The 144,179-nt window shown below is 43.9% G+C and overlaps 1 protein-coding gene across 1 annotated transcript; it reads left to right on the forward strand.

The window, feature by feature from the left end:
- Positions 1 to 55,876: 55,876 nt before the first annotated feature.
- RBP3 (retinol binding protein 3) lies at positions 55,877 to 109,730 on the forward strand. The gene is made up of 4 exons (XM_069240898.1): positions 55,877 to 58,975; positions 81,550 to 81,740; positions 99,218 to 99,360; positions 107,577 to 109,730. The coding sequence occupies exons 1-4, from the start codon at positions 55,964 to 55,966 to the stop codon at positions 107,921 to 107,923; spliced, it is 3,693 nt and encodes a 1,230-aa protein (XP_069096999.1). The 5' UTR covers positions 55,877 to 55,963; the 3' UTR covers positions 107,924 to 109,730.
- Positions 109,731 to 144,179: the final 34,449 nt, after the last annotated feature.

Below are 144,179 nucleotides of genomic sequence, written 5' to 3' on the forward strand. Positions count from 1 at the left end.
TGTTGAATTGTGCTTGTTTGCTTTGCATTTGGTGTGCTTGTGTCCCTTTAGGTGTGTGTCCCTCGCAGCTGGTTGGTGTAGGGATATGTCCCATGGAGTATGCATTGTGTATGCTTTGTTGCCTCGCCTTGCCCCATTGTGTGACTGTGCATGCCAATTTGTATTTTAATTGCTTGTCCCTGAGATTCAATTGGTGCCACTTCCTGTGCACATGTTATCTGTGGCACTGTTCAATGTGATTTGTGTCCCAGTGCAGCCTCCTTCCATGCATTGTCCTGATGCCCCTATCCCAGTTGAGCAGGTATTGTTGAGGTGGTGTGCTTTGTGTCTTTGCCTATTTGTCTCTGTGTGTATTTTACATGGCACTGTGCTTCCATTGTGTTATGTGCGTTTGTGATGTGTGTGTCGATTGCAGGTTTTTAGTGTTGGGTGTGAGCGTGTGTAATGTATTGGCATGTGAGCAATAGTTGTGTTGTTGTTGTTGTGTGTGTGAATGTTGTGTGGCCTTCTGTGTCTCTGAGCCTGTGATGTGTAGCAGTGCATACATGTGTGGTGTTGCTGTGCACTGTGTGTGCTGGCTAAAGTGTGCATGTTGTGACTATGTGGGTGTTTGAGTTGCAGTATGTGAGTGTGTGTGTTGCATGTTAGGTGTAATTTCAATAATTCAGGTAAGTGTTTGTACTTACGGTTGCTGTTGTCCATGTCAGATTTGAATCTGTTGTCTTTTGGCGAGCAGGAGCAGTGGCATGACATTTTGGAATGGCTCCATGGTGGCTCACACGTGTATGATTGTTTGCAGGTGAGTGTATGATTGTTTGCAGGTGAGTGTCTCCCTTTAGCCTGTCCATTTCCGCCTTCTGCTACATAGTGGTTGGACCCCAGTGGTTACATTGGTGGCGTGCAGTCTCCTAATAGGGCTGGCAGAAACATGGTCTCCGCAGGCTTGTTAATGCTTCCAGGGGACCGCGGCCACCTGTGCTGCCTGGCGGTGGTGGCGGACCACTGGGGGTCTTCAATTTGCTCGAGCGTCAAACTCATAATACGGCAGTTCGCTCTGCCAGCCCACTGACAGTATGACCACAACTGCCAACATGGAGGTCCTCAGACCACCAAACTCGTAATCAGCCCCTATATTGTGGAAGTACTACACTATCGGCTTTTAAACTTATGATATTGGCACTACTCTTCGAAGACTTCAGTCTTGAAAAAGTCTAGATGATGAAACACATGTCAGCTGATTGTAATGGATTTTGCACAAGAAATGTGATAAATGTGAAAAGAATAAATCAAAAGCAGCACAACTTTGAGATTGCGACACTTCTTTATTGATCATACCATTGGTTCATTGGATTTCTCTGAGCGCTTCGATATTTTTATGTTTATTAGTTTGCTGACCTGAGGTCCCTCCGGTTCCAGCTATCTTGCCCTAGGTGGCAGGGTGTGAACACAGGAAAGCACCAACTTGACTTTTTGTGTTAAGATTAGGGGTTGGCGGAGCTTGTGGAGTCCCACAATGCGGATTTCCATGAAGTGGTTAAAAAACCTGCGATCTCAGTGGAAATCACCAGCAGGCTGGGTTGCTTGGCGCGCACATTCACGACACATTATTCATGTTTGGGAGCGTGATTTGTGTTCTCAGGTTGCAAATATTTTCCAAACTGCACCAAGTAGTTTGCATGGACACAGCCACTTTGTTTACTCTGTCTCTTTGTGCATGGTGCTGGGCCTAACTTTTAATCCTCCCTAAATCTGAGTATTCCCATCTTTTTCTAAATTATCTCCCCCTCATTTTCCTTTATTACATCACTGTGTCTTTGTGCTTGTGTATTTTATGTTTCTGTCATTTTTGTGTGTGTTTTTTGTGACTTTTTTAATACTTTATTGTTTTTTAGCTTTTCACTTTAATTCTTTATTGTTTTAGTCTTTCTTCCTTCCTTCCTTTTATTTCTTCCCCTTTCTTTTGTTCACAGAGCACAATGGCAGAGGACGCAGAGGAAGTAGAGGTGCCAGTGAGGCTGCTAGCCCCTTACCTTGTGGATGTCAGCACTGCCATGGGATGCAGCGCAGGCCCATTTTCACCAAGAAGGACGGGGCAGCACTTGTCTTTTTTGTGCAGTGCCACCTCCCCTCCATGCTGGCAGCAGGTGGCAGGTCTAGGAGTAGTTACGCCCTTCAGGAGCATCGACTGCTGTGGAGGAGGGTGTGCCGGTTGGTGTGTCGGCACACTGGTGTCCAGCGCACCCAGCAGCTGTTGACGTACTACTTGGCAGACATAATGGACTGTTCCCAGCTGGGGTCCAGGGCACTCATCAGCCGTCGATGCACCAATGGGCAAACATAATAGACCGTAAACAGGACCTGCTCAACCTGCTGGGCGTTGAGGTGTCAGGGCTCGGTAAGTAACAGTTATTCATTTGTTTTGTGTGTGCCACGATGCTAATATGTTTTCTAATAGCAGTGCTGGCTCTCAGAGGAAAGTTAAGTTTACATTAAGATTAATATTTATTATGTGATCCAGTTTGAGCTAGCCAGGTGCTCAGTCAGCACTTCTTGGCTTAAGTAGCCATTCAGACTCAGACTCCTTCTGTCACCAAGAATAAGATAGTGGTAGCAGTAATAAGTAATATCAGTTAGTTAACATTCCCTTCTCTGTGCCTTACTTTATGTAGCTTATGCAGTCCCTCCCAATCGCAGTCTTCCAGTGATGTGTGATATTATCATAATATGCATCTATGCACTGAAAAGAAATGGAGGCTGAGTTGCCCCATCAAAGGTGGTTGAGAAGCAAAGAACATATGTTGCAATAAGAATGCATTATTAGTGGTACATAGTTGTAAATGTAGTTCAGGAAATATGGAGTATGGTTTAGGTGTAGGAATTAGGAAAGTAAAAGTAATAGGACAACTCGAGTTGAGTCGATATTAGGCGATCTGATTTAGAAGAGTACTATGTTACTGTGTTTGACTTTGCCTGTCAAAATATTTTTGGGGAGATTAAATGTACAACTAATCATTTTTCATCTTCTTTATTGCTTACCTCAGCACCCATGGGTAAGAAGTGGGCAACATCCAAGGCAAGTCCAGGAGGAGACGAGGCTGCCAGTGACAACATCAGTGCAGAAATTGGCGGATCTGCTGGCCCCAGTAAGTATTCCTGTTATATTTTTATTATTTCCCTAACTTTCACCTCTCCTCATTTTAAATAGTTTTAAAAAAAAATGCCCTTGTTTTTGCTCTATCTAAGTTCTGTTAACCCATTAACTGTTGGGTCTCCATCCCCCCTCACCCCCCACAACCACTGAGCCTTTTTTGGCTGTTTGGGGTAGTTCACGTTTATGCCTTCATAACTTTTTGTCCACATAAGCTATCCACACCAAATTTGTGTTCTTTTTTTCCAACATCCTAGGGATTCTAAAGGTACCCAGAGTTTGTGGGTTCCCCTGGAGGAGACCAAGAAATTAGCCAAAATACAGCTAAAATTGTGTTTCTTTGCAGAAAATGGGAAGAAAGGGCTGCAGAAGAAAGCATGTGTTTTTACTCCTGAAAATGGAATCAACAAAGGATTTGTGGTGCTAAAATCACCATCCACCCAGCTATCAGGAACAGGCAGATTCAAATCAGAAAAACACATTTTGGAACACAATTTTGGCATTTTATTGAGACATTTCCCATTTTAACTATTTTGTGTGCTTTCAGTCTCCTTCCAGTTAGTGACAGAAATGGGTGTGAAACCAATGCTGGATCCCAGACAGCTAAACATTTCTGAAAAGAAGACACAATTCTGAATTCTGCAAGTGGTCATTTGTGTGGGTCCTTCACGTTTTTCCTACAGAAAGTAACAGCTATAATTAAAAGAAATGAAATTGAGGTAAAAAAAGAGCCATTTCTGTCCACGTTTTCTTCTTTAACCTTTTCCAACTATGGCAGATTTTTTAAAGCAATATACCGTTACGTCTACTGGACTCTTCTAGTTGCAGGGACATATAGGACTTGTAGGTTCATCAAGAACCCTAAGTACCCAGAGCCAATAAATGAGCTGCACCTTGCAATGGGTTTTCATTGTATACCGGCTATACAGCAATTCATTTGGTGATATATAAAGAGTGAAAAATAGGTATCAAGGAAACCTTTGTATTTCCAAAATGGCCACAAGATAAGGTGTTCAAAAGCAGTGGTTATTTGCACATCTGTGAATTCCGGGGTCCCCTTGCTAGCATTTTTTATTACAGGGCATTTCTCAAATAGATTTTTCCACACTGTCTTACATTTGGAAGGAAAAAATGTAGAGAAAGACAAGGGGCAATAACACTTGTTCTTCTATTCTGTGTTCCCCCACGTCTCTAGATAAAAATGGTACCTCACTTGCGTGGGTAGGCCTAACGCCAGCGACAGCAAATGCAACACGGACACATCACATTTTCACATTGAAATCTGATGTGTTTTTCGGAAAGTGCCTAGCTGAGGATTTTGGCCTCTAGGTCAGCCGGCACCTAGGGAAACCTTCCACGTCTGTGCATTTTTGAAAACTAGACAATGAACCAATGTTACCCAGAACCCTTTGCAAACCTCAAAATGAGGCAAAACATTTTTTACCTCACATTTTGGTGATAGAAAGTTCTGGAATCTGAGAAGAACCACAAATGTCCTTCCACCCAGCATTCCCCTAAGTCTCCCGATAAAAATGGTACCTCACTTGTGTGGGTAGGCCTTGTGCCTGTGTCAGGAATGGATCACACAATGGTCAATGTTAGCCCTTACATGAGGGCAACTGTGGACTCTGGGGTGATCCATTCCTGACGCAGGCACTAGGTGCAGGCACTCACGTGGGGTAGCGTTTTTATCAGCACAGGTGGGGAAACACTGGGTGGTAGGAATTTTGTGGATCCCAGCATATTCCTGTAGTTTGTGTGACAGAAATGCAAGATAAAATAGAGTTTTTATTCAACATTTCACCTTTGCAGGGTATTCTGGGTAAGAAAACTTTGGAGAATCCACACAAATCACACCTCTGTTGTCTCTCCCAGGTGTCTAGTTTCCAGAAATGTCTGGGTTCGGTAGGGTTCTCTATATGGCCGACGAGCCCGGGACCAAAAACACAGGTGCCGGTCTTACAAAACCAGATTGTTTTGTGATAGATAATTTTGATATCTCCACAATTATGATTTCGGCAGTAGAATTTGGGGCTCAACTAAATTGGGGAGCTCCCAAGAGAGCACACTCTCTGTGCTTGCCGCCTCATGAACCTGTTCTCTTGGTTTGGCTAAACCGCTATTGTCTCGCTGCACAGACTGTGGTTGCGAAGGGACAGCAGGACTATCCTCAACACCTCACTCAGAGTCACCGGAAGAGGGGTTGTCGGAAAAATAACTCCCAAAGTCTGATCCATTGTCCTATTCCTCAGATGCTGTCTCAATATCTGCTGTCTCAGTCTCTGATCCTACGGAAGAGCTGTCCCCTATAACCTGAGTCAGGGCTTCAGCAGCAGTCATCGAACGAGACGCTATTTTTGCTGCTGGCTAAACTCTTGCTCTAAAACACTAGCCTACGCAGACAGTCACAAAATTGCTGGTGGGTGTGTGTGTGTTGCGTTCAATTATAAATGTCAGTCACCTTACCATCACTTCTTCCCTCAATCAGCATGTTCTCTCAAGACACTAAAAAAAAACACTATTTCTTCACCTTGTCACATACTAATTGTCTCAGTCTTTAGTGCCTCTGGCACCCAATCCAGCAATCATTATTGGTGCCATGACCTCTGTGGATTCCTTCACTACCACCTAGAAAAAGTGCCCTTCATCCCTCCATAGTCCCCCTCGCACATACATTTCATTTGTCTTACAGCGCAGGTAATGGCTGGCTTTACTAATCCACTCAGCTATTTACATAAAATACAGATAAACCTTCTGCACTACTTTATGGCATCAAAACAGCCACTAGAAAAAAGTCAGATCCTTTTGTAGCAGAAACATAATCACAAGCGTTACTTGACTTTTTTATTGCTGCCTAAAAGCATCAGTTGAAGTATGTGCATTGCTTTGAAGAAGCAAGCTGCAACTGCAAGAGAACTGGTGATAAAAATATAAATATATATATAAATATATATATATATATATATGTATATATATATATATAAAACCTATGTATATATAAAATATATATATATATACATATATAAATATATATATAGTTTATATATATTGCAGCCCCCAGAGAAACCACACACACATTTCCTAAAGTGATCCCTCTCTCTCTCTCGCTCTCTCTCTCTCTCTCTGTGTATATATATATATATATATATATATATTTTTTTTTTTTCATGATTTGTTGCTTGATTCCGTCTGCTTATTAGCCTGCGGTAGTGTAGCGAACCCTAATCAATCAAACCAAACGCGCCACCTCCGTGCGTACAGTGCAAGCACCACATAGACAACTAATTCCCTTGAACCCGTGAGCAAGTAGCGAAGACTCCGAAACACATTGTTGGGTACTTTGCTGTTACATGCTGTCAAAATAAATACTCTGTGTGGACTCAAGCCATGGTACGCTGTCTATGTCGTGCTTGCACTGTATGCATGGATGCAACGCATTTGGTTTGAGATATATATATATATATATATATATATATATATATATATATATATATATATATATAGATAGATAGATATCGATATATATATATTTCTATACAGATTGATGTATATATCTAAATGTAGATCTATATATAGAGATGTAGATCTATGTATTTTTTTAATACCTGTATGGTTAAATGCCCCCCCAAAGAGGGTTGCCCTACCCACCGGCGGCCCCCTGTCACTTTCATTTTTTTTAACCCCTGGGGAGGCGCATTCATGCCCTCCTAGGAGTAAATTCACTTTATTTATTTTTAAAGTGCCCCCGGAGGAGGGTGGACCGTTTCCAGAGGGGGCCAACCCCTCCAAGTGAATTCCCCGGTGTCTAATGGGAGGCCCGTTTGGGCCAGTTTTTCCCACCGGAGTATGAAGGGACCTTACCTGCTGCCTTCTGCTCTGATGGGCACGTGTCACAAAGGGGTGGGTGGAGACACAGTAGCTCTTCTGTATCTCCAGGTTTTAAAACAAAATAAAAATAAATCCTCCGGTGCGACACACCAGAGGATTTTTTAAACCCCGCCCCCTGGTACCAGCCACTGGTCGTGATTCTCACCAGGGAGGTAGTGCGGGCGTCGGCCAACGGCTGACGTCCACACTAGAGGGGTTAAATTCTTGTTATCCCTGCATTTATATTTTGTCATTCTCTGTACCAGATGTCCTCCTGTCTTCCTTAGCTTTGTTGCTAAACTTAGCTTTATCTTCTCCCCTTATATATCTTGCAGACTGGCACTGTCATACTAAGAGGACAGATTTTTAGGACAGGTACTCTACTGACAAGATAGCATGCCAAAGTTATCTTTTCTATGCATGATTGTGAAGGTTTCTTTTTCTTGCTCATGCCCTGTCAACACCAGGGCAGTGTGCGCTCTATTGGCGACTAGAATGCAAAAACCCAGCACCCTCAAAACAACGTAATTTATGCATTGTGCTGATATGTTGTTGTTTAACCTTTTGCATTGCAGAGTTCAATCCTGAAGACTTGTTTTTAATGTGCTTACAAATGCTGTTCATTTGCAATGTATTGCTGCAGGCTTTCAGAGTGTGTTAGGGTGTGGTCCCTTTCCAGGGCCTTCTAGAGACTTTTCCTGCAACATGCCTGGGTGTGGTTGTGGGCTGGGCCAAGACTCTATAAAAAGGAGCCAGCCCAGCTCCAAGTGCTCACTATTCAGAGGTCCCGGTGCAGAGCAGCAGCTACTTCCTGAGCTCCTGTCCCAGTGGCCTATTTGATCTTCCAGACATCTGACTTTCATTCTTCATTTGGAGATCCTTGTTCCGGGTGGTAAGACGGTGGTTGGGCTGGCCTCCCGATGCCGTTATTGAGAACTCTCATGTTCTTGGGCCTAATTCTTTTATGATTTGACAGAGTACTTTGCGCATGTGAAATATGCGCTTGAGTGTTTGTGACATTTGCAGGGTGACTTGCGAATCGGCAAGACGTGTGATTCGTTTCATGATAATTTAATATTGTTATTCATTGCACGCTACCATTTCTTGACATTTGCATGGTGGCTTAAGAATCGGCAAGACGCGCGATTCGTTTTATGGTGTTTTAACTTTGTTGTTCATTGCGAATACCATTTCTTGACATTTACATGGTGGCTTAAGAATCGGCAAAAGACGCGCAATTCGTTTCATTGTACTTTGATCTTGTTATTCATTATGAGCTGTTCTTTCTTGGCATTTACATCGTGGTTTACGAATCGGCAAAACACGCGATTCGTTTAATGATGATTTGACTTTGATATTCATTGCGTACTACCATTTCTTGGCATTTTACATGGTGACACTCGAATCGCCAAGACACACGATTCTCTCCTCGAGTTTAATTCATGTTGTTTATTGTATGCCACTATTCTAAGATATTTATCATATAATATTCGAGTTGACAAGTTATGTGATTTTGTTTTCCTGAATCCATATTGTGTTATTCATGGTGCACAATCCTTTTATGATGTTTACTATATATATATATATATATAAATCTACAATATGCGCAATTTGTGTTGAAACATTTTAAGAGTATACTGAAGGCCAGAGTTTCTAGATGCAATATTGTATGGTCCTAGTATGCATTCTCAAAAAAGGATTAATATGACTGGTTTAAAATTTAGTCAGAATATTTTTCTGATTCTCATGTAAAGGAAAGTACTTGAATAAGAAAATTTTCATTGAATCCATCTTGATTCCCTTACAGGTATCCGGCCATCTTGAAACTTAGTCATTTTAAACTTAATTCTTAGATTGTTCATGTTTTCAGAATGACTATGCTTAGAATCATAGTCTAGTATTGATTTCAGGAGATATAATTTTCATATTGTGTGTTCTAACCTTTTTCTTACTACAGGTCTCCTTCCCAGCTGTTTCCCTTCCTAATCCCCTCTTCCCCTCTTGAACTCTCTTAGCCTCTGTGATTTATCTATCAGAGTCTTGGAGCTGTTCAGTGGTGGACGTGTTGGGAACGTGCGGAGACCCCGAGGATCTGGTGACTCTGACAGAATAGTGAGCCCACAAATTATTATCCTCCTGGTTTGTGTATGTTCTCAGCATGGCCACGCTGGACGAGTTAGTCAAGGCTATCACCCAGCTCCAGGCAGAGGTGGTATCATCCAAAGAATTGACAACTAGCTTAGCTGAGAGAGTGAGTCAGTTGCAAGATAAGGTAGAAAAGAAGGAACAAGGTCCCACAGGTGTGTCCTGGCCAGGTACTTCTTCTCAGGCTCCTGGAAGTAATCCGACAAACATTTCCCTAAATGTTCCTTCCGCAATTCCTTTAGCTCCCCCAGAACGTTTCTCATGTGACCCTTTGAAAGCGCAATCTTTCCTGGTTCAAGTGGAACTACACTTCACCTGCAGACCACATACTTTCCCCGATGCCCAGTCCAAAGTAGCTTTCTTGTTATCATATTTGGCTGGGGATGCAGCTACTTGGGCAATTCCTCTTGTGCGTAAAAATAGTCCCTTGTTGTACAACTGGAGAAATTTTGTTTATGAGTTTGAGAGAATTTTTGATCGTAGAACTGTAACACAGTCAGCAGATCGTGAATTATTAGATTTACGCCAAGGGAATCAAGACCTAGTGTCGTATTTAGCCAACTTTAACCGGCTGGTTGCCGAGACATCCTGGCCTGAAGAAAAACAAGTGGTCTTGTTTTACAAGGGACTCAAAGAGGAACTAAAAGATATCTTAGCGCAAATCGACCCACAACCTACAGACTGTCAAGAATTAATAAACCTTGTCTTGAGGCTTGATCATCATTTAGCATAACATAAAGGAATGCGCAACAAGATTGAAAAATATTCATGGCGTGTTCATGATAACAGAGACTCAAGAACTCCGAAAGAGAGAACGCCGGAACCGATGGAAATTGGAACCATCAGAAGACCTTTGACCAAAGATGAAAAGGACCTACGCAGAAAAAATTGACAATGTCTTTATTGTGGGCGGAAGGCTCATTTTGCCAAAGATTGTCCAATCAAACCAAAGAACAAGCAAGGTCCAGTTCAGAAGGTCGCAGCCAATGCACCAGTCGAGTTGGAAAACTAAAACACCCAAGATGCAGGGAAGGGTTGCTCTTGGGTGTCACCGTGGACCCTTCACAATCTAGACATCTTAAACTGGAAATAAGAGTTCAGGTCAAGAAAAAGATCTATTTAAAAAAAGCTCTAGTCGATTCTGGGGCTACTGGGAACTTTGTTGATGCCCAATTGGTTCGTTCATGGGGGATCCCATGTATTGAAAAGAAGACCACAGAAATCATCCAGGCAGTCGATGGAAAACTCTTGACTGGATGTCCAGTAAGTCTTCAGACTATCCCCTTGTCGATGATTTTTGAAGATAACAATCAAAGAAAGAAACATAAAGAGAAAATCATTCTTGACATGATCTATACTCCCCAATATGGGATTATCCTCGGCTTGCCATAGTTAACTCATCACAATCCAGAGATCAATTGGGCAGAACGAAAAATCGTGTTCTCATCTGCGCTATATAACGAACAATGTCTCCAAAAGATTCAAGTACCAAAAGTTTGTAACTCTTACATAGCTACTGCTGCGGAGAAAGAAATTCAGCTGCCCAAACAGTATTCATCTTACAAAGATGTATTTGATGAGAAAGGAGCAGAGACTCTACCTCCTCATAGATCTTATGACTGTCAAATTGATCTAGCCCCAGGTGCGATGCTTCCCAACTGTCGTGTATATGCCCTGTCAGAACATGAAAATCAACATTTACGAAAATACCTAGATACATTTTGGGAGAATGGCTTCATTCGCCCCTCTAAGTCTCCTGCAGCTTCGCCTTTGTTTTTTGTTCCAAAAGCTAATGGAGCACTTCGAACTTGCATCGACTATAGGGGTTTGAACGAAGTCACCATTAAGAATAAATATCCTTTACCCCTAATTTCGGTATTATTGGAACAAGTAAAGAGAGCAAAAATCTACACGAAGCTTGACCTTCGAGGTGCTTATCATTTGGTCAGAATGAGAGAGGGTGACAAATGGAAAACAGCGTTCAAGACAAGATATGGCCTTTTTTAATACACCGTCATGCCTTTTGGTCTATGTAATGCTCCAGCAGCATTACAATTTTTCTTGAATGACGTTCTTAGAGAGTACCTCAACATATTTGCTATAGTATACATCGATGACATTTTGATCTACTCTGACAATGAAAACTAACATGTTGAACATGTCCAGAAAATTCTTACAGCCCTTCGAAAGCTCCATTTATATTGCAAACTAACCAAGTGTGAGTTTCATGTTACCACAGTTGAGTTTTTAGGGGTTATTCTTACCCCTCAAGGTATGGTGATGGCAGAAAAGAAAGTAAAAGCCGTATCTGATTGGCCCACCCCAAAGACTGTTCGTGATGTACAATGTTTCCTGGGGTTTGCAAATTTTTACCGGAGATTCATAAATCCTTTCTCCAACACAGTGGCTCCAATCACTAAGCTACTAAGAAAGAAAGTAAAGTTTGTATGGTCCCCAGAAGCTGATCAAGCCTTCTCGACTTTGAAGAAAGCTTTCTCCACTGCCCCAGTCTTGACTCATCCTGATGCAAATTGACCTTTCATAGTGGAAGCTGATGCTTCAGATGTAGCCATAGGAGTTGTCTTATCACAACAAAATAAAGACACTGGTCAACTTCATCCTGTAGCTTATATGTCTCGGACGTTGAACGAAGCGGAACAGAACTATGTCATTGCTGAAAACGAGCTTATGGTGATTTGTGACGCCTTTAAAGAATGGAGACATCATTTGTTGAGTGCCAAATACACTGTCACAGTATATACTGATCTTCGTAATCTTCAATTCATGAATTCCGCCAGACTTTTGACCCCTCGGCAATTACACTGGATGCTGTTTTTTGCCGAATTTGATTTTGTAGTAACCTTCAGGCCTGGTAAAGATAATCGCAAAGCTGATGCATTGTCCCGTCAAGAGTCTACCACGTTGCCTGCATTTTAAGCCTCCAGAGCTATCATTGCTCCTGACAAGGTTCTATGTATCATAAAAACTGAAGATTTCTTTGAAGAAATTCACAACTCTTTCACTGTTGAAAAATGGCAAACATGGGCCCAAGCAGATCCCAAAAGGTCAATCAAGCAAGGACTACCCTTTCATGACGCTCGTTTGTTCGTACCCACTACCAAACTTCGCAAGATAGTGTTTCATTGGTTGCATGTTATACCGACGGCAGGTCACCCAGGTACTCCTAAACCTCTTGAACTGATCTGACGCTATTTTTGGTGGCCTACCCTAACAAAATATGTAAAAGCAATGGTAAACAACTGTGAAGTTTGTGCTCGCATTAAAACAAGTCATTCAAAACCAAAGGGTTGTTACATCCACTTCCAACCCCAAGTCGTCCATGGGAGCACATTTCTTTAGACTTTATTACCGGTCTGCCAGTGGTTCAACAGCATTCAGTAATTCTGGTGGTAGTAGATAGTCTCACGAAATATGGACATTTCATTGCCTGTAAAAAATTGCCCGCTTCTAGAGAACTGGCAACTATTTTACTGAACAGAGTGGTTCTTTATCATAGACTGCCAAAAGTTATCCTCTCCGATCGGGGGTCGCAATTTGCCTCCAATTTCTGGAAAACATGGTGTAAAACACTCCAAGTGACATCTACGCTATCTACTAGTCACCATCCTCAAACAGATGGTCAAACGGAGAGACTAAATCAGACTTTGAAACACTACCTATGTGCCTACGCTGAAAAGGCACTTCATTCTTGGACATCTATGCTCTGGTTAGCTGAGTTAGCTTACAATAACTCATTCCACACTTCTATTGGCGTTACACCCTTTTTTGGTTTATTTGGCTATCATCCTGACACCCTGCCCATCACAATTCCTCAAGAAAGTTCTCTTACTCCAGCTGTGTCAGAAACCATTCAGCATTGGCATCAAACCCAGAAACTGATTCAACAGCATTTAGAAAAAGCCAAACAAAAATACAAAAGGCATTATGACAAGAAACATTGTGAGGGACCGCAATTTCAACCAGGTGACAAAGTGTGGCTTTCCACAAAACATATAGACTTCAAGAAGAAGCATATGTTTAATCGCCAATTTATAGGTCCTTACACAGTCCTTCAGCAAATCAATCCGGTAACCTATAAACTACAATTGCCCAGATCCTTACGGATTCATCCAGTGTTCCACACTTCCCTATTGAAAAGGGCAGTCCAAAAGGTCCACCCTCATTGAAGATTCTGTTCTAGTACAGGGAGAAGAAGAATATGAAGTTAAGAAAGTGTTGGATTCTAAACTACGAGGGCGTAATCTATGGTACTTAGGGGCATATTTATACTCTGTTTGCGCCGGAATTGCGTTGTTTTTTTTTACGCAATTCCGACGCAAAACTAACTCCATATTTATACTTTGGCGTTAGACGCGTCTAGCGCCAAAGTCCATGGAGTTTGCGTCATTTTTTAGCGTGGACACCTACTTTGCGTTAATGATATGCAAGGTAGGCGTTCCCGTCTAAAAAATTGACTCCGAGGCATGTGCGCCGTATTTACACTCCCGGGCAAAATTCACGCCCGGGAGTGGGCGGGTCAAAAAAAATGACGTACGGCCGCTTTTGCGCCGTTTTTTAGCGCCTGGTCAGGGCAGGCGTTAAGGGACCTGTGGGCTCGGAAGGAGCCCAGAGGAGCCCTCCCAAGCCCCCAGGGACACCCCCTGCCACCCTTGCCCACCCCAGGAGGACACCCAAGGCTGGAGGGACCCATCCCAGGGACATTAAGGTAAGTTGGGGTAAGTATTTTTATTTTATTTTTTTGTGGCATAGGGGGGCCTGATTTGTGCCCCCCTACATGCCACTATGCCCAATGACCATGCCCAGGGGACATAAGTCCCCTGGGCATGGCCATTGTGCAAGGGGGCATGACTCCTGTCTTTGCTAAGACAGGAGTCATTTCAATGGGGGTTGGGAGTCGAAAAAAATGGCGCAAATCTGGTGGAGGCGAAAAATTTGCCTCAGCCTGACTTGCCCCATTTTTTGGCACCCAAGCTCCATATCCCCCTACGCCGGCGCTGCCTGGTGTACGTCGTTTTTTTTCACGCATACCAGGCAGCGCCGGCGGCTAACGCCGGCTAACGTCATTGAATAAATACGGCGCCTGCATGGCGCTTCAGAATGGCGTTAGCCATCGCTAATTTTTTTGACGCAAAACTGCGTTAGCGCAGTTTTGCGTCAAAAAGTAAAAATATGGCCCTTAATCTCATGGAAAGGTTATGGTCCTGAAAGTAACTCATGGGTTTCCACATCTGATGTTCATGCTCTAGTACTTGTGAGACGCTTTCATCGTCTTAATCCAGGCAAACCAGGCCCTAGAGCGCGTCTGGGAGAGGGGAGTACTGTCAACACCAGGGCGACTAGAATGCAAAAAACCAGCACTCTCAAAACAACGTAATTTATGCATTGTGCTGATATGTTTTTGTTTAACCTTTTGCATTGCAGAGTTCAATCCTGAAGACTTGTTTTTAATGTGCTTACAAATGCTGTTCATTTGCAATGTATTGCTGCAGGCTTTCAGAGTGTGTTAGGGTGTGGTCCCTTTCCAGGGCCTTCTAGAGACTTTCCCTGCAACATGCCTGGGTGTGGTTGTGGGTTGGGCCAAGACTCTATAAAAAGGAGCCAGCCCAGCTCCAAGTGATCACTATTCAGAGGTCCCGGTACAGTGCAGCAGCTACTTCCTGAGCTCCTGTCCCGGTGGCCTATTTGATCTTCCAGACATCTGACTTTCATTCTTCATTTGGAGATCCTTGTTCTGGGCGGTAAGACGGTGGTTGGGCTGGCCTCCCGACGCCGTTATCGAGAACTCTCATGTTCTTGGGCCTAATTCTTTTATGATTTGACAGAGTACTTTGCTCGTGTGAAATATGCACTTGAGTGTTTGTGACATTTGCAGGGTGACTTGTGAATCGACAAGATGCGCGATTCGTTTCATGATAATTTAATCTTGTTATTCATTGCACGCTATCATTTCTTGACATTTGCATGGTGGCTTGCGAATCGGCAAGACGCGCGATTCATTTTATGGTGTTTTAACTTTGTTGTTCATTGCGCGCTACCATTTCTTGACATTTACATGGTGGTTTAAGAAACGGCAAAAGACACGCAATTTGTTTCATTGCACTTTGATCTTGTTATCTATTATGAGCTGTTATTTCTTGGCATTTACATCGTGGTTTACGAATCGGCAAGATGCGCTATCCGTTTAATGATGATTTGACTTTGATATTCAATGCGTACTACAATTTCTTGGAATTTTACATGGTGACACTCGAATCGGCAAGACACACGAATCTCTCCTCGAGTTTAATTCATGTTGTTTATTGTATGCCACTAGTCTAAGATATTTATCATGTAATATTCGAGATGACAAGTTATGTGATTTTGTTTTCCTGAATCCATATTGTGTTATTCATGGTGCACAATCCTTTTATGGTGTTTACTATATATAATATATATATATATATATATATATATATATATATATATATATATATATATACATATATATATATCTACAATATGCGCAATTTGTGTTGAAACATTTTAAGAGTGTACAGAAGGCCAGAGTTTCTAGATGCAATATTGTATGGTCCTAGTATGCATTCTCAAAAAAGGATTTATATGACTGGTTTAAAATTTAGTCAGGATGTTTTCTGATTCTCATGTAAAGGAAAGTACTTGCATAAGAAAGTTTTCATTTAATCCATCTTGATTCCCTTACAGGTATCCGGCCATCTTGAAACTTAGTCATTTTAAACTTAATTCTTAGATTGTTCATGTTTTCAGAATGACTATGCTTAGAATCATAGTCTAGTATTGATTTCAGGAGATATAATTTTCATATTGTGTGTTCTAACCTTTTTCTTACTACAGGTCTCCTTCCCAGCTGTTTCCCTTCCTAATCCCCTCTTCCCCTCTTGAACTCTCTTAGCCTCTGTGATTTATCTATCAGAGTCTTGGAGCTGTTCAGTGGTAGACGTGTTGGGAACGTGCGCAGACCCCGAGGATCTGGTGACTCTGACATGCACATTGCATTTGCCGTCCAAGACCTCATCATAGGTCCTCTTGGATTGACCAAAGTATTCCACCCCTTCATTGTGCTTCAGTGACTTAGCTGCGCCCCTCCATTATGAAACGTTTGTTGCTGATTTGTTTACCTGGCTTTTCCAACATAATTAACCAACAAAAATTCATACAGTGAATGATAGAAGAAGATAGATCTGTGGTGATCTATTGTGTGTTTTTTGTTGTTGAAATCTGACATGCTTAATGTTTTTTTCAACCGCACCAACCACCAGTGTTGGGGCCAGCGGCAGCATCAATTCACCAAGCACAGCAGCAGTTGGAGGGGGAGAACGGACAGCTGTAGGGGCGGGCGTTAGTAAGTTGTATTGCTCAATTACTAGTATACTCACTGAAAGAGTGTTTTGTGTAAACCCCCTGGTTTAACAGCTACAGCGGTGGTTGAGGTCTTAGTGGCCTCTTCGTTCTGCAAATCAGCAGGCAAAAGATCATAATGAATGGATGCTACAAATAATAGCTTGATGGAAAAGTGAACAAAGGATGGACAACTGAAAGAAAGAATGGGTGAAATGATATATGAGTGAGAGGATGTGTGGGTGAAAAGAAAGGAGGCATAGTTGAGTGATAGACGATGCATGTTGGGTGAAAGGATGGATAAATGGGGTGAAAGTATGCCTCAGTGAGTGAAGGGTGGATAGGGAACAGGGTGCTCGGTGGGTGATGAGTGGATGGTAATGAACGATGCATGGGTTGATGGATGGATAGGTGACAGCAGGGTGTTTGAAAGGGTAGAAACTGGATAGGTGAGTGTATAGATGGACAGGTGGATAAATGGATGGCTGTACTGGAATGGTGAAAGATTAGACAAGAGAGCATAAAGCATAAATGGTGGGTATCAAAGGTGAATAGAATAGGTGAATAAAAAGATGAATGTATAATTGCTTGGATCAAGAAATAAGGGAGATTTTCTGGAGAGGGACGTGCCTGTTCACCTACCTGGCTTGGTTTGCATGGGTATCAAAGCTTTGGTTCCAAATAAGGGTATTTTAATGTTCTGTCTTCTCCCTTAACTCACTGTCATTGTTAAGCAAGTCAGATATGTATCCTGCCACCCTTTATTATGCCCCCTTGTGCTTTAGTCACCCATGGTTCTATGAAGTAACTGCAGCCTAGTTCAATTTAGCAGTCAATACTGTTGTCTGTGCAATGTGCATCTGCTTTAGTAAATGCAGCATTTACAAAGTTGTCAATGCATTGCAGACTTAAAATAGTATGTGTTCCCCTTTGCTCCCAGTGCCCACTCTGTACCCTTCTAGTCCTTCAGTCCTTTATTCCTTCCTAAGTTCTGTCCTAGCCACCCATAAAACTTTGAAAAATTATATTTGGCATGCACCGCATTTATTTACAAGTGATTATATTTCATGGTTTCCATAACAGATTCACGCCAGTCCAGATTTCACCCTTTTGCTATTAATCAACTTCAGTGGGGCATGTGTGGGTAAACAAAAGGCCCTGTCTGTGACCTGTAATTATCCACATCGTATTCCAATGGTCCTACATGCCTCTCATGTTTCTGCTACTGTTCCACTCTACTTTTTAAACAAATGTTTGCACAAAGCACTGTTTATGTCTTGACATTTTCCTTTTTCTTTCCTGCTATAGCCACTCTTGGTAAACATCCAACTTACCAGGAGGTAGCAGCCTGGTTGTGGTGGCAGAGGTTGGAGGGCATCTGCAACAAATGTTGGCAGCTAATAGCTCTTCAGAAGGAGGACAAGGTCCAAGCAGAAGCCAACATGCCCACCAGTCCTAGCTCCTCCAACCAACCGCCAGTGCCTCCAGCCTTCCATCGGCAGTTGGACTTTTGGGTACGGGGCCATTTGTTTGGAGAGAGAGGTGGACCTGTTGTGGGTGGAGAGGGTGAGTTTTCTATTTGTAAAAAATAAAAGGGGATCATTTATTGTACTTCATTTATGCTTTAAGTCTGTATTTTGGTGTTTTTGTTTGCACTGCTGTCTTCTAGTGTAGCCTGTTTTTAAAATCTGTTAAAAAAAAGGTATGTCACTAACACCTTTGCTCTACTGCCCTCTTTAACTATATTGACCACCAGGGGATGATTGCCATTGCCTATTTTTCCAACACAAACCTAGATACACACAAACAACATCTTCTTCAGTAGAAGTTAATTACTAACTAAACAGGTTCAATTAAGTCCATAGTTCTTCTTTCAGCTTTCAAATGAAGCAAGGGCTTATACCTCAATCTTCTTCCTGCAGGGTTTTCCCATCTTATCTTAAAGCGCGCTAACAGGGAAGACACAAGGTGCCACGACCACCTATGCGAACTCCAACTGCAGGAATAATCAAAGCGTTATCCATCACTGTCAACTAGATCGAAAGAAAGCAGAGAGTTAGTGGGTTATATTATAGCATACCTTTTTTGAAGACTGTGACCAGACTACCACCATGACAGTATTTGATACACAAAAAAGTATACCTGATATGGCAATAAAAACTAGCGATATCAACTTTTCTGAGCAACGGTTAGCTAGTATTTAATGAAAACCTAACTTAAAAATGAAAACCATCATAAGGAGTGGTTGGATAAGGTTAAGCGTTTATGCAACAAACAACACAAGGCCTTAATGATGATGTTGATAGGGCCAATATGGAATATAGCTCAAGTAATAGAAGGCAGAGCAATGAGTTGGCATTGCTTTCACCAAATCTGCCCCAGCAAGTGTGTGATCCATTTATGGTATAAAATTAAGTCACACCTCAATAAATCACACAACCTGGGGGAAGAGAGCTAGGGATTTGATGAATGGATGGGAAAGGGGAATTGGGGAAAGGTGCGACAAAGACAGACATTACACAAAATAAACAACAACAGTATTCATCGGGTACCTGCTGAGCAGCACACCGTCATCAATCTGTGTGGAAGGAAATGATGAAGGAATAAGTATGTCACGGTTCAAGTAAATGTATTGCAAACAGTCATTCAGCCCCAGAGAGACCCAATATAGTATATCTCTAAATGTTCTCTCTTCTAGGTGTGAAAAATACAAATTGTGGAGGATTGAAGTTAATCCACCCAGCTGTAAAAATGGTGATTGTTCAAAGGAAAATGATACTGTATTGCCAAACTGGGCACTGCATTAACATTCTTCTCAAAATGTCCGTCACTCTTGGGTGCCTCGCTGAACCTTTCCGGTAGGTAAGGTGGAGTGTTGGGCTTTCACCAAGTTTTGTACATGCAGGAGAGAACTAGGAGAAGAGCTGCATATTAATAAACAGTAACTGTATCATTGAGTAAAGGAGAAGAACAAAATGAAGCAAGGTAAGCTTCATGGAGACTCAGAGGCAGAGCAAGAACATAAAGAGGAGTTTTAAGTTTGAGACAGCACTGCAGCAAACACATACTCAGCAGCATTTCCTAAATAAATGCACCTCTCTCCAGTTCATAGAGCTGAGTCAGTACTAGGCCTCAGAGTCTTCTCCATCATCTTGGTTTCTCTTTGAAGTTGATGACTTTCTCCTTCTAGCTGTTGCTGTAGTCCTGCCCTGAGTCCTTCCATCTTGACTTTTCCTCCTCCTTCTCCTGATTCTGAGTGGCTCTATCCCACTCCCAAACCGAGCGAGGTAGGCCTGTGTAGTGCACTGCTGTTGATGAGCAAACAGAGAAAACAGAATTGGAGTATTTATGTAGAATGGTGTTTGGTAATTAAAGTGACTGTTCTGATCTCTGAAGGATAAGAAAAAAGGAGTTGACCCATTATCCCCCAAACATTGGAAATCATTGAAATCAAGTTTACAAATTTCTTGTACTTCTTCCGTCGGTGTCAGCCACCACATACATCATCAATCATCACTCACAATCACTCAATATATCACCATTGATTGCCGTATTAGAAAGTAGTTACCTCATCCAATACAAGTACTGCAGTTGATACAAAATATTATCTTGTTTTTGTTGGCAGCAACAGATTAGAATTTGGCATTGGCACTGGCAGTGTTTTAATAAATGACCTGGGGCAGCCTGGCTAGATGATATAAAAATTAAAAAAGGAAAGGCAACGGCATGTAAGGGGGCAGGCACTGTCTTGAATGTCCGAAGGCAACCTGGAGGGGTTCTTCACTGCACGCAGATCCAACTCCAATGAGTCCATATATGTGACTAAAATATGATGGGACACCATACATCCAACACAGGCACTGTTCCACTAGCTATTTTGTTTTGCAAAGAAAGACAGAAAGAAAGAAGTTCAAAAAGAAAAAAGTTATATTGCGGCACCAGCACACCTAGACCAAGATGGAGATTCCTTGGTCAAACTCAGGTGGTTCACCTAGAAGTTGGTCAGAAAACACACTTGATTCTGACCAATTATTCTCTTCCTCCTCCTGTGGTGTTTTGGGAATAGTGTAAACAGTTGGTACACAATGCAGGTTCATTTTGATCATGGTTACTCTCTCCACATTTTGAGGGGAGAGGCTGGTCCTTCCCACTGTGAACACTGCACACATTCAGCAGACATACTGGCTACAGGACAAGCCATTTACTTTATTGCCAGCCTGCTAAGCTCTGGCTATTGGGTTTTGGTCCACATACACCTCTTTCGGGTCATCCAGATACTCCTGCAACATCCTTTGAAGTGTCATTGATGCTGCCACTTGTAGCAACCTCTTTTGCTTTCACTGCACCTCTGCACTGGACTTAAGACCTGCCGCCTGCAACTAAGCTAATGCAGAGACTGGGTCTGATTCTTCTGATGCTATTGTTGCCAGTGTTCTTGTTGCTTGTGTTGACTGCTGTGAGACAAGACTGCCCTCTCTGGAAGTTGAAGGCGGCACCCCAGAACTGTGGCGTTCCAGCCATTCTTCTTCCAGTTTTCCAGCTTGCTGAACAAACCACCTCTTACATTTTGTAACATCCCCTTCCGAAGAAGGAATGAAAGTAGGAAGAATTTTTGTTGTAGCGTAGATCAAGTCGGCTAGCACAGATGTACTCTTTAGATGAGTGTAGTGGGTTGTTCTTAGTTGTTATATCAAGATAGGTCAAAGAAGGGGCCTGAACACTTTTTACGTATGTGGGCGTTATTATTTATTTGATTTCTCTATGTAGACATCAATCTTAATCAACCAGTTTCTTGCTTAGTTGTTCTTTGTTATTTTCTGTTGTCTTTGGCTCTTTCTGTTCTTGCCTATGATTTTTTCTTATGTTCTTCTTTTTCTTTTCACCTTCTAGATATCGTCTCAGGGATCTGGTCAGAGGTAGCTTCCATCACCACAGGCCGAAATCTCGGGAACAGAGAACAGATTCAAAAGAAAAGGTAAGTGGACTGTATTTTCTTGTTTATATATCGCTGTTTTAAAGGGGTGGGAAGAAAGGGGAAAATGAAAAAAAACTTGGAAAAGAGAGAAAAGCCTGTGCAGAAAGTAAAGTAAACTCTCCTCTTAGTATAGTGAGGATAGTGCTGGTGGTACTGTCTTTTATTTAAGTGGGTACTATTTGGAATATTGTGTCGGTGAACCTTGGAGACCATAAAGGATGGTGCCCAATTAAAAAAAAAAAGCAAACAAAAGCCATGTCTTAATGTTTTTCCCTCTTTATTAAGCTTCTCCCTCCCCCTCCCTCAGTCTATTCTCTCCTCCTCCCCACCTCTGCAAGTACTTGGTAGGATTCTGTATGCAGGTACCTACCTGCATCCCTCCAGGGACGTAGCAGATTCCCTCATTTCCTTGGATGCCTGTTCTTTCTCCTGATTAAATGTTTGGCTCACTCGTCCTTCCTCCGTCGTGTGCGTCCCCTTCTCCGGCGCTTGGTCTCTCCAACGTTTCACCGCCCATTTTGTCTTACTCTGATGCCTGCTCCCTCTCTTCTTCTCTCTTTCTGCATCTCCCCCTCTCATCGCGTTCTCCTCCCGGATATCTGGGTTTGCATGGAGGGTCTGGCCCCTTTTTCCGACGAAAGTGCCCCCAGGGTACAGTGGTGTCGGCCCTGTATTCTCATTATACGGAAGAGGCTGAGCAACCCTGCTACAATGAGATAGTGTCATTTTGCAGCCTTGCATTACAAGTCAAGTGATAGCTTAGGCTCTCAACCAAGGCAAGTGCTTCTGAGTTTCCATACACGCCCCAAGTGCAATTCTTTTAGACACCTTCTTTAGCTGCTGCTGTAGCAGGTGCAACAATGGGATATCTTGGCCCATCATACTGTCTGCCTTGCTAACTTCCCATGTGAAAACCTCAAAAGGGAGCTGCAAATGTGTTAGGCATTTGACTAGGCCCCATTTGTCCGCATCCATGGCCATAACATTCCCAATTGCATCCCCTCTTTTTAGAATGACATAGTCATCGATCTGTCTGCACTGCTCAAACAAACATTGCAACATATAATAGTTTGAGTTACAATGTGTTGGTACATTGTGTAGCAGGTCCTTAACTGGTACTCTGTTACCATGCTGAATAATCTGCAGCTGCTTCAGGGCTTTAAAAGAGTGACTGAAATGAGTGCAGATCTGTGTGCAGGTGGTCAGTATGTTGCTGACAATATCCTCTTGCACAGCCAGGTTGATGCAGTGAGCCAAACACAGGACCCTGAAATAGCCACAGTCTGCCATGGCCTTGACTATGCTATTGCCATTGTCTGTGGCAATAAATCCAACTCGGAGACCTCTGGGTCACATCCATTCAGACACCTTGCTATTAAACTCGGCCAAGATATTTGCACAGCTGTATGTCATTTCTCCATGGTAAACATGTCTACGGTTGCATGCAAATGAACATTCTTAAAATATCTTCAGGGCCAAGACCTGTAGATAGCATTTGCTTTACCTTCACGAAAGAGATCCAGTGTGCAGTGATACACATGTAATTAGTAACCTGATAACTGGTCCACATGCCTGTCATCATGTGGATAGTGTGGTCATCTCTTTGCCACAAAGCTTGTCCAACCAATTGCAGCACATCGTGATGCACTGCTAGAGCGTTAACGCTGTCAAAAAAGGTCTGACTTGGAACCTTCCATTTCAGGGAGATGGCAGATGGAATTCTAACAATCCTACTTCTTCCACAAAAGAAAAAGGAGGGGGTCCACTGCTAATATTTTTGCCAGCTTCCCATTGTACAAATATGCCAGTGGGCGGTTGTGGTCGTAGGATCCCTCCTGCCTTAACATGTCCTAATAATAGCATGGATTTTCTTCTATTCTGGGGCCACTGATGCAGGTGACTTTTGAGAAGTAGGTGGTGGTATACTCAATGTGTGGAGTGGTGCAGTCACCATGTTCTGTGGTGTCTCCATCTGACATGTGCCATTGTGATGTTGCTGGGATGGGTGATTTTGGTGTACTGCTAGGGGCAGAGCTGCTTTGTATGAGGATATCACCCTCTTCCTCTCCTGCCACCTCGATTTGACAAGTTGTAGCTGATGTTTCCCGGCTCTCCTCACCTTCAACATCATATCCATGTTCAGCTATTTTTTATGGTGCTCCTTCCACCGGATTGCATGATTTATTTTATATGGGTCGCCTGGCCTCCAGTACCATAATGTGAACTAGGCTTACCTCAACAAACACTTGCAAGGCAATTGAACATATTGCAATGTTCTCCTCCTGTCTGCTAATCATAAAAAAAAGAAAACTGGGGAGATGTAATTTCTTATTGGGTCACCTCCAGTGCCTGAAGAAGAACTGAAGGTAGGTGGGTGTGTCGATTACTCTCTGCAGTTCGTACTTCTACTGAGGTAGGGGTTGGTGCAGGTCTCTGCTGGGGCTGTACAAATATGGGAGCTGGGGATGCTGCCTGTTCCACATCCCTCAGAGCAGGTTGGATAGTAATGTTGGACTCCTCTGTGCCAGCTTCCACATTGACTGGCTCATCATCCTCCTCACTGTCATCTCCTTCCTAAGGCTTTCTGGAACTTTTCTCTTCCCTTGCCTTTCCTGGCATCTCCGGACTCTGCCAGGGTCCACTCCATGGACTTATCACCGTCATCAGAAGTGGTGCTTTGAAAAGATGGTGGAGTATTACACTATCTTTTTCTTGCTCGCGATCTGGGAGCCACTGATTCTAAAACAGGAGGTTCTTGCTCAACAGGAATCTCAAGCTCCTGTTCTGCCCCAACTTCCGGAAGATCTGCTATTGCTGGCTGCAGCTGCTGTCCACTTTGCTGTGTTTCCTGAAACAATTGGGTACTGCTTTGATAAAATGACAAATCAAATTCAGTGTCATTGCTCATCGGTGTCGTCATGATTTCAGTGGCTGCCTCACTAACAGACATAGTTGTGGGCTTAGGATGGGGTGGTGCTGTTGATGCCGGAGTGCTGGTCCCAGGTTCCTCCACAGAGGCCGGTATGGCAGATACATGTTTCCCAAACAATATTGAGGTCGTCATGCCACTGGTGGAAAGCTGCTTCTGCTCACCGAGGACTCAGCTGCACAAGTGGAAGAGATTGGAGGACTGAATGTACAAGCCTCTTTGGCAGTGCTGCGGGTGATATGACGTCTCTTCTCTTGTGCACCTAAATGCAACCAAGCAAGAAAAACATGTAGTTAGTGAAACTTTTCATTATTGCAGTTTGAAATAGTACAAGCAAATACAATATTCAAACCAGACCTTAAAATCTCATTTCAAATCAGGCAGCACAACATGCAGATATAGCTCTTTTCTTTGTCTCCATCTGTAAAGGAGAAACCTGTGCAAGTCAGAGAGAAGTGCAGGGGGAAATTGAATAATCCTTAAAAAACCTAGGATGGCTAGGTGGTTAAGGGGCAATGGCATAACCATGAAAAATGATTTATGGTGCAGATGTGTCTGCAGTGCACCGCACCTAGGGTGTCCGGGAAGAAATTGAATTATTATATGCCTCAAGAAACCGAATACTGTATCGCGGCTGAGCACCTTTGGTGGATGGATGGATGGATGAATGAATGGATGGATGGATGGCTGGATCAAGGCAAAATGCATAAATAAATTAAATTAAATTAAATGTAAAAAAAATTAAAAATGAACACAAAAGTTAAAAAATAAATTACAATTTAAAAAAATCAAGAAATTGGAAATAAATTAAATAAAAAATCAAAATAAAAAAGGTTAAAAATGTTTAATAAAAATTCAACTAAAAACTATATATTCTTAAAATAAACAAATTATTTATAATTGCTGATGTTTTTATGCGAGCCTCTGGCAAAGGCACACAGCTGCATGCACAAAATGGCTACCAGCCACATGGCAAAAAAACAACAACAAGGAGCATGGAGGCCTGGCAAACAAAGAGACCATGAAAGCATTCGGAAAAGGGACACTAGCTGAATGCACAAAATGGCCGCCAGCCACATGGTCAAACAACAACAATAGGAAGCAAGGAGGGATGAGGAACAAAGAACACATGCAAGCCTATGGGAAAGACACACTGGCTGGATGCACAAAATGGCTGTCAGCAACATGGTCAAACAACAGCAAGGAGGCCTTGCAAACAAAGAACACATACCAACCTATGGCAAAGATACACTGGCTGGATGCAGAAAATGGCTACCAGCCACATGGTCAAACAACAATAAGGATCAAGGAGGCATGGGGAACAAAGAACGCATTCAAGCCTATGGCAAATGGACACTGGCTGGATGAACAATATGGCCACAAGCCACATTGTCAAACAACAAGAAGCAAGGAAGCATGGGGAGCAAAGAGCACATGCAAGCCTTCGGCGAAGAGACACTGGCCGGATGCACATAACGGCTGCCAGCCACATAGTCAAACAACAGCAACAAGGAGCAATGAGGCATGGGGAACAAAGAATACATGCAAGCCTGTGGTAGAGGCACACTGGCTGAATGCACAATATAGTCCTCAGCCACATGGTCAAACAACAACTGCAAACAAGGAAGCATGAAGAACAAAGAACACACACAGGCCTATGGACATAGACTACACAAAATGCCCCCTGGCCACACAGCATGGAGAACAAAGACAAGTGGCAGATGATGACAAACACACACAAATATTCACACACGCACATACTGGCCATAAGGAGGCATGGTGGGCACATTGAATAAAACACTAACATTAATTCAGCAACGCAAAATATGAAAATTAACTGAGGTTTAAAAATTTCACAACAACAATACACATCCTCCTATGCCATCAAATATTACACCACAACATTTAAACTTTTTGTAAAAAAAATGAAATGCAAACAATAGCCACATTTTTTATTTTATCCAGTGCCACCCCTGCCCTAAATGAAGTTTTAAAAATATACTTCTGAAACATATATTTCATACACTGATGACTACTAGTACAGGGCCTACTGGCTAGAAGGCCCTTTAGAAATCTAGGCCACATAGTAAAATAATATTGTAACTGTTACAAACATGTAGAGAAGGTACTGCTCTTACAAACATTTTCCTTTACGAAAAGTTGAAAAATCAATGAAATGCAAAATATATAAAAACTAGGCTCATACTTCAACTCCTGGCCACCCACCACAATAACATTTTAAATTAAAATTAAAGTACAACAATATACTGGTGCATGGCCAAGCAAATAAACAACAACCTTATTCAATCATTTTTTAACTTACTTGTGTGATTTCACAAAAACAAAGTCCTTAAATCCAAAGGTATATCCAGGAGGCAAAGAGAGTGATTCTTCCACCTCGAAATCAAAGTGAAAAGTGACCAGGTGATGGACAAAACACTGGGAGGAGGCAGTTCGACCGGAACAGGAAGTTGAAGTCCCTGGAGCACTTCCTTCCTGTTTGAAAAAAAGGAAAAAAGGTTTCACACATTAAAAATCAACTTGATGCTCTATTGGAGAAGAAAATCCACTCACAAACCTCTTTTGTAGCAACATTATTTTGCATTTATATGAATAAAACATAGGAAGACACATTTGACCATGGCATTCAGCATACATTGTAGTAAGGTAAGAAATCTAATATAGAAAAGCGGTAGACAGTGTCAATAGTTTTCATGATAAATCCAATACCTTGGCATTAAGGTGGAGGTGCGTTTGTGGGGACCGCGAGCTGTCCATCCACCTTCCCCCTCCCACTATCTCCAAGTAAATATAGGCAGAGACATGAACCCCCAGAGGGAAATCAACTTCAGTTCCATCTAAGATGGTTTAGCCTGCCAGAAAACAACTACATTTACAAAGGGGGGTAAATTGTAGTTGGATCATGGAAGCGCACCTCTATTAAGAGATGTGATAGACAGCGTCCTCTGGAGGTTATAGTGGGAAGAGATCTCTCTATGTTAGGGTTGCCTAAAAGGACCACCAAAGGGTCATGAGGCAGCGTGATGTTAGTCATGTTGTATATATTATGGAGGATTTCATCCCAAAAGCAATCAAACTATGGGAGTCAATTGTCCTCATGATGCCCTCATCATAGAATGCCTGTAATCTAGGAGCCTAGCCTCATTCCCAAGTAAAGGAGGCAGAATGAAGGACTCTGGAAGGAATTTCAAATTAATCTCTCATTGACGCAGCCAGTTCGTCAGTGCTGTACGTTTTATGGGGGAGTTAAGACCCTGTATGTTTAGGATAACCAGTTTGAACATCATATGTATGTCATGTAGCGACTGCCGCCTACCGCATGGAAGGTGCATAGAACTCCAGTCGCCCTCATATGTCTATACTAATGTGGTTGTGTCAATGTGACAAATAGCAAATTAAAATAAATATATAAGAAAAAAAACAAAGGCACCAACCATGCCAACCTAAAGTGTCCAGACTTATCCCTCCCATGCATGCCAATCTAAAGGGTCCAGACTCGTCCCTCCCAAGGGAGGGGCCATGTGGATCAATTCAATCAACATGAAATACAAATCTCCAAGCATAGTGCCTGCGTTGCTGGGTTGGAGACAGCAGGAAAAGACTTTCAGTCTGCAACGGAGTGCCTTGGCTATGCGCTCCATCAAATCCTAATGCTGCTTTAATGCTGCCAGCAGCATGAAAGCAACACTAGGATTGAATGCAGGGCAGACTGGCAGCCTGCCCTGCATCCAATCCTAATGCTGCAGTCCAGTCAAGGAGTGGCACAAAAAGGTAAGTTTTTTAAAATTACATTATTAAATTTTTGTTTGCCGCACCCTCCCTCCTACCCCCCCACCATGCGTGCACCTCCCCGCCCCACTCCTTTTCTGTCCCACAAGCCATTCCTATCTGGCACACAGAACACTCTTATACTATTTCTTCATATGGATAACTTGCTCTCTGGTTATGGGAAGCATGCACCAAGTTTAGTACCCCAACACTTTTGACAGCACTGTTTGTAATTAGAATTACTTGGTAGGGGCCTTTCCTACTTGGACCCAAACAGGACTTTCTTACATGTTTCTTGATCAGTACCCAATCACTGTAGCTAAAGTTGTGGCACTGCTCTTGATGTGGATTTTCAGTGGCAGCTTTCAACTGTCAAGAGACAGAACACACCACATCAGCCAATCCTTTACAGCAACCAAGTACTATGTCATCTGTTATGTTCACAAGTGCATTTACAGGTACAACCAGTAATCTCATTGACGACCCAATGAGAATCTCATTTGGGATGGGCATGTCTTTCTGTCTGGTGTACTCTGCAGACTCACCAGCACCAAAGGTAAGGCATAAGGCCATTTCAGTGAAGTAGATGCACAAACATTTGCCTATTGGGATTTAATTGTACCATTGATCTGCTCCACAGTGCCATAAGCTTCGGGTCAATAACTGCAGTTTAGCTTTTGCTCTACTTATAACGCTGCACACAACATCTTTATGATCTCACTGTTAAAGTGAGTTCCTCAATCTGACTCAAGAGTAAACAATATGCTGCAACTTGGTACAGTTCCTTTTACAGAAATGTAACTACAGTGAGACTGTCATTTTTATCTTGTTGGGCAGGCTTCCGCCCATCTAGAAAAAATGCACACTATAACCAGGACATATCTCAGGCCATTACAAACAGGTATCTTGTTTAAATCCATCTGCATTCTGTTGAAGGGACCACCTGATTTCCCTGCAAGGCTCAATGTGACTGGTATTCTTTTCTCTACATTCACCTGTTGACATGTTACACAAAGGTCGCACAATTCTTCTACCTGGTCTCTGAATCTAGGAATAAACCAGTTCTGTCTAAATTATCTGATCACGGTGTCTCTGCCTAAATGTAGGTCCATAAAAATGCCATGTCATGGAAGATAAACTATCTGGCAACACGGGTGTTCTATCTGCTGAAACTTAAATGTCATTCAATCTTTTCCATTTCCTGCTCTGACTAACCTTGTTGTTCTGCTTCTATAACATTTTCCTGAAAAGCCTTCAATTCTTCCCATGAATCAGCTATGGACATCAACAGTGAAAAGATAGTGTGCTTTTGAAATTCATCTGTAAATGTTTTATTAAATCTACATGCCATAATTGCACAAGAGCGTGCCACTTCGCCTGCATACTTATTACCAACCGTGACATAATCATTGTCACTCTGGTGTTTTGCACATTTTACAGTAGCAATTTCAGTTGGGAGCTGCAAGGCTTCCAGCAGTTTTCTCACATGTTCCCTGTTTCTAGTCGGGGATCATGGTGAGGTCATAAAACCTCTTTGTGACTATAACTGACTGAAGTCATTGACCACATCAAAGCTAGATTGACTGTCTTAAAATAGTCACATTAATTTGGACCATCAAGCTGCAAACTCTGGTAAGGGCAATGAAATCTGCAACTTGTGCTGAGGAGGCTCCTTAAAGCCATGAAGCTTCTTTGATTTCTTGAATTGTACAAACTGCATAAGCTGCTCTTAGGGTACCATCATTTCTGGTCAAGCATGAGCTATCTACAAAAAGGACATAATCAAAGGCTCATCCTTTATATCAGGTATTGGATGTGTGCATAAATCTGTGATATTAAAGAAGCCATGTTCAAATTGATTGCTGCTTCATTTTCAGGCAGTGGTAGGAAAGAACTTGGATATAAATGCTGACATCATTTAACCCTCACATTCTCAGACACCAACATGTGTTGCTCATACTTTGTGATCCTTGAACTTGTCATACATTGGGTTTTGGTTCTGGTAAGCAAAACCTCCACCAAGTGAAGAGCCATAGCAGTTAAAGGTTGCCCCATCTCCATGAGGTGTGTGCTGACTGCCACTACGGATTTTAGGCAACCAGACAATGCTGCTCTAGGAAAGCATGCATGCCTTTGTTGCCCCAAGGAATCAGATCTGGCACATCTCTGATGGTGTCAGCTGAACACCAGCCTCACCCGAAAACCACCCACCGAACCCACCAATCCCGACCTTGCAGCCTGCAACCTCTGGCGCTGGATCAACGACTGAGCCAACACTCTCACCTGCTCAATAAACCTTCCAACAGGGGCGCCAACAAAAGAGTCAGCTGGTTCACCACGGACCTTCGAGCCTCCGAGCAAACCTGCTGTAAACTGGAGAGAAAATGGCTCCACTAACAGACACCGGACAACCATGCTGCCTTCATGAACGCCACCCAAAAACACCATCACCTCATCAGATCTGCCAAGAAAACCTCCTTTAAAGACCGCCTTAACAACAATGTACACAACAGCAAGGAGCTCTTCAACATCGTGAAGGAACTCTCCAACCCCAGCTCAGCACAAACGACATCCAACCATTACAAGACCTCTGCACCTTCTTCCACCACAAGATCACAGACATCCATGACTGCTTCAACAGCCAAACCACCCCGTCAACCACCAACTCCTCAGACTCTCCACCCACCTTCAACTATGACTCCCTGCTCATCTGGGCCAATGTGAACGTAGATGACACAATCAAAACCATGAGCACTATCCACTCTGGATCTCCGTCAGACCCATGCCCGCACCACATCTTTAACAAAGCAAGCGCCACCATCGCAACCCACCTCCGCAAAGTCATCAACATCTCCTTCGAGACCGAGACCTACCCCGAGAGTTGGAAGCATGCTGAGATCAATCCCCTACTCAAGAAACCCATGGCGGACCCGAGGGACCTCTAGAATTTCCGTCCCATCTCCCTGCTCCCATTCCCGGCCAAGGTCATGGAGAAGATCATCAATAGACAACTGACCCACTACCTCGAAAAAAACAACATCCTGGAACCATCCCACTCAGGGTTCCGCAGCAACCACAGTACTAAAACTGCCTCATCACCGCCACCAATGACATCAGAACCCTGCTTGACAACAGCAAAACCGGGACCCCCATCCTCCTGGACCTCTCTGCCACCTTCAACACCATCTGCCACTGCACCCTACACACATGCCTCCACAACACAGGGATCCGGGACAAAGCTCTGGAGTGGACCACCTCCTTCCTCTCCGACAGAACCCAGAGAGTCTGCCTCTCCCCTTTCCGATCCAAAGCCTCCAAGATCATCTGCAGCATCCCCCAAGGATCGTCCCTCAGCCCTACACTATTCAACGTATACATAGGCCCACTCGGCCACGTCGCCCGGCTACAAAGCCTCAACATCATCTCATACGCCGATGACACCCAACTGATCCTCTCCCTCACTAAGGACCCCCTCACCGCCAAATCCACCCTCCACGAAGGAATGAAGGCTGTCGCCAAATGGATGAGGAATAGCAAACTGAAGTTGAACTCAAATAAGACAGAGGTCCTCATCGTCGGTGCCAACCCCTCGGCCTGGGACGACTCTTGGTGGCCGACGGCTCTGGGAGCAGCCCGACACCAACAGACCACGCACGCAACCTGGGCGTCATCCTCGACTCAACACTCTCCATGACCAAGCAAGTCAGCACAGTCTCCGCATCCTGCTTCAACACCCTCCACATGCTCCGCAAGATCTACAGATGGATCCCCACAGATACAAGAAGAACAGTCACCCAGGCCCTCGTCAGCAGCAAACTTGACTATGGAAACGCCCTCTACGCAGGAGCCCCGGCCAAACTCTTCAAACAACTGCAACGCATACAGAACGCCTCCGCACGCCTGATCCTCGACGCCCCCACCACAGCCACATCACTCCCCATCTGAGAGACCTACACTGGCTCCCCATCAACAAAAGGATAACCTTCAAGCTCCTCACCCATGCACACAAGGCACCCCACAACACCGGTCCAGCCTACCTCAACAGACAACTCACCTTCTAAACCCTGTCCAGCCAACTCCGCTCAGCCGACCTCGCTCTCGCCACCGCCCCCGCATCCGAAGAGCAACCACCGGAGGCAGATCCTTCTCCCACCTTGCCGCCAAGACCTGGAACACATTTCCTTTGCTCATATGACAGACCGAAGACCTGCTGACTTTCAGAAAGTGCCTCAAAACCTGACTATTCGAGCAGTAGCAGCACCCCCTCGCCCAGCAGCACCTTGAGACCCTTACGGGTGGGTAGTGCGCTCTACAAATACGTTGATTAATTGAGTAAAGGCTTTGCCAGCAAGGAAAAGTTGGATGGCCACTGTCTACAGTAGCCAAACATTTCTTATAACATTCTGACTTCTCTTAGTGTTATCGGGAGACCTATTCGCAAAATGACCTCTACTGTTTCTCGTGATACTTTTCTCAATGATGTGTCCCAAAAATGAGACATCTTTTTGACAGTACTGTAATTTGCCTGGGGACACTTTGGGGGTCATTCTGACCCCGGCGGGCGGCGGTTGCCGCCAGCCTGGAGGGAACCGCCATTTGGCCACCCCGCGGTCAAAAGACCGCTGGGGCCATTCCAACTTTCCCGCTGGGCCGGCGGGCGCTACCTAAGGTAGCGCCCGCCGGCCCAGCGGGAAAGGGGCCTGCAACACTGAAGCCGGCTCCGAATGGAGCCGGAGGTGTTGCAGGTGTGCGACGGGTGCAGTTGCACCCATCGCGCTTTTCACTGTCTGCTAGGCAGACAGTGAAAAGCAGGCTGGGGCCCTGTTAGGGGCCCCTGCACTGCCCATGCCATTGGCATGGGTAGTGCAGGGGCCCCCAGGGGCCCCAGGACACCCGTTCCCACGATACTGTTCCTGGTGGTAAAAACCGCCAGAAACAGGCTGGCGGGAAGGGGTCAGAAAGCAGCGCCGCCATGGCGGATTCGCCCAGCCGGGGGAAATCCGTCGGGAAACCGCCGGACCCGGTTTTCTGACCGCTGCTTTACCGCCGCGGTCAGAATGGGCAGGGAAGCACCGCCAGCCTGTTGGCGGTGCTTCCGTCACCCGCGGCCCTGGCAGTCTATGACCGCCAGGGTCGGAATGAGGGCCTTTATGTCCGTTCTCGGCAAGGTGTTTAACAAAGCAATAGTGTCTTGTTTGCAGGATTATTTTGTGCTTGATACCGCAAGCGGGTCATCAATGTATTGAACAAGAACTGAATTACAGGACATGTTAAATGGCTCAAAATTTTTCTTTAAGATCTGATTAAAGATTGAAGGCTTTCATTATACCTACTGTGGGACTCTACATCATGTTAAGTCCTTCTCTTGAAACACAAAAGAGAATAGAAGCTGGCTATCCTCATTAGGGGGTGGGGGGTGAACGTCGCTCCGCTCGGGTAGTTTGCAGAGTTCACCCACTGTGTGCTCCGCTTAGAGCACGTAGTTCTGAAAAACTCCATGTAGTGGAACAAAGCGGAGTTTTTTCTTTGCCCGTGCGCGTCAATGATAAGTTGCCGAGCGCAATCAAGGGAAATCTTACTCAAGACCACCTCCTGGCGAGATTGCTCAACACGGGCGGTCGCAGATGGTTTCGACGGCTTGTGCTGAGAAACCTTCTGTTTGCATTGAGGTTGCTACGCTTGAGTAGAAAATCGACTCGAGCTGCAGAAAAGAAGCATCACACTCTTGTGCCTCGCAGGGAGCGCTTAGCACTGATTTTTCAGCATGGGACAAACACCTGGCACTAAAAATCAGCAGAAACAGCCCAACCTAACACCCTCCGCCGCTTGCGGAACTCCTCATAGAGCAGCAGAGTTTCTTGGGCACTTTGGGGAGCTCCGCTTAGTGCTACTCCTCAAACTCCACCCAGGCCTAATCCTCATGTAATGAAATTGAGAAGAAAGCTTGACAAAGATTCATGACAGTGAACCATTCTGCTGTGCATGGAATATGATAAAAAATGGTGGCTGATTTCAGTGCCAAACTGCGACATGGGATTACAACATCATTCATGTTTCGTAAAACCTGCACTATCCTAAATATGCCACTGGACTTTTGTAATCCCATAAACGGTGAGTTACATGGACTCCTAAATATCTGTCTCAGGATTCTTTTTTAACGTACTGTCAATACTGGTGTTATTCCTGCTTATGCATATGATAAGGTGGCGTTCTAGGAAATATTGTGTTAAGTTTAACTGTTATTTGGACTGGTTTTGCACCCTTTATTAGTCCAATATATTTTCCTGTGAAATCCCATACATCTGGGTTTACAGTTTCTGTTAAATCTGGGGCAAATTTTTGGTCATACTCATTGGACACAATCGTATAGCATCTTGTCGAGCTAGTCATTGTGACTTGTCTGAGCCAAGCTCTTATTGCCAGACATGGGGAATTATTGAATCACATTTTGATTTTGAACCTGCAAGGCATTTTTATTTACTCAGGGCATCTGATTATGGTTTAATTTTATATTTACCACATTCTGTTGAGCTAAAGAGACCTGTAGGGAACTGGCATCATTTGAATTTGGTTTTGCATTGTCACCTGTATCTGCTGTACAGAAACATTATGTACTTGCATCTAATTTCGTCCCTATATCTGGTTATTGTTTATCCTATCTGGATTGAGCCTGCACTCACGCTTTCAATTACCCACCTTGTTACATAGATGACAAGTGTTAGAAATTGGGTCTCTAGTTGGAAGAGGTATGCACCATGTCCAAGTAGCGACCACAAGCTTAGTCAGGGTAAGTCAGTTAAACTCCCTAAAACAACCTGTGCTCACCTTCTGATAGCTTGGCACAAAGCAGACAGGCTTAATTTAGACTGTAATATGTAAAGTACTTGTGCAACGCTTAATGACAGTAACACACTGAAAGACTCCACACCATCTGAGAAAAATAGAAAATATATATCAGAGAAAAAAAGGCTAAAACAGCAAAAATCAAATCAGCAGAAGTCGAGATATGAATGTTTAAAGATTAAAGGTGAAAACAGTGCTTAGAAGTCAATAGAGGTCAAATGGGTACTTGAGATTGCGAGGGACTGGTGCAAATTCAGAAATTCATTTCAATCATGATGGAGGGTAGACTGGCTACAGAACCCACATAGGGTCTGCTGAAACAGTACCTTTGATGGAGCAATGCGTCAACTGAAAAAGCACAATGTGCTGATATTATGGCCCGTATTTATACTTTGTTTGCGCCGCATTTGCGTCGTTTTTTGACGCAAAAACGGCGCAAACTTGCAAAATACCATTGTATTTTGTAGGTTTGCGCCGTTTTGCGTCAAAAAGCGGCGCAAATGTGGCGCAAAAAAAAGTATAAATACGGGCCTATGTGTCATCATTGGGCTCCGTGTAAGTGAATGCAATGCATCATTGTTGGGCCTTGGAGTCGGTGGATCCGCTGTAGTCAGACAGCCGCTACATCACCTTCGATGATCGTTGCTCCGATTTTTCTCCCGCTCACGGGACAATGCATCCCTTTTTGCAGGTTTTGGCTGCAGAACCCACTTCTGAGTTACAGGATTGGCTGAGGCACCTCGGGCAAGGGTAGGACTCACAGATGTCAGAGACCAGCAGTGCCAGGAGAGTTGCAAGTAGTGGTGGGCAGAGGACACGGAGTTCTACTCCGTGGAATTCTGCAGGGTTGGGTAAAAACTCAGTGGAATTCCGTGGAGTTCCATGTGCGACGGAGTGCCGCCTGCCCTACCACCCTGGTGCTGAATGTACCTAATCTCAGAAGCACTAAGCAGGGCCTGTCCTGATTAGTACTACTAACCAAGCTTGACACTCCTTAGCACTTTGAGATCAGGTGCATTCAGGCCAGGGAATGCTAAATTGCAGTGAAAGCTTGTTTCAGACCTCTTCTGCTGACACAGCCCACCGCCTGGCGCCACACCTGCACACTTCTCTTCACCAACTGCCTTCCATCACAAACTTGCTTCGGAGGGCCAAGCATACTCCCTTTCTTGTATCAGCCTTGCAATCACTTCCTCTCCACTTACACAGAGCCTCAGACCACCCTTTCTTTAGGGCCCATCACAAGCAGCAGCAAACAAGCTCACCACCAGCAGCCTGGTATTACTACAAAATGCCTAGCCTTGCTTGCCACTGGGCTTCAAGGCACTCTCAAGCCACACACCTCTCTATCTGGTGGGGGCTATTGGACTAACACTCAGCAGCTGATGCTGCTCGCCCGGTCTCCAGCTCTCCGGTGGCCTCAGCACGGTACCTTATAACACCACTTCCTTTCTCAGGGACTCTGGGGATCGGAGACAGGTTCTTTCCAAGAGGAGCTCTGACTGCAAGTTGCTTTTTTACAAGCACACACAGACCCCACTCATGTGCAATTACTGTCCATGCCCAGTGCAGGCCCAATGTGCACACAGAAGAGAAAGCAAAACAAGGACTTACCTGGGTCCCTGTTGCCAGCAGCCTGGCTCTCTGCCTCCCTCTGCCCCCTACTTCCAGGATGCTGAGGACAGTGAAAGAAGGAGGACTGGATCCGGTGCTGGGGGTGATGCAGCCCCTCTGTACCAGCTTGCAGCAGCTCCATGGCTTCGCCCGGCCGCCACCTATGGCTTCTTTGCGCCTAGTGCATACTGCAGCCCAGTTATGGGCCACAGAGCGCAAGCACAGTCAGTCTGCACTTGCGCTGTGTTGCCCATAACTGGGCTGAAGTGTGCATGTGGTGAGCTCTGCTCCGCTGCTGGGGTTAAAGGAGTTTTTGGCTGAACTCTGTGCTCTGAGTGCTAAAAACTCTGTTAACTCCACCAACTGAGCGGAGTTCACCACTCACCCCTGGTTGCAAGCAGTCTTTGATGTCCTTGAGACTGCAGAAGAACAGGAAGCAAATCAACAAGCCCTTGAGGATTCTTGGGTTCAATGATGTAGAGAGCAATCCAGTCCTTCTCACTGCAGGCAAGAAGCACCAGGCAACAGGCCAATGCAGCAAAGCAAGTAGCAAAGTGGCAGTCCCTCCTATAGCACAGTAACAGTAGGCCAACACAGCATTACAGTTGCAGAGTGGCAGTTCCTCCTGGCAGCATAGCAGTCCTTCTTCCTGGTAGAGTGTCCTTGGTTCCAGTAGAGATCTGATTTGCTGGGGAATGGGGTCCAGTACTTATATCCAAATGTGCCTTTGAAGTGGGGGCGACTTCAAAGCGGTCTTTGGAGATCACAAGGTCCCTCTCCCTTCCCTAGCTCCAGATACTCTACAGGGGGTTAGGAAGCCCTTTGTGTGAGGAGAGGCACAGCCCTATTCAGATGTAAGTGCCAGCGCCTCCATCCATCTTGCCCAACTTGCCCATCTCGCCCAGGAAGGCCCATCAGCCTGATGATGGGCCATCAGGATGCAAATGCCACACCCAACCTGTCTTTGTGTGCGACTGTCTAGTGGGAATGCACAATGCCCAGCAGTCAGCAACCCCAGACATGTATTCAGAGACAAGCAGAGGAACAGAAGGAAGAAAATGTCAATTTTCTAACAGTGGCACTTTCAGATTAAAATTTTTAAATCTGACTTTACCATAAGTTATGATTTTAAATTGTGAGTCCAGGGACACCAAACTCCACATCTCTATATTTTCCCAGGTGGAAAATGCACTTAAAAGAGGTTAAAGGTAATCTCTATGCTATCCCATTAGAGATATAGGCCTTGCAATAGTAAAAAATGAATTTAAGAGTTTTTCAGTCTAGACATGTTAAACCTAAAGGTACATGTTCAACCTTTCAGAAGCACTCCACCCTGCCTCTGGGGCTAACTAGGGCCTATCTTAGGGGTGACTACATGTAATAAAAAGGAATACTTGGGCTAGGCAAGTGGGTTCACTTGCCAAGTCGAAATGTCGGTGTAAAACTGCTCACACAGGCTCTGCAGTGGCAGGCCTGAGACATGTTTGAAAGGCTACTGTAGTGGGTGGCACAATCAGTTCTACAGGCCCACTTGCACCATTTACTTTACAGGCCCTGGGCACGTATAGTGAACTTTACTAGGGACTTACAAGTAAATTAAATATGCCAATTGTGGAGAAGCCAATGTTACCATGTTTAGAGTGTAAAGTACTTGCACTTTAATGCTGGTCAACAGTGGTAAACTGCCCAGAATAATAAACCTGCAAAAATGAAGTCAGAAAATGGAGGTCAGAGGGCAGAAAGTTAGGAGGAACCACACCAAAGATGCCAAGTCCAACAAGTCATTTTCTTCAATGTTGCAACATTAACACCTGTACTCGGATCAATCGGAACTTCTAGACCTCTGCCCCATGAGGCAACCATGCCTCCTTGAGCATCTTGCATACTGTTTTGAACACCTTTCACTGGACCACTATTTTTGGCAAATGACTGATTTTGAAACCCTCTCTGGGTCATCTTTGTTTGGGCCAGCATAACCTTCTCCTTATGCTTTCTCTGTTTCCTCTCGTTCTCATCATTAAGTAATTAGCATACTTGAGGATCTCACTCAAAGACTTTGCCTGCCAACAAATCACATTCTGCTGTGTATGCTGACTAATCTCAGGTGTCGATCTAAGAACAAACTGCAAAATGAAAAATCCCATATCATTCAGCTCAAGATGCATCTGACCTGGATGCCTCTGAAATGCCTTTTACAGCCTCTCATAATACCCATGCACAGATTACTTCATCTCCTGCTGGATCCTCTTCAATCTAACGTAATCCAAATTCTTAGGAGGAACTCTGCCTTTTATAAAAGTAATCACCTCATTATATTTCTCCAGCACAAGAGGTGATGGTACATTATTGCGAGAATCTCTTGATGGTTCTCTATCTGGCCAATGAACAGCAATTTTAAACTGAGACCTCAAACTATTTGAGACCACAGTGTCAAAGAATGTGTTCAAACCATTCAACAATACTTTCAAAATCTTCACAAACCTCTTGACGTGCATACCACTGCATGTGATTTTACATCAATTTTGGAAAATTGTTTGTAAATGATGCGAGATCTCTCCTACTCCAAGGTACATGAACATACCCTCCACCAGGTATTTCTCTCAATGGAAAAGCCAAAGCTCCATGTTATCTTACGGTGGCTTTCTTTTTATTTCAGTCACCTTTGTCAGTTTCTTTTTCTTTTCATGTTTCCTTGCTCACTTAGTTTCTAATTTGTCAAAATCACTCCATCCGCCATCACATTTCACTAATTCAATGATGTGCAATCACATTCCTAAAGAATGTATCATTTCAATTGATTTGTCATCTACCTGTGTCCTAAACCTTCTCTATAATGGGATGCTTCTTGAAATATCAACATCACATTTATTTGCCAATTCAGTCAGCCTATCATGTATAGTCGTAACTCTTCTGGTAATCTATTTGCATAAATACAGTAATTATTTTCTTGATACTGAATCACATGATCTAAACCCAACCACCCTGAAATTATTTCTTCCAATTCTATTTTTTTATTTTGGGACATTTAATGGCCTCTCTTTTTCTACACTCTCACTAGTGCTCAGGCTTTCTGCACTCTCAGTTTTTTCTTTTTTCCTAGCAGTTTTCTCAAACTATGGGGAAAAAATCACCCCTTCTACTAAATGTGTCTTACCTTGTGTTTCATGTGTCATAAAAACAATTCTCCCTTCTTCCCCAAGTTCCTGAATAGTCTGTGGTGGTGTCCTCACAACAATCTGAGAATTTTGGGAAGTCACAATAAATCTGTAGCCCCTGGAATTACCATATTTGAGGCAGTAGAAGCCCACAACTCTACTTACTGTTCTGTTACTACCATAGTAATATCTGCTGGTACAGTCACATAAAAGCATTTACATTCTCAGGCATTACTGCTTGTACAGTTTCAACTCGAACAAGCATATTATCTGGAGCAACAGGTTGTGCAGCAGGCTGTGCCACAACAGTTGGTTGAGCTACAGCAGTCTGTGTTATTGATAGTGGCCTCTCAATGGGATATGAGTGTGGATCAACAGACGCAGTAGCTACTTTCACATGACAAATTGTTGCCCCAGCTACATCTGTTCTAGGACCCACATGAGGTGGTGGACATGTTGCCAATAACTCATCTAAAACATCATACTGTGAGTCTGTGTCAGATTCTGATTTATTTTCAGCTTTTATTACTTTCTCTCCCTTTATCTTTTTTTGGGAGGTTTTTCATGCTTCTCAGATTGCTGATTTTTCTCATTTGTAATTGTTTGATACAGTCTAACACCCTGTACAACAGTCTTTCTCAATCTCTTTCTCTTGCTTATCCCAAATGGCATCTGCATAGTGTATCATTGCTGTCTTTGTTCATCTCTGATATTTCCCTAGTTCTCTATTACAGGTCTTCTTCCCCCATGCACTTAGTGTTTCAAATTGTGTTGGTCTAGGAAGAGGCTTAATCTCACAGAATATTTCTTGTAACTTGTGTATGATCTTCAAATTAAATGTACCCCATCTAGGGATAATTAGTGGACCTTTTTTCTCAGTGATCTTGCAACATTGACAAAGCCAAAGACGTGTGTAACCCTAACTCAATCATCATATGGTATGCTGGTGCACCCTCTGGTGTTGCCTCCTCACCTTCCTGAACAGCAATAGTCCTGCCACCTCTCATTAGAACCCTAAAAACTTTAAAGAGTTTCATGATTTGAATTCAAATAAATAAATTGCAATGAAATGAAATACAACCCTTCATTTTTTGATTCAGTTCCACAACGTCAGTTGTCAGTAAACTCATCTTCCAGCCTGGCTCTGTAGACAAACAACTAATCACTGTACAGCTCTTTCACACCATTCAACAAATCTCAGTGCATTGTTTCACAAACTGACCAAATGCCAAAGGCATTTATTATGATGTGACAAACTGCTTTGCGTAGCGGTTCACCCTCATTTACAATGTCTTCGTATTCATACAAAAACATCAATTCAAATAAATAAGCAATATAGAATAATAGTCTTTATTTTCCTCTTCTGAAGAAAATAAAAGAACAAATCAACAATTGGATTTTTTGGTTTTTACACCTTTGACTTTTTCAATTGAAAAGAGTTTTGACAAATATCGATGAAATTTCGACCAGCGGCAAATCACCTAATCAATGCAGTGTCAACTTTGTGCATCAGATCCCAATAACACTAATCTATATCAGTACAATCACAAACATTTATTACAGTCCCTATCTCAAAGTGTAGTCTACAATGTCTCACAACATACACCACAATTCATAGGCAGACAAGAATACCATAATCAACTCATATATATCTATCCTGCCATTGTGGACTACTTCTTAGTCTAATAACCTCTGTAACATCTTTGAAAAAAAGCACATAACCATCTGCAATTCATAAGCACATTTTTATAATATTCAATAATATATTCAATGTGTATATCTCACCAAAGAGATTATTTTAAGCAAACCTGTCAATAATCAACAGTCATTATTGATGCATAACCCTATTGATACTTACACCTCCGAATCTGCAACCACCTCATCAACCTTCAGGATCATGCTTTTGGCATTTAGGACATGGACATTTATCCATCTCAGGGCACTCTGTAATTCTTTGCAGTTTCTTTTTTGCATTACGTGAAACCGGCCTCTGCTACCAACTTTTTGAGAGAGAAGACTTTCTTACCAGCCCCGTAGACTATTGGGAACACCAATCATTATTTTTTAATTTAAATTCAGGAGAGGTATGAGATTCCCACACTCCAATTAGCCAAAAGGCGGGACCTTGGAGGTAAGTACAGTTAACAGGAAATTGTGGTCAACAAGTTATCATATTAAATGTTATGACCGTTATAGGAGTCAATAATGAGAGTTAGGTTAAGTTTTTAAACTTTTATTCAAATCTTTTGGTAATTGAGTTCTTTATTAGCAGGTCATTAGATTTCATACCATAACAGAAAAAAGCATGAAGCACATTCCATACAATTTACTCCCTATTCTAAGCTAAATGAAATCTAATTTGTATCAACAGAACCCATAAGGAGCTCTGGTCTTGAGTGGTGAAAGCATGAAAGCTGTAACAGTACTTCTCATAAAGAGAGAGTCAAGAAACTAAGGGCCTGATTTATGAAAACTTAGCGGCACCTTTACATCATTGTTTGACGTAAAAGTGGTGCAAGCTTGCAAAATATAATTATATTTTATACGTTTGCACTGCTTTTGCATAAAAAAATGACGTAAAGGCGGTGTTAACTATTCATAAATCAGGCCCTAAGTCTCAGAACAGCATGAATTCAGTAGCTATAGTATCTCTCAGAACAAATTCTAGATGTATCAGTGAAGAGTCTGAGTCAGAATGTATCAGGGTCGAAGTGCTCTGGATGAAGTCTGTAAATGGACTCTCAAGCACTCTAAGAAGAAAGAGCCCGGGTCTGCATCTGCCTTTGCCTCTGCTCCCTTTCTAGACTGGTAACATGCATTTATACAACAAAAAGTAACAACATTTTGCAAGTCTCTCTGTGATTGTTTGTCCAATAGCAGACGACGTCTTCATGGGAACAGGAAAGCTGCTGTTGATTTAGCAAACTTTAACAAAGAATGTCCTACACATGAGATACAGGCCCTCATTCTGACCTTGGCGGTCTTTTTGCAAGACCGTCGAGTTACCGCCGCGGTGAAGACCGCCGACCGCGGCGGTATGCCGCTGTGCGCATTCTGACCGCTGGGAGCGTTCCGCCGGAAAACCGCCAGCAGCCACACTGGCGGTCGGCGGGAAAGTGGAGACTGGTCAACCTCCACCGCCACGCCAGCAGAACACCGCCCACAGAATTACGACCCACATTTCTGTGTGGCGGTCTTCTGTTGGCGGTCTTCTGTTGGCGGTCACCTCCCCATGGCTCCCGTCGCCTCCCGGAGGACCAACGCACAAGGTAAGTTGACCGTCCGTGAGGGGAGGGGGTGGGGGGGTGTTGTGTGATGTGGGCGTGCATGGGGGTGTGCGTGTGAGTGTGTAGAGGGGGTGTGTGAGTGCGTGTATGCGGGCGGGGGGTGCTGCTGTGTCTATGGGTAATGTGTGCTGTTCGGCAGGTGCGCATGTCTGCATGTATGTGTGCGGGTATGTGTCCCCGTTGTGTATGTGTGTGTAGGGGGTGTGTATATGTGCATGTTGGGGGTGTGTGCATGTCGGGGTGCATGTATGTGCATGTCGGGGTGGGGGTGGGGAGGGGGTTCGTACCACCTCTGGGGGGTGGCAGGGGGGTGGAGGGTGTGGGAGGAGGACTCGGGTGGGTAGTGGGGGGTGGGGGAGACCCCTATCAGTGCCAGGGAAGGAATTCCCTGGCCCCGATAGTGCTTACCGCCATGGTTCGCACGGCGGTTCCCGCCCGCAAGAAACCGCGGCGGTAGGCAGGGTCATAATACCCTTGGCGGTCTTGGGACGACCGCCGGGCCGGAGTGCGCAAACTCCAGCCCCGCGGTCATGACCGCCGTGGCGGTCGGAGTGGAGAAGTGGCGGTCGGTCGCGGCGGGGACCGCCGCGGTCAGAATGCCATTTTTAATACCGCCGGTCTGTTCGCGGTCCGACCGCCGTCTCTCAGCCGACCGCCAGGGTCAGAATGAGGGCCACAGTGTACTATGACTTGCTACATAACTAGCAATCGACTATTTTCTCCCAGCGTTCATTCCCTATAAGACAAAACATGACAAGATAAATACAGCACATAACTCCATGAGCTTTCTCCCATATGCTTCTACTGACTAAACCTATTCATAAAGAAACAAATGTTAGATATAAATCTAACATTACAATGCATTTTATATTTCACGTAGGTCAGATGGGTAAACTAAACACATACTCTACTTCATTAAAGTGTTTTAAGAAGGCTTCACATCATGAAAACATATGCTTGTGACTATGAAAAGTCTGAGCAAACAAAAGTAATTTTGGAAGAAAGGAAAATAATGTGATTTTTCAGCATTTTAAACTAAATACGTTTCTATGAAAGAATCGTGCAAATCCTTTTTTAGATGCAGTTCTTGGTTTAGGCTGACAGGACATGTCCTACAGGTTAATTATGCTTAGTTCTGAATTAGTAAAAATGCTTCTGCAAGATCATAGGCCTAGTTGTCAATCGTACAGGTGGTTTAGTGGCACTAGTGCTCAGAATTGTGAGGAGGACTGCCACACTTCAATTATGCCCATCTTTTGCAGCTCAGCTGGGGGTTTTGGGTGGGGTCAATGTCCATTATTTGCATTAGGGTTCATGACCAGTGCTTTAAATGGGCTGGTACTGTCCGGTACTGAGTACGGCACTTTTTTATTTTGAGAGGGGGAGTACTGGCACATCTCAAGAAAACCGTAATACTTTTAATTGGAGAGTACCGGTACTTCTCAAAAACAATCAGGTACTCTGGCACAGAGTACCTGCACTTTATTTGTTTCCATTTCAAGCACTGTCCATGACCCATCTGTAGCCAAAGGGGGGTTGTAGATGCCTGGTGTTGTTGCTCTATACTCAACTTGCCGTGATTCTAGGATGTTTCTCATGCATATTCAAATGATAATGATTACATTAACTCAAACCTCTGGATTTGTGGGGTTGTATCATAAACTGATGCGCTAGTGACAGCACCGCAAGGAAAGAACAAAATCCAAATTCTGCCCTTCAGTTCCAAGCTGTGCTATTCGCAGCTCGTGCATTAGGGCAGTGCCTTAAACTTAGAGGCGCAGTTCTGCACTATTTCCTGTATTTATGACAGGGCCCAGGACCTATAATGACATAATGTTGACCCACATAGGTCTCCTGGAAACTCCTGCCTCCTGCCCACCAGTGGTAGGGTCCGGGGTGGGGATGTTGGAATTTTTTAAGTGGGAACAACAGATTCTGGTCAGTTTTACCTCCCATGCAGTTGGCTATTACGAGTTTTTCTGTCTGGAATGGAGAATTTGCAGTATGAGCACCATACTCAGTAACACTTGTAAGAATTATTGTTTCTTCAATGTACGTGCCACAAGTCAGCAAGAGTACATACAAGTATGTTTCTTGTGTAAGTTGCTCCTCGGGCCGCATTATCCTCAGTGTGACCACACATCCCGTCATGGGCGTAGGAAGTGTGGGGGACGCGGGGGATGTATCCCCCCCAGATTTTGGAGGGTGGGGGACACGGGGGACAAAGGTGGGGGGGACAAGGGGACACGATAATTTCCCCTCTCACATCTATAATTCAGAGGGCCATTAGCGCACAAAAGCGCTACTTATGATAGCCCTGTAACAACCATCCTCCAATCTGATGGTAACAGAATGAAGGTGAGTCAGGAGGCCCCCTGCGCCCTCTGCCCTTTTGTTTGTCCTGTTCACAGCTGTGGGCATTAAGGGTGCTCATAAGAACAAAGGGCACGAGGCGGAGAAAAGAGTTTTGGATGATTACGTCTGCATCACCTGCTGCCTTGAAGAGGAGCACTGCAGGATGCCTTCTAGAGGAGCTGCAAGACAATGAGGAAGATCTAAAGAGAGAACAGAGTCCCTCTCAGCCTGACACCTGCAGGCTAGAAAGGAGACTCTGTGAAACACAATATTTGTATTTGCCTAAGATCACACCAGTTGGTGAAACAGTGAAGTCGAGATTGAGCCCAGATTTTACCTTTTCACACAACAATTTAGCTATTAGAAGGGTATATTTTTCTAACATTTATGTTTAATGTTTTGTTATCTAGGTAATGAAGCACTTGATTACAGTGTGGCTAACAGGGAGAAGCCATATTTCATTTTGGGCCGGTATGCCTAGCGTTATTATTTATGTTGTTGTTATCGTTACATACTTCAGCATATTGAAGTATATTATCTTTTCTCTATCTTTTCTTCACTGTTCTCTGAAACAATCTACTCTATGCCTATCCCACTGCACCCTACACCACCTTTCTCCACTCTGTGCTACTCTACGCCACTGCAATCTATGCTGCGCCACTCCACTCTACACCACGCCACTGCAATCTATGCTATTCTACTCTAACCATCGTACACTACACCCCTGCACTCTGCCAGTGCACTGTTTACCACTTTACTCAAAACCAATGCACTCTATCCCACTGCACTCTATGCCAATCTACTCTGCACCACAGCACTCTATTCCACTGCTTTCAATGCCACTGTACTCTGCGCCACAGAACTCTATGCCACTGCACTCTGTCAGTTTGCAATACACCACTGTACTCTGCGACCCTCTAATCTGCAATATTGCACTTTCTGCCACTGAACTCCATGCCACTCTACTCTGCACCACCGCACTCACTGCCACTGTGCTCTGTCCCACTGCACTCTTTTCTGCACCACTGCACTCTAATCTAGTCTACACCACTCCACTGTAGGGCACTTCACTCTACTTTGAAATCATCTCCTCTGTGCCACTGCAATCTACGCAACTCTTCTCTATGCTATGCCAGTCTAATCTATCCTGCACCACGCCAATGTACCCTGCACCACTCTATGCTACTGCACTCTACATCACTATGCTCCACCCTGCAACAATCTACCCTTCACCACTATACTGTACTCTGCAGCAATCTACTCCATGCCACTGCACTCTATGCCACTCTATCCTACTCTGCACCACTGTACTCTACGCCACTCTTCTCTACATCACTCTACATCACTGCACTCTACACCAATGCATTATATGCTACTCTACTCAGCAGCACTGCCCTTTATGACACTCTACTCTGCAACACTGCACTCTGCCACTGAACTATATTCCTCTCTACTCTGCACCACAGCACTCTACTCTGCACCGCTCAACTATATGCCACTCTACTGCACTCTACACCAGTGTACTATATGCCACTACACTCTATGCCACTCTACTCTGCATCACTGCACTCCACCACTGCACTCTACACCAGTCTACTCTACCTTGCACCACTCCACTCTACCATGCAACGCATTACTCTGTGACACAGCACTCTGAACCACTGCAATCTATGCTGTGCCACTCCACTCTGCTCCCCTCTGCTCTTCACCACTCTACGCTACTGCACTGTACGCTAAACCAGTGCAGGATTCACCAATGCACTCTACACCACTTTACTCAAAATCAATGCACTCTATATCACTACACTCTACACCAATCTACTTTGCACCACTGCACTCTATGCCACTTCACTCTAGACCACCCAACTCCACTCTGAGACTTCACTCTGACATTACACTCCATGATACCAGACCCTGACACTCTATTCCATTAAACTCTAACACTTTCTCCACTCTGTAACTCTCTACACAACTCCCTATACGCCACTCCATTCCACTTTACTCCACTGTATGCCACTCCACACCACTCTATGCCACTTCAATATACGATACTCTACTCAATGCCACTGCACAACCCTCTATGGCACTCCACTATACAACAATGTACTATGTTCACTGTAACATTCTACCCAACTTTCTCTATGCCACTTCACATTACTTACCTTCACTCTACTCCAGTTCACTCTTCCTTATGCCTTTCCACTCTACGACACTCTATTACACTGTGACACTACTCCACTCTACTACTACTTTATGGCATTGGCGCTTGATTAGAGATTCAGATCGCCTTCTCACTCATATGAGACGTGAGTCCGATTTATCTTCGCCGTTTTGGTTACAAGCACTCTGTAACACTTTTAACTCAAGCTTAACGAAGGCTTAGGATGATCCTGATACTTGTCTACGGGACCGAAATATCGTCGGCCAAAGTACCTTGACTTGAATTTGTGATATTGTACATAAGTTGGCATAAGCATAGGTACTATGAGATAATGTCTTCTTGATTCACTATTTGAGTCATTCATGTAAAAGTCGGTGTATAAAAGCTTGTAAATCATTATTGTGGATGCTAAACTTGTAGGAAAGTAGCCTCTTTCTACCTTGGTTACCCCCACATTTGGCCTGTTTGCCAGTGTGTTTGAGTGTGTCTGCTGGGATCCTGCTAATCAGGACGCCAGTAGTTATGCTCTCTCCCTTAAATTATGATTGTTGCATACTGGTAACACAGTATTTCACCCAAAATTGGCATACTGGTGCCCCCTTATAAGTCCCTAGTATATGGTACTTAGGTACTGAAGGACTCCTGTGTGCACTGGCTGGTCTTCTATGGGCTCTCTGAGTTGCTGAGAGCCCCCTCTGACTCCTCCTCCAGGGTAGAGTCCACCAGGTCCCTCCTGGTCCCAGGCAGTGCCATTTTCCGCTAACCTTGAGTTTTGCGTGTGCCAAGGTTTGTTGGCGGAATCCAGTGACGCAAACCAGACTGCCATCATCCATCCGGTGTGGGATATCATCTGCACCAACCAGGAACCCGCATCCATCTTCTTGGGTGCAGTACTGACTGCTGTTGTTCACCAGTGGTTCTTCTTTTGCACCTTGATTCGGGTTAGCAGGGGCTCCTGCCCTCCCTGGACTCTTCTGTGCTTCTTGGACCTAGTCCCATTCTTCAACAGGTCTTTAGGTCCAGGAATCCACCCTTTGTGTCTTGAAGTATCTTCTGGTTCTTGCATTATCTTCTTTCTCATGTTCTTGTGTGTTCTAGGAAAGTTACTGTGATTTACTCCTGCTTTCCTGGGCTCTGAGGTGGGTTCTATTACTTACCTTTGGTGTTTTCTAATACTCCCAGCGCCCCTCTACACACCACACTTGCCTAGGTGGGAAACCGACATTCCCATTCTACTTTCTTAGTATATGGTTTGGGTTTCCCCTAGGCCCATTTCTAACCATTGTGATTTTCACTAATTGCACTTTTCTAACTGTTTTTATTGCTATTGCTGCATACTAGTGTATATAATTGGTGTATTACTTAACTCCTAAGGGAGTATAGTCTCTATGGTATTTTTGGCATTTGTGTCACTAAAATAAAGTACCTTTGTGAGTGCTGTGTGACTACAGTGGTATTGCATGAGCTTTGCATGTCTCCTAGATAAGCCTTGGCTACGGCTACCCCTAGAGAGCCTGGCTTCTAGACACTGCCTACATTTCACTAATAAGGGATAACTGGACCTGGTATAAGGTGTAAGTACCATAGGTACCCAATACAATCCAGGCCAGCCTCCTCTAAACCACTGTACTATATAGGTTACTTTTTACATTTTTATTGTGATCGGTGACATCCAGATAACTTGTGTAATGCCCGAATACCAGTCTTTCTCGATTTCCCCTGTTGATGTTTTCCCACTACATTTGATCTTTTACATTTTGATTGAATAAATGTATGAAACATTCCATTTGCATACTACTTTAATATCATTGTTTATGGGAATGGTGATTCATTTTATTCAAAGGACCCCTGTTCCTTTAAAGTTAGTTTACTGCTCCATTTTAGGACACTCTACTTACTCCATGACACTACGCCACACCAGTCGATGACACATCATTCTCCTTTATGCCATTAACTTTGAGCCATGCTGAATAGTAGTCTCACTAGTGTACAGCATGGCTAAAACACATTGGCAAAGGCAATAGACCTTGCATAGGAAAGACCTATTGGCTTTGCCAATGCTTGTTTATGAGGTATGAACTTCAAGGTGACTTGCAATATCCTTATGTACGCCAGGGGTATTTTACCTCATATAATACAATGGTCACACCTACAACTTTCCCACAAACCACTTAAAACCTTAGTGCATAGCTTCTGTCATTCCAATCTATTAAAGTAGAGCAGAAGAAAGAAAAGCAACATTCCATTTTTTGCTTTAAACAGCGGCATCTACCTTTTACCTTGGCTGCTAGCTCTGGCAGAAGGCACTGTAATGTCAGAACTCTACTGTAATAACCCTATCATAGTCATTTTCCGATGTCTTTTCTTTATAATCAGTGAATTTATTTTCTTTATACGCAGTGACTTGGTGCATCACAAACAGCTGTTTCTAAAGAAATGCATGACTGCAGTTTATACAGAGATTAGAGAATCCAAGTTTATATAGCCTGTAACTGCAAGAGCTTCTTCAGTTGAAATGCTTCTAGTTATGACTGATGTGGAGCTGAGCTGCCCAAGATCACACACAGGAGTAGAAGTGTTATTAGAACTATGGTTTCCGAGCACAGTTTACAACTCTTGTACCTAATCGCTTTTCATATCTCCAGTGCGGTTCCAATTGGCATGAGGTGAAGGACATGGTGGGTGTGGGGCGCAAAGGGTATGTTCTTCCTTTTTACCCTCCTACCTTTATTTGCTTGGTGCATGAAGATGCAAGGTTAATCAACATGTTATTTTCACATTTGAGCTAATTACTTTGTGAATGTAAATCACAATTAAAGATACTTTCAGACTGTGAAAACATGCCTTCCTTTCTCCCTATTTCACTTCCAATATATATGATTGTGCATATTTATCGGAGCCTGTAGTTCGTAAACAACGAGCGATTTGTATAGGGTTGATTGAAAGTCCCCAAGGCTGTCCCTGTCCCCCCCAGAAATTTATTGTCTCCTACGCCCCTGCATCCTGTATTTCCCCGGACAGTGCCGGTTTTCAGAGGACTGTCCCCGTGTCCGGACGCTTTTGATCATTTTAAATAAATGTTCCGATTTTTGGGACAAAGGTCAGTTCTACCTGCGAGGCAGAAGTGGAACGCCTGCTCTCCTTTCACATGCAGCTCTTAAGTCTTAAATAATTGACGAAGTAATGTATTGGTTTCTGCCTGTCTGCTGCTGCCTGCTCCTCTGTGTGTGTGTGTGCGCACACAGGACAGGTCAGATATAAAAGTGAGACTAAGGGCTTTAGTCCTACTTTTATGTCTGACCTGTCCCGGTTTTTCCTTTTCAAAATCTGGTCACCCTACATAGTATGCAAATAGGACATCTGTGTGTATTAAGGGGTGATTATTCGTGATTTAGGGCATTACACAAACACTAATCCCTCTTCTGACAAGAGTATCAGTGAGGAGTGTGACACAAGAAGATGAGCCTGCAGTCTATTTAAAACCGTGCAATCTCTTTCCCATTGGCTGAAAGAATGGCCAGATACGACCTTATGTTAGTTACTCAAAGGTATTACACCTAAATCCTAATTGACTGAAAATGCAGATTAAAGCTTTGCATCTGTGACGTAAGCGGCATGTGCATTTCTCTTTTCTAGTCTATCGAGACGGACATGCACTTTTTCTGTTTTTACAAAGCACAGCTTTCTCCTCGCGCAAATGCAAGTAACCCTTCCCCAAAAAATGAGCAAATAACTATGTGCACGCGATGTTTATAGGCAAAGTCGATAACACAGAAAATCAATTTCGCCTACAAAGGAATAATATCGGATCCAAGAACAGTTGTCAAATGACCAATATCGATTCCTTCTGCAATGTTTTACTTAAAAATGCTCATGAAAAACCTACAAAATAAACTTTCTACTAATGAAGTAAGAAATGTAACTGTTTTGGGCTACAGAGATCCTCCCATCAAAACAACACTCTCCTTGGATCTGCAACCGTCCCCTTTATGCAGGATTGGCTTTAGGGCGGTGCGAGCGGTGCGGCTGCACCGGGTGCTGCTGACCTGGATTGGGGAGCGCTGACCTCAGGGGAGCGCTGTGTTTAACAATGACTTAGGAAACTTGATTTAAAAGCACCTGCTGGAAAGTTACTTGTGCGTCCATCCTTTAGGAACCAATTAAAATGTGAAGATGCAGCTTGTGATTAATGTTCCTTCAAGGGAGAGAGATGGGAGTTTTCTCTAGCAGCGGCTCTGATTCGGAAAAAAGTAGCGTAGAGGGTTAATATGACTTCTGAAAAAAAACAAAAAACTACATTTTATGTGGATAGCTGAGAGGATTTGTAAAGCCAGCGTTTACAAGCGCTTTAAAACAAATGTATGTACATGAACGGGGGTGCTATGGAGAATCGTAGGAGTTGGTCAAGGGGTAGGGGACGCCTCCAAAGACTGTCGCACAGGGCGCACCGGCGCTAAAGCCGGCCTTGCCTTTATACAAGTCTTGCCCAAGTTAATGTGTGCCCCGAAGATAACAAAAATAAGGGCACAGGCACAGCATAGCTGATGCAGACACTCTTCACTGGCTCAGAACAGGGCGGAGCCCGATTGTAATGTGAAAAGTGATTTCACTTAACCCGATATTTCTTGGCGAAGTACACTCTGGTCACCTTATCCAAGTTATATTGTCTCAAAATCAAGCCCTAATTGAGAGAAACATCGGGTTACAATCAGTGCTTTAAATGGGCCGGTACTGTCCGATTCTGAGTACCAGCACTTTTTTATTTTGAGAAGGAGAGTACCTGCAGTTCTCAAGAAAAACGTAATAGTTGTAATTGGAGAGTACCGGCAGCTCTCAGAAACAAGTACATACTCTGGTACAGAGCACCTGCACTTCTATTTTTCCATTTCAAGCACTGGTTATATTAATTTACTTTACACACTGCAAGCGCACAAAAAGGCTCTCGGTTTTGCGCCATGTTACCACATTTAGGCCCGTATTTATACTTTTTGACGCTAAACTGCGCTAACGCAGTTTAGCGTCAAAAAGGTTTGCGCCGGCTAACGCCATTCTGAAGCGCCATGCGGGCGCCGTATTTATTGAATGGCGTTAGCCGGCGCTAACCGACCGGCGCTGCCTGGTGTGCGTGGAAAAAAACCACGTACAAAAGGCAGCGCCGGCGTTGGGGAAAATGGCGTTAGGGCGTCTTAAAATGGTGCAAGTCAGGTTGACGCCAAAAAATCGCCTCAACCCGATTTGCGCCATTTTTAACGACGCCCAGACGCCATTTACCTGACTCCTGTCTTAGTAAAGACAGGAGTCATGCCCCCTTGCCCAATGGCCATGCCCAGGGGACTTATGTCCCCTGGGCATGGTCATTGGGCATTGAGGCATGTAGGGGGGCACAAATCAGGCCCCCCTATGCCAAAAAAAAATATAAAAAAAATAAAAAATTATACTTACCTGAACTTACCTGAATGTCCCTGGGATGGGTCCCTCCATCCTTGGGTGTCCTCCTGGGGTGGGCAAGGGTGGCAGGGGGGGTCCCTGGGGTCATGGGAGGGCAGCTGTGGGCTCATTTTGAGCCCACAGGTCCCTTAACGCCTGCCCTGACCCAGGCGCTAAAATCCGGCGCAAATGCGGGGTTTTTTGCCCCGCCCACTCCCGGGCGTGATTTTTGCCCGGGAGTATAAATACGACACATTTGCGTCGCAGTCATTTTTTTAGACGGGAACGCCTACCTTGCATCTCATTAACGCAAGGAAGGCGTTCACGCAAATAAATGACGCTCTTTCCTCATACTTTGGCGCTAGACGCGTCTAACGCCAAAGTATAAATATGGCATTAGTTTTGCGCCGAATTTGCGTCGAAAAAAACGACGCAAATTCGGCGCAAACGGAGTATAAATATGCCCCTTAATTTTGATATGGTCCCTGCAGCCTCTTTGGGGACTGTATCCTGTCATCCCTCCAGCACTGTGCTCTGAAGGAAGGCACTTTATGAGTCTGGTGAATAAGCACTGCAGACATATCAAAATCAAAACAAAACGTGTGACTGAATGCGTGACAGATTGCACACCATGCGGGTGCCTTCTGTACCACTGCTGTGTCCTTCGTGGTCTAATTTGCTTTTCGCACCCACAAACACAGGTGGGCTGACTGCACCAGCTTTAAACTTTCTGGCCCAGATTTATGTTAAAGTGGCACAGCGCAGTGCTGTGCCAAAAATGGCAGCGCCGCGCTGTACCACTTAGAGGCGCAGGGGTGCGCCGTATTTAAAGGAATACGGTGCACCCCTGTGTTTCCCCCTGCGTGAGTGCTGAATTAAGCAGCCTAGCACCAACACAGGCATCCTTGCACCATAGTGCAAGGGTGTCTGCGTTGAGGTGAAAGATTGTTTATGTGCAGAAAGGTGTCCCTTCCATCACATAAACAATCTATAATGGCAATTTGGTACTTCTGAAGTACCAAAGCGTCATTTTAAATGATTGTTTATGTGCAGGAAGGGACGCCTTCCTGCACATAAACAATCATCCGTGGCATTTTGCTTCTTCTATGTGTGCTGCAGAATGTTGCACACATAGAAAAAGCAAAAAACGAGGAGGAATGAAAGCATTCCTCCTTGTTTTACCATGCTAACACCACTCCTGGGGTGGCGTTAGTTTTTGGCGCTGCCTCAGCTGTACGACAACTCGTAAATCTGAGGCAGTGTCAAAAGCAATGGGTGAACGCCTACCACAACTCCGACTGGGCACCAAATTTATGGAATGGCACTAGCTGGCGCTAATGCCCTATTAGCGTCCTTGGGAAGGATGCTAACAGGGTGGGGGAGGCGTAGCGGAAACTGGGGCTTCTGCGCCGAATCATGGCGCTACACTGTTTAGAGGCAGAAAAATTGCCTGTAAGCAGTGTAGCATAATTTTCTGGTGCACAACCCCCATGGACATGACTCCTGTCTTAGTAAAGACAGGAGCCATGCCCACCCTCACAATGGCCAAGCCCAGGGGATGAATGTCCCCTGGGCTTGGCCATTGGTGCTAGCGCCGTGCAGGGGGCCCCAAGTCAGGGCCCCCGAGTGGGGTAAAATAAGAAAAAACAATACTTAACGGGACTTACCTGGGATGGGTCCCCCATCCTGGGGTGTCCCTCTGGTGTGGGTGGGGGTGTCCTTGGGGCCAGGGAAGGGCACCTGTGGGCTCTTTCCATGGTCTGGGACCATGGAAATATGCCTACTGGTCCCCTTATGCCTGCGCATACCCAGGCATTAAATAATGGCACTAAGCAAGCTTAGTGCCATTATTTAAGGCCCCCATCCCCCATGCTGGATTTTAGCATGGGGGATAAATATGGTGCTAAGACCATATTGCCCTTTACTGGACGGGAGCGCCTACCTTGCATCTCATTGATGCAAGGTAGATTTTTACATCCAGAAAACTACGTTAACTCCATAACCTTGGCGCTAGACGTGTCTAGTGCCAAAGTATAAATATGGAGTTAGGTTTGCGCTGAATTGGTGTAAAAAAAATTACGCTAATTTAGCGCAAACCAAGTATAAATATTGGCCTATGTTTCTTGAGGAACGTGTTATGCATTAGAAATATGCATATCACTTTTCAAAAAGGATTGAAGAGAATGGAGAGGAAATGGAATTAAGAAGACCATTTCCATCACTGAAGACTCCTCAATGCTCTCTCTGCTGTTGCAAGGTCTCCCATTTTCAATAAAATGATTCTTGTGCCTACACAGTTGTGTAAGGATTTCCTGTTCTTAACCCCTAGTCCATAGAACAACTGCTCACCTATAGATGCTGAAGTTTGTCACAACGAAATGTTCCCTATACTGAAATCATTTAGTAATATGGTGACCTAGAGCAACAGGGACAAACATACAACATACACACAAACACACACACACAGCTCATATGCATTACACACACGATACAACACACAACTCCACACGCACACGCACACACACACACTACAGAGAAACGTGCGCGCGCGCATGCACACACGCAAGTCATTCTGCAAATCAAAGAAATTGTTGTATGGGCTGCAGGCAATACGTATTTTAAGCGCGTCTTCCATTCTTGGTTTAATCTTCTGGATTCAACGGTGCAAGAGCACCGAACAGTGGTTAAACGGCAGTCACACCTTGGATGTCCTTGTGCTATTGCGCGACAGACTAATAAGATTAAAGGTTTAATACAGATAAAAGACTCTGACCTCTTGTATGCACGCAGATTTAACACAAGACTCGACGAATGCCGACTGATGGGCAGACAGAGTCTAGCTACACGAGGCTGAAACATTTCTTGATTCTGTATGTTCTTCGACTTCTATAATGACGACCAGAAAAACACTGCTGTTTGTGGCCCTTGTGTCAATCTGTCATCTGTATCCAGCTGCTGACCAAGCCTTCCAACCAACAATAGTGATGAATCTGGCCAAGGTCCTGTTGGATAATTATTGCTTTCCTGAAAATCTGCTTGGGATGCAAGAAGCCATAGAACAAGCAATAAAGAGTGGAGAGACCCTACACGTATCTGACCCCAACACGCTGGCTAGCATGCTCACAGCTGGAGTACAGGGATCCCTGAACGACCCCCGGCTGTTGGTCACGTATGAGCCACAACAACCTCCTCCTGAGAAAGAAGTGGTAACAGAACCAACTCTGGAGCAATTACAGGCACTGATCCAGCATTCTGTGAAATATGAATTGCTGGAAGGCAATGTGGGCTACCTCAGAGTGGACAACATTATTGGCCAGGATGTGGTGATGAAAATTGGATCTCTGCTGGTTAATAATGTCTGGAAGAAGCTCATGCCAACCTCATCTCTCATCCTTGATCTCCGATACAACACTCAGGGTAAGGTGTCTGGCATTCCCTTTATGATATCCTACTTGGTGGAAGCAGAGCCCCGGCTACATATTGACACTATTTATCACCGTCCTTCAAATACCACCAGAGAGATCTGGACTCTTCCAGCCTTGATGGGGGAGAGGTATAGCAAGGAAAAGCATGTGGTTGTCCTGACCAGCAAATACACTGAGGGCATTGCAGAGGACGTGGCTTATATTCTGAAACACCTTAACCGGGCCATCACCGTAGGAGAAAAGTCTGCTGGGGGTTCTATACAAATTGAGAAGATTAGGATCGGAGAGTCAGATTTTTATATCACAGTGCCAGTGTCGAGGTCTATTAGTCCAATCACTGGCCAGAGTTGGGAGGTCACTGGAGTTGTCCCATGTGTCGTGGTGAATGAAGAAGATGCTTTGGACAAGGCAAGAGAAATTCTCTCTGTGAGATCTGCAATCCCTATACTTGCAAGGAACCTCATCGAGATCCTCACCACCCATTATTCCTTTGTGGAACGAGTTCCTGCACTAGTCCAGCACATACTTACTATGGATTACTCTACTGTTACATCTGAAGAAAATCTTGCAGCAAAACTTAACTATGAGCTACAATCAGCTTCTGAGGATCCTCGCTTATCTATCAGGCTCCAATCTGAGTCCCATGTCCCGCCTTTGGACTTTCCTGTGGCAGCCAACCTTCCAGAGGATGAGGAAGTCCTTAAATCTCTGGTGAATACTGTCTTCAAAGTGACCATACTTCCAGGCAACATAGGTTACCTACGATTTGATGAGTTTGCTGACATCTCAGTACTAGCTAAACTGGCTCCTTATATAGTAAGCAAAGTTTGGGATCAAATTGTAGACACTGCAAATCTCATCATTGACCTGCGATACAATTTTGGTGGACCTTCCACTGCAGTCTCCTTATTGCTTTCCTATTTCCAAGAGGCCAATTTGCAGCATCGTCTTTTTACCCTCTACAATAGACTGACCAATACCACCACAGAATATTATGTTATGCCCAATCTAGGGGGGAAATCATATGGTGGTAAGAGAGGTGTCTACGTCCTCACTAGCCACAGGACTGCCACAGCAGCAGAAGAGTTTGCATACCTTATGCAGTCTTTGAGTAGAGCTACCATCATCGGTGAAATAACAGCTGGGACTTTATTTCACTCCAAGTCATTCCTTTTGGAGGGCACAAAATTAACTCTCACTGTCCCCTTTATCAACCTGGTTGATAACAATGGAGAGTGTTGGCTAGGTGGGGGCGTTGTCCCTGATGCCATTATTTTGTCTGATGATGCTCTAGACAAAGCTAAAGAAATCATTGCATTTCACCCAGAGGTCTTTGCTTTAGTCGAAGGGACAGGAGAACTGATGGAAGTTCACTATGCTATCCCAGAAGTTGCAAGTAAAATAAGTACCCTGCTGCGAAGTAAGGTGTCTGAAGGGTCATATCGGTCAGTGGTGGACTATGAGTCTTTGGTATCCCAACTAACCCTGGACCTTCAGGAGACCTCAGGAGATCACCGCCTTCACGTCTTTTACAGTGATAATGCACCTGAGGCCCCAGAGGATCAAACCTCCCACATCCCTTCTGCTGAAGAGCTTAATTTTATTATTGAGGCTTTGTTCAAGATTAATGTTTTACCTGGGAATATAGGGTATCTCCGGTTCGACATGATGGCAGATGCAGAGATCATAAAGGCCATTGGTCCTCAACTGGTGAACCTGGTGTGGAATAAACTGGTGGACACTGACTTGTTAATTATTGACATGAGGTACAACACTGGTGGATACTCCACGGCAGTACCAATATTTTGCTCCTACTTCTTTGACCCAGAACCTCTTCAGCATCTTTACACTATCTTTGATCGCAGCACCTCCACAGATAAAGAGATATGGACCCTGCCCAAAGTTGCTGGGGAGAGATACGGCTCGAAGAAAGATATCTACATCCTCACTAGTCACCTGACTGGCTCAGCAGCTGAAGCCTTTACCAGGGCAATGAAGGATCTCAACAGGGCCCTAGTCATAGGGGAACCTACCACAGGCGGGTCACTGTCTGTGGGAGTGTACCCTGTGGGGAAGAGCCATTTATATGTTTCCATCCCCAATCAGGTGGTCATTAGTCCCATCACTGGAAAGGTATGGAGTGTGTCTGGGGTGGAGCCCCATGTCACGGTGCAGGCAACTGATGCTATGAATGTTGCCCAGGAAATCATCAGCCTGCGGTCCAAGGTTCCAGAAATTATGCAGACTACTGGGAAACTTGTGGCAGATAACTACGCTTTTGCTGACACTGGGGCAGAGGTGGCTGCCAAGCTTCTGAACCTCCTTGAGACCCCTGAGTACAAGATGGTCAAATCAGAAGTGGATCTCGTGGAAAAACTATCCGCCGATCTTCATAACTTATCTAACGATGTTCACCTGTCAGCTCTACACATACCAGAAAATGCCAGGGACCAGATCCCAGGAGTGGTGCCCATGCAGGTAAAACCAATCTCTTGCCACTATTTTTAAGCATTAATAACCCAAACACAACCCATCAGTCGTGAAAATACATTTTATTGTAAGGGTCACCTCCATGAGTAAAGCCACGGATTCTTTTTTCTAACATGGTATATTTTTAATATTTTTTTATATCCTGTTCGTACAAATTAAAAACAAGAGCAACAGCGAAATAATGTTGTGATATGAAGCTGACAACCTTGAAAACAGATTGACCAATGCATCTTTAAACCCACTAATACACAGTAAAAGTGATGCGTAAATTTTGAGTTAAGCAATTGGTCATAAAAAGCCAAATCACCATAATGGAAAGTGTTTGTATTCGCTTTTCTTAAACTTTTTTTTAAATATATGAATGACATAGGCTATACATAGAAGGTGAAATGTAAAAATATGGTTCAATACTTCAAGGAGGCTGTTAAGCACACTATCCGAAGAGATTCTTCTAGGAACTTTTTTATCAGCGAGTTTAAACATAGTTTTAGAACAAATGTAATAGAAAACCTTTCTAACAGCCATAACGTTAAAAATTGAGCAGCTTGCATCTTTTACGTTTGTGAAGTCATCAACAGTTATTGAACGAGTTATGCATGTCATGACTGCTTCCATAGCACATTTAACATTCTAATTGTCGGAAAATATGTACGCGTGGAGAGACCCTAGCAAACTGTTTTATTTGGTAGAAGCTTGACAACAAAAAGTTAAAAGGTCAGTTATGTACCCCCTCAAAGGAAGGCTAATCAGAAGTGCAGGGTGAAATAGAACAAAACAAAAAAAATATAAGGATGAAAGAAAATAACAGTTTGCCCCTGATTCCTTGACGGTTCCAGACATCCTGTTCCACCATAAAAAGACGGCTGTTAGAGCAAGAAGTGTTTGGGTAAAACGATAATAGTGCAAAGTTGTACAGTTCTGTCCGCTGTCAGCTTCATTGGGGACACAGCAGGCAAACCCATACAACTTTGGATTTTTGACACCCTTTACCAGTGCTTTGAAGAAGTCTGATCTTGTGAAATGTAGCCATGATATCATGAGTGGTTGCCTAATCAAACCACTCAACACTAAAATGTCAGCAACAAAGACAGAAAAAAAGCGAAAAAAACATGTTTCTTAAACACCAAGAAACGAGAATGCTGCCCTCCTGGAGATAGCTGCAGTATTGTCAGATCATGTAGCTGTCATTTTCAAGAGAAAAAAACTTGTAGTGTTTATTAATGGAACAAATATTTTAGAGGCAGACTTAGGTCATTTTTAGATTTATACAGAATTACAAATATGCAGCTTTTAGTATAGGCGTTCCTGTCCCCTGGGATGCTCTGTGTGACATCGTAGTCATAGAGACAGAGGCTTGAGTTATCTGTGATATCACTTAGAATCCAAAATGTGAAAATCTCTATTATGTTGTGGACCCCGTCCTCGAACTATTGAAGCTAACAGATGGGCAAGAGTCAGGAGGCAGCACAGCACTAGCTATAGTACCTTTGTCTACATCTCTCAGCCTCAATAAAATATATTTAGCATCCCACCATCCTCGCCCCACTACATGCAGTAGTCTTTCAAAACAAAAGACACATTTAGATGGAACTCTACCACCATCACATACCTCCTACTGGCTTATCCAAACCTCTTTACCTAACTTTTTACATTAATACGTGGCAAACTTCCACTGAATTCCGTCACAGCAAAATTAATATGCATCTAGCATACGAACACCTTCCCCTCCCACCTTCAACTACACCTTCCCCCAACTTGACCATATATTAAAAAACACTACCTGGCTTTCAATGACCCTCAAACATGCACCAGCCTATGCACCTTCACTCCCTCTCCAAGTTCGAATTTTGTAATCTCTATTCTCAATGAACGAGTGGAGAGCTGTTGCCTGCTGGCAATGGCGCAGTGAAAACCTCGGCCAGAAATAATTAGGGAAGCCAGTAAGGCCCCACAGCTGCCATGATAGTGTTTAGTGGCACCAAAGTGCTGCCCTTGGACTGCAGAGACCCAAGAAAGTCAGGAGAATGTGGAGGAAGGCAGACTCTCAATCACCATTCCATCATCTCCTCCTTAAGTCCCAAGGTAGAAGACAAACAAAATTCACTGAAACACCACATCTAAACACAAGTTTTCACTATGCCCAGGCAGAATTTTAATTCCATGAGCGGAATTGGAGAATATTGTTGACTCTGCATTACTCTTGCATCATTCCTACTTCTGAGTTCCAGGAGAGAGTCTGGGGAACTTGAAGGTAAACCACTGCAACCTCCTGGTTAATTATGCCCCTTGTTTTTGACCCAGTTTCAGCACTCAAGCAAACAGGGAAAGGAGGAAGGGTAGGGATAAGGTTACAGCAATAAACACACTTTTTCTAAACCTATATTTTATTAATACAAGAATATGCCCATACTGAACACATACGGTTTCAGAAACTATGTCCTATCATGATTCCCTTAATGATGTGATGTAGTAGCCTTCTCTAATCTAATAATATCTAGTAATATATACATGTTTTACTTACCAACTGCCTCATTTAAAGTGTGAAGAAATGTGGTGGAGTATCCTGTTCACCAAACTTATGGTATCCTCGTTCTATTTAGAGTAAAATGACTATCATGATTCAGCCACAAGTCCACACGTTGGCTCCGCCTGTGAAAACCTTAGACTGACAGCCCACAGACTTGGATTCGTCAGTCTAAGTACCAAAGACCACCCACCCCATTAGACTCAATGATCCAATGTACTTTTTTTCTGTTTGGGACTGCTGGAGCGCCCGCTGAGGTTTTCTTCACACCTCGGGTTCAGAAACTGCACGCACTCTAGTGAGACACCATAACTTATCCCACCTACTAGAAGTAGACTGGGACCTACTAGAAGTTGACTGGATCTTTGGACTCAGTGAGGAGTGTGGTAATTGGAGCCATTTAACACAGATCAATAACATGAGAAACAAACAATTCCAAATAGCATAACAAATTTGGCCACTGAATCTAAGCTCCAAACTCAATAAAGTTTCAAAGCTTTATGACAACCACAAAGTTAATGTAATATAAATGGTACACAAAACTAAGTTATAAACATACATGAAAATCATAGTTTGACCAAAATGTCTATAGCGATTGAACCTACTAAACATCAATACTGTTAAACACTCCAAGAGAATAGCACAAATTAACAAAACTATAATATGCACATTAGAATCAGATTTCAAAGCAGGTGATGGTGACAACAGTAAATCCTTAAGTTCAGTTAATAACAATCAGTTTCAGAGCTGGGCCATCCTTATCTCTAATATGAATTTAGACTTGCATGTGCAGGACGGCTAACACATGCAGGCAAAACAAACTAGAGACAAAAATAATTTGGAAAATAATCATCTATCTAGGGTACCACACTATTAAAATATGCTGGTGTAATCATCTAAGCTTAAAAGGAAACAAAAAACACATTTAGATAATACCTATCTTCATGGGACAGCATACAGGTAGGATTTCCCAAGATGGAATGCTCACCGTCTCTCAGCATCTGTAGACAGCAGCATCAGGACAGTGCAGAACATGAGCTGCACATAGGGCAGGTCAGCAGTTCAGAATTTATTGGGCATATTAGTACTAAACAGCACAAGTTAAATTAAGTAATAGGAAGGATTCAGGAGAAGAGGGAGCAGCACCACATCAAGGGTCATCAGCAAGCTACGACTGACTAAAAGTTTCAGAAGTCTCTACCCAACTAGAAATGTCCATCAAGTTTTGATTGGTAGCCTGTGTGGGCTCATCTTGCACAAATTAATCAATAGCCAATGATAACTGGTGACACCATCAAGTTTGCAACTATTCCTTATTTTGTCAGTCATCTCGGTGAATTCATACAATTCCACCAAAATATAACATTTATTTGTCGATTGCAACTTTACAATTCTTTCCCACAGCTCACAGGATGATTCCAACATTTCTCATACTAAATTAATAAGGCTTCCTGTCTTGTTTGACAGCTAGAACAAATACTGTTACATTTGTTATTTATCAAGACATGCTCTCTGTCTTTAAATCAATAGGACATTCACCAACTGTTAGAAACGGGGTCTCTAGTTGGCAGTCGGTTTGCACCCTGTCCAAATAGGGACCTTCACTGTAGTCAGGGTAAGGGAGATACCTGCTCAAATAACCCCTGCTCACCCCCTTGGTAGACTTGGCATGAGCAGTCAGGCTTATCTCAGAAGCAATGTGTAAAGCAATTGCACATAACACGCAGTAACACAGTGAAAACACTACAAAAGGACGCCAGTTTTTGAAAAATAGCCAATATTTATCTATATAAAACAAGACTAAATGAGAAAAATCCAGCATACAGTAATAAAGATATGACTTTCACAAGAATTAACTTAAACATACAGTTCCTTGAAATCGATAGCTCCACCTGGGGCGATCACAGCGTAGTGATCAACAAAACCAACCGTTCAGGCCGGTGGCGGCAGCGCAGGACAGCTACGGTGTCGGGAAGACCCGCAAACAGTACCTTTGGATTTGCAGTTCCTTGTGCTCCTCGCAGTGAGCTCATAAGAGTGGCGTCGCTGGCGCTGCAGTGTCGGTTCCAGAGTCGGTGTGGGGGTTGTTTGGCCCTTGAAGTCACACATTGCGGATCGAACTCCGGGCTGATGAAGTCAGGAGCACCGGCGTGGATTGCATTTGGGCTGCAGTGCGAAGTGAGACGGTGCGACGAGCATTGCCCTCAGGTCACGGTGCAGGTTGCGGCTCGGTGACGGTCATCTAGTGGCATCAGTGAGACCAGGGCTGCAGTGTGAAGCCAGGTGGTACGACGTGCGTTGTCATCAGGTGATGGTGCCGGCAGCGGCATCATCTTTGCTGAAGCGCTGTCGTCAGTATGCCGAAGTCGGCAGGTTGGCACAGGACGGGCTCCATGTGGCGTCCACAATCGTGGTGCAGAGAGGGACGTTGTTTGACAACACTGGAGTTGATGGTGCTGGCGTCGGTAGACCGGGGCTGCAGTGTGGGACGGGACGATGCTTTGTGTTCGTCACAAGCAGTGTCCACAGGCCACAGTGCAGGCAACGGCGAAGATGTCAGCAGGAGCGGTGTCGTCGTGGATGCCCAGGCTGCAGTGTTTGCAAGGCGTCACAGGTCACAGTGCGAGCAGTGGCTCGGTTTGGGCATCAGATGATGGTGTCAGTGAGACCAGGGTTACTGTGTGAAGTGGGGCAGTGCAGCTCTGTGTGGCGTTAGCAGGTCACAGTGCGGGCCAGCGGCATCGTTGGAAGCGTCACAGTGTTTTTTTTTTCTTGAATAGCACAAAACACACAGTTCCCAGTTCTGTAGGCAGATGAACCTGAAGTCTTTGATATCCCTGAGACTTTCAAGTTTCGGAGAACTTTCTCAAGCAGGATATACAGCAAAGTTCACCCTTTGCTCTTTTTTAAGGCAGAAACAGCAACTACAGGCCAACCCAGCAAAGCAACACAGCAAAGGGGCAGTACTCCTTCTCCAGCTCTTTTGCTCTTCTCCTTGGCAGAGGTTCCTTTTGATTTCAGAAGGACTCTAAAAGTCTGGGGGTCTGGGTCCAATACTTATACCCCTTTCTGCGTTTGAAGTTGGCAAACTTCAAAGAAAACTCTCAGTTGTTTGCAAGATCCTTCCTTGTCCAGGCCAGGCAACAGAAACACACCAGGGGGATGGAGATTGCATTGTGTGAGGGCAGACACAGACCTTGTGTAAGTGACCACTCCTCCCTCCACTCTAGCTCAGATGACTCATCAGGATATGCAGGCTACACCCTAGCTCCCTTTGCGTCACTGTCTAGAGGAGAGGTGTAAACAGCCCAACTGTCAAACTGACCCAGACAGGGAATCCACAAACAGGCAGAGTCACAGAATGGTTTAAGCAAGAAAATGCCTACTTTCTGAAAGTGGCATTTTCAAACTAACAATCTAAAAAACGATTTAGCTAAAAGATGTATTTTTAAATTGTGAGTTCAGAGACCCCAAACTCCACATTTCTATCTGCTCACAAAGGGGATCTGCTCTTTAAGGTTATTTAAAGACAGCCCCCATGTTAACCTATGAGAGAGATAGGCCTTGCTACAGTGAAGACTGCATTTAACAGTATTTCACTGTAAGGACATGTAACACACATCAGTACATGCCCCACCTTTAACATACACTGCACCCTGCCCATCGGGGTACCTAGGACTTACCTCGGAGGCGCCTTTCCTGTAGTAAAAGAAAAGGTTTAGGCCTGGCAAGTGGGTACACTTGCCAAGTCGAAATGGCAATTTAAAACTGCACACACAGACACTGCAGTACCAGGTCTGAGCCATGTTTACAAGGCTACTCATGTAGGCGGTACAATCAGTGTGGCAGGCCCACTAGTAGTATTTGATTTACAGGCCCTGTGCACCTCTTGTGCACTTTACTAGGGACTTACCAGTAAATCAAATATACCAATCGTGGGTGAACCAATCAACAGTACAATTGATATAGGGAACACTTGCACCATAGCACTGATCAGCAGTGGTAAAGTGCACAGAGACAATGAACCAGCACAAACAGACCTGAAAAAATAGGAGAAAGAAGGCAAAAGGTTTGGGGATAACCCTGCAAAAATTGACATTTCCAAAACCAATACATCAGCAATCTAGAAATTAATTCAGGTTAAAGGAAACAGAATGAATCAGTACTTTTCCTCTACTACTGCAAAAATTAATCTTAAGGCCTAGTCTAGCTAAGAAAGCCTAAAAACATATTAATGCAATTAATGCATATAAATCCTATTGCACACATTACAATTTAGATAAGATACGCAAAGCAAATTATATCATTGCAAACATTATTTCCAACACTAGAAAGTATTTAAGCATGCATTTATTTTTCTGCACACATGTAACTCACGTTACTTACATTTATTTGAATCAATGTAAGTATGATTAATTCATGTTCTTTTAATACTCAATATATACTTTTATTTCCACTATGCATCTAACAATAATACTTTAAATATTAATTTATGTCAGTAATTCACTCAAATATAATTGTGCAACATCTTTCATAGCAAAACACTATGTCAAATATGAAGGAAGGTCACATTGTCCACCACATTTCAAACAAGCACATTTTTACATTTCATGTTAATTTTGTCTGTTAGTCTTTTAAATGAAGGTGTATAAGTTGCCATGTGCTAACTTCTATGCCACTAATGTATTAGTAAAATTTGATCTATATCAGGACTGTCCAGGAAAGCTTGGTAGACCCAAAGAGAAAAAAAAACTGATCCCCTGCTCACTGGGAATGGACAGGGCCCATAGCAAATTTGTCTTACGTGAGTGTAAGACTGTCAAGCAGTATAAGGAAATTATCATGCAGGCTGCATCAACTGCAACTGACTTCTTAACCTCTCAGTGTTATCATATTTGCATGTCTTGCAAAGAGCTTCAAAACACTTCAAAAGAAACAGCAGAGTGATTGGATCATCTCTGGATAATTTTTAGAATTTCCACTAACAATTCTTTAAAACTTCCCTAACATTATGAAATTCAGAAAGCTCTCAAAGTTTAAAAAAACTTCACACACATGGCAGAAGCTAAGCAACACAATTTCACACACACCAAATTAAGATAATACTTGCAAGTAATATTTATTGTGTCACACCCCTACTGACTCTTTAGACTCTGTAACAGCTAATTTTATCAAAATGGAGCTTTACTGTTCTTATTTGAAAGAAAGGTAGATCAAATCATGAATCCCCCTGTCTATTTTCCCCTTTAGATCATGCAAGGAAACATTTTAATTCAACTCCTCTTTATTAAGATGAAAAGCTCAGTGAAAATTGAATATCTCCTCTCCATTAATCAATTAACATTCACAGATTGTCCATAAAATTGTCCTGTGCACAGCACTAGAAATACATATTCCTAGAACCCGGAGAACTAATGTATGCTTTTGATGCTGCCTCAGTAGACCTGACCCACCAATTCATTTACACACTCTGTGAGTTTAACTGAACTGGAAACTGGATGTACAGAAAGTTGTGGGGATTTGCTGCAGCACTTTTGTGAACATTATTGTAGAACTTTGAAAGCCCTAAACTCTTCATGAAACTTTTAAAACAATGAGAAAAAGGCACAGAAATTAGACTTGCCTAAAAAAACTGTATATCACAGACATTTAGCTCAATAAACATAGTAGCATTTTTGTTTATTCTGCTTCCAAAACTAAAAATCACAAAAACACTTTTATTGGGGAATTCGTTTAGAGTTTGTTTTTTTAGAAGTGGCTTTGCCCTGGGTGGATTCCAGCAAAATATATAAGAATACACAGCTTCAAATGAAAAAAAAAAAGAACTTTGCCAAATTCCGTCAATGGAAAGTAAATGTTCACCACCAGTAATAGAAATGTGAGTGTTAAAAAAAATTAAATAGATATCATTGGCAGGGACAAAATCAATACACATTGGTGAACAAATGACAAAAAAGCTCGAAAAAGAGAACAGAAAACATAGTAAGCCAGAAAAACGATAAATTGTTCGTGATGCATGAGCTATAAAATGCAATATAATTTATGACGAATAAAGAATCACATAGAAGGTACAGGTTGTGTGACACCACCTGATAAAATATTTTTGAAAACTGGAATAATTAAGAAAAAAATTGGGATGCCTACTGATGTCCTTATTAAAAGTCAAATGCAATAGGAGTATCCCTAGCAAGTTTAGTAATAATCTATAATTTTGACAGAAAATAAATCAATAATTTTTATACACTATTCTGTCCACACAATATTTTTGCTTTTGATATTTTGTCAGTGATCCAGTGAGTGATCACAATATGCATCCACTAAGTCAAAGACAAAAGCTGCATATCTTGCTAAGATACACTTAAAGACTAGCAGTGGTGTCAAAACACAGCCTATTGTCAAAGGTATTTTTGTCTCTCTACATAGATTTCTGGCTGCATGTGTTGATATTAAATGTTCTCCAAAAGATATTGAGGCGGTGCACATCAATTTCCTCTTTTGTACACCACAGTCGCAAACAATTATGCAAGACCAACTTTATGAGAAGCGGTGGTCGAACAAAGTGTGATCTGCCATGTGAGTTTGAGGATTCCTACAAACACACAATTTTGTGGACATTCAAAACTCCTCTCTGTCCCTTTTCATTTATGTAAATGCCCTAATAGTTAACTGGGTGCGGGACTGAAGAAAATTCCGTTGGGGTTGGAAAGTTCAATGGAATATCTACAAACATTGTGGGGGAGTCTAAGGGTAGTTCTGCATGGGGAATATGTTTTTCCAATAAAGAAAAAAAAATGCAATTGCACAGTGGGGCTGCCTTTCTCGAATGAGGAACTGTACCGTATGTACTCCTAGAGCCTTCAAACTGGTGCAGCTTTCAAAGGTTACTGTTAGAAAGTCTGGGAATAGGAAAAAAGTGTAAATGCGCATGCAAGTGGAGATGTAAATCTCTGCACATACTTCTACAATTGTTTTATGAAATTTGCCCACACTTTTGATAGAGTATCAATAAAAGATGCCAAAAGAATTGAATAAGTAAAATCAGAACCCAGCTATAAGAAGACAAAAAACTCAAAGATCCAACATATGAAATGCTAAATGGAGAAAAATCTAATTGTTGAATTTCTGCGACTTTCAAATCTTACCTTAAAAAACCTTGGGCTAGATGTACGTCACATTTTACAGGTCCGAAACGGCCGTTTGTGACCGGTAAAATGCATATATTCCAATGTAACAAACCTATTTTGCGACCAATTACCGACTCGCAAAATAGGGTTTGTGAGTCACTATTAGGAAGTGATGTATAAAGGGCGTCCTTGCCTAATAGTGAGTCACAATGGTATGTATGAATGTTTTGCTACAGGGAATGCGGTTGCAAAACATTCACAGATTACCACCAATTTGAAATTGGTGGTAAGCCATACGCAAACGGGAAGGGGTCCCCAAGGGACACTTTCCACTTTGGGAATGGGGATACCAACATTTTTTAATAGCAGGCAGCGGCCCCACTGACAACTGCCTACTCTTAAAAAATGAAAAGAAGACTTTTAATTTTTATTTTTGAAATGCATCCCATTGTCTTTTAAGAAAACGGGCTGCAGTAAAAAAAAAAAAACTGCTTTATTTAAAAGGCATTCACAGACATGGTGGTCTGCTGACCACAGCAGGCCACCATCCATATGAGTGCTGGCGGCCATTGTCAATGGGTCACAAATTGAGTCCTGCCGCATAAATATTAAAGAGGCAGGTCCCTAGAGACCCATTTGGAAATCGCAAACAGTGTCTGTAGTAGGCCGCACACGAGACACCCTAGCACAGAACACACGGACACTATGGGGATGCACACGTGGAGTTTGCCTTGCGCAGCCCCAACTTTATTTTATAAACTCCTGTCGCGCTCCGCCCCTGCGCTCTGCAAAGGCAACAAAGTATAGGAGAGCCCGAGTGGCTCTCTACAGTGTCTATGATACTGTTGTACATCAGAGTTTGCAACTAGCAATTTGCAAATCGCTAAAATTCGCTGAATGTGAAATGCAACCTCTGATGGTCGTACATCTGGCCCTTAGCTCATTAATTCTGATTTACTATGATTAATCCCAAATCTCGGTACCAAAGAATTCAAAACACCTGTAAAAATGAAATGGCCAAGAATAATCAGAAATGAAAGCACAAGTTTTCTCACATACCAATGGACATCAAAATCCAAACAAATTATTCAGTTATTTGGGCTGCACATGTAGGATGATGTTGAATAAAGGTATTTTCATTTAAAAATACTTACAGTTTGTACAAACACAAATGTGTGTGGGGTGTGTACACACAGAAAGTATATGTGTGGTACGTATTTTTCATTCATACAGTGTCACGAACAGGCTCAGGTTTTGCAGACATAAGTGGTACTGCTTAATACACATGACAGTCACGTACCACTGTTAGCTTGCTCGGCTCGGCTGTGTAAACATATGAAGGACAAAAAAGGAGTGCAAATCATACAACAACACTATTCTTCCTTAGTATGTGAAGTCCGTCATCCGCAACAGTCATCCCAGACTATAGCTTCTCCAAATGTTACGCTTTGGCGAGTCCTGGGCTAATGAAAGTGAACAACATTCTGCACAACGGGAGGGTGTGAGACTGATGAAAGCTATGTGACTCAAACCGCAAGAGATCCCACAAGCACTGAAACAGTAACCGATAGTTATCTCCAAGACACGTGACCCAGGAAGAACACAGGAGGTGAGTGTTCATAGGCCAGGTGGACGGCATGGCCAGTGGCAGCAGCAGGAAGTTGAGCAAAAAATAAGGGCAAAAAAAACGAAGGCCACCGGAGAGAGGACCACTGACTTATTGGATACCCACAGAACGTGGCAGAAAATCTGTAGTAGGGTGGGCACCCACTCAAGTCAAAGGGACAGAGGTGCAACCTGAAACAACAGAAAGTGCATACTTAAAAGCGAGGGCTGGCTAATGTCTCCATCCCCCTGCAATAGGTGAAGACATCCGGCAGAGTGCTGCTTGCTAGCAAGAGAATGAGAGTGCTAAGAAGGCATGGGTAGCACCTGCCATAGGAACCACAACAGCACAAGACAGGCGGAGCAATGAGATGGTAACAAGAGACGCAGTCACTTCTCTAAGTGCGACGGGGTCCCAGGGCTAATTACCTGCTTTATAAATGACATTGGCCAAGGTGCTCAAGATGATGAGTCAGCGAAGATGAGCAGCAGAAAGCCCATTGATTGGGGAAGTTGTACCAGAGAGTTTAGGCTGCAAGACTGAGGTGGAGACCACCGAGGAAGGGGAATAAGATTCCACCAGTGATGACTGGCTGGAGGAAGGTTCACTGAATAAGTCCTGGGTGAGACAGAATGCCGTGAAGGCATGATAATAGAGTGGATAGGGTGACCACCTGGCATTGAGGCAAATTCTGGACAGGACTGAAAAAATTCAGGACAAAGGGTCAAAATTCAGGACAGAAATTCAGGACAAAGGGTCAAAATTCAGGACAAAAATTCAAGAACAAACGTCAGTTTTACAGACACACGCAAGAGAGGCCATGCCTCACTATGTTGTCAGTGCATTTATTTACTATTTTTTAACATAGCACTATTTATTCACTGTGGACCTTTTGTGATTGCCTCCTGGTATGCTACATTCAGGTGTCACATTACGTCCTTGTTCAGTAGTAAATTAATGCCCTTCAGTACTGCAGCAAGGCCATCACCCCTACCCAAATCTACCCGATCTTCCCTGAAGAGAAAGTAACAGCAACATTTTGATTATTTTTCTGAACATTTTAAAACCCCTGGCAAACAGTTTGGGACACATTAAGGTAATTAACCTTATGCTAGTTTAAACAAATTGAACAAAAACATCTGGCTTACCCCAACCGCCCATGGACTTTCAACCTAATGTTTTTTTAAGGAGGCAGGGCAGATGGTGTGGGTGACAGTCTCACACCTAGGGGCATATTTATACTCCGTTTGCGCCGGATTTGCGTCGTTTTTTTTTATGCAATTCCGACGCAAAACTAACTCCATATTTATACTTTGGCGTTAGACGTGTCTAGCGCCAAAGACCATGGAGTTTGCGTCATTTTTTAGCGTGGACACCTACTTTGCGTTAATGTGATGCAAGGTAGGCGTTCACGTCTAGAAAATTGACTCCGAGGCATGTGCGCCGTATTTACACTCCCGGGCAAAATTCACGCCCGGGAGTGGGCGGGTCAAAAAAAATGACGTACGGCCGCTTTTGCGCCGTTTTTTAGCGACTGGAAAAGGCAGGCGTTAAGGGACCTGTGGGCTCTGAAGGAGCCCAGAGGTGCCCTCCCATGCCCCCAGGGACACCCCCTGTCACCCTTGCCCACCCCAGGAGGAAACAGTGCCAACAAGGAAGATATTCATAGGATTTGGGCGCTCACAGTAAGTCCATCAAATAACAACACATTATGTTCATGGCACGGTGCTTTCGACAAGAGGATCTCCCTCAATCCTCCAATGTTTCCAGAGAAACACAATTGAATAAGAACAGGTGTCGTAGCACTCGTGATATAAAGTTAGAAGTTATTCATATGTCCCGTCTCCTTCGTAAATTGACAACCAACTTGTGTTTGTATCAAAGTCCATTTTTATTCATAATGTTCTGATATCCTCCATAGGAACAGCCAACACGTGTTTCATCCTCTGAGAAGTATCTCTCATTAAGGACTTCATCAGGGCTTATTGTAATTAATATGTTCAAAATAATCATATCGTTGAGGTAGTCTCCGTTTATATCTCTTGTACGAGAATCAATCAAAGTAAGTATGGGAAAGAGAAACCGCGCGGTCCCATTCACCCCGCAGCGTTCCCGAATCTTATGGCCGCATTGTATCAAAACTAACTCCATATTTATACTTTGGCGTTAGACGCGTCTAGCGCCAAAGTCCATGGAGTTTGTGTAATTTTTTAGCGTGGACACCTACTTTGCGTTAATGAGATGCAAGGTAGGCGTGCACGTCTAAAAAATTGACTCCGAGGCATGTGCGCCGTATTTACACTGCCGGGCAAAATTCACGCCCGGGAGTGGGCGGGTCAAAAAAAATGACGTACGCCCGCTTTTGCGCCGTTTTTTAGCGCCTGGAAAAGGCAGGCGTTAAGGGACCTGTGGGCTCTGAAGGAGCCCAGAGGTGCCCTCCCATGCCCCCAGGGACACCCCCTGTCGCCCTTGCCCACCCCAGGAGGACGCCTAAGGATGAAGGGACCCATTTTGCCTCAGCCTGACTTGCCCCATTTTTTGGCGCCCAAGCTCCATATTCCCCTACGCCGGCGCTGCCTGGTGTACGTCATTTTTTTTTATGCACACCAGGCAGCGCCGCCGGCTAACGTCATTGAATAAATACGGCACCCGCATGGCGCTTCAGAATGGCGTTAGCCAGCGCTAATTGTTTTGACGCAAAACTGCGTTAGCGCAGTTTTGCGTCAAAAAGTATAAATATGGCCCCTAGTGATTAATATCTACCATTCTTACACTGATTTCCAGGATGAAAATCTCGGCAGAGCGAACGGTCCCTCCAAGCCCAGTTTGCTTTTTGGTCTTCTCTTCTGCTTTCTGTAAAGGCCACGTGGCACTAGTGAAGATGGTGTGCTACCCCAATAATAGTATTTTTTGCAATCCTTCCCCTGTTCGTCCTTCATTCCTTCTTCAGATAGGCCACACATCTGATATGGTCACTGTGGCGCCATCGGGAGCTCTTTCCACTCTAAAGCTGACTTCAAAGTAAGAGGATTTATGCAAAATTCTTGCTGGATATTGGGGTTAGGCAAGAGTTTTTCCTATCAAATGACAACATTTAAATAAACTTCAGAATATATCAGAATTAAAAGTACAAATCAAGCACATTTTTGTTCATTCTGAACTGTGCTGGAAACAAATACCTTTACATGATTAAAACAAATCATTGCATTAGGTGATGCAATTTCCACACATCATCGTCCTTGCACAGTATAGTTTGATTTGAAAAACTGTATATCTGTGCAAATGTAATGGTCATTTCAATCAAAAAGGTGTTTTCTTTAATGGCAGTGTGTTAGCATATCATCCATACTGCACTCCAGTCTGCTCTGCACCACTACACGCCACTACACCCTACTCTGTGTCACTCTACTTTACTCCACGCCATGCCACTGCACTCTTCTCCATTCGGAACCACTCCACATTCTGCCACTGCACTCTATGCTACTTCACACTATGCCTCTCTACTCCCCTCTGTACTACTCTACTCTATGCCACTGCACTTTACGCCTCTCTACACCACTGCGCTCTGCTCGTCTGCACGCCATACCACTCCAGTCTAGGCAACACCAATCTAATCCGCACAACTCCACTCTCTGCCACTCTGCAACACTTCACTGTACGCCACTGCACTCTAAGCTAATACACTCTATGCTAATGCACTTTACTCTGTAACACTTAACTCTATGCCACTGCACTCTACATCAATACACTGTACATCATTCTAATCTACTCTGCACCTCTGCACTCTATGCCACGGCACTCTACACTACTTTACTCTATGCCATCACACTCTATGCCACTTTATGCAACTCCACTATAACCTGCACCTCTCCACTCTAAGCCATCTCACTCTACTGTGAAATAATCTACTTTATGCCACTGCACTCTACCCTGCACCTCTCCACTCTATGCAACTGCACTCTACTCTGAAACAATCTATTCTACGCCACTGTACTCTATACCACTCTGACCACTGCACTCTAGTTCGATGCACTCTACACCACTGCAAGCAGACACTCTGCAACACTGCACTGGTCGCCACTATACTCTACACCACTCTGCTCTGTACTACTGTATTCTGCACCAATATACTCTATTTAACTGCATTCTATGCCACTCTACTCGGCCCAATGCCACTCTATGCAACTGCACTCTGCACCAGTGCACTCTAAACAACTGCACTGTATGCCACTGCCCTTTACTCTGCACCACTGTACTCCATGTCACTGTTCTCTGTACCACTTTACACCACTGCACTGACACTCTACTCTCCAACTCTGCACTCTACATCACTCTATTCTATACCACTGCACTCTAGGCAATATACTCTACTCTACACCACTCTACAATACTCCACTCTGCACCACTCTACACCACTGCACTCTATGCCACATGAGTCTACTCTGCACTCTAAGACACTGCACCACTCTGCATTACTGCACTCTCTGCTACTCTATTGTATGCCACTCTACTCCACTGCACTCTATGTAACTCTACCCCATGCCACTCTATGCCACTGCACTCTGTGCCAATGCACTGTACACAACTGCACTGTACGCCACTGCCCTCTACTCTGTACCACTGAACTCTACGCCACTGCTCTCTGTGCCACTCTACTCCACTCAACATCACTGCACTGACACTCTGCTCTGCAGCGTTGCACTCTCCACCACTGTACTATACACCAATGTACTATGTACTACTGCCTTCTATGCCACTACACTCTATGCCACTGCACTCTATGCCACTGCACTCTATGCCACTCTACTCTGCATCACTCCACTCGACAGCACTTTGCTCTACTCTGCACCACTCGACACTACGCCACTGCACTCCCTGCAACGTGAGTCTACTCTGCAATCTATGCCACTGCACCACTCTACACTACTGCTCTCTGCCACTCTAATGCATGCCACTCTACTCCACTGCACTCTATGCCACTCTACTCTGTCCCATGCCACTCCATGCCACTGCACTCTAAACCACTGCACTGTACGCCACTGCCCTCTACTCTGTACCACTGTACTCTATGCCACTGCTCTGTGCCATTCTACTCCACCCAACATCACTGCACTGACACTCTACTCTGCAGTGTTGCATTCTCCACCACCGTACTATACACCAATGTACTATGTACTACTGCATTCTATGCCACTGCACTCTATGCCACTCTACTCTGCATCACTCCACTCTACAGCACTTTGCCCTACTCTGCACCACTCTACACTACACGACTGCACTCCCTGCAACGTGAGTCTACTCTGCAATCTATGCCATTGCACCACTCTACACTACTGCTCTCTCTGCCACTCTATTGTATGCCACTCTACTCCACTGCACTCTATGCCACTCCATGCCACTGCACTCTAAACCACTGCACTCTACGCTAACGTACTCTAAACAACTGCACTGTACTTTGAACCACTGGGCTCTACGCCACTGCTCCTATGCTACTCTACTCCACTCCACACCACTATGCCACTAACTTTAAGCCATGCTGAACAGCAGCTACTCTGGTGTATAAAATGGCTAATAGCTAAAACACATTAGCAAAGCCAATAACTCTTTCGTAGATGAGACCTATTGCTTTGCAAATGTTTGTTAGTACTACGAGGTACCGAAGTACCTAAAAGAACTGTGAAAAATACAATTACATCACAATAAAGGCTGCTACAAAATGCGCAAACACATTGTGGTTAAATAAATAAAAAAGTGCTTCTCAAATACAGATTTGAAAAATATACAGTTTATACATAGTACTAAAAAATGTATAACACTCCATTAAAACCACACACTCCACAGCTCACCTTGGAACACCATTACAATACCTCACCAAAAGAAATATCTTTGCCACCAGAAAACTTCAAGTGACTCCTTTTAGTAAAGACAATGCAGGTTTTCAAGTCCTTTTATATTTGCAGATTTACCAGTTGAGCACATTTGCATATCTTTAGGGAAGGAGACCCCCTGGCAAGAAGGTCTGATTCTTATCTGTCTGCCCCTCCCTCAGAGCGCAGGAGACTCCCTGCCTTCCAGCCCAGCTGGGGAAACTGATCTGCCCGTAATTTCGCCCTGCCTCCGTTGCCCTTTAGGTGAAAGGCTAAAATTACGGACAAATGCCGTCTGTTAAAGCTTTCATCACGGACAACGGACAGCAGGGCGAAATTACGGACAGTCCGTGAAATTTACGGACTGGTGGTCACCCTAAGAGTGGAGCAAGACAAGGAATGGGAAAAGTGGTCCCCTCTGCTAAGGGTGGAGAGATCTGGAAGGGACTGGACTGGTCTAGGCTTTTCACAGAAATAAAGAGTAGAAGAAGGGCTATGATCATGGCTCCCATGCAAATCTTTGAAATTTGGCCGACGTGGGACAAAAGGCAGCTGACGATGGACCTCAGAGACAATGGGCACAGCAGGTATTAAACAACAACATTATTACATCACTTCAGAGGGTCTAACTAAATAAAACCAAATGGGACTTTAATGCAAAAAAGCAACTAATGTGAAAAAAGAGACACCATGTAAACTTGAATCGAAAAGCTTAATTATAAAGAAAAAATCATTAAGTATAAATAGTAAGTAATTGAAGAATATAGTGCTCACTGCGCAAGGTGAACAAACAGGGCATGTGATATATACAAGTTACCAATATATTAAGACATAACATATATAGACTCAAAGAACAAGTTGCAGCGCAGCATTGGTATTTTTGTCGTTTAATTTGTCCCTGTATATATGTGCGACATGCGTCGACAGCTTTCTGACCCAATTCTGAGTAAAGGGTCATCATCAGGATGTTAATAATGGGTCTGAGCATAATTGATTATGGTTGATGTATTCTTGGCATCGATTAACTAAGGGAATTTAGTAGTAAGGCAGTTCGAACCAAAATATGATTTGGACCAGGTAGTTGAAGGCAGAATAAGGGCCATATTTATACTTTTCGACGCACAACTGCGCCAACGCAGTTGTGAGTCAAAAAATCTAACGCCGGCTAACGCCATTCTGAAGCACCATGCGGGCGCCGTATTTATTCAATGACGTCAGCCGGCGTTAGCCGGCGGAGCTGCCTGGTGTTCATCAAAGTATGGAGATTGGGCGCCAAAAAATGGGGCAAGTCAGGCTGAGGCAAAATTTTCGCCTCAACCCGATTTGCGCCATTTTTTTTAACTCCCAACCCCCATTGAAATGACTCCTGTCTTAGCAAAGACAGGAGTCATGCCCCCTTGCCCAATGGCCATGCCCAGGGGACTTCTGTCATGGTCATTGGGCATAGTGGCATGTAGGGTGGCACAAATCAGGCCCCCCTATGCCACAATACAAAAAAAAAAAAAATTACTTACCTGAACTTACCTTATGTTCCCTGGGATGGGTCCCTCCATCCTTAGGCGTCCTCCTGGGGTGGGCAAGGGTGACAGGGGGGGGCCCTGGGGGCATGGGAGGGCACCTCTGGGCTCCTTCCGAGCCCACAGGTCCCTTAACGCCTGCCCTGACCAGGCGCTAAAAAACGACGCAAAAGTGGCTGGACGTCATTTTTTTTGACCCGCCCACTCCCGGGCGTGATTTTTGCCCGGGAGTGTAAACACGGCGCACATGCTTCGGAGTCAATTTTTTAGACGCGAACGCCTACCTTGCATATCATTAACGCAAAGTAGGTGTCCACGCTAAAAAGTGGTGCAAACTCCATGGACTTTGGCGCTAGACGCGTCTAACGCCAGAGTATAAATATGGAGTTAGTTTTGCACGGAATTTGCGTAAAACAAAACGACGCAAATCCGGCGCAAACGGAGTATAAATATGGCCCTAAGTATTTTACAAGAAAAACCGACTGAACTCACCCATCAACTAAACAGATGACGATTACTCAACTATCAGTGATTAACTCAATAGGGGCCAAGGTGTCCCTTCCATGCAAGTGCCTCAGTTACAACACAGGTGGTTTTACATTCTGATAATGAGCGTCTAGTGCGCTGCGTTATTCAGAGAGGTTAATATTCTGTAAATTGGTGCAAGAAGCAAAGAAGTCGTCCACACAGGTCCCCGAAGACACATGGGGGCAAATTTATGAAAAGTGGCTCATCATGTCATGATGCGCCACTTGGCTTGCATCTCTTTGCATCCCCCCTAACTCCACCACATGTGCACTGTATATTTATGATACAGCACACCATGGCGCATGTTAGGGAACTAGCATCAAAAATATTGACACTATTTTGGCGCTTTGGAGGATTAGCACCAAAAATCTTGACGTTAATCCTGCAAAGTGAAAGGAGGCCCATTGAAAACAATGGGAGCATCATTTTAATGCCTGTCTCAGGTAGGGCATTAAAAATTATGCTAAAAATGGCGCTGAGGAATCTCATAGATTCTATTGCGCCATTTTTCTCGGCATCCTAATGCTGGAATGCCCACCTTGCATACATTATGCCCGGCATAGGCATGATGTGGTGCAAGGGGTTAAAAGTGGCACAATGCAAGCATTACATCACTTTGAAAATATGGCGCAGTGTTTTTGCCAAGCTAATGCCACATGAGCGTAAATAAAATTATGCTAATGTGGCGCAAGGTTGCACTAGAGGCTTCCTAAATCTGGCCCATTGATTGGAGTAGGGCACGTTCTTGAGATGCAGTGACGCAAAATGGCAAGGAATTTGAGGTGCTTCAAAGCAAGCAGAAGTTATGATATTAAAGTTATTGCAGACTTGATGGGGAAATGTGCAGTCCCAGCCACCATTGCAGGAAAAATACCAGTGACTGCTTTCTATAGTTTTCCTGGATCAGAAAACCAAGTGGATGGGAGTTCAGCTAAACCTTAAGGGAAGGATTTTCAAGGGAAAGGGATAAAATCAGACAACTGAAAAACTATTACTGTTCTCATTGTGAGAATACTAGTGGCACACGTGAGATCTTGAGCTCATCTGCTTGGAAGTCGATCTAAACTTTGATAAGATTGTATTTATTTCTAGTATATAGAAAATAACAGGAATGGAAAGGTGAAAGTGTGGATCTGCGGACAATCCATTGTGAAATGCCAATGTGTAAACACAAGTTGTCAGTATTCCAGAAAACAGCCAGGGCTAAGTTATTATTATTATGAGCAAGTCACTGCACAATGGTCAGGTCAAGGGGCAATGAGATTGGGGCAGATGCTTCTGGTGCTGTGGGAACTTGCAGGGAGAATGACTATCAATATCATACACTTGGGAGACAGTGATGTAGAGTGGCAGATGGACATTGAACTAATAAAAAATGATGAAGAGGAATGTGAGGGCCAAGGAGTGGGTGATTGGCAGGAATCATGAGGAACCATCTGTTGACAATGAGAATCTGGGGAGGGACCGGGAAACTGGTTGTCTTTAACGTTGCAAGAAAAAAATGAAAGGGCAAACGTAAGAATTTTACAAAGCACACAGGTTTGTATGTGTGTTGATTCATCATGTGGGTGTAAGGTACAAGCACCAGATATTGGGGGTCATTACAACATTGGCGGGCGGCTACAGCCGCCCGCCAAGCTGTAACCGCCGTGAGGCCGCCAATGCGGCCGCACTCCCGCGGTCCCCATTACAACATCCCCGCTGGGCCGGCGGGGATTCGGCCGCAACATAGGAGCCGGCTCCTAATGGAGCCAGCGGTGTTGCGGCCGTGCGAAGGGTGCAGTTGCACCGGTCGCGCTTTTCACTGTCTGCTATGCAGACGGTGAAAAGCTGCACGTGCCCTGTTAGGGGGCCCCTGCACTGCCCATGCCAGTGGCATGGGCAGTGCAGGGGCCCCCAGGGGCCCCAGGACTCCCCTTACCGTCAGCCTCTTCCTGGCGGTGCAAACCACCAGAAACAGGCTGGCGGTAGGGGAGTCATAATCCGCAGGGCAGCGCTGCAAGCAGCTACCGCCGCGGTCATAATATGGGTCTCCGTACCGCCAGCCTGTTGGCGGTACGGACGCCACTTTAGCCCTGGCGACCCCCATTGTTTCGGTATGACGAGATCCATTTGTCACTCTTGCAGAACAGAAGCACATCACAAATGTGATGGAGGCAGTGGAAGAATGGTTCATGAGGCAGAAAGGAAGGAGGGACACAAAAACACCTTAGTATGAAGCATTTCTGGTGAAAGAAAGGCCCTGGAAAAGTAAAATGGACATGGTGGAGAGTGTTGAAGGCCCAGAAAGGATGGAGATGATGTAAAGAGGGCAGCTCTGCGCTTGGAGGGTGCATGTTGGCTGAGATATATGATGTTTAAATTCAGGATGGCAGAAAAGAAAAAAAGGTGCTTTGTAGTCGTTAAATGGTAGGCCTACCAAAAGTTAAAGCTAAAGGAACAGACCACTGAATTGAGGTAAATAGACGAGGAAAGAGAACTTTAGAAGCAAGTAGGAGGGTGGGTTGAGTTGATTAGTTATCATAACGAATGGGCATTTCAGTAGGTAAGGATGTGGTCAAGAATATTTTACTGTAAGGTCGCCCAGCTTCCGCAACAAAAGCAACATCTGAGTTTACATAGGACAATATCTGGTCAGAGAAAATAAAGTAAGACTTTCCTTTCCATTGCTTTCAGCCTGGCTCGAACAAGGTCTTAAGGAACATATATTAAAAGTCCACAAAAACCTTCAAGCTGCCACTGGATGAAGCTCAGCTGACAAGGATTTTAAATCAGTGTTTTGTAAATATCGTCTTGTTGCTAACAATGGCAACGTGTTTATCATTAAGAACCACAGTACATCATAAAACCTATAATGTAAAATACATTCCAATGTAAAACACACAGTACCATGCTTTATGACAAGCATGATAATCCATAGTTTGAATGGCTTCAGTCATTTGATATCCCAAACTCAGGAGATCACATAGTAATATTGAAATTTAAGCCCCCTGGCACCCTGCCATACCCTCTCCCGACAGTACCGTGTTAGGGGACAAATATGCCCAGCACTAGAGGTCACTGGATGAAATTGGACCAATGCAAATAACTTAAAATATTTGAAGTAGAGATATAATGCAAAGAAATGATCACTTTCATCAGATATGTAAGTACTGTACCACTGTCAGCTTGTCAACAATCTGAAAGGTATACAATGAAGACACTTTTTCTTTCTTTTTATTCTGAGATGAAAAATCTACCACAATGGAGAACCTAAGATCTGTTTTAGGGAGATGACTTGGGGTGCAGTACAAATTTTTCCTTACTGCCAGGGCACGTGAAGGTCAGAATGAAAGGAGAAGCACCATACAGGACTTGTCCCGAAGAAATGTCTTTTCATGTCTTTCATTTTTTCAGATCCCATCCCCAGAAATGTTTGAGGATATGATAAAGTATTCTTTCCACACGGATGTGTTTGAGAACAACGTCGGCTATCTGCGTTTCGACATGTTCGGAGACATGGAGCTCATTCTTCAGGTGTCAGACCTCCTGGTCAAGCATGTGTGGGAGAAAATTGTGCACACAGATTTTTTAATTATTGACTTGAGGTAAGTGACCACAGTAAATACAACGTGTAATGTTTGTTTAGGGTCCAGTGTCACATATTTCTGGCCACAGGTGTGCTTCTCAAATCACATCACCACATCACCATTCTGATCTGAACATGAACCACGCGATGAAGTGAAGCAACACACAGTAATTTTAATATATAAAACGAAAATTAAGAAATAATTTCTGAGTAATTCACAATCTACTCGCCCCAAAAGATTCTTTGGACAACTTCACCAATGTTCTTTGCTTCCCTTGTTCATCCTTGTATCCCTCTTGGTCTTCCTAGAGGAATTAATCGGTGCACACCTACAGAACCCTTCTCTTACCCACTACAGTGCAGTCCACTTTAAGTACACTCAATATTTCACTCCATTGACAAACTGTATGAGTACTACAAGGGCGAAGTCTTAAAAATTAATTGATGAATGACTATCCTGAAATATTGATTTTACTTTCTGTGCATTTCTATCAACAAGGGTTTTAGGAGCATATACTACTAAGAATCCACAGGGCATGCCACATGCCTCTTTCCTGCCACTTATGCCCTGGAAAGTAGTCTCCGACTTTACTCTTGTTTATTTGGTGCATTTGTCCAAAGATTATTGCTTTCCAAAAAAGCAGTTGTATAAAGATGAAGCAGAAATAAGGGAAGCGAAATAATAACTTTGAGGAAAAACAGACACTCTGGTCTTCAGAAAATGTAAAAATAATGCGCTATGGTATTGAAATGTATCTCTCAAGGGCTGGTTTTTAATCCTTCCTTGCAAAGCCCTGCAAAAATGGTTTCAATGTTTGCATTTACTAAAAAATCACGTCACTATATGAATGAATGAATGCATCTGTTTATTTTTTATCACTTTTTGTGGCAGGCAAGCTCTTGCTCTTAGGGTCCTGCGCTAATCACCAAGGGCCATTACCAAGATTTACACAAAAAGAACAACAAATGACAATAACAAATTATTATAATAACAAATGAGATCTACAGCAATAACATATGTCTACACTATAGCAGAAGACCACAGCAAAGAAGAAGTTGGAAAAGAGGCTACGAGTTGAAGAAAATGTGTGAATTTACTAGACCAGTGTCCTTAAGACAGACCTTGGAACATTTTTCCCACATCTGCATGAAATTGACAGAATGTTTGGGTGTGGCCCATAGGGGACAAAACACTAGGACAGTGGTTCCCACCCCTTTGACTTCTGTAGACCCCCACTTTATCATTACTGGAATCTGGGGACCGCCCACTGTATTATTATTGGAATCCAGGCACTCCCTGCTGAGTTATTACTGGAAACCGAGGACCCTGACCCAAACATTATTGATGTTTGAACACAAAACAATGCACAAAAATACAGAAACAAGCATTCATCAAACACATACACAAATGATAACACTTTTGTTTTTTAATTTGCAAACAAATATAAATAAAAAATACATTTTAGTAGGAGAATTGGAGCTTTCCTAAATTCAATTGAAGCCACACATAATCCATACTGTATTCTGTTTAATGTACCTTCACTCCATCCAGGAATCAATCTGAGGGGTACTCATTACATTTTTAGCCTCCAACTTAACATTCCTTGACATTTATGGTATGTTTAAAATTTCTCAGTTGTACATTTAGACATTTTATTTATATACACTTTATTGGTCTGTTAATATTATTTTATTTACAAAGCATTCGCAGCCCCCGAGGAGGCTTTGTGGGCCCCCCAGGGGTCCCCAGGCCATTGGTTGGGAACCAATGCACTAGAGCACATTCTAATCAAACACAGAGGGTTCCTCTGGAGTCCATTCTTGTCTTGCAAATATCATGAATGACATAGTTTGAATGTTGGTTCATTAAAATATGCCTTCCACACATTTCCTTGATGATGATATTTTCTTGCTGTCATACATGATGTTTCCCAAGGAATGGTAAAGGATTGAGTGTGTGCTGCACTGACTGTACTTGAGCCCTGTTAAAAGTATTGCAAGGCTGCTGTGTGTTTCTTGAAAGATTCTGTATAGTGGGTGATAAGTGGGTGATAATGCTCTATTCTGCTATAATACCATGCTGGATTGCACAAAAGATGTGTCACAGGAGCTTACATCAGATCAAATGTAGGTGTACATGGCTTGATTTACTGGCAATAATATTGCAACAGTTGCAGAAGAAAGATTAGTGTTTTTGTTTAGAGAGAAATGGCAGATGGCTGAAGAGTGCCACAAAATAATCTGTGCTGCCATGAAGTCCTTTTTAGGGTTGAGTCTGCGAGTGCATGGGCCAGCGTATGTGTCTAGTAAGTGAGACTCTGTTGTGTACAGAAAAGGGCTTGGAGCTCGCCTGTTGCTTACCATTTGTTGGTTTGCGTGGCACTCTGCTTTACAGCCTCATAATTCTTCACTGCAGCCCTGGCATCATTTCAGTTTCTCTGTCTGGAGCAGGGGCCAAGCACTGATTTATTCAACATAATCAGTACCCATCCGCTGCTCCCGACGTGACTGAGGTACTATTTAGCTCCTTTTAACTTATCGTGCCATGCAAACAGAAGGCATCTGACTGTCAAAAACGTGCCCAGCAGGACAGACAAAATTAAAAAGTTTTATTTTTTATAGCTAACTTTCTTTTATTTTGCCAAGTCATCTTTTCTCACTTTGCACTCATGTTTTCTTTTTGTTTTTGCTCATGGGCGCTGTTCTCAAAAGATAATGATTATCTTGTTCTAAATATCGCAAAGCGACATTGTTTCTTTATTATGTGTAATTTTGAAATGATGCTTTAACACATACGTTGTGCAGGACCACAATCCACCCCACTCCAATCAACCCCACTCCAATCCACCCCCATCCACCCCACCTCACCCCACACCAATATACCAATATACCCCACTCCAATCCTCCCAAACCACCCCAATCTAATATGCCTCACTCCAGTTTGCCCCACTCCAATCCTAAGCAATCTACACCACTCCAAAACAATCTGACCCACTACTATCCAAAACAGTCTGCCCCACTCTGATTTGCCCACTCCAGTCCAAAACTATATGTCCCACTCCAACACTCCAATCCAAAACAATGTGCCCCCCTCCCATCTATCCCACTCCAATCTGCTCTACTCCAATCCCAAAAATCTACCTGACTCCAATCTTCCCAACCCAAAACATTCAACCCCACTGCAATCTGCTGCACTCCAATCCAAAACATTCTGCACCACTGCAATCCAAAACAATTTGCCCCACTCTAATTCAAAACAATCTACCCGACTCCAATCTGTCTCTATCCAGTCTGCCACACTTTAATCCAAAACAACCTGTCCCACCCCAATCAACTCCACTCCAATTTAAAACAATCTGTCCCACTCAAATTCACCCCACTCCCATCCACCCCACTCCAATCCAAAAATATCTGCCCCAATCCAATCCACCTCAATCCAGTCTGCCCCACTCCAGTCCAAAACAATCTGTCTCACTCCAATCCAAAACAATGCACCCCACTTCCATCCATTTCACCTCACTCCAATCCAATCCTTCCCACTCCATCCCAATTCACCCCATACAAATCCACCCCACTCCCATCCAATCCACCCCACTCCATTACATCCCACTCTAATCCATCCTAATACAATCTGCACACTCCAATCTACCCCACTCCAATCCATTTCAATCTGCCCCACTCTGATCCATTTCAGTCTGCCCAACTCCAATCTGCCCCACTTTATTCTAAAACAATTTGCTCCACTCCACTCTGCTCCACTCCAAAGCAAAACAGCCCACTCTAATCTAAAACATTGTGCCCCACTCCAATTCGCCCCACTCCAATCCAATCCATCCCACTCCATCCCAATTCACCCCATTCCGATCTACCACAATACACACCAGTCCAATCCAGTCTTCCCACACCAATCCGCCGCACCCCAAACCAATCCAATTCAACCTAATCCAGCCCAGTCCAATCTGCCCCACCCCAATCCAATACACCTCACCCAATCCACCAGCCCCAATCCACTCAGTCCCATCCACCCCTACCAGTCCAATCCACCCCACTCCAATCCAACCCACCCCACTACAATCCAATTTACTACAATCCAACCCACTGTACTCCAATCCAACCCACACCAATTCAATCCAACCAATATACCCACTCCAATCTAGTCCACTGTTACCAATCCACCTCACTCCAATCATTCACTCACACCACCTAATCCATCCCACTCCAATACAATCCACCCCACTCCAAATTCAATCCACCCACTCCACTCCAATCACCACAATCCACTCCATTCCAACCTAATTCACACCACCTCAATCAACCTCATCTCACTCCAATCCATCCCATTTCAGTGCAGTCCACCCCACGCCAATTCACCCTCTCCAATTCACCATAATCCAATCCAATCCAATCCACCTCAATTCAATCCAACACACCCTGCTCCAATTCAACCACCCCATGCCATTGCAGTCCAATCATCCCACTGCAGCCCACCTCACCCCAATCTAATCCACCCCACTCCACTCCACTCACTCCAATCCACCACATTCACTTCAATCACCACACTCTACTCCAATCTACCTCATTCTATCCCAATCCAACTCACTCCACCCCATCCCAATCCAATCCAATCCACCCCATCCCACTCCACTCCTATCCATTCCACCCCACTGTTATCAGGTCCAAACCACTCTTATCATATTCAGCCCACCCCAGTCCAATCGAATCCACCCCACTCCAATCCAGTTCACCTATTCCAATTCAAACCAACCACCCCAATCTAATGTAATCCACCCCACTCAAATTCACTCCAAACCAATCCACCTCACCCAATTTCAATCCACCCACTCTATTCCAATTCACCCCACACCAAGTGAGTGGGGAGGTTTAGGTCAAGGGTCATGAGAGATCCAGATTTTAAGACTATTAACTGCCGATCTGAAAGCTGTAGATAAGAATTCCACCCAAGGTGACATTGCTCTGAATGCTGAGACATTATGGCCCATATTTATACTTTTTGACGCTAAACTGCGCTAACGCAGTTTAGCGTCAAAAAATTTAGCGCTGTCTAACGCCATTCTGAAGCGCCATGCGGGCGCCGTATTTATGGAATGGCGTTAGCCGGCGCTAGCAGACCGGCGCTGCCTGGTGTGCGTGGAAAAAAACCACGTAGACCAGGCAGCGCCGGCGTAGGGGGAAAATGGCGTTAGGGCGTCTTAAAATGGGGCAAGTCAGGTTGAGGCAAAAAGATCGCCTCAACCCGATTTGCGCCATTATTTTCAACGCCCAGACGCCATTTAAATGACTCCTGTCTTAGTAAAGACAGGAGTCATGCCCCCTTGCCCAATGGCCATGCCCAGGGGACTTCTGTCCCCTGGGCATGGTCATTGGGCATAGTGGCATGTAGGGGGGCACAAATCAGGCCCCCCTATGCCAAAAAAAATTATTTAAAAAAAAAATAAAAATACTTACCTGAACTTACCTGGGGTGGGTCCCTCCAGCCTTGGGTGTCCTCCTGGGGTGGGCAAGGGTGGCAGGGGAGGGCACTGTGGGCTCATTTTGAGCCCACTTGTCCCTTAACGCCATGCCTGACCCAGGCGTTAAAAAGCGGCGCAAATGCGCAGTTTTTAGCCACGCCCACTCCCGGGCGTCTCTTTTGCCCGGGAGTATAAATACCACGTAAAGGCCTGGGAGTCATTTTTTAGACGGGAACGCCTCCCTTGCATATCATTAACGCAAGGAAGGGGTTCACGCTAAAAAATGACGCACATTCCGGGAACTTTGGCGCTATTCGCCTCTAACGCCATAGTATAAATATGGCGTTAGTTTGCGTTAGTTTTGCGTCGAAATTGCGTCAAAAAAAACGACGCAATTTCGGCGCAAACGGAGTATAAATATGCCCCTTAAGTTCATATTTATATTTTGACTCTAGACCCATCTAGTGCTAAAATATTGGAGTCTGCACCATTTTTTGGATGTGTGAACCCACCTTGTGTCAATAAGATGCAAGGTAGGCATTCCCATTATTTTCAACGCCCAGACGCCATTTAAATGACTCCTGTCTTAGTAAAGACAGGAGTCATGCCCCCTTGCCCAATGGCCATGCCCAGGGGACTTATGTCCCCTGGGCATGGTCATTGGGCATAGTGGCATGTAGGGGGGCACAAATAAGGCCCCCCTATGCCACCCCAAAAAAATTAAAAAATATAAAAAATTATACTTACCTGAACTTACCTGAATGTCCCTGGGGTGGGTCCCTCCATCCTTGGGTGTCCTCCTGGGGTGGGCAGGGGTGGCAGGGGGGTCCCTGGGGGTAGGGGAGGGCGCCTGTGGGCTCATTTTGAGCCCACAGGCCCCTTAACGCCTACCCTGACCCAGGCGTTAAATAGTGGCGCAAATGCAGGGTTTTTTGACCCGCCACCTCCCGGGCGTGATTTTTGCCCGGGAGTATAAATACGACGCATTTGCGTCGCCGTCATTTTTTTAGACGGGAACGCCTTCCTTGCATCTCATTAACGCAAGGAAGGCGTTCACGCAAAAAAATGACGCTATTTGCCCATACTTTGGCGCTAGACGCGTCTAACGCCAAAGTATAAATATGGCGTTAGTTTTGCGCCGAATTTGCGTCGAAAAAAACGACGCTAATTCGGCGCAAACAGAGTATAAATACGGGCCTATATGTTACTGCTGTTATCAGTTAGTTACCACAGTGTTTAGAGAGTTGCTTTAATCCTTTTAGATGTTATCTATCTTGTGAATACTCTTCGTTCTATGACCAGCAAGGCTTTCAGTAGCAGGGTTGGCCTGTGATAGAAAATTGACCTGAGCTCAAAAATAAAAATGGCCTCGGAAGCAAATCAGACAGCTCATAAAGTCTCCCACATTTGCAAATTGGGGCAGTTTTGACCTAGTAAGGACATGGGGCCTCATTCACAATAATCTGATGCATCGGGTACGATGCGTCAGATTTTGTGCACTGCCCTGCAGCCCTCCATGGTGCACATTTTCCACAGATGTGTCGGAAATTCTGACGTATCTGTGGCACTAAAATGACGCATTGCTGGACTAGCATCAAACAATGATTCTACTCCAACAATGAATGGAAGGCTCCCATTTTAAAAAGCCCTGCGTCAGTTTACATTTTTGACTCAGTGAAGGCGCAGAACAATGCACTGCATAAGTTCTGTTTGACTTTTAACAGGGGAACGCCTACCTTGCGTACACTATACCTGGTGCAGGTATAATGTGGGGTCAGACTTTACAAACTGACACAATGATCCCACAGCACCGGTTTGTAAATGTGGCGCACTGTAGGAGACTTATTTGCGCCACTGCTGCATCCAAAAAATGACACAACAGTGGCGCAAGGGGCTTGTAAATAAGCCCCATGGTCTGTAAGTGTTTTGCCTGGAATGACAGACTGCATGTATTTGTGCATGCTGCAGGCGATATTTTGGTACTGTTAGGGAAATCAAGAGTAAAAACTGGGCCACCAGACTATAAACAGGCCCGCACTATCCTGTCAGACCAGCCCTTCTAGCATACTGCCCTTTATGATGGCCCGACTGTGTTCGTTATCAGTCATTGATCACATGCATTATATGTTGTGTATAACTTGGGTTGTGCACACAAAGTTGCTTTTATTGCTTATTGTGTTAATTTGATACATCTTTTCGTTGTTGTGTGCTTTCCATGATTTGCTTATATTTTTCTGTACATTTATGCGTATATTTAAGGTATTTTTGGAATGCCACTCGTTAACATAAAATACCAACTCTGGATAGACATTTTCATATTTTCTGAAGTTGTGATATTATGTTCTACTCCACCTCCTCTGAACATTTACACCCCTAACTTTGAATCAGGCCTTGACTGCTTGTCCAAGCTACCAGATGAGTCAATGAGGTCTGGGAGGACAACTTCCCCTCGTAGATTGAGTACTATGGGCCATATTTATGGCGCAGTTGTGCGTCGAAAAAGTTAACGCCGGCTAACGCCATTCTGAAGCACCATGCGGGCGCCGTATTTATACAATGACGTTAGCCGGCGTTAGCCTGCGGCGCTGCCTGGTGTGCGTGAAAAAAAATTATGTACACCAGGCAGCGCCGGCGTAGGGGAATATGGAGCTTGGGCGCCAAAAAATGGGGCAAGTCAGGCTGAGGCAAAATTATCGCCTCAACCCGATTTGTGCCATTTGTTTCGACTCCCAACCCCCATTGAAATGACTCCTGTCTTAGCAAAGACAGGAGTCATGCCCCCTTGCCCAATGGCCATGCCCAGGGGACTTCTGTCCCCTGGGCATGGTCATTGGGCATAGTGGCATGTAAGGGGGCACAAATCAGGTCCCCCTATGCCACAAAAAAAAAAAAAAAATTACTTACCTGAACTTACCTTATGTTCCCTGGGATGGGTCCCTCCATCCTTAGGCGTCCTCCTGGGGTGGGCAAGGGTGACAGGGTGGGTCCCTGGGGGCATGGGAGGGCACCTCTGGGCTCCTTCCGAGCCCACAGGTCCCTTAACGCCTGCCCTGACCAGGCGCTAAAAAACGACGCAAAAGTGGCTGGACGTCATTTTTTTTGACCCGCCCACTCCCGGGCGTGATTTTTGCCCGGGAGTGTAAATACGGCGCACATGCCTCGGAGTCAATTTTTTAGACGGGAACGCCTACCTTGCATATCATTAACGCGAAGTAGGTGTCCACGCTAAAAAGTGACGCAAACTCCATGGACTTTGGCGCTAGACGCGTCTAACGCCAGAGTATAAATATGGAGTTAGTTTTGCGTCGAATTTGCGTTAAAAAAAAAAGACGCAAATCCGGCGCAAACGGAGTATAAATATGCCCCTATGTGTCCTAGATAGTAGAGAAAACCTACCTGTAATTTCCCCTTGAGATTTCTAGATTGCATGCAAAGTTGGGAAAAGAAAGGAGAAATGAAAAAATTTCTCCTTTTAATGCCTGCTTTCAAATGGTGTTAACTTTTGTCGCAAAACCCTTTCTACTATTGTTTGTAGATATGGTGTTATGTCAAAAGACATGGGTGGTTGCATTGGAATGCTCATGTACCACCCAGGTAACGCACTCTCAGTGCTAAATAATGCAAAGTAGTGTTTCTCCAGCTTTGCTTTAACTTTAGGGTACTTTCCAGCACAAAATAAGTTTTGCACTGCAAAGTAAATTAGGAAAAAAACATTTTGTGCTGGTTAGCGTCACTTTTGTGACTCTAACCCAGCGTAAAATGTTTGTAAATCTCCCCATAAAATGGTTCTGAACAAAATGCTCCTGCAGGGCAAAGAGATAAAGCAATTTAGATGCATATTTAAACTTTTTGTTACAAAACTGCGCTAATGCAGTTTTTCTCCAAAACGTTTACCGCTGGCTTGCACCATTCCTGAGCACCAGCTGGGTGCCATATTTATGGAATGGCGCAAGCTTGGTCTAGCATCAACAAAAATGACGCTAGCCGGGTGGGGGTGGCGGTATGGGAATAGGAGGTTGTGCATCAAAAATTATGTTAGGCTGGTTAGCGGCAAAAAAAAAGGCACTAACCCGCCTTGCTTTATTTCCAGGCACACAACTATCCTAAAACATGACTCCTGTCTAAGAAAAGACAGGAGTCATGCCCATCACCCCAATGGCAAGCACAGGGGACCAGTGTCCCCTAGGCATGGCCTTTGCACCCAGTGCCATGCAGGGGGACCCTTCTTAGGGCCCCCAATGGCACTTAAAAAAATAATTAAAAAAATACTTGCCTATACTTATGCTACTTACCTGGGATGGGGTTCCCCATCCTATAGTATCCCTCTGGTGTGGATGGGGGTGTTCCTGGGGTATGGCATGGGCACCTGTAGAACCATTCCATGGTGTTTGACCATGGAAATGGGTCCACAGGTCCCTTAACGCCTCATCTGGCCCAGGTGTTAAATAATGGCACTAAACAAGCTTAACGCCATTATTTGGATCCGTCTTCCCCCCTTGCGTCATTTTAGCACAGGGGATAACTATGGCACTATGGGGTTAGCGTCAATTTTTGAGTGGGAATGCCTACCTTGCATCTTATTGACACAAGGTGGGTTCACACATCCAAAAAATGGTGCAGACTCCAATATTTTAGCACTAGATGGGTCTAGAGTCAAAATATAAATATGAACTTAAGGGGCATATTTATACTCCGTTTGCGCCGAAATTGCGTCGTTTTTTTTGACGCAATTTCGACGCAAAACTAACGCAAACTAACGCCATATTTATACTATGGCGTTAGAGGCGAATAGCGCCAAAGTTCCCGGAATGTGCGTCATTTTTTAGCGTGAACCCCTTCCTTGCGTTAATGATATGCAAGGGAGGCGTTCCCGTCTAAAAAATGACTCCCAGGCCTTTACGTGGTATTTATACTCCCGGGCAAAAGAGACGCCCGGGAGTGGGCGTGGCTAAAAACTGCGCATTTGCGCCGCTTTTTAACGCCTGGGTCAGGCATGGCGTTAAGGGACAAGTGGGCTCAAAATGAGCCCACAGTGCCCTCCCCTGCCACCCTTGCCCACCCCAGGAGGACACCCAAGGCTGGAGGGACCCACCCCAGGTAAGTTCAGGTAAGTATTTTTATTTTTTTTTTAAATAATTTTTTTTGGCATAGGGGGGCCTGATTTGTGCCCCCCTACATGCCACTATGCCCAATGACCATGCCCAGGGGACAGAAGTCCCCTGGGCATGGCCATTGGGCAAGGGGGCATGACTCCTATCTTTACAATGATAGGAGTCATGTTGATGGGGGATGGGCGTCGAAAATAAATGGCGCAAGTCGGGTTAAGACGATTTTTTCGACGTAACCTGACTTGCCCCATTTTAAGACGCCCATACGCCATTTTCCCCCTACGCCGGCGCTGTCTGGTCTACGTGGTTTTTTCCCACGCAAACCAGGCAGCGCCGGTCTGATTGCGCCGTCTAACGCCATTCCATAAATACGGCGCCCGCATGGCGCTTCAGAATGGCGTTAGACGGCGCAAAACTTTTTGACGCTAAACTGCGTTAGCGCAGTTTAGCGTCAAAAAGTATAAATATGGGCCTAAGTTTGTGCCGAATTTGCGTAAAAATAATGATGCAAATTAGGTTCAAACATAGTATAAATATGCCCTTTATTTTCATTCAGTTCAAAGTGGCAGAGGTAGAAAGGGGAGAAATGGGTAGGGCGAAGAGACAGGACGAGAAGCAGTTAGAAAAAAACAGGCAGAGAACCGGGAGGTAAAGGTGAAACAAGGCATAAGAACGAATATTTGCGGAGAGAACAATTATTATTCCATTAGATAGCCACACGGTGGCAGCACAACATAGTGTATAGCACCAAGATTAACATTATTATATAGACATTTAAGCACACATCAATTTAAAAATCACCGCAGGTATTCCAGTCAACACACATTGTTGTTTTAACTATTGTATTTATTTGAAACATGTACCAAGTCAAGTCGGGTATAAGCGGGTTGTTGAATGTCGTAAAAAGTAAGAAGTACGATTGAAAATTAATTCAACAAGTACAAAACTCGGTAATTGTCTCTCAAGGTCAGCGTTGCCACAAGGATTTGTGGGGACGGTGTATACAATCCGGTGGAACAGTAGACATTATTTTCACTTTACAGTATCAGTGAGTCGTCACCTTTACCTCCTGTGAGCATTTGCCCTCTGCCAGGTCCCTGCAGACTTCCTCCAACACCATTACCCCTTCTCAGCACCTCTCGTCCCTGCCATTGTACGTCTCCCATTCACATCCTTCTCCTAGTTTTGCACGTTTAACCGACTTCTGAGCTATAACCTTTCAGTTCCATGACTGGCTGAAAATCCAAGGCTGGGGAAGATGCCGCACACGACATGTAATCACGTGACAGCTATGACTCTTGCTTCTACAACACTCTGGGCCTCATTTACAATATTTTAACGCAGGCCAGCACCACAAGTCTTCTTGCAGCGTTGCTGTGCGTCAAAAGAAATGGGTCCTATCTATGAAATAATGTGCAATCCTGTCCTCTTCCACTGCACTGGTGCACAATTGGCTGCCATGCACCAATGCTGGGAACCTTGCACCATAGTGCAAGGGTTCTGTGTTGTAGCAATGATTTTTTGTTGCAGGAAGGGATACCTTCCTGCACAAAAACAATGAAGGGAGGTGTTTTCCTCCTTCGATGTGCTGCAGAAACAGGAAAAAACAAGGAGAAATAAAGTTTGTTCTTCTCATTACGCCTCCCCTGGGGAGAAATAGGCTTTTGACGCATTCCCAGGTTTGCAAATCCTTGTATATCTGGGAATGCGTCAAAATCCATGGGTGTTGTGAAGAAAAACACCCACCTCAACATTCAGGGAATGCCTCTTTGAAGCAGAGAAAGGCAACGCAGAAACTTGCCTTATCCCCTTTCTACAAGGCCATGAAAAGCCATGCAAAGTGGCTTTGCGCAGCCTTGTAGACATGCGTCAGCCGCCAGCATCTAAAAGTGACTCACTGGTGGTACAAGCCACTTGTAAATAAGCTCCTGCGTCTTCTGGACACCTGCACACTACTGTGTGAGCTGGCTTTCTGCTCCACAACATATCCATGAATACTTGTTAGCTTATTTTTCCTGTCTCTTTTTTCGACACTTCTTTCCTCCAATTCTCCGCTACCTGCTCTGAGGGCTGATCAGAAAATAAAGGAAAACATACTTTCCTTGCATACTTATGTTCAAGGACCATGTGTGCACAAAGTCCTGGGAGAGCCATGTATTTCAAAATTTCAAATGTGACTCAGTTAATGTGGCATACAGGACCCCCAGAGTGAAGCCAGCAGATTATCTCCCCATCCATACTTTTTGCAGTAAAAGTAAAAATAACAATCGCGAATAACATTCTTATCTGTTTTTTTAATAAATACTCATTCACTTCTGCTTAGCTGAGCTGTCGTGAGCTGAGAATGGGCCCTGCAAATCGTGTGGCCATGGTAAAATATTTCCAGTTACCCTTTGTAGGAAGTTGGCTCTTTATATGGTATATCAAAATTAGATATATTGTGCAAAGAGTCGAGGGGTTCCCTTACCAGTGGACAGGGGCTTGCTCTAGCAATCATAACGTCCCCTTTTTAGGGGGTACTTTGGTCCAGCAGCCTTAGTCTTATCAGAGAGGAGTGTTAGACATCTGCAAATACACACACAGTCAATAAATGAGACACACAACTCAATAAAATCTATACCAATTACAAAAACAACAAGTATCTTTATATATATTTAGGCACCAGACTCAATTTGATCAAATAAGTACATTTTGCAAGAAAACTACTGTCAAGTTTAAAAAGTTGACAGTGCAGTTTTCAGAAGCAACAATGTTATCGTATGGAGAGAAAAGCAAGTACTGCATTCAGATATAGTACAGCGACTTACGGGACCAGTCTCCTGGATTTAGGGGAAGTATTGGGCAAGGGTCAGGATCACACCAACAGGTCACACCTGAAGGCACTGTGGCAGCCAGGTGCAGAGGTGTAGTACAGCGTTGGGTGCCCAATGTTAGTCAATGGGGATTGGTCCTGTTGAAAAGAGGCTGCAGGTTTGGACAGGGAGACCAGTTGAGGAGAACCAACAGGTGGATTCAAGTCTTGAGCTGCTTTGGGACTGAGGCAAGCCTGGGGTCCTCTTCTCCACAGGGCCAGGGAGAACCTGGGTCTTACTGTAGGGAGGCAGGCCTTCCAGGCTTTTGGAAGCAAAGCAGCATGCAGGACGCGTTGACTTTGCTGCAAATCGGCGGGAACAGCATACAGATCGACAGGGCAGGAGCCAAGTCAGGTGATTTTTCCTCGGGCTTTTCTTTTGTGGCTCTAGAGTGTCCTTCTATGTAGGTCAGCAGGAATATGTTTGCCAGGGACTCCTTTAAATACTGAATTTAGGACCGTTTAGGGGAGTGTAGGGTAGTAGCCAATAGGCTACTTACCCCTGGGGTCACTAAGCCTCCCTTATGACCACTTCCTGTGAGAAGTGGGCCTAACCCTGCCCCAGAGCTCCTACTTCCATTAACACCAAGATGGCAGATTTTGAAATGGGGTGTCCACATCAGGCACCTCACCTTATGGGTGGGACTAATCTGAAGGGTGGACACACCTCTCTGAATACTACATTTCCCGCCTGTCCCAGTGCCAGATGGGCCTTTGGGTAGGGCTGTTGGCACCTCTCCTTTGAGTGAAGCCAGATCTGCATACTAAGTGCAGTGGGTTTCTTTGGATGGAATGCAGATTTGCAGGTCATCCTTTTGGGTGGGGTCTGTGAACACTGGTAATTGATAGGTTTTCAGGGGGCACCTCTGAGGAGCCCTCTGGGTTAATGTACTGATAAATTCATCACTGGCATCAGTGAGGGCTTATTCATTTGAGATGTTTGATACCCAATATCCCTACTTTCAGTGAAGCCATCTTGTAGTCGGGAAACTCGTAGTGACCAGTGTCCAGCAGATGCACTTAAAATAGCTTCACTGTACACTCACTATGTCTAAGAATTGACAAAGACAAAGCTAATCAATCTGGGACTGAAATGATGAAAGGGGCAGGACATTTTGTCCCTCCTCTAACATGGTACTATGGAGTAATTAGCTAGGTACATCTAGCGGAACATGCAGTGTCTGTGGACCATGATCTACAGCTTAGAATCTCAGAAAAAGCAGTCTGAAGTGCAGGCAAAAAAATATTAACTGTTCGAGGGGGGTCCCACCTCCTCCATCATTTAAATAAAAGTTCAGGGACCCAAAGTTGTTGCTAGGAATAAACCTCTGGAGCTGCAGAAAGCTAGGGTTTCCAGACCCCAAGACCACCCAGTATTGAGTCCACCTCATGTCTCCTTCTTCCACCACGTGGTGCTTTCTGTCTCTTTGTCTCATTCTGTTAGGTTCTTTTTCACCACTGTTTTCTCATCTAGTCACTGTTTTCCTCCTCCATCTGCTTTCTCCCTTTTCTGCTTTTTGCAACTGCTCTGGGTCATTATCCTGGTCTCCAGAAATGAGCGCTGGTGCCCCCCAGCTGCAGCCATCTGCACAGACTGGCATTGCCCTCCATGGCATGGTTCTTTCCAGAGTCAGGACTCTACATGATGACTGCACTAAGGGCGGCCAGGGTCTATTTTTAAGGACAGGTTCTTCTGTTTGTTGACCACAACATTCACTGGGTAGAGATAATACGGACAATGCTGCAGCTGTTTGAGGATTGCACACATTTTGCATCTGGAGTATGGTCTCCGGTACGCTTACTTAATATACGTTTCCTTATGCATTACAAATATGGGAGCGCCCACTGGCTTTATGGGATGCATACTGTGTTTAAATAGTCACAGTATGTTTGGTCACATTGGTGTGATTCGTATGCAGACTGAGATGTATTCTGTTGTCGAATGGGCTATGTTGTTCTATTCTTTTGTGACCCTATTAAATGAAATGTTCTAAAACACGTTCAAACATTAAAGAAAGTTTGGATGCTGAAAAAAATAAAATAAAAAACTTGGAAGATTTTTATAAAAGTCGAATGTTGTATATTTTCAATTCAAATGACCAGAATCAGGATTGGGTTCAGGGTTTGCATCAATGGTTTAGAGGTATTATTGAGTTTAGGATCAGGATTAGGGTAAAAGTTAGGGTCAGGATTCTGTTTGGTGAAGGTAATGGTTGGAGTCCAGGCTTCAGGTTAGGTTCAGAGTCTGGTTAAGGGACTGGCTTTAGAGTCAATGCCTGAGTGTTCAGCTGGAGTACCCAACTTCTTAACAGTGAAACTGCCCCTGACCCTCCCAGTTGAGAGGGAAAGCAGCATCTCAAGGATAGCCCATTTTCAAAGGGGAATTTTTCTTTAGTAACTGATTCTAAGGTCCGCTCGTCACGCCTCGTTTAACGTCCCTTTGTAGTCACAACCTCCCTTTTTTCATATGACTCAATTTTCTCTCCACATTAATTTTCTCTACAACGTATTTGGGGGCATATTTATACTCTGTTTGCACCGAATGTGCGTCAAAAATTTTGACGCACAATCGGCTCAAACTCTGCCCCATATTTATACTTTAACGTCCGACCCCGCGGGCGTCAAAAGTCCATTATGTGCGTCATTTTTTGGAAGGGGGAACCAGCCTTGCGTTAATTATATGCAAGGTAGGCGTTCCCTTCCAAAAAATGACTTTAAGGCCTGTGCCCCATATTTATACTCTGACGTCATTTGGCGCACATGAGGGGGTGGGCCTTAAAAAACGACGCACAGCCTGATGGGTGCTGTTTTTTAATGCCTGGGTCAGGGCAGGCGTTAAGGAACCAGTGGGCTCGGAAGGAGCCCAGAGGTGCCCTCCCCTGCCCCCAGGGACACCCCCTGCCACCCTTGCCCACCCCAGGAGGACACCCAAGGGTGGAGGGACCCATTCTAGGGAAGTAAAGGTAAGTTCGGGTAAGTATTTTTTTCAGATTTTTTTTGTGGCATAGGGGGGCCTGATTTGGTCCCCCCTACATGCCACTATGCCCAATGACCATGCCCAGGGGACATAAGTCCCCTGGGCATGGCCATTCGGCAAGGGGGCATGACTCCTGTCTTAGCTAAGACAGGAGTCATGTCAATGGAGGTTGCGCGTAAAAAAAAATGGCGCAAATCCGGTTTGAGGCCTGAATTTTGCCTCAGACCTGACTTGCCCCATTCTTTGACGCACAACCCCCATTTTCCCATACGCCGGCGCTGCCTGGTGTGAGTCATTTTTTTTGACGCACACCAGTCCGCAGCGCCGGCTAACGTCATTCCATAAATAAGGCGCCCGCATGGCGCGTTGGAATGGCGTTAGCCGGCGGTAAAATTTTTGACGCACAACTGTGTTGGCGCAGTTGTGCGTCAAAAAGTATAAATATGGGCCTTGATGTTCTAATAGATGTGAACCTCCTGCATGCATTATCATCTATTAAGTGCCTAGAGCTCTGATCGTGTGCCCTGAACCACAGGAGACCATTAATGCTGCTGGCAACCCAACATTAACTCCATTGAGTACATGATTGGTCAGCTTGCAAGGGACCGACTTTCCAAAGTTAGTTTAGTAAAGAGATTTGAACTGTGGTTTGAGAGCTAAATTTGCAGATGTTTTATATTAAAAAAATATACATGTTCCTTCGCAAAGATTCTTTCCAACACCAGATGCAAAATCTAGCCAGTAATATCCTCCTGGTAAGAAACAGATAAGTAATAACTGACCAGCTGGAGGCTGACACGTAATACATGGCCAGTAGGGCATGATGAGTAATATTTTGCCAATAAGAGGTAGACAAGTGGGAGGCAAACAAGTAAATTTGGCCAGTAGGAGGCAGACAAGTAATATCTAACCTGTAGGAGGAAGGCAAGTAATATTTAGCCAGTAGAATGCTGACAAGTTATATATATAGCCACTAGGGATCAGGCACGTCCTATTTCTCAGTAACAGAGTGGCAGGTATTTTTCTGGTATTCCCCGTGATTTTGTCTAGGTCTCTTCTCCACATGACTGCAGCTCTCTGTTTCGCCAGGTTTAACATCGGAGGCCCCATGTCTTCCATCGCTGCTCTCTGTTCGTACTTCTTTGAGGAAGGGAACCCAGTTCTCTTGGACAAAGTCTACAGCAGACCCTCTGACACAGTCACTGAGATGTGGACGCTCCCTCGTCTCGCTGGTATGAACTATTCATTTTTCTATGGCTATCGGTTTTGCAAGTTTAACTGAATGTGTCCTTGTCCAAAATATGGCACCCACCATCGAAAAAACACAACACTATGTCCTGCAATGGTATAGAGTATAGTAATTCATGAAGTCAGTAGTTATTCTTTAGGGCACATTTACAAGAAAGTTGCACCCCCTAATGACATCATGTGTGTGATGCACGATAGGACAATAGCGTCATAATTTATGAAGCTATTGTGGTACTTTGCCGGATTAGCACCATAAATTGTGGCGCTAATCCTGCCAAGTATAGGGACCCACATTGAAAGTAATGGGCACGTCATTTTAATGCCTGCTCTGAGCAGGCGTTACAAATGACACAAAAAATGGTGCAGAGGAATGTTGTAAATTTCACTGTGTCATTTATAGGCTGATATTCCATTTGCGAACTTAGGGAATGTAGGCCTGTTGTCTGGTTGAGATAGCACCGATTCTGGGCTGTTCTGGGAAAAAAGGGCATAAAGTTCAACGCATCCTACCAGCATATAGGCCCATATTTATACTTTTTGACGCTAAACTGCGCTAACGCAGTTTAGCGTCAAAAAGTTTTGCGCCGGCTAACGCCATTCTGAAGCGCCATGCGGGCGCCGTATTTATTGAATGGCGTTAGACGGCGCAAGCAGACCGGCGCTGCCTGGTGTGCGCGAGAAAAACCACGTACACCAGGCAGCGCCGGCGTAGGGGGAAAATGGCGCATGGGCGTCTTAAAATGGGGCAAGTCAGGTTACGTCGAAAAAATCGTCGTAACCCGACTTGCGCCATTTATTTTCGACGCCCATCCCCCATCAACATGACTCCTATCATTGTAAAGATAGGAGTCATGCCCCCTTGCCCAATGGCCATGCCCAGGGGACTTCTGTCCCCTGGGCATGGTCATTGGGCATAGTGGCATGTAGGGGGGCACAAATCAGGCCCCCCTATGCCAAAAAAAAGTATTAAAAAAAAAAAAAAAAATACTTACCTGAATGTCCCTGGGGTGGGTCCCTCCAGCCTTGGGTGTCCTCCTGGGGTGGGCAAGGGTGGCAGGGGGGGTCCCTGGGGGCAGGGGAGGGCACTCTGGGCTCATTTTGAGCCCACTTGTCCCTTAACGCCATGCCTGACCCAGGCGTTAAAAAGCGGCGCAAATGCGCCGTTTTTAGCCACGCCCACTCCCGGGCGTCTCTTTTGCCCGGGAGTATAAATACCACGTAAAGGCCTGGGAGTCATTTTTTAGACGGGAACGCCTCCCTTGCATATCATTAACGCAAGGAAGAGGTTCACGCTAAAAAATGACGCACATTCCGGGAACTTTGGCGCTATTCGCCTCTAACGCCATAGTATAAATATGGCGTTAGTTGGCGTTAGTTTAGCGTCGAATTTGCGTCGAAAAAAACGACGCAAATTCGGCGCAAACGGAGTATAAATACGGCCCATAATGTTTTCCTCTTTTTAGAGAACTAATTTTGGAAACAACAAAGGAGCTATTTGTTACAGTACAAGCGGATCAGCAATTGACTACATATTTGCAACTTAAGTCTTATGTGACTGTTGCAGACAACTACCACTGTCCCTTGATTGCCAGCTTTCAAATCAAATATATAAAAAAGGAAACAACCTACTGACATTGGGTACAACAGACAGCACCCAGACTTGTATACCAATGCAGAGAGTCAGACTGTGCAAGATAGTAAAAGATTGTTTAGAAAAAATGGCAAATGGAGTTTATAAACCAAAGAAACTGTTCCGAGAACGGAAAAGGGAAAAGACATTGTAAAATTTTGCAAGACCCAGTTGACTCTATGCATAAATCACTTGGGGACAACTAGGCATCAGCTAAAACAAGTATTGACAAAGTCAATAGGTCTAGTCTTTGAAAGAACTATTGGTGTTCCGATTTCTTTGATAACCAATTTTTTATTGATTTTCATACACACGTGTACACAGTGGTTACAGTGGAGAAGCACAATCATTACATTTCTACTCCCAGTCCATGATAATCACACCACCTGCCCCAAGTCGAAGCCATGTTGAACACCATGTGGTTACTCACGTAAAGGAGAGATGCGTGGAGTGGAGTGTTATAAAAGAGAGTGTCACTGAGTAGAGTGGGGTGTTATGGAGTGGTATAGAGAGCCATGGAGTAGAGTGGAGTGGGGTAGAGTAGAGTAGAGTTGAGTATCGTGGAGTGAAGGGGGGTGCCAAGGAGTGGCATAGAGTGGTTTGGCATAGAGAGTTGTGAATGTCATGAGGGAGTAGAGTGTAATAGAGTGGAGTAGTGTGTTGTAGAGTTCAGTGGTGCAGAGTGGAGTTGAGTGTCAGAGTTGAGTAGTATTGTAGAGTGGAGTGGCATAGAGTGTTATGGAATGGTTTAGAGCAGAGTGGAGTGGCATAGAGGGTGTTAGAGTGGAGTAGAGTGTTGTTATATAGAGTGCCATAGAAGATAGTAGATTGTTGTAGAGTGGAGTGGCAAAGAGTGAAGTAGTGTAGCAGAGTGGAATGGCATAGAGTGGAGTAGAATGTCATAGATTGGAGTGGCATAGAGTGTCAACACACTATAGGAGTGTTGAGTGGAGTGGCGTAGAGTGGAGTACCGGAGAGGCATAGAGTGGGGTAGTGGAGCAGGCTGATGTGTTGTAGAACAGAGTGGAGTAAAGTGGAATGGAATGGTGTAGAGGAAGTTGTGAAGAGAGTCAAAGAGTGGAGCAGTGTTGTTCAGTGGCTTGGAGTAGAGCAGTTTAATGAAGTAGAGCATCATGGAGTGGAGTGTTGTAGAGTGAAGTAGAGTGGTTTAGAGTCAAGTGGCATAATGAACAGTGGTGCAGGGTAGATTGGCATAGAGTGAAGTGGCTTGCAGTGCATTGGTTTTGAGTAAAGTTGTGTAGAGTGCATTGGCTTGGAGTTCAGTGGCATAGAGTAGAGTGGTGCAGAGTAGAGTGGTGCTGAGTAGAGTGGTGCTGCATAGAGTGGATTGAAGTGGTGTAGGGAACACTGCAGTGGCGTAGAGTGCAATGGAGTAAAGTGGATTGGCACTGGGTTGAGTAGAGTGGCATGAAGTGCAGTGGCATGGACTAGATTGTTTCAGAGTAGAGTGAAGTGGTGCAGAGTAAAGTGGAGTGGTTCAGGATAAAGTATAGAGGTGACGATAAGAGTGGCATACAGTCCAGTGGCATAAAGTGCGGTGGCATGGAGTGCAATGGTGCAGAGTAGATTCGATTGGCCTAGAGTGTAGTGGCACAGAGTGCATTGGTGTAGAGGTGAGTTGTGTAGAGTGCAGTAGCACAGAGTGCAGTGGTGCAGGGTAGCTTAGAGATGAGCGATGGAGAGTGCAGTCTTGCAGAGTAGAGTGTCTTACAGTGCAGTGGTGTAGAAAGCATTGACATTGAGTGCATTGGCATAGAGTGTTGCAGAGTAGAATGCTGAAGAGAGCAGTGGTGTACACTACAGTAGCGCATTGTAGAGCAGAGTGGCTTAGAGTGTAGTGATGTAGAATACAACAGTGCAGAGTGGCATAGTGTGCGGAGGTGTAGAGTTCAGTGAAGGAGAGCCCAGTTTTGCAGAGTAGAGTGCCTTAGCGTGAAGTGGGGTAGAGTGCATTGGTGTAGAGAGCATTGCATAGAGTGCATTAGCGTACACTGCAGTGGCATTGAGTATTGCAGAGTAGAGAGATGTAGAGACATACAGTACATACAGTAAAGTGGAGTAGAATAGAGTAGGGTGGAGTGCAATGACATGGAGCACAATGGTGTAACGTGGAGTAGCACGCAGTGACTTCGAGTAGAGTGTTGAAAAGTAGAGTATAGTGGTGTGGAGTGCAGTGGTGCTGAGTAGTTGGCGTAGAGTGCAGTGGTGTAGAGTGCATTGGTTTTGTGTAAAGTTGTGTAGAGCACATTGTGTAGAGTGTAGTGGTTGAGAGCAGAGTGGTGTAGAGCACAGTGGTGTAGAGTAGAACAGTGTAGAGTGGCATAGCATAGAGCAGAGTGGCATACAGTGCACTGGTGTGGAGTAGATTGTTTCAGAGTAGAATGAAGTGGCATAGAGTGTAGTGGTGCAGGGTAGAGTACGGTGGCATAGAGTAATGGTGTAGAGTGCACTGACATAGAGTTGAGTGGTACAGAGGTGTAGCATGAAGTGGCAAAGAGTGCGGTGCCATAAAGTGTAATGGTGCAGAGTAAATTACAGAGGCTTAGTGTGTATTGGCATAGACTGCAGTGGGGTAGAGTGGAGTGATGCAGAGTAGAGTGGCACAGAGAGTAGTAGCATAGAATGAATTGGCATAGAGGAGAGCAGTGCGAAGTAGACTGCAGTAGTGTAGAGCGCAGTGTTGCAGAGTAGATTGTCGTAGAATGCAGTGTTGTATAGTAGAGTGATGTAGAGTGCACTGGCAGAGTGCAGTGAAATATTGCAGAGTAGAGTATAGTGGTGTAGAGTGCAGTGGTGCAGGGTAGATTGGCATAGAGTGCATTGTTTTTGAGTAACATGATGTAGAGTGCATTTGCATAGAGTGCAGTGGTTGGAGTAGAGTGCAGTGGCTTAAAGTGGTACAGGGTAAAGAGGAGAGGTGTAGAGTACAGTGGTGCTGTGTAGATTGTAATGGCATAGAGTAGAGTGAAGTAGTGCAGAGTAGATTGTTTCAGAGTAAAGTGAAGTGGGGTAGAGTGGAATGGTGTATAGTAGAGTAGAGGAGTGTAGGCTAGACTGTAGTGGCATAGAGTGCAGAGGTGTAGACTGCAGTGATGCAGAGTAGATCAGGGTGGTGTAGAGTAGATGGCATAGAGTGCATTGGCGTGGAGTGGAGTGGTACAGACTAGACTGCATTGGCGTAGAATGCAGTAGCATAGAGTGCCGGGTTGCAAAGTGGAGTGGTGTAGAGTGGAGTGGCATAGAGTGGAGCGGTTTGGAGTGCAGTGGTGCATAGTAGAGTATAGTGGGGAAGGCAGCATTGGTATAGAGTGATGCAGGACAGAGTAGAGGGGTGTAGGGAGAACTGGCCTAGATTGGAATGGTACAGAGCAGAGTGCAGTGATACAGTGTGAAGTGGCAAAGAGTGGAGTGGCATATTGTGGAGTGGTGCAGAGTAGAGTGCAGTGGAAAAAGAGAGGTGCAGAGTAAAGTGGAATGGGGTAAAGTGGCGTGCGCATGGCGTCGCACTGCACTGCCATTACAGACAACATATCTTCAATTGAAAAGACTATTACATATGCCCATAGATATAGTTTTACTGATAAACGTATACAGTACACAAAGGATAATGTGTGGAAATATCACCACTTCGTGTATTGATATGTTTTGATGGTATTAAAATATTTGTTTCCACCTCACTTTAGGCTGACTCCCACTAGCCTTTATGATTTGAAGTCAGAGAAAGAAAGGTAAACACCAAGCTCCCTCAGAAGACAGAGTCTGGCATTTGACCCCTGTCTCTGAATGCACAGCAAATGCGGCAAGATAAGATCAAGATTTAAAGGCCTTATTTACAGAAAGGGAGAATTAGGAAGGATACTGGAAATAAGGTTTTGGCAAGAGAAGGAACAAACGGTAAGCAACGGCTGGGATGCATTCCCAGAGAAGCTTTCGAATGTCCCCAAGATGTTGTTAGCAAATCAAACAGAGGCGCTGTCTGGTAGGTTTCAACCTAAAAAAGAATGTAAGACCTAAAAGGTATGAGTCCTAACCCCTGGTATAATAGCATGCTACAGAAGCGCAAAGCAGCCTTATGTAAGGCAAGCAAATTGTATAAAAGTGAGATCACAATTAAAAAAGTGAAACACAGATTAATGGTGTCAAGTAGGCTTTATCGGAAATCCATCTGGGAGGCAAAATCAAAGTATTATGAAGAGCAGAGGTGCAGACTGCATGCACTACTAAGACGCAACAACCAGGTAACATTTTGGCAGTACGTTAACAGTATACAGCAAATAATGTATAAAAAGGGAAATTGTATACCGCAAACAAATTGGGCCATGGAGATTAGGTGACTGAAAAGATCATAACAGACAGGGGCCTTAAACAATGCTGTGTTCTGCCTCTGCTACTGTTCAACTTGTACACCGCCGACCTGGGGAGGAAACAGCTAAGGCAATATCATTTCTGCCAAGGACCGGATGACATAAAATACCAATACTTCAATATGTGTATGATTTAGTAATCCAGAAGCAAACAAAAACAGGACTACAGTGGTGGCTTCCCGACTACAGCCTGACCTGTGGTAGACCCTGCTCCGTTCCATACACAGAGCTGACTTTGTTGATGAATGCATCCCTGCTGGACTCGGGGGGCCAACCAGCAAAGGTGAGGATCAGAGGACTCTAGTCTCCGATGGAAACCCAGATTCACATAAAATTGTTGTAATTGAAGACCATTCTCCTGGCATTGAAGGTCTTCCCGCTGTTGATCAAAGAAAGGCTGGTGCAAGTTCTCACAGATAACACTATATGGGAAGTGTAAAAATGATATATTTTCTAATTCTGTATGACTTAATGTCTTATAGACGTTTTTTCCAAAACATTATAGTTCCCTGCCGTCTCCCTTGCGTAGCAACATATTCCTCTCAATGATTGGCTCCTGAGGTTGCTTCTCTGTGTCTCAGGATCATGGGAGTACCAGACATTTATGGATTTTCTGTGGGTACAGAGTACCAGCAGGCAATAAACCAGGTGCAGTGTATTTTGCATATGTGGATAGCAGCTTCGAGTGAAATGCTTGTTTTTTTGCCACAGATACTATTGAATGACTTAATGGAAACATATCACCAGAATATATTTTAATCATCTACATATCCAAAGGTTTCGTTCACTGGGTGCATGACCTCTCTCACCCGGATTGGCGAGCTGAGAGATCGCACTGAAATGGGGGTACCATATATCTCACAGGTGATTAAATGGGTGCACTGCATTTTTTAAATACCTGTGTACATATTTTCTGGTGACAGATCTGTTCCCTGAGTTGCATGGAAACATTCTACATCTGTATAGTTTAACATCTACACATCCTAAGGATTCTATACCATGGTGCAAGACCTGCCTCACCCTGATTGGTTGGCTGTGAGATCCGTCTGAACTTGAGGTTTCTCAGATTTACCGCATTTTTCTAAAACTATGGTAATTCATTCCAGTGACCCTCATGCAGAAACATATTAAACATATTCTAGCCAAGGTTCACCCCAATCTTTGCTCTTCTGCAGCTCCTGAGTGTGGCTGTACCATCTATGTAATTGTCCAGGGGTTCAGGGTGCCTAGTGGTAATAAACTGTGTGTAGTATGTTTGGACATTTGGAAGGCAGTAGCAAGGAAAATCATAGTTTAAGAGACTTGTGTTTAGGTCAGATATAACCCCTGGGCTTTATGGAACATACCACAACCATGTGGTATTATCATCTACATACCCTAAGATTTCTTTCACTGGATGCCAGTCCGCTCTCACCTTGACTGTCTGATTAAGAGATTGTGCTTGAACATGACATATGTCAGAATTTTAGCATTTCTTTCCAATGGTAATTCCCTTCTGTCTCACTTACTCAGTAACATATCCTTACCAAGAAATGGCATCCAGCTGTATTTCTTTGGATCTCCTGAGCGTGCAGGTATGAAACATGCATTACTTTTCTATGGGTTCAGGGTGCCCATAGGTGGTAGAGTGGATGCGTATTTAAAAGACTCATATATTTCTCAACATTGGTATCTCAACAATGACTGAAAAAATCATAAAGGTAACCCACGTCAATGAGTTAGCCCCTGTTTACATTTCACGTTTTACTTAATTTTTATCTTTAAGAGTATCTTATTTATCAGGACGTTGCTTTTCTCTAGTTTCTTTCATGCAGCATATTAATCTTCTTCTGTGTGTGGAGTGAAGTGATTCACCTTCAGGTAATCATGAGTTTAGTTTGTGGGTGGGAGTTTACAGTGGACCATATTTGGGAGCTACAGAGTTGAGGCTGAATGGGCACAGGGCTGGCTGGAACCCATGCGAATACACCAATCAGAGACACTTCAGAAAACTAGAGACACAATGGAATCCATAGTAAAATGGTTTGTATGAATCCCAACATGATTAGTTTTATCCCAATGCCCAGCAAATATCAAATGATGGATAGCAAAATCACAATTCCTTCACTGCTCTCTGAAAAGTATGGTAGAACCAAATGTTCAAATATAACACATTGCAGCCAATGGTTTCTTTGGTCTCTGACAGGCAAAGGATACGGTGACAAGAAAGGGCTGGTCATCCTCACGAGCGCTTTGACTGCAGGAGCGGCAGAGGAGTTTGTGTACATCATGAAAAGACTTGGGCGAGCCTTTGTCATAGGAGATGCGACCAGCGGTGGCTGCTACCCTCCACAGACCTACCATGTAGATGACACCAATGTTTACTTAACTATTCCAACCTCTAGGTCGATCATGGATGAGGAGGGGTCATCCTGGGAAGGCAAAGGGGTCACTCCCAATATGAGCGTACCTGCCGAATCAGCCCTCATTAAAGCAAAGGAGTTTCTGTATGCATTGATACAAGAATCAAGAGAGAAGTCTGCTGGGGCATAAACCCTCCCAGAGAAAAAGGCGTATAAAAATTAAAAACTCTTCGGTTTATGGATCTTGCAGCACTTGTGGACTATAGGTTGAAATGGGTCACTTAAGACATATTGAAAAGTTTTGTTTAGAAAAAAATATAAGATCTGTGTAAATCATGAAAAATCATTACTAGTTAAGGTTTATTTAGATTAGTACGGTTTTAGTATTTCATGTGGGGTTTATGGGTCAGGATATAATGTATTGCTACATGAACTAGCTTTTATGAGCAGGATGTTATGCATCTTAGTATGGTACATTGAGATTACAAGACAGTCATATTAAAAGAGCGGGAAATCTTGACTGTTAGATTATAAAACAGTTTTAGTAAATTAACAGGAATTATTTACTGCAACACCTATTCCTGGTTATAGGGCATTATAATGTTATTTGTTTTGGCATCCGTTTGACTTGTAGAAATATTAGACCACGCCATCATCTGTTTTAATATGAGAATAGAAGGATGGGCAAAACGTTTCATGAAAGATGCAAACGTTTTGCTAAAATTATGCAAAAGACATGGATTATGCAAAATGTTCTTGGCAGGAATTTCGTGTAAAAAATATATTAAACCTTGCATACAAAATGTGTGTCCACCATGGCAGACCTGAATTTACAGAGAGACTTGTTTGCTTGAGCGAGTTTCCCACAAATGAAATTTCCATGAAATAGCATAATTCCAAAATAGAACAAGCTCTAGCAAAGCCAATAGGTCTGGTGTTGGCTCTCCGGCTTTTTAACATTGTCAATGTGTCTTTTTTTTGTCATGGTTTTGTAAAATGTTCTTGCTGGGTAAGCTACTATGCTCTTATTGATATAAAATAATACATTGGTTAAAAAAGAATGTATTTTTTGTTCTCAAAAAGTCCACATTGTCATTGTAGTACTGATACTTTGTGTTTCAATGTGATCCTTGTGAAAAAAGCAGAACACCGTCAGTTACTGTGAAGTTAACAATTGAGTAAGTTGGCTGACCCATTGCCTAATGCTGTTTGCTGTATTAACAACAGTTCAGTCGATGAAAAGGGCTGGCTGTATGCCCCCACTATTAAGTATATTATAGGTAAACTCAAGTTATTTTGGCTTACGCTAAACCTAAAAATAATTTCCAAAGCATAAGGCAAAGATTTGGCATGCATTATAAAACAATTACCTCGTCCTTTCATATTATAAATAATGTGATGTACTTTTTTATGAATTTGTGATGATATGGTGTAGTGTTTGAGTGTTATGTCTTGTTTCGTGAGGTGGATATTGTATATTATTCTGTTGTATGGTTTAATTTGTGTATATATTATGTGCTGTAAACATTTTAATTAGACCATAAGATGTCTTGGAAGGTAACCCTACCTTTTGAGTTTGGATATAACTTAATTTAGAATGGACATGGCGAGTGCACAATAGGCTGTTATTTGTATGGTAAAGTAATGTGTTGGAGAAAATAAGATTATTTTGGATGCTATAAATTGGGTCCTTTTGTATAGCTGAGATGTGAAGGTTTTGCTTTAGGCCCCTTCTTCACTCATGATGGTGTATTTTAAACTGATACACGTTTTTGTGGGGTTGGGCTATGATGAGGCGCTGCATGTAAGTGATTGTAAGGATAGGCTCTTGTATATCTTTGATCCACAATGAAATGCTATACTCTGTTCTACAGATTTCCTTGTTCCTGAAGACAGGATATGACTTATAATTAAAAAATAGCATAATTGAAAAATGACCAGGTCCACCTTCGCTTTCTTTAAAAATAGTTTTTTAATAAACTTATGTTTTAAATATGTGTTTGGGTGTCATAATGTATTTTCTTGACTATAGAAAAATGATGGAAGAGTTTTTCTGACCCTTCATTTATCTTAGGTCGCATTCAGGAATGACAAACCTTTAGGAGAAAAAAATCTGACAACTTTGAGAGACCTTGGGGAAATAATGTATGAATGAAAGTTTTTTAGTTCAAACCTCGCTACCAGGCAGTGGGGTACTTCACAAAAAAGGGGAGAGACTGCAGGAGAAGGGTCACTAGAGAATGGGATTCTAGAGAGTTTGGGAAGGCCAGCGGTAATTAATGGTGAGACATTAAGGTGCAGTAGGGCGCTGCACTAGAAGAACTGTCTTCCCTTTCTAGCAAAATAAGAGGATGGAAGGTGGTTGCCAAATCTAGATTGTGATATTGTTCCAGTTTCTCTACATACAGTAGAAGACAGCATGCCATCTGTGATTCTTAGATTCCTTGGTTTCAAATCCTACAATGTTGTTGCTCCAGGAACTGTGGGCACTGAAAGAGATTCTGGTCTTGATATTCAGGGATCTTTATGGTACGCGCTTTACAAGTATTGCAGAATGTCTTCAAGATGATAGAGGCTTACAGCAGATGGCACTTGCGTTTCCTGAGAGTGGATGTGATCCAGCAGAAAACTTCAAGAGGCCAGTGTGGAAACTTGCTGCAGCGTGAATAACTCAATTAAATGTATTTAAAACCAATTTTCTCTTTACAGAGTCCAATATAAAAATTACTGAAAACATAAGCCATATATTTATTTATGTAAGAAGTTTTGTAAAGTGCTATAAGATGTTACCTGCAGCCACTTCAGAGCGCTAAGTGGCAGTAGGTAAAACATACATTCCATTCAGTGAAGGTATCTCCAGTTGAGGTATGAAAGATTAGACTGAGCATCACCCCTATTAGATAAGTATCAGACTACTACAAGAGGACCTTAGAGTGCAAACGAGCCAGGTCCTCCTAGATATTGCATATTCAGTGTCAAAGAATGAAATGTCATTGCTATTGTAAATCTGATATCAAATAGCATTGGAAACTCTGATATCTCATAGTATACCACATAATGAAGATTATTTCAGGTTGTATAGTGAAAATATCGCTACACAGAGAAAACAGTATTTTATATACTGAATTGTTCACTCTCATCAAAGGCTCTGAACACTTAAACTGCCTTTGTAGGTTCGTTGTGAAATTATAAACGAAGAGGATAGCCATGTCTCTTTAATCCAGCACATTACACCTCAGTAAAGTCATGCTTTTAAGAAGATCACTCTCAATTGCTTAAAATCAGTGTGTGAAAGATGCACCTTCCTTCCTAAGACAATCATGCTCCTCATTAATAAATGTCTTTTTATTTTGTGTCTTTCTTGTGTAGTGTTTTTTTCTTCACTTTCTTCTTATTATAACTCTCAGTACTGTAGTCATCTCAGTAGTAATGGAATTATGTTTTTTTTTTCTTTAGCAAGGCACTCCATTGTCACCTTTTAATCAGTTCTCGCAAGTAGAATCCCTATGCAGATTGTGCTGGACCCATGAGAAATAATGACTTACTGTCAGGATTGTAGCAGATTTCGTCGAAGATGTGCTTATACACTTACAATTGAAAGGTTTTGCTGCAAGTAAAACCACAATCACGTTATTTTCAAGGTTAGACAGTTGATCTTTTTACATACCATAGCAAACTGGTTCTATTTATGTGAGATGTTATTGATTCAATCCATGCAGATTTCATACTTGCTTTGCAATTGTGGGTAACTCCGTCTAATGTTCAAGATCCCCTCAGGTTTCAAAGTTTGGCCCATATTTATGGATTTTGCATCAAAATCCATAGCGCCTGCTAGCGCCATTCCAGAGCACCAGCAGGGAGCCATATTAATGGAATGGCGCACGGTGGTGCAAAGGACAGGCTAGCGTTTACAGAAAAGATGCTAGCCGGGGGGATGGTGGAAGGGGAAAAGGCATAGTGGACCAGGAATGACAATAGGCTGGTTAGAGGCAATAAATATGCTGCTAACCCGCTCAGCGTCATTTCCTGATGCACTACCACCCAAAATGACTCCTGTCTAAGTAAAAACAGAAGTCATTCCCATCACCCAAATGGCCAGCACAGGGGACCTGGGTCCCCTGGACATGGCCATCATACCCAGTGCCAGACAGGGGGCCCCATGTAAGGGGCCCCCAATGGCACTGAAAAAAATATATATACTTACCTCCACTTACCCAGGATTGGGTAACCCCATCCTATGGCCTCCCTCTGATGTGGGTGGGGGTGTTCCTGGGGTTTGGGGTGGGCACCTGTTGGACCATTTCATGGTGCTTAGCCATGGAAATGGGTCCACAAGTCCCCTAACACCTGGTCAGACCCAGGCATTAAATAATGGTGCTAAGCTGGCTAAAATGGTGGAAAGCAAATATGAATATGCCCCTTTGTGTCCTAGATATTTATATTTCCTTTACTGTGGGCTGAGGCCTACTTAACAGGCTGTACAGCAATTTGGTCTTTGAAAACATTTTCACCTTATCCCTTTGGTATGGCCAACAGCTGTTGGACTATCCTGATATTTTCAACGCATGGGGCTGTTGAGAGATCTGTCTAAATATTATTAATTCACTCCTTTTATGTAAAGCCTGTAGGATTAGTAGAGGCAGCCAGACTTATTGTGACGTAGTCAGATATGAACACTGAGGTACACAATTACGCATCACCATAGCTTCCCCTACTCTGTTAGCCTTTATTCCGAGTTGAAAATTGGACAGCTTTTGAACATGTTGCCTCTAATATGTCACTCTACTCTAAATTTGGATCTCGGGTTCGGCAATGCGACCAACACCAAAAATATATCCAAAATGTAATGTTTTCTTGTAATTTTGAAACAGATTTGATCTATTTTAGATTTGTGACTCTCGAAACTCTAGGTTGTGTGTTCCTAACTTAACTACAGTAACATAATGACATACGCACTTCAGATGGAGATTAGGCCACCATCTTCACAACTTTACAAAGAGAGCAAAGTTCCTATTTTCAGAACCTGTTTTTATTTTTTATCAAGAACCTTCCTGAAAGACACTAGGAAATCAGTCAGCTGCTAGATGGATTTAGCATTTTTCTTTGGTGTGTGATAGATTGTGTGTATATACTATATAGTGATGGGTGAGAGATTAATGGTTAAGTTTGTCCATTCAAAGATATCATGTGCTTCTGCAAAGGAGCCCTTGCAACTGATGGAATTCTTAACGATGACAGGTATGCTCCCTTCTATCTTGTATTCTCTGTCTGCTCTATTGATTGTGTAATTTTAGGGCACACATACTTCTAGAATGGTGGTGGATGTTTCATACAAATCTGTCACAAAGACTGCATCAAAATTATGGTCAGTGAAGAGGTTGAATATGTCATTGTGAAGTGCATTTTCCAACATGCCACTTAGAAGCATGCAACAGAGAGACATATTGTTTGTTTTTTATTTAAACTCTCTTGACTTTTTTTGCTTGGAGGTGGGTGAAGAATTCCGCTCTGCCGGTGGTGGACTTTTGCCTCATCCATGATCTATTTGTAGCATGGAGTTCCAGAAAAATGCTGTCAACTGCTGCAATGGTGGGCTTTTTTCTTGTGCGTAACTTGGCAATGTTAAGTTGACGAACAAGAATTTGCACCCCCAAGCACGATTTTTGAGGGCTACAATGCCTCCGGGTGACATTTCTCAATGCGGGCAGTTGCGGCAGGTCGTAACTGCTTGCATTGAAAAAGCTGCCTCTCGATTAGGAAATTCACTCGAGTGGCAGAAAGAAACAGTGACCATCTGGCCCACCATGTGATGTAGTTTGAGCTGATTTTACAGTATAAAAAGTGTCATAATGACGCTAATAATCAGTGTGGGCAGCACAAGTTGTCTGAATTCTGTCCGCTCGCGGAACTCTGTGGTATCTCACAGGGTTTTATGTAACCAGAGAATTCGGTGGAGTGGAACTCTATGAGTTGCGCCATGGTGTATTGTTTGCACAGCTCATTACAGTTACATTTGCACAGGCAAGATAATGGTTACAATATTCGTATAGTGAGTACAGTGCAGTGTCTGGGTGATGGGACATTGTAGTGGACTCTTGTGTGGACTTGTGAAGGATCAGCTGACCATGTGGATTAGGGCTGTGACCCATGGTGTGTGGGACTCAAACAGTAGGTCAGGAAGTATATGTATTTCTGTAAGAAAAAACTATTGGGAAGGAAAATAACTAAACAACAGCAAAAGTGTGTCTAGACAGGCAGTGTAGGTGGAGGGACTTTGGGTAACCCTATGTTAGGACATCAAAGAGAGATTCATTTTTGCTTAACAATTCTCGGAACTGTGTGAGCATGGTATCCCAGGCTGCTGCTGTACATTTTTTATGAAGGTGCTGCAACCCCTCATTGTGGAGATTGATGCTTTTGGCCTTTCCCCAGCATAGGTATGCCTTCTACCCTTGGGTAAGTGTAGGAGGCTGAGGGCTCTCCAGCATACTGTGTGGGTGTGTTTGGCCAGCAAGAGGGACAAGTGAGCTCGGACTGATTGATTCTTCCTTTGTTTGTATATCACCAGGGCAGTTGCCGTCCATGTGTTCAAGTGCAGAAGCTCAGTGACGGTAGTGAGGGTATTGTGGATGACATGCCAGCAGTGTGTGAGGGTGGGACTTGACCAGAGCATGTGCTAGAGATCTGCCATGTTGGAATGACACCTAGTTCAAGAGAGGTGGGCTGTGGGGAAAATGCAGTTGTTTGGATGGTGTTAGATAGGCACTTTGTCGCACTGTGCACTGTATGTTTTTGAATCTTGCATTATGTGAGATACTTGTGGGGATTCAAGTGCTATTGTCCACTTTGAATCGTGAGGTGGGTGCCCAATTTCTTTCTCCCACTTCTGTCAAAGAGGCGTTAGGGAAATCCCAATATGTTGCTGAATGGCCTTATGCAGCCATGTAATTTAATGTTGCCCGGCGCTCATGGTGTAAAGGGTGTGTATGACAGCTTGGGAGGAGAGGTTCCCCATCAAATGTGGTCAAATGTTAATAAATGTTGGTCTTGGAACAAGTCACCCACTGTGTCGATTGACTCATCTTGCCTAGTGGTTCAGTCCCCAGCAGTGAAGAAGCCATGGAATCGCAGCAGGCCATGAAGAAGAATTTGGGTGCATAGAGCAGGACGTGGTGTGTTAATCAGAAAATCCGGGTGTGACATTTGCGAGTTACCTAGATGTGTGGTGACCATGAGTGCTGTCATTTAAGAGAGAGCTGCAGGTGCTGGTAGAGGATATCGAGCGCTCAAGCCCATCGCCAGAGCTGGTTTTGTATAGGTTAATACCAGCCATCCAAGGAGACCCACCCTGAAACTGGGCTGCAATGATTCAAAGGCTGGGGCTCCCAATCCTCCTTGTCCACTGGTAGATGGAGTTTGTTAAGACTCCCCAGCAAGGAATCAGCTTGTGGAAAAAGGTTTGGGAGGTTATACCGGTACATTTACATAGAAGTATAGTAAACGGGGAAGGATTGCCATTTTGGAGAGGGCGATTTTTCCCCTGAGGGCCAGGGGAAAGCATTTCCAGAATTTAGTCTAGGATTAGTCTAGGATTGGCTAGGAATAAGTCGCTCTGGGAATGGTATAGGTGGATAGCAAACTGTTTCCTCTGCCTAGGTCAGCTAAATACCGCCTAGCCAGAGTGTCTGAGGAGGCTCTTCACAGCAAAGGGGAAAGACGTACAAATCTGACCACTTAATTCGTAGGCCTGCTGTTTCATCAAAATTGTGGAGTGTTGCAAATATTGTCTCAGACCCGACATTGGTGTTGCAAAGTTACAGCCCGCATGGGTTGTCCCTGTCCAATGGGATCCCCATTGCTCCCCCTCCTTCTGAAGACAGATGGCCAGGGATTCGATGGTGATGGCGAAGAGGATAGGATAGAGAGGGCAGCCCTGATGGGTTCACCGACCTATAAAGAAAGGGGCTCAGATTAGGCAGCAGATTTGTATCAAATAGGACAAGCTGGTTCATAGCAACTTTGTATACGCTAGGAGATGTCTACAAATGCCAAGTCTGGCCAGCACTTCAAAAAGGTAAACCCAAGAAAATGTATTGAACTTCTTCTCCAGGTCAAGTATCAAGCTCATGACTTGAGAGAATCACAACAAGTCTTGGTCCATGACTTTGAATAACCACCTAAAATGATGGGATGTGCTACAGCCGGGAACAAATCCATTTTGATTTGAATGTATGATGTTTTGCAGTATCTGAAGGTAGCAATCAGGCAGCATTTTACCCAATATGATAGCAATGGGCTGATAGGAAGGCAAGCAAATGGGGTTTGAGGAGAGAGAGGAGAAGGGATTCTGTAGGGACAATGGAAGAGTCCTGGTATCGAGAGCTTCATTATATATGTTGACTAATTTAGGGGCTAAATGGACAGAGAATTGGTCATAGTACTCCGTTGGTAGTCCAGCCATGCCCGGTATTTTATTTGTAGCTAAGTTGTGGATGGCTTTTTTCATACCCCACCAGAATATCGCGATTAGCAGACAAAATTGTGAAATCAGCACTTTTGTAAAAATCCAGCAAAGTCCCAACAAAAATTTACATTGTAAATAAATAGAGGGTGATCCTGTTTTTATTGGCTCAGCTCTATGCTGAGACAATGAAAGGAGGGTGAGAAACAAGTTAACAGGCAGCAGAGGAATTAAGTTCCTCTGTCGCCTGCCTTTAAAATGCACAAGCCTTCCTCCTGTGCTATTAGGCCCCCGCCATCCACCTCCCCTTTGTTTCCTGGGATTTGCTGTCCTTCACTGCATTTGTTGTTGCACCTTTCTACAGCGCAAACTCAGCATGCATCGGAGCGTGTTACATGAGTCCAGTTACATCAAACACGTTTTTATTTTTTTGAGGTACTGCAATATTAAGTGATTTGCCTGGAATCACATGTTGAGCCAATGCTGGGCCTCAAACCTGGCTTTGCAAGTCTAAATCTGCATTTCTGGCCATTGTGCCACATCCTCTCAGTTTACCACAGAAAATACGAGTGACCCCTCATTTGTTTCCTCTCTCTCCCCTAGTAAACATCCCTGTACCAAACAACACCTGGACACTCATGGCATCCTCACATCACCCCCACTGCCCCTACCACTCCTGAGTCTCCAGGTACAAGGTACTCCATTTCTCCCCTGCTGCCCTGTGTACCTCAGGAATAGATGCTGTTCATGCCAGTAAGAGCAATTTTCTAATTTAGAAGTGCATTCTCTGGCATCAGGCACCGTTCTGTTCTGAGGTGCAGTGCTTCTGGACATTTCTGACAGGTCACAGAAAGTGACCTGTAGAGTCTCCAGTAGTGATCAAGTGTTATTTTTGTGACAAGCACATGTTCTGCCTGTTGTAAAAATATTGCAAATATTGGTGTTTAGGATAGAAATTTTTTTTTTTTTCAGCAACAAGTTCCATCACAGGCCGCTAAATTCTGAAGGGTCTGCTTTTTCAACTCTGCTGCTGTGATGGATTTATCAAGCTCCTCCTGCTCCATAACTGAGATGCTGGGCAGGTGGAGGTCTGCCAGGAATGATGCTGCTGCATCAAAGAGTGGGGCCACGGGTGTCCCGTAGAGGCTAGATTAGTATTCATAGAATGTTTATAAAATGGTATGTTGTGAAAGTAATCTTTAGTTGCTGTCGTGCCTGTACATGTGTTGGTGTTGTGAAGGGCTTGCCATTTGAGATTTGCCGGGGTCGACTCTGTCTCTACAAGTTTCCTGTTGAGATACTGGTGCACCCTTACTATCTCTGAATGCAACTATCCTAGGTGACCACCCTAAAGAGTCCCACTCAATGGTGTTCACAGTGACTGTTGCATGGTTTTCAGCAAAGTAACAGTCTACTATGGCCCTCATTATGTCATTGGCGGTAAAGATTGCCTACCGCCGCCATGACGGCCACCAAAATGCCATCAACGTGGCTACCATCCGTCTGCCATACTATGATTACTGCCGAACTTCTGCCAAAAGAAGGGTGGAAATCCAGCAGTGATCATACTGGCAGATGGTGGTAAGCTGACGCTGCTACCACCAGCATTGCCACGCCAGTTGAATGCCGCCAGCCGTTTCATGACTTGTGATGCGGCCTAATGGAGTTCTGCTGGCGGGCAGTGCTGGCGGTAGTAGCCCCCCTTCCCGTTCCTGCTGGAAGACCTCCTAGAAGAAGGTAAATCAGGCTTCCGACAGGGGTGAGAGGTGTTGTGTGTGTGTGTGTGTGTCTGGTTGTGTGAGTGAATGCGTCTGTGTGTGTGGTGTTGGTTGCGTGGGTGTATGCATGTGAGTGAATGCGTGTAAGAATGGTGAAGTGAGTGCGTGTCTGCATGTCAGTGTGAATGACTGGAAGTATGTGTGTATGAATGCATGTATGCCAGTGTCAGTGATTGGGTCTATGTGTGGTGCGTGTCTGTGGGTGTGTGCCTGTATAGAGGGAGGGAGAGGATCGTGGGGGTGGGGGAGTGAAAGGATCGAAGGGGTTAGAGGGGAGTGAGAGGTTCGGAAGGGGGGATTTTTGATGAAAGGTGGGTGGGGGGGTCAGTTGGGTGTTGATGGGAGAGGGGGTGGGGTAGCTGCCTACCTGTTACCAGTAAGTCCTACCGCCAACGCCACGAAAACCATGGGGGTAGGCAGGCTCAAAATGCCGCCGGTGACACTATGCCGGCCGCCAGGCTGGATATTGACATCTTCGGCCCGGAGGCTGATACTGCCATGGCAGTATGAGTGGAGAAGTGGCGGGTTGGCTGCAGCCAACCCGCCATTCTCATAATGTGGTTGTATGTACCGCCAGCCTGTTGGCGGTACTTCCGCCACATTAACACTCACCGCCAGGGTCATAATGACCACCTATATGTGTGAGTTAGGATTCGCAGAAGGCTGGATCATTTATGATGTCCCTTGATAGATGCCATGTGGAGACTGCCAAAGGTTATGTTTTCCAGTCCATGTTAATGATGTGCGCTGCATAGTCGGATATGATAAGCCCTAGGTAGACAGAATGTTTGATTTGTACTAGAATGGAAGCAAAGCAGAGGACTCTATCAAAGCGAATACATAAATCCTGGGGGCCGAATAGTGTGAGTATTCATTGAGATTAGGATTGAATACTCTCCAGGTATGCCAGTGCTTGGGGGAGAGGCTGGTGTCACCTATCTAAATGGACAACTAGTACGTTGTTGTAATTCCCACCTAGTATCCACAGCATGTTGGCTAATTGGGCTAGGGACCGACAATAGGGTTACCCAGAAGCTGGCTTGGTCCAATTTGAGCACATAAAAGCACTGCTGAAGTACATGAGTCTTGTCTAAGTGGCCTTCCATAAAGACATACCTGTTTTCGCTATCTATCAAACTGGTAAGCAGATGATAGGGTGTGCTCATGTTTACCGAGATCAGTATGCCTGGTGCATAAGCAGAGTATGTGGTATGACATATGGTAACCCTGCAGTGATTACATAGCTGATGAGGTTCTCTGCTGCACAAGATGAGTTTCCTGAAGGAAGTACATGTGTGTGTTTTAGTACTTATGGTAAGAGTAGATTGAGTATCGGTGGCCACTGTCTGCATGACTCCAATGTTGAGGAAGAAGAAACGAGTCTGTAGACGGTGTGGCATGTGTCAGTGATGTGTTGGTATGGGTCCCAGCTCTGCTTCCCTTCTTGATCACCCTGCCCTCCACCTCCATCCACCATATGCAAGTGGGTTGGCATCTTGAAACCCTTGTGCTGTGAGGTAAGTAAATGCGGTAAAAGAGAACATTACAAACTGAAACTGTGTTTGGGGCCTGCAGCAACCAGCTGCACATCCAAACCACTGCCAGTCAAACACTCCATAGGTTGGGGTTGAGATTATGCCAAACGATGACTTAAGTGTGAAGAATGGGAAGCTAGTGGTGCCAGGGATTGGCAGCAGGGAATCCTTTTTCATAGCTGCCCTGGTTAGGGGGTGCCCACTGGTGAGCTATGTATTCAGGGAGTACAGTCAAGTGTTGTAGAGTGTCATGCACAGGAGAAGAGTACTGGCGGGAGCCGTGAGGTCCCTCAGCAGGATCCCCCTCCACCCTTGCAGCGTGGAAGCAGCCACAGCAGTGTCCAGTCAAAGGAAGAGAGGAGTACATCAGAAGAGGTCATCAACTGTTTGTGGGCTGACCTAATGATATTGTTGAGACAGAGACTGCAGTCCTGGAAGTAGGATTTTATCGAGGTCAGAGCTGAATTTTGTGTGACTGTTTCAAAGACCCGGGCCAGAAGCATGCAATTTGACTCCTTGCCAAATACAGAAGACAGGTTTAAAATTACTAGCACAGAGATTATGCCTTCATCAGCCAGTAGTAGTAGATTATCCTAGACCAAAGCCAGTGTGATTTCAGTCCTGTGTATGGAAGAAAAAAGCCTAAGGGTGCTTAGTACAAACGTTTGTGCTGCTCAAGAAAATACAAAATCTGATTGTTGGCTCCTTTTCGGAACTTAAAATTGTAGGGTATTCGAGAAATGGAGCATAATTTGCTGAAGATAGTTTGGTCTGTAATTGGTTTTTACCATCGCATAATTGCAAGAGCCGACTTCCATGTGTGAGGAACTGTTTCCAGGTCTAAGGGTGTGTTACAGAGATCAAGGGGCATATTTATACTTGTTTTGCACCAAATTTGCATCATTTTCCTTTTACTCTAACCTGCCTAATGTCATTTTTTTGTGCAAATCCCCCTTCTTCCATACCGCCAGCCCAACCCGACTAACATCATTTATTTTTACGCTAGCCTACCCTTTGCACCGGCTTGCACCATTCCATAAACATGGTGCCTGGCTGGTGCACAGAAATGGTGCAAGCCGGTGCTAAACATTTTGGTGCAAAACTGCATTAGGGCAGTTTTGCACCAAAAAGTATAAATCAGGGCCCAAGCCTTCCTGAGATTCAGTGAAAGGCAATAGGGGTAGAACAGTCTACAGGAGAGGCTGACTTTATGGAGGATAGAAGATTTGGTAAATCTACTAGAAAGATTGGGTAAAATCTTGTTAATTTAGGTGCAGATGAAGGAGAAGAGGAATATGTGAGAGTGCTGGGACTGGTTATCTGGAGCATAGCAAAAAAGGCTTGGTACATGGTGTTCCAGTTTCTTGTACTACAACTTGAATTATTTTAGAATGTTGTTATACAAAGGGGCAGAAGGCAAGCAGTGATGTGGGTGGGAAGAATTCTCTTGCACAGCTGGGTCAAAGGTGGCCTTGATTCAGTGAGTACATTCACAGGCATAGAAATCCATTGAGGATGAAGAGTAATGCATGTGGATGGGAGAGCTGAAAGAGCTTGCTCCTATTTTTATGGGTAGAGCTTGTGACAGAGGTTTGCTTTTTAAGGGATTTAAGGACGAAATAGTGTCACATACCCTTTGGCAAGAAAAAGTGAAGAGAGATTGTGAAAGGGACAAGTGGCCTCTCCATGCTTAGGGAATGGAGGGTTACACATTTTAGGGATTGTGAGACAAAGATCAGATCCAGTGTGTTGAGATTCATGCCTTTAAAGGACGTTGTACCTATGCTGCCATTTTCTGGTTGAGGGGTTCTGCGATGAGTGAGATAGCAGGATTACCACTTCTCAATATTTGTGGTGTGCTGTGGTTTTATGATGGTAGGAATAGTTTGCCCTACGTAACTGTGCACGGCACAAGGTGTTTTGCAGCCATTTTAGTTATAGCTTCATACACGTTATTTTAGCGAACTAGGCCTGCCGCTGTGCACTTTACCTAGGCATATAATGTTCAGCTTCATTTATTATTTTAACTATAGCCACATTTGCCATCTTGTTTTATTTTCTCAATCTAGCTGCTCCTTGCCTAGGCCAGCACTGCATTCTTAAAAAAGACATTTCTTTCACCCTGTGCTTTTCTCAAGGCTGCAGTAAGATAGGTTGCAGCAAACGTGGTAACGCTTTGTCTCTAGTGTTCATAGAAACATACACACTCTTACGTAGGGATATGTTCTTGGAACATCAGCTGTTTTATTATAAAAACACTTCTTTGACCCATGTATGTTAGAGGGAGATTCTAGCCAGACGACCACAACTGTATGCTGATTGCTGAGTGCTTTGCTGCAGCTGCTTATGTAAACTACAGACCTCTTGCTCAGGTATGAGGGATAAATGTCTTCCCAGGGGAACCTGAAGGGCAGAATTATGGCTTAACATGCTGTGCTCCAACATAGTCTAGGTAGGGCTATTTTTGACGATTCTGGTGACAATATGGTAGCATTATTTTTATGTTTTACTCTCCTTAGAACAATTTTAATCCTGTAATGCTTTATCGTCCTAGTTATTGCAGTAAATGCCTTATTATCTAAGATGCAGTTGCTTCAATAAAACCTTATTGAAATATATTCTGCCTCTGATTGTCCTTGTATATGTGAGACTAATGTAATTGAGAGAAATGGATGAGACTAATCTAATTGAGAGAAACGGATGAGATCTGATTCACCACTATTTCCCTGAGGAATCAATTGTGTCATGCGCTTGGCTGCTGAATCATCCCTGCTTTTGGGTGGAGATGAGGCACTGCTAGTTAGCCAAAGCAAAACCCGGATTAGGCTGACAGGTGTCACCTGCAGTGGGTTCAGACTCAGTCCCCCACGGTGCAAGTGATTCTGCCTCCCGAATTCAGTAGTCTCATTAGGATAATGAGAGCCTGCGCGCCATGGCACCCAACGTTTTGTCATGCTCCAATTTTCAGATCCTCCTGAGCATCTCTATCTCACTACATACAAAGACACCTCAGTACCATATACGGAGATGTCCGTGGTATTGAGGATATTCCTCCTCAGCTAAGTAGGAAGTACCTAAATAATGCTGTAGGTTGTTCAAGCTTGAACTCTGAAAGGATAATCCCCATTTTGTGTGCTTATCTCTGAACAAAATTTACCATTCATTATGGCGAACCCTCAACAGGTAGCAATTGCAGTTAATATGCGACCACCCCTTACTGCACATTTATTGGCACTTGGCCTAGCGGCCCAGAGGGGTCCAGTCACATTTGTTGTTGAGGCTCATCCAGCATATAGATCATACACTTTTTATTCTTGAGTCACATTTCCAGCAGCTGATGGGAACACAAATACATTTCATCACTATGCCCCTGCAAACGCACCTGCACAATACAGAGCATATGCATATCTAGAAATACCTCTATCTTATCAAGAACATAATAATTGGCTTGATGGTGGCCTGCCCCATACAATTCTACACGTTAGGTTAGGTCCTCTAAGTAATGATGGTCCTACCTTGCCTTTATTGGCCACACCTCACCCTGCTGCAGCAAACTTAACAGTAGCTGAAGTCCGTCGCTCACATGCTGAGCTGGCAGCAATATACAGACGATTAGTACAGTTTGTAATGCAAACATTGAACACAAACTCAGCACGTGCTGCTCTGGTGCAACCACAGGCAATAATCCTGTGACTGTACGTTCGATCATGGGTAAAGTACTCGCCAAACGAGAAGAGATTCTGTTCTGGTTAGCTAAAAAAAAAATGCCCTGGAAACAGTATTTCCCTATACGGGACCTCAGGATAAGTATAGAATATTAACTATATGCCTGCCATTCCCACAGTAGATAACTGCAATACATGGAGCACGGTATTTGCCATGCTCTATACTACTGCACAAGGTACTTCGACACTTGCCAATTTACCGGAAGTGTTGAAAAAATTCAAGATAAATACAGGGTTGACCCGGTCCTGGACTTGGGGATTCAACTTATGGGCAATTTTGCCACTGAATCTTCAATAATATTAAGTAAGCTTAAAGGGGAAACAGTTGCACTAGCAGTGCTCATGTGGCTCCGGGATGTTCCTCCACAGGATCAAGAACGTGAGCTGCCAAAGATTATCATGGAGACCTACTCTAGTATTGGTCGAGATAGATTCGGGGCCAGACCCACAAAACCAAAGGTACAAGGTAAATCTAATAAAGATTCTACCAAGCAAGCTCCTGAGGGTACTGAGAAATGCTGGGAAAAAAACAACAAATATCTAAAAAAGAAAGGGGAGAATCTCTGCATATGGAGACCCCACAGATTAGATATAATCTCAGAAATAGAGATAATATAAAAACACCAGACCAATATCAATACACTGATACAAGCCAATCTTGTTCCTTTCAGGACTCACCGGAAAAATGCAGTGAGAGAGGTGGGCGGTCAGAGCGAAGAACTGAGTACGTGAAACCGAGACAGGAATCACAACGCTCTACAGAAGTTTCTGTTAAAAAAGAAGAGAAACTTCCCCAACAAAAAACCCAATTTAAAAAGAAAAAAAGTGGCAGAAGTTGCAGTTCATCATGCCACTGAAGAAGAGGGCTCCATTGAAGAAGAAGAAGTGGACATTAGTGCTATTTGACAGTGCGGCAGAGGTCACAATAGTTCGCTGGAATCCTCAAGAGCATCTGGAGGTGAAAGCAACTGATGACTTCTTACAAGTTGAAACTGTGGACATGAGTGTCTCCACTCGTTATAGGGTGTACAAAGTAACGTTACAGTTAGAAGGAGACATTGAACGCACAATCAAAGCTATCTTTTGGGACTGCGTCGTAAATATATATGATATTCTACTGGCTGAAAGGGATTGTCCACCTGATTTTGTCCTTACATGTCCATATGGGGAAGATGTTATCAAACCTTCTTTTTCGCCCCTTGTTCCAGATGAGCTTGCAGAATCCTACACCATAGATTGGTGGCACAGTCACCCGCGTTATATCGCAACCATGTAGGGTGGGATAAAGATTCCCCCCTATCATGTATTTCCTATTAGAAATCAACCCAACCACAACCCCAGTATCCAATAAAACATGATGCACAAGCACCCATGAGGGAAATCCTCACTCAACTGGAGGACCAGGGTGTAATTGAACCCTGTGTCTCACCAATTAATAATCCCTTATTCCCAGTAGCTAAACCAGACTATTCGTACAGAATAGTCTTAGACTACTGACATTTAAATAGTCATACATGCACATACGCTGTACAAAACTCACATAGCACAGCACTCATGAACAACAGAGTACGCAAAAAATACAAAACAACACTGGACATTTCCAATGGTTTCTTCTGCCAAAATATGGCACTTGAGAGTAGAGACCTTACAAGTTTCAGTGCACCAGAAACAATTATCTCATTTACCCCAGGGGTACAAGAACAGTCAAGAACTGTTTGAGGCTTGTGTGACTTCAATATTGCACGACAGTGGCCCTAAAGCATTGTCCTATGTAGATGATTTCTATCTCACAGATTATGAATTACTGCATCATCTAAGACCGGTAGCCCACATTGTTGTACAATTTGCCGAATTTGTCTATAAATTCAACTTTAAGAAAACAAAATAGCCTTCCTTAGCATCCTGTTTTGGGGATATGAGCTATCAAGTGAAGGAAAGACCCTAGCACCACAATTCTTGGAAAAATGTGCGCAGTTACAAACTCCAAATAGCATTAAAAAACTACAATCACTATTGGGTTTTCTAAATTTTGGCAGAATTTACATTCCAGATTACGCCTCACGCATAAAGCACTTACATGACTTAATACATCCTGATTTTTCCAGTACATTTTGGACAGTCAAACACACACGCATTTTCAGAGCTTTGCAAACAGACATGCTTGCAGCACAACACTTACACACAAGGGCCAATAAAAAACATCTGGTCATCAGAGTAATTGCTGGTGCCATTGGTTTCACCTATGTAACTTTCAATGAGGGTGAGACAGTCCAATTGCATACAAATCACATTTGTATTCAGCAGCAGAACAACGCTTTGCTCCCACTGAGAACATTCTCAGATGGCTGTCATTAAAGAAAGACCACTAGCTCAGGGGAAATGCATTATTGTCGTAACTCCAATTCCAGCCCTTAAGGCTGTTACCAAAGCCAGCATTCAAAACTCTAACGCATTACATCCACGTTTGGATTCAATGGGCAACATCTTTGGCAGTCACTGATGTTGACTACATTTCCGACCCAAAATTACAAACTCAACAATTTTTGCAATATGAACTAGAATACCCAGTTCCGGCAAATACATTGCCTATTGATCAATATCTAAGAGTCATGTACACTGATGGCTCAGCACAGCCAGCAATAGGCACAAAGCATCAATACTCTGCTGCTTGCATAGTTGTAAGTCGCTACATGGAGGATAATACACTTTGTCCCCAGTATGCATTCTTGAAACCCTAGGGGATTGCAAAGCACAACTAGCAGAGCTAAAGGCTCTGGTGATGGCACTGGAACACACGGATCCTGCACAGCTAACAGTGATCATCTATGATATCTATTACAGTGTCCAGTCCTTCAATGAATACCTGCATTACTGGCACCAGAATGGGTTCAGAGATTCTAAAAGCAACACCATTAAACACAGTGGGGGAAGTAACGGTTCTGAAGGAAACGCTATCAAATGTCCATGTTGTACATACACTTGGAAACCAGTACGTTCGAATACTCGTTGCTGGAAATACACTAGCTGATGAAGCAGCCAAATCAGCAGTAGCTATAGCTTCTGTTGCTGCAGTAACTAATTCTGGAATGAAACCGGACAATGACATATGGGCTGCCGTGAAAGCTACAGCTGAAGGCATGCCTTATCCAAAAGCATTTCCTGCTAAATATTTCTACCCAATGGGAGGCTTCCTTGATACTGAAGTAAAAATACCAGGCATGGGAGTTCGAGTAATTCCCAACAAAGACATAAGACCAGAGTTGATTAAAGCAGCGCACGAAGTGGTTGCATCTGCCCATGCTGGTGTGGCCGCTACAATATAATTATTGCAAGCATGTTATTGGTGGCCAGGTCTATACAAACAGACCAAGCATTATGTACTTTGTTTGGACATCTGCCAACAAATTAAGGGCTCCACCGTCAAACGCCCACTGCAGACACCCTTCCTAATTTCTAACAAACCTTTACAATGTGTGTACTTGGACCATGTGGTCCTCTAGCACCGGACAGTGCATATAAATGCATATTAGTCACTATCGACTCTTGCTCCAGATTTCTATGGATGTGGCCACTAAGCTCGGCTGACGCTCGGACTGTTATTAAAGATTTGCAAGTCTTTATCTGCACATATGCAGTTGCGGCTTTCCACTCGGACCAGGGCCCTGCTTTTGCCTCAAGGGCATTCATGGACACCATGGCTTTGTTAGGGGTCCCACTCCATTACTCATCTCCATTTCATCCTGAGGGAAATAGTGTTGTAGAGTGACAAAATTGTGATTTAAAGCAGTCCTTAACAGCCAGAGTATTAGGTACGGGTCGTAGTTGGCTTAATCACCTGTATGAAGTCCAGAGAGCACATAACAATCTGCCTAGAAGGTCCCTGTGGGGGTCGTTCTTGATACAAGTGCCTGTTTGGAACTCATATGTATGTTCCAGAACTTGATGGTCCTGGCATGGAGGAGGCAGAAACACCTTTTGACATAAATGAATGTGTCGCTGTCTTGCAGGAATTACAACAGTTCTGTGAAGCCAACGCTTCTGCCAATGCTGCCTCTGCGGAATTAGGAATGTACCAATTACATCTACCGGCTGGATTCCTAAGGTTGGGGATCAAGTACATTAAATAGTTGCTGTGATAAAGGAGTTTGGTCCTTTTTATTGTGCACTGGTCCCAGTCTTGGGAATACACAGTACCAGAACTGTCATTCTACCACCGTTGGCTGGTACTAAAGAAAATCTCTTTGTATCTATCAACAATGTTAAGTTATACCATGTGGCCGATCCTGCACAGCAGACCAAGAGGAGCAGCCAGTAGTTCCCAAATCCCTCTCACTACTGGTCAAGATGTCCCTCTACAAGTTTTGAGCGGCAAGCTTGGGGAGGGTGGAAAAATTATCTTGCATTAGATCCTCTAGCATCTGTTATAACAAACAACACAGAAATTACTGATTGAATTGACACAACTTCTACACAGACAGATGGGATAATTTACTGTTCTCCTCCTACAAATACGGCTCCAGCTTTTGCACAAACTGCTTCTGGATACTATGCCTAAATCACAGACACTTTTTCGGACTCATTTGCCTCTTCTACATCTGAACTGCCAAAAATACGTAAACTGATAAACTGGCTTATAACAAATTACTTTGTTTTCCCATGGAACTATCTGTGGCTTTCCTTGACTGTATTAGCTTTCCTCCTTTGGACTGGCTTTGTCATAACATTCTTTCTGTTAATAGATGGTCATTTTCTCCCTGAAAGATCAACAAATGAACTGGTGGATGAGGTCCTAAAACCCAATTTTTCTTCTCACAAGGTCTGCTGAGACTTGTCTTTCGTGAACATCTCCGCTATACCATTTCCTGATGGAATTGTTTGGGATAAAGTCACATTTGATATAGACGGCCCCACAGAGGTAATGCCATATGTGTTTAAACTTTCTATGAACTATGTAATAATACCCGTAGTTGTTTCTGATGACTGGAATGTAAAAACAGTTAATTCTATGATGACTGAATTGCAGTATTTTACTGTATTTGAAATTGAGGATGTTCATCAATCTAAAGAGAATTATGCTGATATGCATTGCTATAATTATTATGGACACCATTTCATTCACAGAGCAAGTAGCCCAAAGACTATTTTTAATTACACACAATTGGAACATTGTCCAACTCCACCACAAGGGAGTTCTAAAACGTATTCTGAAAAATGTGCATATTTTTCTGGGCACAATGTTGAAAACGCTGAGTCATATTATTTCAAATTGCCAACAATATACAGTGTAGGGAAACTATACCAGCAATGGTTGAAAAGTTCCTCACTAGATGCTGTTAGAGAACACCTCAGTCGTCTGTCTAATAATACTGACTTGCAAGATTGCCTTTTAGGCCCCAGAAAACAGCGCAGAAAGCGCTTCTCATACACAGTCTAGAATGAAATTTGGAAGCTTACCCATCAAGAAGCTGCTGCCCGGTTAAGGTAAATAGATCAGGAAAACTTACAGAAGGCAATAGCTGTTGTAGATAATTGGATAAATACCCTATCTGACCAGATATACACCTTTAAAAACATTGTTTCTTCTGCAATAGACATAATACATAGTGATATGTCTTCCTTACACCGTGGACAGAGTCAACTAAGATCCAATATGCAGTTGGGTTGGACACTACAAACATTGAAGGCAGGTCACGTTCCCTGGCAACATCTTAGCGCAAGGGACATATTTTCAACATTTAATTTAACGTGACAACAACAACTAATGGTTAAGAAAGAGTGACTTATGTCATGTTAAATATTGAAAAGTTGGAAAAATTGCCTTTTACTGTGGCTGAAACACCATCTGCTGAGTGGTTAATACACGGGGTCATTAATCTGCCTATCTCAACACTTCAATTCACGTCCTGCTTAAAACACATTCCAGTAGGCAGATTTGAAAGGCTGGGAGATAGCTACACCCATGAGGTGTGGGAGCTACCTTGCTTGTACAAATATCTCAGTGACATGAAAGAGGTCTTTCTTAGCGGTAGTGAATGCAAGACTTCTGTTAGCAATTCGATTGTTTGTAAACAGCTGACCTTGCATGGGGCGTGTAATGCTTCAGCAGCGAACATGGCTTGTTATCTGAAGGGAGTTCCAGTCCCCTTTATTTGACCTGCATTCCATGTGCTCTTAAATGGCAGCTATGTCCTCCTCAATAGTGAAAAATGTTGTGGGATGCGAGCTAGAATAGTCTATGTTCTTTTGGTCTCTAAGATGTTGTGGGAAGTACTTTTTCCTCCTACACGACAGTGGGAAGTAGCTGAGATTTTGCCCCATATCGCCAATTCGAATGTAAATTTTGACAAGTTGAGCAGAATCAAGGCTTTATAGTTTCAAAAACATGTGGTGCTCACATCTGCACGCGAGACCTATGCGTTTCAAGTAGCAAGGACATCAGCAGACATACAGTTCCTTTTAAGTTCCAACTTTCCAAGACACTTTGGTGAGCTCGTGGGACGAATATTTAATGCGTCCAGTACTACTGGAATCGCAAATCTCTTTAAAGCTGTTGATTCTGGTTTCATTCACACCTTCTCCTCTATATTCGGTTTAATACCATCAGCCATCCACTTAATATTCTCCAGTATTTTCGAGGGCTTTCCGATAACTTTGGCTATAATAGGTGGCATCTTGCTATCGCTACTTTTTCTGCGCAATGGCTGTCCCGCCGCAACAAGAAGGACTGAAAGCGCTTCCACCAGCGGAGCTGGGTCGTGAATGCATGATGCAGTACTGTGGAGCAACGCTCCTGGAGCAATTGGAGTGTGACTGGTCCCTGTCATACAGACTGGTTTTGCATTGTGTGGAGCCCATGTTTCGGTGCCTCTGCATGCACTGAAAGTTTGTCTTTCTACACACTGCTTCCTTTCATTGGATGCTGATCTGTTGATGTTCTCGCTGAGGGCTCATCACCAGACATGCATGCTGAGGGTGTGTTTGCTACGGGAAGCTGCTTATGAGTTGCCCTTTGTGGATTACACAGCTCTAAACTCATTGTTGGGCTCAACACAAAATGCTGCTGCTTTGGCTGGAGCTCAGGCTTTGGAACACAAATGCTTCTTGGTTTTCCTTGGCGATGAACTTCCTATTTTACCACCTGCCGAAGTGGAAGATTTCCTGTCTTCAACTATCCCGGATTTGATAGGCAACTTCCAAAATGTCTCGGAATCATAAAAGTCAGCCTTTTTTACACCACATTTACCATTTTAAATTGTCCTTTTTACATATGATCAAGTGTCTCTTTAATTTGTCATTATTGACATTTTTATATATGCCTTAGGTTGAATTTTAGTGCCTTTTATACATAATTAGGCTTTGAACCACCTTTGAACCGGCAAGAGGAGGTTGTTGTGTATCCATTTTAGTTATAGCTTCATACACGTTATTTTAGCGAACTAAGCCTGCCTCTGGGCACTTTTACCTAGACATAGTTTATTCAGCTTTGTTTATTATTTTAACAATAGCCACATCTACGTGCTTGTTTTATTCTCTCTATCTAGCTGTTCCTTGCCTAGGCCAGCACTGTCTTCTTAAACAAGACATTTCTTTCACTCTGTGCTTTTCTCAAGGCTGCAGTAAGAAAGGTTGCCGGCAAAGTGGTAACGCTTCAACTCTAGTGTTCATAGAAACATACACACTTTTAAGTAGGGATCTTTTCTTGGAACATCAGCTGTTTTATTATGAAAACTCTACTTTGACTCATATGCGCTAGAGGGAGATTCCAGCCAGATGACCACAACTGTATGCTGATTGCTGAGTGCTTTGCAGCAGCTGCTTATGTAGACTACAGGACTCTTTCTCAGGTATGAGGGATGATGTCTTCCCAGGGGACCTGAAGGGTAGAATTAGAGTTTAACATGCTGTGCTCTAACATACCCTAGGTAGGACTATTTAATTATTCTGGTGACAATATGGTAGCGTTATTTTTATGTTTTACTCTCCTATTCACAAGTTTAATCCTGTCATGCTTTATCGTCCTAGTTATTGCAGTACATGCCTTATTATCTTAGATGCAGTTGCTTCAATAAAACCTTATTGAAATATATTCTGCCTTTGATTTTCCTTGTATATGTGAGACTAATGTAACTGAGAGAAACGGATGAGATCTGAGTGACCACGATTTCCCATAGGAATCAATTGTGCCATGCACTCGGTTGCCCAGTCATCCCTGCTCTTTGGTGGAGATGAGGCACTGCTAGTTAGCCGGAGCAAAACCTGGATTAGGCCGACAGGTGTCACCTGTAGTGGGTTCAGACTCAGTCCCCCACAGTGCAAGTGATTCAGCAACCCGAATCCAGTAGTCTCATTAGGATAATGAGAGCCTACACCACAAAGGGAGACTGTGTATTACTGGCAGATGCAAAGTAGTTCAAATGTGCAAGTGGGTACGGTATGATCAGCCAATAGTTCCTAACAGACCTATGATCATTTGAAGTCTTTAGCAGTTTGTGAAAGTGTTCATTTGGAGGCAAGGATTTACATGACAGTGAGGTAAAACCATGTTGGGATTGAGGCCAAATATGCCATGCCTCCTTTTGGCTGCCTCCAGGCACTCCTTCGTCCAGGCATGGGTAGGTCTTTAGCATGGAGGTAGCGAGGTTTCTACCTTGTAGAGTGACAGAGGTATTTTCTTAGCACTTTTATCTTTAGAAGTCTTGTTGATGAACATTATGGAGGTGTTTTGCAGAGGTGTTATCTTACTAGTCCATGTTGCTGTGGGTATAGATAACAAATTAATATTGTTATCCACAGCAAGTAGGGTTGCACCTTGTGATCATATATAGGGAAATGTTCATGGTGTCCACCAGCTTGTATGAGTGGGGATTTGGTTTTATAATACCCTGGGTCCCAGTGTGCTGAAGAGATGCTAAGTGTGATGTTAAATCATCGATTGAGACCAGTGGATTAAGTTGTGTGGTCGTGTGTCATCAGAACTGGGAATTAAGCTATATTTTTGTATTTTCCCAGTAGGTCTTTACCAAGTTTACAAAATGTTATGCATGCTACAAAATCTGTGTTGTGCAACGTTAATATTATTATATATTTTATGGTGGTCTACACTGCTTATACTTGTGGAATGCGACTCTGCTGAATTCCACTCTGGTTCTTTTCTGGTTGGCTGGACCACAATGTGCTCACTTTCTTTTCTCGTCACTCTGTGATGACATAATTGTAGTGCATACGATTGCATATTTTTAGCTCTTTGATTAATGTTTTCTGACTGACTCAATATAGCCGCATCTCTGCCATACTTATTGTTGAAGGGTAGATATGCAAGACACAGGCAGGCAAAGAGGAACTAAAGAGGAGTCTCAGGCAGGTGCCTGATTTAGGCACAAATCCATGTCTACTAGTCTGTAGATATGACATTGTTTCAAAATCCATGGGTAGATGCACAACCAAATGACCATACACCACCCATGGAACGCCTACTTGATGCAAAGTGATGCAGGGCAATGATCTGCACAGTCATATTTTTTTGTATACAAAGCAATGCAAATAACCATTTGTGCTGCTTTGTAAACACCAAGGGGCAGATTTAAGAGCCCCTTACGCCTCCTTGTGCCAAACTAGCGTCATATTGTTTATGCTAATGTGGCCCAACGAGGCAAAATCACTACACCAAGGCCCTGATTTATACTTTTACACACAAAAACTGCTTTAGTGATGTTTTACGTGTAAAAGTATACCGCCAGCTAGCGCCATTCCTGGAAGCGGGATGGGCACCATATTAATGGAATAGTGGTAGCCGGCGGCAATGCCCGGTTAGCGTCATTCGAAATGACGCTAAGTGGGTGGGGGAGGCGTAGGGGGAACCGGAGGTTGTGCGCCGAATTATGGCACTACACTGTTTAGAGACAAAAAAATGCCTCTAAGCAGAGTAACACCATTTTCTGGTGCACAACCCCCATATACATGGCTCCTATCTGATTAAAGACAAGAGTCATGCCAACCATCCAAATGCCCCCTGGGCCTGGCCATTGAAGCCAGTGACATGCAGAGGGCCACAAGTTAGGGTCCCTGAGAGGAAAAAAAATAATAAAATACTTACCGGGACTTGCCTCGGAAGGGTCCCCTCTGGTGCAGGCGGGGGTGTCCCTAGGGCTAGGAAAGAGCACCTGTGGGCTCTTTCCATGGTCTCTGACCATGGAAACAAGCCCACAGGTCCCCTAATGCCTGCCCATACCAGGCGTTAAATAATGGCCCTAAGCAGGCTTAGCGCCATTATTTAAGGCCCCCATCCCATCGTTCTTGATTTTAGCATGGGGGAATAAATATAGCGCTAGGGCCATATTGTCGTTTTTTGCACAGGAACGCCTACCTTGCATCTCATTGACTCAAGGTAGGTTTCCACATCTAGAAAATGACGTTAAATCCATCACTTTGGTGCTAGATGGGTCTAGTGCCAAAGTATAAGTATGGAATTAGTTTTGCGCTGAATTGGCATAATTTATTTTGACGCTAATTCAAGCGCAAACCGAGTATAAATATGCTCCCAAATTTACAAAGTGGCACAATACATGCATTGCGCCACTTTTTAATCCTTTGCGCTACGTTATGCCAGTGCCAGACATAATGTATGCAAAGCGGGTGTTCACCTTTTAGGGGGGTGAAAAAATGGTGCAAATAAAAAAAAATCTGGCACTTTTAATGCTTGCCCAGAGCAGGAGTTAAAAGGAGGCACACTATTGTTTACAATGGGCCTCAATGGGTTTTACAAGATTAGCACCAACATTTTTGATGCTAATCTTGCAAAGTTCTGAACTAGCAAAAATGATGATGCAAGTTCTCTAAGTACTGCCAAGGTGCGCGTATTTTAAATACGGTGCACACACTGCGGCGTTAGGGGGCACTAAGAAGCGCTTTAAAAGTGGCGCTGCACTAGTTGCAACACCACTTTTCATAAATTTGCCCCCGAATGTGATGCAAACCTGAAACAAAATCTTTGAAAATCTTGGCCTGGACTAATAAGCATGCGCGGGTAAAACAATACAGGGCGCTACTGCATGTGGCTTGTGTACTTTAAGCAGCAGAAGGATACCTTGGGAGTGCAGGGTGTCGAGGTTCCTTTTTTGATAGGAACAGTGAGGGGAATATTTTCCTTCGGCAGGCAGCATAAGTGAGGGGAAGAAAGGTGTTCTTGCGTCAAACTCATGTGGACTCCAGATGTCAGCGGACAAAGGACATTGCTGAACCCAGGTTTTTTCAGGTGAGTTCAAATTCTTACTGTTTTCTGCATCTCCAAGGAAAACCGAGCTGAGGGACAGACACTAGGGCCCGTATTTATACTCCGTTTGCGCCGAATTAGCGTCGTTTTTTTCGACGCAAATTCGGCGCAAAACTAACGCCATATTTATACTTTGGCGTTAGACGCGTCTAGCGCCAAAGTATGGGCAAAGAGCGTCAGTTTTTAGCGTGAACGCCTTCCTTGCGTTAATGAGATGCAAGGAAGGCGTTCCCGTCTAAAAAAATGACGGCGACGCAAATGCGTCGTATTTATACTCCCGGGCAAAAATCACGCCCGGGAGGTGGCGGGTCAAAAAACCCCGCATTTGAGCCACTTTTTAACGCCTGGGTCAGGGTAGGCGTTAAGGGGCCTGTGGGCTCAAAATGAGCCCACAGGTGCCCTCCCCTGCCCCCAGGGACCCCCCCTGCCACCCCTGCCCACCCCAGGAGGACACCCAAGGATGGAGGGACCCACCCCAGGGACATTCAGGTAAGTTCACGTAAGTATAATTTTTTTTATTTTTCAATTTTTTTTGGGTGGCATAGGGGGGCCTTATTTGTGCCCCCCTACATGCCACTATGCCCAATGACCATGCCCAGGGGACATAAGTCCCCTGGGCATGGCCATTGGGCAAGGGGGCATGACTCCTGTCTTTACTAAGACAGGAGTCATTTCAATGGCGTCTGGGCGTCGAAAAAATTGCGCAAATCGGGTTAAGACGATTTTTTAGCGTCAACCCGACTTGTGCCATTTTAAGACGCCCTAGCGCCATTTTCCCCCTACGCCGGCGCTGCCTAGTCTACGTGGTTTTTTTCCACGCACACCAGGCAGCGCCGGTCTGCTTGCGCCGGCTAACGCCATTCCATAAATACGGCGCCCGCATGGCGCTTCGGAATGGCGTTAGACGGCGCTAAATTTTTTGACGCTAAACTGCGTTAGCGCAGTTTAGCGTCAAAAAGTATAAATATGGGCCTAAGGCCCGTATTTATACTCCGTTTGTGCCGAATTAGCGTCGTTTTTTTCGACGCAAATTCGGCGCAAAACTAACGCCATATTTATACTTTGGCGTTAGACGCGTCTAGCGCCAAAGTATGGGCAAAGAGCGTCATTTTTTAGCGTGAACGCCTTCCTTGCGTTAATGAGATGCAAGGAAGGCGTTCCCGTCTAAAAAAATGACGGCGACGCAAATGCGTCGTATTTATACTCCCGGGCAAAAATCACGCCCGGGAGGTGGCGGGTCAAAAAACCCCGCATTTGCGCCACTTTTTAACGCCTGGGTCAGGGTAGGCGTTAAGGGGCCTGTGGGCTCAAAATGAGCCCACAGGTGCCCTCCCCTGCCCCCAGGGACCCCCCCTGCCACCCCTGCCCACCCCAGGAGGACACCCAAGGATGGAGGGACCCACCCCAGGGACATTCAGGTAAGTTCACATAAGTATAATTTTTTTTATTTTTCAATTTTTTTTGGGTGGCATAGGGGGGCCTTATTTGTGCCCCCCTACATGCCACTATGCCCAATGACCATGCCCAGGGGACATAAGTCCCCTGGGCATGGCCATTGGGCAAGGGGGCATGACTCCTGTCTTTACTAAGACAGGAGTCATTTCAATGGCGTCTGGGCGTCGAAAAAATGGCGCAAATCGGGTTAAGACGATTTTTTTGCGTCAACCCGACTTGCGCCATTTTAAGACGCCCTAGTGCCATTTTCCCCCTACGCCGGCGCTGCCTGGTCTACGTGGTTTTTTTCCACGCACACCAGGCAGCGCCGGTCTGCTTGCGCCGGCTAACGCCATTCCATAAATACGGCGCCCGCATGGCGCTTCGGAATGGCGTTAGACGGCGCTAAATTTTTTGACGCTAAACTGCGTTAGCGCAGTTTAGCGTCAAAAAGTATAAATATGGGCCTAAGCCCGTATTTATACTTTTTTTGCGCCGCATTTGCGTCGTTTTTTGACGCAAAAATGGCGCAAACTTGCAAAATGCCATTGTATTTTGTAGGTTTGCGCCGTTTTGCGCCAAAAAGCGGCGCAAATGCGGCGCTAAAAAAAGTATAAATACGGGCCTAAACACCTGTAACCAGGCGGCTTTCTGCATGTGCAACATTCTCATAATTTGCCTTTGAGTAATTTCACAACATTCCACAAAAAATATGTGAAATTATGCAAAATGAAAAGCTGACATTGGCACTTATTGCAAAATGTGCCCTTACATTTTGGATGTGAAGACAGTTTTTGCGAAAAAAATAGTGCTGCAAAAACAGCCATTTGTGGTCTGGACATTTGTGTGTTAAATCTTTTTTTACTCAAATGCAGCATAATTATGCTGGGTGGACTAATGTTTTTTTTGTGATTTTGTGCAACAAGCATGAAATTCGGGGAACTTAGGTAAAATTACACGAGCAAATGGATTTTTTTCCTATTACCTCACTGTACCTCAATCTTCCTGATGGCCCCCTCCTTCTCACCCAGCAATAGGCAGAGAAGAGAATAAGGGTGAGATTAGTTTTTAGTGCTTGATTTTCAGTGTGTGATGAATTGTAAAGACGCATGGCTAAACAGATTTCTGAGTTACTTTTTTTTCCCGTAATAACGATTTGTAAATAGTAGTAGTAGAACTACCAAGGGGACACTACATTTGTGGCTTGGTGCCGATAGAGGTTCTGGCCAACCTCTTAGGGATGCCAACAGGCCTCTATAATCACGTGCCGTGGTACTGTCCCAAGGAGTTACCTTACCAGTGGATGGCTTGGTGTAATGCTTCTTGGATACTTGCAATGCTTGTTTGTCGGAATAACGGCCTATTTCAGCGTCTTCAAAGGACTCTCGATCATACTACACAATCCAAAATATTTAAACTTAGATACATATACAAAAGGCTGGCTTCCTCCCAGGACTTCCTTTGAGTGTCCTAGAGCTGGAAACCCCAATTCTAAAGGGGCGTCCCACCTTCCAGGAAGTGCTTTGTTACAGATTTTGCTTTCCGTGTGCTATTTGAATTCTACTCCATCAACAGGACCCAAAAATTCTGTAAACAAACTGATCTTGAAAGTCCTTCCTCTTAGCAGTTGAAAACATCAACAGACATGAGAGGAGTGTAGACCAAAGATATCATAAACAGGCCAAATGTGCCTCTTGTCCCAGGACACTCTGTGCCATTGTAAAGTAACGAACAGACATTTTATCAACTATATCAAAGAGGCAAAGCCTTACTACCTCTTCTGTAGTCTCTCTGAATAATTATCTTTTTTAACCACAAATATACTGTTATTAAAGACTGACAGAATCAATGTTGAAAAAGACCGATCAGCACTCATGCAACACGATGAGGGACTGGCTCAGTGAGAGCAAAAAAAAACTTTGCACACTGAATGAATGGATGGTAATTTATAAATTCAATGACTACCCACAAAAGGGCCTCCCAAACAACAACATTGTTCACTTATATTGTGAAGAGGCAACAAGGTACATCCACTAACACATCTGACAGTCATTCCGTAATTTGGTTTTCATTCTTCTGTTCTTTTGAGATTCTGTACTCTGTTAACAATTTGAGAACCTGGAGCACTGTTGGTCAGAATCCGAAGCAATTGCATCAAGGATCACGCTGGGCAGCAATGTAAGTGATGCCACCAAGACCAGGTGATGATGTGAAGAAATAGGGTCAGGACTTCTGCTGGGAGTACATTTGGACTGAGAGAGCGTAGTTTAAATATTACATATTAAAATTGTGAAATGCTTATACTTAACAATGCTGCGTACAAAACGACCGCAAAATAGTATTCGCTTGAAAATATTCCTAATGATTTATAAGTGTGAAGTTGCTATTATGCACAATATACTAATGTCGATTATAAGAAATAATTGCTTGCATTACGATTAATTGAATATGTTAACATCTATGAGGATTACGTTTATTAGAACCATAAACCTTAAGTTAGCGTGAGTCGAAGAAGTAGCTGTGTAGCTCTCATATTAAAGCATATTTTTTCTGTTTCCTCAGTGTGCTGACTCGCAAAAGGCCATGACCCAGCATTTGTTCTTTTCTCCGCTTTATGTAACAATGCTAGTCATATTCCCATCCGCTTGCTAGATGTTTTAGTATAAGTTTTATACGTTCTTGTAACATTAGTTGAAACATTCAAGGACATTCGACCATGGACAAAGGAACTTTTGACCTGATGAACGTGTCAGAAAATGAAGTAACCCCGGATGTGCCACCTGCGAAGAGGTCAATTATGAAGACCAATCAAAGTGTTATAAATTATCATGGAATGACAAGTGCTTTACTTAATGTATAATTTGATAGGTTGAAGATAGTGGGGTGTAGCGACTATCCAATAGAATTTTGGGGGAATGCATTGTGAAAAAGGGATAAAAACCCATGACACAGGAGACTCGAGAGAACTAGGTAGGGAAAAATATTGATTGCATCCAGAAACTCTGTCACTCTGTTTGGTGATTTGAGACTTAATAAACCATCCTCATCCTTAGACTGCCCCTTTACACTTTCCTCCTTATGAGGGAAGTGTCCCCTGTCCCTTAGACGAAATAGATTGACGGGGATTAACTGATGTCCTGAAGACGAAGACTGATCCTGTATGCTGACTCATTCTGAGGAGGGTAATTATGACTATTGCTACTGTGATTTGCCTATATGCTTTTTATTTGTAGGTACCAGCTGTTGTATTTTGGTTAGAGACCCTAGTTAGATGTTTTTCTAAATTGGTGTTCTAAATTGTTTTGCATGAAGTCCAACATGCTAATGCCAATTAGTGGTTAGTGTAGGGGTTCACCCTGACTGACGCGACGAACATGACTGACATTGTGCTATGCTGAATTAAGGTGTATATGATGATTATGCATTCTGATCTGTATGTTTCTTACATTCGTTGTTTATGTTCATCATCTCTGCATTGTCAAAACCGTATCTCAGTTGCCATATTGTGACTATGCTCTATTGCTTCATGAGTGTGAGATTAATACTCCTGCTATTAGATTGTAATCAATAGGGAATAAAATTCACAAAACTTCCCAAAAGGTGTGGTTATTCATGACTGTAAAGTCATGGTTGCGCCGACAGTTTAACCAATGTCTAAAATAAAGTATGTTGTGGTGTTATATGTTGATAATATTATCGATATATTGCTTGACATATTGATCAGCTATCTCGTTCTACGGTGTCTCACCACTGGGTCAAAAGATTCATCAGCCTAAAACGAGTCATAATGTGTATAAATTAACATAAAGGGACGCGTTTACAGTTCTGGTAGCAGAGTGACGGTTTGGCCATTTGGGGCCCTAGAACAGAGTTTCGTTGTTTAATTTGTTTTTCTGTGATAATGCAATTCGGAGGTATGATGGGTTTCTAAGTTCGCCATGGCTTTCCCGGGATCTCGGAGCCTGCCTAAATGAGTTGGGAATGTTTTCGGCGCCATAGTGTGCGTGGTTAGGGTCTTTGCGCTTGCCTAAGCTTATGCATTTTGCAGGTGATTGTGAACATTTGTGTGTATTTAGGCCAAATTAAGTGTTGTTTAGCAGGAGTGGGCATACTCCACAGTATGAGAGTAGGGAAGTTGGCGTACTTCATGTGAATGTAGCGCTTGTTGCTCAAAATAATCCACGTGGTTGGTTGTTGTGTACGGACCTGTTGAGGTCTAAGACTCCGGAGTATAAAGATAAATGTGGTTTATGTTGTAATCTGTGCGATTTAATAGGTCAATCGGGCGTGGTTGACAAGTCAAGTTTGAATTATAATGTGTGTATGAAACCTTCGATGGAGATTTGACAAATTCTAAAGTGCACTAGAAGGAGTCATTGACAAGTCGAGAGTAGAATTTGCAGGTAGAATTCTGCTTGCGTATGCGGGAACTGATAAGGAGAGAGTAGCGGCTGAGGCTCAAGTGAAATCTCTGTAAAGTTCTGAAGCGAATGTGTTACCCTTCCTGTAGTAAACCGACAGATTTGTGTTGTCATTTTAAGGTGCTCGCAATAATTTGCATTAGTTTGTGTGAGTTGTAGGGTTCAGTGAAGAGCGGACAAGCCGCAAGACTTTGTCAGCTGCAGTGTGTGTGAGTGTGACGTCAGTGGTGCCGCGCTGAGATAGGTCAGATGTCGAGAGGGGTCGCGAACGGATTGGCTGCCGTCCGTGAGAGGCAATAGGTTGAAAAAGGGCAGGTGATGAGTGTCCTGGGAACTAAGCCATTTCTGATTAAATACGAAATAAGAGAAACGCAAAAATGAATTTTGTCAAAGCATTTAAGAGCGCTCTAAAGGGAGATGTATATATTGTCGCAACCGATGGGGAACCTACACCACCTGAGGGTACTCCAGCCTATACGGTTATGGAAGAAAAGGGTGTTGCACCTTGTCTATGGATGAAACAGTGGCACAAATTAACAGAGAAGTAGGGGTGTCTAGCGTTCCCAGAACATGGGACATTTAATCCAAAAGTACTAGAAAATCTGAGGTGGATGTTAAGTACGCAGAAACCACCTCCGAGACCGGCACAATATGAGGCTTTGGCGATCTGGGATTTGATGGCTCTTAAACATAGACAAGAAAGGTTTCAGAGAAGACTGAGAAGGGCAGAGAAATCCTATGCAGAGGCTAGATGGGACAATGAGAGCAAAAGGTGGAGACGGGGAATTGTGGATGGGTTGAAGTTGTTCCCAGCAATAACCCAGGGAGAAGAGATGCAGGGAAAGAAAGCCTCTTGTAAAACCGACAAAGACTCAGGCAAATCTAAAGAAAATAAGAGATCTTGGGAAGAGGACGATGATTCAGTCGATGAAGAATTCATGGATAGTCTGTTACATGATCGTCTGCCACCGTATTAGGTGAGCGATAGTGCTCCAAGTACTAGCTTGGATCCTGGGAACCAGACGCAGGAAAAGGGAGTTACTGATACAGTACAGACTAGCGATACAGCTTTGATACAGAAGGGTGTCAGTGTACCCACTGCACCAGACTTGCCGATACAGTTGCAGCCTCCACCGCAGATAAAGAGAATCTACCCTGATGTTCCAGTGCTCGAGACTACTACAAATTTGATAGTGCCGCCAGACCCGATATATACAAAGCCAAAACTAATACAGATTGAGTCGACTCCGAAATTAATGTCTCAACCACCGCCACAGTTGATACCAGGGTATAACCCTGTAGCGGGACCACCGTTAGTACCTGTTCCGGGAGTTGAGGCTCCAAGAAGTCTGGGTCCGGGTCAAACACCTGCCGCTATATCGTTACCTACTACTGTTGGTCCCCCCGTGCCATTGTATGCACAAGGTAAAACAGGGATGTGTGATCAGGGAGTGATGACACAGGAAGCGATAAGAGGAGGGTCTATGGGAACTCCACAGATAATGGCTCCTGGAGAACAAGTAATTGAACAACCCAGACCCTTGATGGACCTTAGTCCAGTAGGGGCACCTCTCGAAGCGATGCGGCAATCAGGATTGGGAGTTTTAACTCCTCAAACTATGAGTACAAATACTTCACACTCTCCAATGATACATGCAGGGAATATTTCACTGCAGGGTTTTACAGTACAGCAGTTAAATGAATGTTTAGAGAAAACTTATACTTCACAGAAGACTGCAGTGGCTACAATTGAACCTGAGAAAGAAAAACAAGATGAATACCTGAATTTTGTACGACTAGGGGCGGAAGCTGGCGAGTTAGTAGAAGGGACAATGGAATCATATACAGAGGCAGAGTTGAGATACTTGTGTCCCAAGATTACCAAGGAAGTAGGCAAAGTACATCAGAGATTAGCGAACCTAGCAGACAAATACAATATCGATATCAGAAACACTAAACATTTGAAAAGGAGTTACAGACTAGATTTTGACTCAAAAGATTTTGAACATATGAGATCTGCAGGCATGAAGGCACATCTGAGAGAGCTGTTGCAGAGTGCACACATTTGGGGTGCATTGGAGAAATGGGAAGGCCAATGGGCAAAGAAAAGAGATAAGGGAAAGGGAGATAGCCCAGGACCTAATCAAGCTAGAACCTCGCCTGATTTAGAATCGGTAAAAATATTGCCTATGAGAGAGACAGCTGGTGGTGTTTTAGTGCACGTGCCGTGGACTAGAGGAGACATTTTGTCTTTTACAAATGATTATCCTAGATTAAGAGAGAAGCCGATCGAATGGTATCAACAAACGGACAGGTTTGTGAAACTTGCAAAGTGTCTCTGGGAGGATTTGAATACTTTGTCTGAGATCATTGTTCCGCCTGATTTGTGGCTCGAATGCAAGAGAGGGGTAGATTGGCCAACGAAGGAGCCGGCAAGAGATAAGGTGACCGGTGCACGTTCAGAAGAGGTGATGAAATATTATCATAAAGTAATTGAGTTCTTGAAACAAAAAGTGTCACCGAAGGTAACCGACTGGCAGAAAATCGACCGGACCTCTCAAGAGGTTAAGGAGTCAATACATGCTTATTATGAGAGATTGTTGAAAGCATTTAAGCATTATAGTGGTACTGAGACTATCGAACCGAAGGACATGAATCACCTTGTGTTTAGATTCGTCGAAGGGCTGAGACCAGAGGTTAGCCAAATGATTTAGAATCATTTGATTTGTTGGCAAGCTAAACCGATTGATGAGGTGTTGCAGTATGCAAAGTACTGTAGTGATGAGATTGAGTTGAAACAGAAAAAGCTGAAGGAAAAGGTGATGGTGATGCAGATAAGAGCTGCACAGGCTGGAATACAGGGAAATGGAGTTCAGCAAATGATACAGCAACAACCACAAATGAATGGTGTGTTTCAGACACAGCCGAGAGGCCGAGGTCGAGGGTTTGTGAACCGCGGTTTAGACATGAATAATGTTGTTGTTCAAAATGATGTTCCAGGAACGAAAAAGATGTCACCATGTCACGCGTGCGGGGCGTGGGGCACTGGAAACGGGAGTGTCCGAATATGGTGCAGGATGGTGCAGTTCAGCAAAGCACTAATGTTGGTACCTTACAAAATTCACGAGGCCCAAAAATAAGACATCAAAACCAGAATTTTCAGAATAATATGGTACAAATGCAAGGGGTACAGCCCATGCAGCAAATGCCACGTTTTCAGTCAATACAAATGCAACCAGTGCAACAGCAGATTACTATGGTGCCTAGACAGCAAATGCAATTACCAATGGCTCCAATGGGACAGCAACAGGTGATGCTTCCTCAGTAGGTCACAGGTCAGGTAACAAATCAAAACAATACTGTACAACAGTTCCCACTACGAGGTGAAAATGGAATGAATGAGGATTGGTCAGATGATAGTTCAGATAGTGAGGAGTGCAGGCTTGCAGCATCCTTAGAGGTGGATCAGAGAGGCCCATATGTAGAAGGGAAGGTGATGGGCTATAAGGTTTCATTCTTGGTTGACACAGGAGCCACACGCTCCACAGTTCGAAGTGCAGAAGTTCCAAGATTACCTCTCTCAGGGCGTACTATACGAGTGGTTGGAGTAGCAAATCAGTTCCTGACTAACCCGATTACCGATCCAGTACAAGTTGAAATTGGCAGTTTCCAAGGGCTACATAGATTTGTAGTATGTGATTCAAGTCCAGTATCCCTACTGGGAAGGGACTTACTCTGTAAGACAAAATGTTCAATTACCTGTTCTAATGACGGAATTGAAGTACAGACAAATAGCGACGATGAAGGAGATGAAAGTCAATTT

This window comes from Pleurodeles waltl, chromosome 6 (assembly GCF_031143425.1).
Source record: "Pleurodeles waltl isolate 20211129_DDA chromosome 6, aPleWal1.hap1.20221129, whole genome shotgun sequence".
NCBI lineage: Eukaryota > Metazoa > Chordata > Amphibia > Caudata > Salamandridae > Pleurodeles > Pleurodeles waltl.

Coding starts and splice junctions, on each gene's coding strand:
- RBP3 (XM_069240898.1), top strand. CDS start 55,964: ATGACGACCAGAAAAACACTGCTGTTTGTGGCCCTTGTGTCAATCTGT. Junction 81,741..99,217: donor TTTTTAATTATTGACTTGAG/GTAAGTGACCAC, acceptor CTGTTTCGCCAG/GTTTAACATCGGAGGCCCCA. Junction 99,361..107,576: donor GACGCTCCCTCGTCTCGCTG/GTATGAACTATT, acceptor GGTCTCTGACAG/GCAAAGGATACGGTGACAAG.